A 116,156-nucleotide genomic window follows, 5' to 3' on the forward strand; every position below is an offset into this window, starting at 1 on the left:
GTGGAAATAAGTGATAGCACCTGCACAAACACTTGCCCGGAAACGTGCACGAAGCTGGTGAAGGCAGAGGACAGGCGAGAGGGAAGCATGGCTCAGCCCTGGCAAAGAAGACTGTTATTCCAAACGCAGAAGATTGAGGAACACAATCCTTGGGAAGACTGGTGATGTCCGTGGATCTCACCGCTGTTGTGTTGTATCTGTGCAGCCAGTTACCGGAGCTGTCAAAACCGCACATGTTGGTATTGGTGTCATCACTCAACGATTCTGACTTTTCCTGGTGCTGAGGATGACTGCATGTGGCAGAAGCAAAGTGCTGACCTAGCACAGGTCATCAGATCCCAGTTCTTTTTCATGAAGGGGGGGCAGGATTAGAACCACCCCCCCACACACACTTCCCAATCCTGTAAGAACTGGGATCTGATGATCTGTGCTGTCGAGAGAGGCAGGGTTAGAACACCCCACTCCCCAATCCCATTGTGGAAAATAATAATTGGCTTGGGAGGGTTTTTACTCCTAAAATTGAAGTTGTGCATTTCTGGAGCCTGGGCTGTCAGCCATGGTGGCTGGGGAATGCTGGGGCTGTGGTCGTCCGGCCGCTGGCAGCCCTGCTGGTGGGTCCTGCCTCTTTGACACCGTTCATTTCTGAAGCTTGCTTTCCCCGGTGTTGGAAGTAGCAGCGCTGGAAGAATGGCCGCCTTCCTACAGCGAAGCTCTGCCAGGAGAGGAGAAGACACGGAGCGTCTGTTCAAGGACGTGACGTTTTGGGCACCGCACCATGCGTTCTGCTTCTCAGCGGTGCCTTCTGGTTGACGTTACCATCACCTGGCATTTCCCAGGAGGTAACTCGCAGATGTCACACTGATGGAAAGCCGCAGCAGCACGGTTCGAGTCCAGGGCCAGCTGGAGCACATCAGCAAGGTCAGGCTGGACACATGTGCTTGCTGACAGGAAAATGACAGGAAATATGTCATTTCAGGGAAATGACAGGAAATGTGCTTGCTGACAGGAAAATGACAGGAAGACGACAGGAAAGAGTCCCATGAGGAGAGGAACCAGTGGATTCAAGGCAGGGAACCGAAGGAGTGAGCCATCACAGGGTGGGAGGCTCAGGAGCCAGCAGGCAAGTGGGATGTGGTCTCAGGGTGCTGCTGGGTTGGTGAGGGGCCTTCTGTGACTTTTCTAAGAGTGCAGTCGGTTGTAGGGGTGGGTGCCGGCTCCCGCAGATAAGAGCCAAGCGTCCTGCAGGAGACCAACGTGTGCCCTGGGAGTTCCTAGTTGCATGTCCCAGCATGCGGCCCAGAGGCCCCTGACAAGGCTCAGTGCACCAGGCACACAGTGGACTCTTGGTTCCTGACCCAACGAGGAAGTGAGGGAGTGAGTGAGGGCCGAGACACAGATGCAAGGACGCACGGGATGGGGTGCAGTCAGGTGGAGAGTCATGCTGTGGGGTCTGGGAGAGATAGGTTCGAGAATAAATGGGACGGGGTTGCAGTCAGGTGGAGAGTCATGCTGCTGGGGTCTGGGAAATGTGTTGTGTTTGCTTCTATGTGAACAGCTGGACCTGAGCATGTCTGTGCTTTGACATTTAATCTGTACACTATCCTTGGCAGGGTGTGTATCTCTGTGGCAGAGGACACCCCGGCCACAGTGGATGTCAGCGGCGGTGGCTGGACTCACGGTCCGTGAATGTTGCATGATCGAACGTGTTTGGTACATTCTCAGCTCCTGCCCAGGTGCCTCCCGAGTATCAGGTGCTGTGGCTCCCCATATCCTTCCCATCTGTGTGTAGCATGACCACCACCTTCCTACCATGTGTTTGTGCTACCACGGCTGCCATGTCTAACGGGCGCTTTGCTTTCCAGCTACTTTCCTATCATAAAACACTTGAACGACTTTGCCTGCCTTTCAGAGATGATAGGGTATTAGTCTTTCATGATTGCTCTGAGGATTTCCAAAAGCAAATGCAACTTACAGGGTGCAAGATATTGGAAATGACAGTAATTATAGATGAGTTTTCTCAGTGTTTTGATTGCGGTAAAATTACATAGCACTCTATTTTTAAGTGTATGGTTTGGTGGCATTAAGTGTGTTCTCACTGTGGTGCCACTATCACCGCCATCCATCTCCAGAACTTCCTGGTCTCCCCACAGTACCCAACTCTAGCTCTCCTTCCTCCCCAGCTCTGGTAAGCACTACAGGGTGTTTACAAAATAGGCTTTTTCAGTAAGAGAAGGGGCAAGGAAAAGAGCTCTAAAGACTGTCTTGAGATTTGAGGAAGTGTTTTAGGTTTTGCTGTCTGGTTCCCAGTGTAAAGAAACTATTGAAGACGTGGGAAGATGAAGGTCTGTGATCTCAGGAAGTGCTGGATTGGGCAGCTTTCCTGCTGTGACGGGGGCACTTGTCCTCAAACCCGCCTGAGATAATCGCGTGAGGATGGTGCTGCATTGTGACAGCTCTGAACTTAGTCTCCTTGAACGTTGCCAAGTACATAAGCTTTGGCGGTTACCGCCTAGTGTCTGTGGGAGACCTAGATTTGAACGTTGTTGACTTTAGAACACACTCATTTTATAGCACTCTACCTGTTCTCATCAGTAGGAAATACGCTGTGTCCTTTTTTTTTTTTTTTTTTTTGCCTTAATATTCTGTGTTGCCGTAGCAGTAGTTGCAGCGGACGCTCCTTGTGGTTCATGGTCATCGCCAAACACAAGCTTCTGGAAACCGTGTGAAAAATGAAGGGGAAAGTGCTTTTCTGCAAAGGGCTTTTTTGAACATCTTGTTTTTTTCTGGAATATCTGTTGTGGTGTAAAACGTTTTCATATTTAGGGGTTTGTAACGTGTTTTATACTGGTTAGCTTTGAAACCCCATGTTTTTGCATGTCATGGGGCTGCTTTATCCTATTCTATGATATAGCTGGTTTGCAAAACTATTGGTTATTTCACTTTAAAAACCAAAGCAGCTTACAGATTGAGTGTGATTCCTGTAAGAATTTAATTGTAAAATTGATTTGTGTTCAATAAGCTTACTGGAATGACTAGATACGTGGACAAAAAGATAAGAACATGTCAAGTCTCTGGGACAGGAAGGACTTCGAAATAATACAGGTGTTACACAGTAATTTCTTAACAAATGATTAGATTTAGTACATAACTATTTAAAACCTCCATATTTTCTATTATAGCCATTCCACAGTGTCCATGGGGGTAGGCTGCAGGTCTGCCTATGGAATCCAAGGTCTGTGGGCACTCAGGTCCCTGCAATAAAATGGCATCGTGTTTGCATATGACGTATGCACATCCTCCTGCAGACAGTCATGTCAGGGTTGCTCGTAACAGCTATACCACGGACATGCCATGCGAGTAGTTGTTTAATGAATAATAAAGTCTGAATGCTTAGTACAAATACATTAAAAAAAAATCTTGGTCTACGGTTGGTTGAATCCACAGGCCTGGAACCCCGGGAGACAGTACAAACTCTAAAAGCAAAACGAACAAAGAACTTGAGGTCAGCAGTGACGGATGTGGGGTCACACTGAATCTCATGTGTTTTGCTGTCTGTGTCACTGTGTCCCGTGTAAACGGGAATCATTTGTAGCTTAAGGTAAAATAGGTAACAGGAAACACTACAGAATGGGCATGAAGGCGCGCCCCTCATTACCCCGTGTTACAGCCAAGTGTCTGCCTCCTGGGGAAGGATCTGTTCTGTGGGGAGACGAGACGTTGATGATTTCCGGTGCTTCGCACAGCAGAAGGGTAAGAGCCAAAGGAATGTTTCTGGATGTTCTTCAAATGACTCCTTCCTCTCAGTGTGGAAGCTGTAGTTAGTGTCCACTGGTTCTGGGTCTGCCAGCGATGTCTCCTGGGTGGTCAGGTGGCGCTCTCAGAGAAAGACGCAAGGAACGCCTCCGTGGTTTTCTGCCAGCTTTAAGATAATCTTTGTAGCCCTTGGTTCCATTTGTTTCTCCCTTGCAGGTTTATTTTGTTTTTTAAATTTATGTAGAGTAGCACTGCCATTCTTTTGTGGGCAGTTCTGTTAGTTTCCTAGTGCTTATGTCCATCCACTTCGTTGAAGTGTCTGTCCGGTCTTTGCCAATTTTTTAAATTGGAATGTTTATTGTCCTCTGTTTCTTTCCCTTTCATGTAACTTTTAGCTTGTCTTATCTACAGAAAGTCCTGGCGGGATTTATGTTGAAATTGTAAGTCTGCAGGTCAGTGTCCTGCCGGGATTTATGGTGGAATTATGTTAAGTCTATTGGTCAATATGGGGAGAATTGGCGTCTTGACCATGTTGCCGCTTCTCCTTGGACTTGTGGCTCAGTTGATGTAGCTCTTTTCTTTCTTCAGCGTTTTGTGGTTTTCTTCATACACATCCTCTGTGTGCTTTGTTAGATTTATACCTATGTGATTTTTATATAGCTACTGTGAGTGGGTGGTTTTTAAAATTTAGGTCCCAAATACTAATTTGCCCGTATGTAGAGTAAGATTTGATTGTGTGCTGTGACTTGGCTAAACTCAGTTATTGGATCTAGGACTGACTGTTGTAGATTCCTTGGAAATTTTTATATATAGGCTTTTGGTGTGACTAGAGTTTTCTCCTTTCTATTTTCAGTTTCTTTTATTTGTGCTCATTGTGATGTATTTGTACTGGCTTTGAGTTGAAGATGGCAGCTTAGATTATGGACCTGAGACCTTACTTTTTTCAAATATGAGCGTTTGGTGCTATAAGCTTAGTTCCCATTATGATTTTGGCTGCAATTCATAAATTTTAATTTTTGTTACAGTTCAGTTGACAATTATTTTCCTTTGAACTCTCATGGTAGTTTTATTTAGTTCACTCAAATCTCATTTTAGCAAAAGATAAAAATTCATGCAGGTTTAGTTCCTGCGTGTGCCGCATAATATCTTCACGTTCTGTGCCTTGACCAGTAAATAATTGAGCTTATCAGGGAGATGGTTGCATGGTATATTGGTGTTGTACAAATTATGTGGGAATTTGAATGGTTCTGAGACAGGGTCTCTATCGCCCAGGCTGGAGTATAGCGGTAGAATCAGAGCTCAGTGCAACCTCGAACTCCCAGGCTCAAGCAATCCTCCCACCTCAGCCTCCTGAGTAGCTGAAACTACAGGTACATGCTGTCACACTCAATTAATTAATTTTGTTTTTTGTAGAAATGGAGTTTCACTATGTTGCCCAGGCTGGTCTTAAACTCCTGGCCTCAAGTGGTCCTCCCACCTCCGCCTCCCAAAGTGCTGGGATTACAGGCATGAGCCAGCGTACCTGGCTGGGAATTGAAGTGCCACAAGGGTACAGAGGTTTTATGTTTTGTGTTCTGATATTGCCACATACCTGACAGTGCCTGGCCCGCAGTCGGTGCATAACGCATATTCCTGAATGAAAGGGTACTGCGGTGCCTATGTATTGAATTACATTTAATTTCACTCACTCGGGTTTCTCTTTGTCAGTCCTTCTGCCTCTCTGGACTGCTTTGTTCTACAAGTTACCTTGTAATAGGATCACATTCTTCAATTGGTTTTACACTTTGATTATTGACTGTTTTTTCATTTTAAATGAAAGAAGTCCCCCTCCCCCACATTCTCTGTAAGATATTCTCATCTTCCCTCAGTGATTGGGATGTATGGTACCAACACATGTCTCTTCATAAACATGTTATAATAAAAATCCTTGAATACGCACGTGCTTACGTAGACAGACGTTTCTTTTATTAAGAGTTGGTATTGTAAAGCAGAGATCTTGACAAGTTCTACTTCTCGTAATATATCAGTGAGTATAGGATTGCATACATTCTACTTTATTTGCCTTCTAAATAAAGAATATTCTTAATCATTGCCACTTAATAAACGTTGGGCAAGATCTTTCAGAAAGGATGTTTCCACAAATCAAAGTTTGTACTATCAACATTGTTATTTAAATAGCCAGTGAAACCATCAAAATCTTATCACATTTACATGTTGCACCAGGAATCATCTCTGCTTTCCTCCCTGCAACTCGGTATTTTTGACGCGATCTGAGTTAGTGCACAGGAAGCCTCAGTGTTTCCTGGAGTAATGCCCGCAGCTCACTGGCCTCAGAGAAAGTCGTAACGTGTGCACGAACTTCTCTGGAATAACTTAAGCTTATTACATACATCTTCTGGTAGGTCGTTTGCCCCCTCCACTCTCCAAAAGAAAACCTCAGACGTCTTAAATTAACCGCAAGTCTTTTCGGGACTGAGCCATTATTTCAGAAAGCAAGATTGTCAGAGAAAAAAATACAGCTTTAAGGATGATAGAAAGATCTTAGCATCTTCTGAAGCCTGAAACCTGTGGCAGGAGACAGCGCAATCATTCCTGTCCTGAAGGTACCTGGCCTGTCCCGTTTTGTTTTCCATTGCTTACCCAGATGTGGTGATTTAAGAAAATCACTGGAGTCATTGAATTAAGCATCCCTTTATTTCCAGCTTTTAAAAGGTTTTAAGTTAAAATATAACTTTTAAAATCTTTTATGCAACAAACATTTGGCGATATTATGTCTGTGTTCTGTGTGCGCTTTCTCTGTTTTGTGTAGGATTTCTCTTATGTACTCTGTTGCATGGCACACAGTAGGTATTAAATATTTGGGGGATGAATGAATGAACTAGGAAACAAAGTTCAGGATAATTTCTACGGCATTTGGAGATTCTCACGTACAGCCTAGGCACATACAGTGTTACCAAACAAGGCCCAAGTGAAAGCTACAGTACTTATGTGATTAATTGCTAAGCAGCAGTCACTTTCTCTTCGTGCATCCTGGATTTGTGGGGTCACAGGACCTGCTGTGAAGTAGTACCGTATAATATCTGACGGAGCAGACAAGGGCTGTGGCCACAGGTCTCAGGACGAGAACACAGAAGCAGCCATGGGCCCTGCTCCTGAGACGGGCAGGGGTTGGCTGTGAGCCCACCTTTGCCCCAGATGTTCATGAGCAGGGAGGTGGTTGTCAGGGAAGCAGGTGCATGTTGCCTGCAGGGGTCCCCGGCATGTACAGATGGAGGGAGTGCCTGGCTGAACCCACATCTCCTGTGAAGGCTAGCAGGAGTCCGCACTTGCTTGAGGGGTCCCTAGTTTTATTCCCTGGGTCTGAACTTGCTCTCAATGGCCCTGTCTGCCTTTGAAATCCACCTGAGCGAGAGCTGGGTGGTTTAAGGTTGGGGCCACTTCCCCGGTCCCAGTGTGGCAGGGCCAGGTTACTGGAGATAAGTCCTAGTCAGCACCTCGACTACTCACAGGTTCGAGGGGCTTAGTATATCCATGCTCGCTCTATAATAAAGTCAGCAATTTGGCAGATGATAACTGGACATTTCAGAGTTCCTTTAAAAGGTGTCAGTAAAGCCCATGATATGGTTTGGCTCTGTGTCCCCACCACAATCTTATCTCGAATTGTAATTTCCATAACCCCACATGCCAAGGGCAAAACCTTGGGAGGTGATTGGATCCTGGGAGTGGATTCCCCTTTGCCATCCTCGCGATTGTGAGGAGTTCTCACGAGATCTGGTTTTTCGTTAAGTGTAGGACTCCTCCCCCTTGCACGCTTCCCTCTCGCCTGCCGCTGTGTAAGACGTGCCTTTGCTTCCCCTTCACCTTCTGCCATGATCGTAAGTTTCCTGAGGTCTCCCCAGCCATGTGGAACTGTGACTGAAACCTCTGCCTTTATAAATTACAGAGTCTTGGGCAGTTCTTTATATCAGCGTGAAAACACTGATGCAGCCCAGCAATCCACAGAGAGAGGAGGTGACAGTGTGAATGCTGCTGTCAGGCCTGCGATGCCAACACGCGCCACGTGTGGCGAACCTCAGCCATGTGGCCATCGAGGGGTCGCACCTGCTATGCTGAAGGGAGTCAATCAGCATCGTGTGCGGTGAACCTCAGCCGTGTGGCCGTCGAGGGGTTTAGCTGTGCTGTTCTCATTAAGCAGCCCATTTTCAAAGTCTGAAAAAGGGTAAAAAATATTAACACGGCTGAAGTTTTCAGAGTCAGTGCCTTGCATGAAAACTCGTGGTTGAGAATTCCTCAAGGAAAGCAGAAGTTGTTCTCAGAAGTCAGCAGTGCTCTGCAGCACAGAGGGACATTGGTGAGAAATGCCGGCATTGCAGATAAGTAACGTTCACAGCTCTCAAAAAGCGTGTTTCATCTATAATTAGCTGGCAGGACTCAACAAACGCACGTTGCCTCCTTAATTTGCCCACACTGCAGATGCTTTTTTCAGGCCGGGGGTGTTACTGGGGAGCAGTGAGTGGGGTCCTGGCTCTTCCCAAGGTGCCCTGGAGGTGAGAGGAGATTTTGTACTCGGGGATGGAGGTCAGGACACGCTTGAGCCCAGAGTCTTGGGGTGAGCTGACTTCTTCATTGAAAAATTGTATTTGCTGAGAAAGAACGGGCAGAAACTTCATTTCAGACAAATGAAATTGAAGTCAAACAGTCATCCCTTGACAGAGGTGCATCTCTGACGAGCCCTGAGAGAGACCCTCGGGCAGCAGGGAGAAAGAAGAAAGCGTGACTCTCCGCTGTTCTACACGTCCTGGTGTGAGGTCTCTTGGCCAGGACCTCCGAGGAGAGGCAAGCGTCTGGCGCCTGCTTCTATGGCACGAACTGCTGACTGTGAGTGAGATCGGTTCTCTCAGGTGTGGAGATTTGAGGGGCTCTGAGGACTTCCTTCAGCTGAGGCATCTGCTGTTAGAGCCGAGTCGTTCCCTGGGTACGGCGTGTGCCTGTCATCTGCTGCCCCGCCCTTCGTGAAGAGACAACAGCAGCAGCACAACGCTCGTCACAGCCAGGGAAGCTGGTTGGACAGCAAGAGGTTGGAAAAAATTCAAGTACTGTGTTTATAACACTCATGACAGAGGCTGGATTTGGTGGCTCATGCCTGTAATCCCAGCACTTTGGGAAGCCCGGGAGGGAGGATCGCTTGGGCCCAGGAGGTTGAGGCCAGCCTGGGCAACACAGGGAAACCCCATGTCTACAAAAACTACATAGTCAGCCGGGTACGGTAGTGCCTGCCTGTGTTCCCAGCTACCCAGAAGGCTGAGGTGGGAGGATCACTTGGCCCCGGGGAGGTCAAGGCTGCGGTGAGCCGTGATCACACCACTGCACTCCAGCACTGGTGACAGAGGCAGGCTTGTCTCAAGAAAAATTTGTTTTCAATCTTATGACAGATGTTTTCCCTGTCCCAACCTATTCCAAAATAGCTAATGTTTTTGGCGCTTGGGTTTCAACTCCAAACGTATGAATGTTGTTTCAAGAAATTCTTCCTCTGCGTCCCATCTTTATGGTGGTACCAGCCAGGTGCCGTAACGATACCGGACGCTTCTCCACATGGCCTCGTGTGTGTCAGAGGAGCCCTGGCCGCTTGTTCAGCTTCTCTGCATCCAAGAGATTGCTGTGTGTGGCAGGACTGAACCTCACTACATATGGTTCAGATTCCTCGGGTGAGTGCCTGGAAGAAGACACGGTCTTGAGCTCATTGCCACGGCAAACACAGTTTCAAGTGAAGGATGACTGCTTCTGCGTGTCCAGAGCTGCCGTGTTGCTGATGAAGATTGTGAAGTTGGTCAAAAGAGAAGCAGCTGACACAGCAGAATGACCAGGAAGTCCTGAGGGATGTGGGAGGGGAGAGCCTGTATTCCTTCCCCCGCCTGCTGAATGTTAAAAATTTCCGAGACGCAGAGTTGACCTTCCATGTTCGTGGATTCTATGGCTCTAGATTCAGCCGAACTGAAAGTGAAAATATTCAGAAAGAGAAGAATGGCCTAACCTGTTCTGAACATATGTAGAGTTTGTCATTTTCATTATTCTCTAAACAATATAGTACAACACAGCACTCACGTTGTTTGCGTTATTACGAGTAATGGAGAGATTTTAAGTACACGGGAGAGCACACGTGGGTTCTATGCAAATGCTGCGCCATTTTCTATCATGGACTTGAGCATCGCAGACTTAAGGATCCTGACCCTTGGAACCCGCTCCCACAGACACTGAGGGTGACTGTACTTTAACACGCTTTATTATTATTTTTTCTTTAAGAGACTTGCTGGAAGAAAAACAGAATTTTTTCCACACAGACCAATGTTCAAAGTCTACAAACAGTCTTTAGGAGGAGGGAAAGGGTTTCAGGGTTTTTTTTCACCTCCCAGTTCAAGCTATTGATAACACATTCCCTCACCTTGTAGTTAATTTGTGTGTGTGAGAATACGGAAGATCCATTCTCTTACCCAGTTTCAGGCAGATGATACATTGTTAACTGAATTTCAGGCAGATGATACGTTGTTACTAATTGTAGTTACCACGCTGTACATTCGGTGTCCAGAATTGACCAGCATTTCCCCATTTCCCCAACCCCAGTCCCTGCTAATCCCTATTACACTCTTTCTACAAATGCTACTTTTTAAAGAAAAAGTTTGGCACATATAAGTGGATCATGCAGTATTTGTATTTCTGTGCCTGGTTTATTTCACTTAGCAAAATACCTTCCAGGTTGATCCATGTTTTTGCAAATGACAGAATTTCATTCTTTAAGGTGAATAGTACGCCTTGTGTCCGTACACCACGATGTCTCTATCTGTTCATCCACTGACGTGCGTAGGTCAATTCCACATCTAAGTGACTGTCAATAGCGCTGCGGTGGACGTGAGCATGCAGATATCTCTCCATTAATGGTTCAATATTCCTTTGGATATTTACCCAGATGTGGGATTGCTGAATCACAGAGTCCTGTTTCTGGCTTTGGAAGATGCTCCATACTATTTCACAGCTGTGCTGCTTTTGCACTCCCAGCAATGGAATGCAAGGGTTCCCCTTGCTCCACATCTGCCAACACTGCAGAATTTACATTCCTAGATCCCTTGGGTTCCCTGGCGTGGGCACAGGTGTCCTGATTGCTCACTGCCACCTCTGAGTTTTGCTTTCTCACGCTGCAGACGGACAGGCTGAGAAGCCTCTTGGATTGCTTTGGCTCTTGGGAGTTTTGACTTAAAAAGGCAACTGAGCAGAAAGCTGTAGTTACTACGCAGCTGCTTAAATGATTCTGTAAAGACTTAAAGTCAGACTCTGGGTGAGGGAGTGTGTGCTTCTAAAACAGGAAGACAATGCTTGATGTGTTGTGGAAAGTCGAGGCTCTCTTGGCCCCCGTTCACTGCACGCCTCTGGCTCTGGCATGAACACGCAGTGACCGTGAAGCTCTGATTACAGAGATGGGCTCCTCCTGGGGTTTAGGACTCTGGACTGCATGCGCTTTTGTGTGGACTGAGATTAGCCCACTTCTTTCTGCTGTCAAAGCGATTCCATCTTCAATGCCTTAGCAGTTTTGTTTCCTCAAAAGCACTTTCTGATGCCGAAGGGCATGTGGCTGGTGGTATGTGGTTGTAACCACTCCCTGTGGCCTGGCATCCGAGATAGACCGTCCACCTCTCACCTCGGGGTGGTCCAGTGTGACTGTTCAGATCCTGGAAGTGACGTGGACGTTTGTTTCTTCTAGTTGTCATCCTTCCCTTTCAGCAGGGCTGTGACATTCTCCCTGCTGGGGCATCTGAAGCATCTCCTGTAGTCAGGGGTGGGCTGGCACCACTGGGCCAGGTGGTTATGCATTATGACTTTGTTGCCACCAGTCTGGCCCTTTGGCAGGTGTCTGGGACTTGCTAAGACTGTCATCTGTGAAACCAGGACGATAGTGCTTGTGGAATGCTTAAATGACATGGTTGGCTATAAAGTTTGCAGTAAGACTCCTACTTTGTAGGTGGATGATCGTCCTCCATCCTTTCCCGTGTCCCCCTGTCCTCATGCTCATGTTCCCTCCCAATCCGAAGAAAAATCTCTGAGGGGATCTCTCCTTCTGTCAGGGAGCAGGGGGTGGAGAGCGAGAGGCTTGCTCTCAAGCCATGAGGCCCACAGCAGGCGCCAGGCCATACCAGGTCTTCTTCTACATGTCAGTCTCAATGTCTAGCTGGGAATAATGGAAGCTGGGTTTCATTGTCCCTACCTTGCCCCTTCTCCCTCCCCACAACACCAAAAAATGTAAATACAGCATCCAGTAAAACCAACTTACTGCTGAGGCCTGAGATCTGCAACATTGAGAATGTCGTGGGAAAGGGAAGTAGCTGTGTTTAATATGGCATAGTCTTCTCAGAGCTGTCTTTTCACAGGGTGGGACTTCTTTCCTTTTCGTGTGAAGGAGGGATTTCTAGCTCCCAGGACATACTGGAGAAATTATGCTTGCCCAAAGAGATTTTAGCAAGTTATGACAGCAGTTTTGTGTGAAATGGGTGTGTTTAAATCCCAGGCGGCTGCAGGACGTGTGTGCTCCATGGTTCTGCCGCTCTAGGAATCCGTGTCGTACGCACCGGAGCAAGGTGGGAAGGAATCCACGTCGTCCGCGCTGGAGGATGAGGTAGGATGTGTCAACAGTCTAATCCTTTCGGGCTTTTTAGATTTGGAAATTGGCAACAAATCCGTTGCTTCAAGGTATTTATAAAAGCAGCCATCACTGAGTGTTGGTGTGTGCCCAGGACCTAGTAGTTTGCTTTGTATATTTCATCGTATGTGACTCTCACAGCAGCTCTCCATTATTGCTCCCATTTTACGGATGATGCAAGGGAGGCTTCGAGCAATTTGAGAGCTTACTCAGTGTGAGTAAGTGGCAGAGCTGGGATTCTGATGCCAAAGCCTGGACTCTTAATCCAGTTATTCTTCTGTTTCCCTGGAACGCAAGAACGTGGGGTGTTGCCAGTCCCTCGAAGCCTCCTGTCAGCAAGACGGAATCGCAGCTTGCAGAATTAAACGGAAAGAAAAACGAATGTTTCATTTTCATTATTTTAGGAAGGGGTGCTTGCAGAAGATGGAGACATACGGAATGGCTACGTAATGTGTGTACCGTGATGTTGAACTTTTAATAAAGTCTTGCCAGAGAAGGTATTTTTTATTTCTCCAATATCATGTGACATACTACGTAGTTTATTGCCATCTTTAGTACTTTAAGAAATGTCATTAAATAAATGTATTTTAGTTAACCAATTTACCTAACGCTATAAATGTAAGAAGTACCAACAAATTCTTTACTCACAATAGTGATCTATTCAATGCTGCATGAAACTGATCCTGAATAATCCCTTCTCTTAACAGATGGATGCTTTTGGGTTCTTAAAGGCCTAAAGGGAATGAACCACAAACAGCCGCAGCAGAGAGAAAAGACGAGAAAGATCTGCCTCTTTTGGGGTCACCAAATGCGCCTCTATCAACTTATTGTCTCTCAGCTCCACATTCACCCTTTATTACCTTCTTCAGAAACCATGGATCTGACCCCTGCAAATTCTGTTCAGCTGTGTTGGTGAAGTTTGGCAGAGGCATGTCAGGACAGTGGTTTCACTTCTTAGTCCCAGGGCCGTGCACACAGGCTCTAGCAGGTCCTGCTCCTGCTGGAGTTTCTGGCTCCTGTGTTGCATGGCAGCAGCAGCTCACCCCCAGCCCCGACAGCTTTGTAGGAGCTTCGCCAGCAAGAGCCCTCCCTGCCTGAGATGGCTGCAGGCCACTAGTCTCCATGGAGCCCCCGTGCTGTGTCTGCCCCAACAGCCCGGAGTCCAGCAGTACCCATTCATTCCCTCATCCCCTTCTCGCTCAGTATTTATGCACCTGCTTTTTGTCTCTGTTGTGATAACACATTTTAATGCTGCTTTAGGATCCCAAGCTAAAATCATTATTTTTTTTTTTTTTTTGAGGTGGAGTCTGGCTCTGTCGCCCAGGCTGGAGTGCAGTGGCCTGATCTCGGCTCACTGCGAGCTTCGCCTCCTGGGTTCATGCCATTCTCCTGCCTCAGCCTCTTGAGTAGCTGGGACTACAGGCACCCGCCACCACACCTGACTAATTTTTTGCATATTTAGTAGAGACCGGGTCTCACTACGTTAGCCAGGTTGGTCTCGATCTCCTGACCTTGTGATCCACCTCCCTCAGCCTCCCAAAGTGCTGGGATGACAGGCTTGAGCCACCGCACCAGGGCTAAAATCATTTTCTCTTTACGTAAAATTGCAAGCCTTTACTTCTCGGCCTCTCCGTAGGTAGAAACATCCTTGACCATTTTCGATGCTTATCCTCAAAGATACTTAGAAATACTAGAAAGTCACTGCTCTCTGTCTTAACTGCTGAGCTTCCAGATGATTTTCTCCTATCTTTTTAAGCATTTGCATTTCAGGCATTTGCTGGAGTCCGTGACACTGTCTGTGTGTCCAGCATGACCAGCGAATCTTGTCACTCTCGTGCCGTCCGCGCACATGTCTGTCGACTCCTCTGCAATCCTGCTTGGTACCTTTCCCCCGGATGTTTCCGTTTCTCATGGTTTCCAGTCCATGGCCTCTCATCTGATGTCTCATTGACGTGGCTGGGTAAAACTGTATTCAGGGCATTTGTAATTAAGGCTTTGGAGGGCACTTGGTCAGATGCTTTCATGGATTTTGGAAGCTGCACAGGTGCTGGATTTCATCTATCGGCTCATTTTGTGGAAAGGATGTTGTGTTTTCAAGGGAGTATTTGTTTTGTAGCAACCTGTTGACCCATGTGATATTTTCCTAAAAGTTCTTCATCTTATGAGCTCTTCTCAGAATGATTTGGATTTCAGGCAGAGCTTTGTAAAGGTCTTTGTTCTCAGCTCATACCCCTTCCAGCACTGTGTGTTCACCCAACACTGCCCCCTTCCTCGCACCCAGGCCTCAGACTGGCCAGGACCCCCTGTGACCTGCTGGCATTGGCTCTCATGGGAGATGGGTCCATCCTGGCCCCTGTGTTCAGATCTCTCCCCTCACATGTGGGATTTGGGCCACTGGCCAGTGGACATGCTGCCTTTTAAGCTGGATGACATAAGAGAAGCCCTCCCCAGTAGCTGCATTGGGGTGTTTTCTCTGCAGCAGGGCACTAGCAAAGCACCTGGCTGTGCTGAGGATGCAGGAGGAGCAGCGAGAGGAACCGGGGGGCCATCGTGGCATGGGTTGCCTCCTTGTCCCCTCTAGGTGTCATGTTGGGAAAAGTCTTTCCACAAAGTGCTGTCCATTTAATCGCTATTTTAGGTGCTCGTGGTTGGATGCTGCTTTCTGCCTTGGATATTTTGAGTTGGACGGGAATTATTAAACACAGCAACAACTTAGCACATGGAGGTAGATTCTGACTCAAACGTTTCACTCAGCATCGCAGGAAATGCTTTCAGCCATAATTACACTGCGTGCTTCAGAAGCTGATCTTCACACCTCGACAGGTTGTCCTTTCTCCATGTGTTCGCTGTGTTTTGATGATGGGGTTAGCATGCTCTAAGGGTCTGTGCTGAGAAGACTCCACCACACAATGTGGGGAGGCTATTCTGTTCTTGTTCCTCGTCTTAACATTGTTCAGTGTAGAGTCTGACAGAATCTTCAGGGGTGCTGTTTATAGATGTGTTGAAGTGTCACCGTGCCACTGATTTCAGGTTAAAATAGAATGTGGACATCTTTTCACAATAGTTTTTAATTACTCCGCTAGTTTGTGTTGCTGTCTTTTGCTGTGCAGTCCACAGTCTGACGTCTTTGTGGTCCCCACGTTTCCCTCCTGCTCGTGTTACCCGATCCTATGGGTCAGCTGTGAGGAAACCACTCTCCGTCCTCATCTGGAGTGGCCTCGAGCTGGGTGTGCTGGTCTCCTTGTGGGCTAAAGTGTTCTTCGGTTACTGTTTTCTCTGTTTTTTGACCAAATTTAGCAGACTTGTGTATGGTGCAAAGATTTTTAAAAATGTCTTTTGCCTTTATGAAAAAAACACCTGCGTTGCTTTAAGATGAACCTTTCCTGTGTCTCCATCCTTCCCCATAGATTGCTCTGTGTTAGAAACTGGGCGGTGTGTGTGCTTCATGGCCTCATTCCATCAAGCACTGTAACCTCTGCTTGCAAAAGTGACTATATTCAAGGAAAAACTTTGCAAATGTTGAAAAGAATGAACAAAAACAATCTATTGTTCTCTTGTCATCCTGAAATGCTACTCTTAATATTTTGATGTAGTTCTTTCAATTCTTTTTAAGTAAAGTTGCTTCTAACACAAGCACTTTGATTATATTGATCAAATTATATTCAGGAAATAAGGAGAAAGTAAAAAGAAGATCCAGTTTGGGGCAAAAAGGAAGACGACATAGAAAGAAGCTGTAAAACCCCCTGCAATGTGAAAAGCTGGGTTGTGGTGGATGTGGTTTTGTTTTTACCGCAAGAGACCACATGATTCTTCTTGGCACTGAAGGGCAATAAGATAATACCGTGTGTGTGTTCTGGTGGCCGTATAAACCGAGCCACATGTCCTCTTTCGAAGCAGAGAAAGCATGAGGTTTGAGGTAGTGGTTTGGTAACTCTTTGAAAGTCTGTTTGTAGGACTGCACTGCAGAGATTAGGTCAGTCTGAAGTAGATTCAAATGATCTGTTCAGGCCTTGGGAGCTTTCTACACCGGGTGTACGCCTGTTCTGGATGTGGTGTAGAAGGAACAGGACTGGGAGGGTTTCTTGCTTCCCAGTCATAGAAATGCCTGCAATTATCACTGTTTGTTGTCTCTCGGGAAGCTATTTTGGGAAGGAAGTGTACGTTCCAAGGCTGCTGGTTGGCTGTCGTCACCCTGGGGGTCTTTGTGTGGGTCAAGGGAGCCGTGACTGCTCACGCGTGGAACTCTGTCTCTCTCGCTGCCATGCTGGTAGACAGCTGGTCACCAACAAAGTGTGTGTCCCAGTGGCCTTTGAGAAGAATTCTCTGCATCATTTTTATACAAGGTCTTTTTTCCTTTCAATGTCAACATCGTGTCTTCTAGCCAAGCGATATGTTCTTGCAGAAACAGGAAGTGTGGCCCAAGTGAGAAATGAGGGAATTGATCCATAACTGCTATCAGTTTTTATAGAGTTGAGCCATTGTAATTTATACATAAACATGTTAAATCTGTAGAAGTGAGTCACGGTGCCAGACCCTCACAAATGCCGAATGTTTATGTGGGACCTCTCTTCTATCGGGTCCACATCACAAGAAGAAAAGTTGCTGAAACGCAGCACGGAGCGGACGCGAATCTTTCCGAAACGTCCATGAATCAGAGCGACTGCTTTCCCATTTGCCGGTCTCCCCATTTCAGGTTGTGAGATTCCCGTTCTGAAGCTCCCTCAATTTCCCAGCACCCATTTCACTCCTTCCTGGAGATAACATGATGTGCAGTTTTGCATTGCACACTTGGCTCATCATTCAAAAATCAATGCAATTCACCACATTAACAAAAAGTAAAGCAGAAAACCCATTTTATCCTCTCAGTGGACACTGAAAAACATCTGTTGAAATTTAATAGTCCTTATACGAATTTCCTATCACATCAGGAACAGAAGGGAACTTTCTCCGTTTGATAAAGGCCATTCCTGAAAAACAAGAGCTGACCCCCCTCCTCAGTGGTGGCAGCCTGGGAGCTCTGCCCACAGTCTGGGGTGTCGGGAGCATGGCCATTCTCCGTGGTTCAGGTTCGCATGGTGCACACTGGGGCCCTCGTCCGTGAAGTGAGTCAGGAGAACTAAAAGGCATAAAGACTTGGAAGCAGGGAGATGCTTGATGTACAGAAGACACAGGGCCTTATTTAGAACATCTTAGGAAATGTACAAATAACCAGAAATGGTGTGAATTTTGCAAGCATGCAAGATGGACTCTTCGCAACATATGTATACAGATGCCCAGTGGCCCGTGAGAGGTGCTCACCAGGGAGTCATTGGGTAGGTACAACTTAAACCTACGAGGTTTGCCTTCACAAGAGTGGAGAAAGGAGGACAGTAGCAGGTGCTAGTGAAGATATGACAGACTGGATCTCAGACTGATGGAGACTTAAAATGGCACAGCCACTTCAGCAAACTGTGGCAGTTTCTTTAAAATGTGTACACTTACCATATGGCCCAGCAGGTACGCTGTAGACATTCACCAAGGAGAGCTGAAAATGTGTGTCCTTGTAAAAGAATGCACATTATCTCCAGAGTAAATTGTCATAGCCAAAAACAGGAAACATAAATCTCTCTCAACTGGAGAAACATGAGCAAATACCAATATATTCATACATTGTCCTAGTTCCCATCAGGAAAAACGTACCAAATAGACAACGGGGATGAGTTCCAGGAGCCTTGAATTGAGCAGAGTGTGAACACTACGCCGTGGAGTCCATGTGACGATGAAGAATCTATGCGAGTCTCAGGTGACGGAAGAGCGCCAAGAACACTCCTCGAGAATGAACAGTGGTTGTCTCTTGAGGGCTGGGATTGACTGGAAGGGGACTTGTGGGAACTTTGAGGCAAAAGATTTGATTAGGGTCATAGATTTCCATTTCTCAAAATGCGCGAAGTGTACTTAAGATCTGAACATTTCACTGTGTATACTTTGTACTCCCTCCCTTGCAAAAAAAAAAAAAAAAAAAAACAAGGAAAAATTAATTAAAAATGAACACTGAACTCGATAGATTTTTCACAGTGGTATTAGATAGCAATTCTGAAAGCATTTCTGTATCTCCAGGCTTAAGCAAATAAGCTTAATAAGTGACTATATTGAGTGTTACAGGAGCTAGGTTTCTTTCTTGGTAAGAGAGGTAGAAATAAGAAAAGGCCAAAGCCTGGAATGGATCACGTGGGATTAGGTTGCAGCAGGAGGTACCAGTATAAGCTGGTGGCTCCTGACAGATGTAGACAGGGACAGAAGTGTCTCTGGATGGCTGTGGGTGTACATGCGTGTTGTGTGTTCTACTTGCCGGCAATGCCCAGCAGCACCCGGTGCCCGGTCTCAGCTTCCAAACACCGTTCTTCACTAGAAGATGCCCTGGTCCAAGGGCTGGGGAATCAGGTATCAGATCTGGAACCAGTTGAGCAACAAAACAAACCATTGTAACTATGAATCATAACCCACCAAGCCAGACTCCATGAGTACATATCACATATGTAAATGGATGCTGAAAGATGAAATAATTATTTTTAAGTGAATATGGAAGATCTAATGATTTAGAAGGAATGACAGGAAATCAGTGGATGCTAAAACTAGTAGTGAAGAATTGATGGAAAACAGAATATGCACATAGTGTCATGGTGCCTCCTCCCAAATCTTAATTTCAACGTGAGAAGTAGCGTCTTTGCTTTGAAGGAACTTAAGCACCACCTTCACTGAGTTGCCAATGTTAACATCGTCACACAGGACAGACTTCTGTGGTGTCCCTGCTAAAATGCATACTCTTGAGTTTAGTCTGGAAGATACCAAAATCAAGGACAAGCTGTAAAATAACTGACCTATATTCTTTAACATTTCCAATTTCAAGAAACACAAAAGCTGAGAAACTTGGATTCTGGATGGGTAAAAATCACATGACAAATCAATTCATGATCCTGGATTGGATTGTAAAAGAGGAAGACAAAGTAAGAAAATTATGGAGACAGTTGACACCATTTGAAAGTGAACTTTGTATATGACAGTTAAATTTCCCAATCTTGAGGAAAATGAATGTGAGAGCATATCCTTGTGTTTAGGAAATACATTGAAACATTTAGGTATGGAAGGACATAGTATCTGAAATTTATTTTCATTTGACTTAGAAAATTCATGGGGGAGGGGGGAAAGCAGTGATGTAAGATAGGAGCAGTTGGGCCTAAGTTGAGCCTGGTAAGTTATGTGGGAATTTGCTACGCTGGTCTTGCAGATTTTCTGTGTATTTGAAATTACATCCAAAAAGTTTAAAACGGAGAATATGCAAAACAAAAAGCGATTTGTGGAAGTGAGTGGACTGTCACCTCATTGATCCCTTCAGTTTTTGGCCATGAGCCAAGTCAGTCACATAGTGGTTTTTGACCTGGGAATTAGAAATAGTGGCCAGATGACCAGGCTCTTTATCTAGTTAGGGAGAGAAGTGTGCACAAAGGCTGACCAAGACCAAGCAGTGCGATGAGCTGCTTGTGGGTGTGATGCTGCGGGTCTGGGTCCTGTCTCAGGTGGCAGCGTCTGGGGGGTTTAAGCCAGAAAGCCACGTCCGATTCCCTTTCAGTGGGATTATTCTCGCAGCTTCAGAGAAAACTGCTCCAACCCGTCTTTTCTCACGCTGGCCATTTTTGGTGGTGGTGGTGGTTTTATTCTGCTAACACCATTCTCATTCACAGTTTAGGGCCTTTGAACGGGTTTTTCCCTGTGTCTCAAAGATTCTCTTCTTGACAGCCAGTATGGTTCATTCCTGTTGTTCTGATTTTGTGTTAAGAAGGTTCTTCCCTGGCTTCACAGTTTGGAGTTGCCGCTGCATCTGTCTCTGCTTTAATTCTCTACCCCATCTATCAAATGTTTCATCCCTTAAGAAGTGACCTGCGTGAGATGCCATGAGACTGTCTGCCTTATCACCACTGCGACCCCAGCCCGCAGAGACTTACAGAGAAGGCATTCAGTGAATGTGTGGAATTAATGTAATGGGTTAATAGCCACAAAATGTGTTAATGGTTGTTTTAGTCCCTTTTCACGCTGCTGATAAAGACATACCCGAGACTGAGAAGAAAAAGATTTAGTTGGCCTTGCAGTTCCGCATGGTGGGGAGGCCTCAGAATCATGGTGGGAGGCAAAAGGCACTTCTTACATGTCAGCAGCAAGACAAAACGAGGTAGAATCAAAAGCGGAAACCCCTGATAAACCATCAGATCTCATGAGACTTATTCACTATCACAAGAATAGCACAGGAAAGATGGGCCCCAGTGATTCAATTACCTCTCCCTAGGTCCCTCCCACAACACATGGGAATTCTGGGAGGTACAATTCAAGTTGAAATTTGGGTGGGAACACAGCCAAACCTTATCCATAGCCAACACAGTCCTGGCCCATGGCTGGTGTGGAGCTGAGCTGCGACCGTGGCTGTGTGAGTTGGGGTGCGAGGTGTGCGCACGCCTCTCAGTGGTACAGTGAAAGGATTTGGAGGCTCAAACGTGTGACCTACAAAGAATCTCCAAAGATCAAGGTCTATTCACCCTAAAAAGAAAAATCTCAGCACAGTTTACAGTCAGTGTTTGCTTGTGGATATGGATTCTGCAGTAATAAAATGAATAATTAAAAGTCTGTGAATAAATTTTAATGTCTTTACTAGAATTGTAAACACTGATTTTCTTTCCTCACCCACCCATCTGTTGGTGAGTTTGAGAAGGTGGATGAACCGTGCTGCGGGGACAGAGAGGAGGGTGCATCTTGGCCTCTGGGACCTCAGCTGAGCACTGAGTGACTGAGCTCTCTCCGTTTCAGACGTCCACACGGAAGCTGTCCAGGCAGCTCTGGCCAAACACAAAGAGTGGAAGATGGCGGTGCCTATGCCTTCCAAACGCAGGTCCCTGGTCGTGCAGACCTCCATGGACGCCTACACACCTCCAGGTAAGGGACATGCTCCCCGACGCTGCCTCCTGAACATGCTGGGCCCCTCAGAATTGACCACTGGCTCAGCATTCGTGTTTTTGCCTTCAAAATCATGGTGCAGAAATGTAGATTATGTGAACCAGAATTCCAAAAACAGTGTATGAGTTAAACATGGAAGGAAAAGTAACATGTATCTGTATAAATACACGTTTTTAACTTTTCATCAAGACTCATACATATGATACATACCAGTAAAATCTCACACAGTTTTATTCATTTAATTCCTTGTAGGGAAAAGGGAAGAGTTTGTTGTAGCCCTCTGGGTGGAATTGGACTTTTCTTCTGATTGGGCTGGTGCATACGTGTTCTCAAATCTTCAGATAAGTGTGCTATATTGTTGGATTGTTTTAGAACAAGCAAATTGGACAGTTTAGGTAGCTACCGGAATCAGGTCATAAACTTTGCCTGCAAGGTGCCAGCTGGTATTTTAGTTCCTGAAGGCCATAAGGTCTCTCACAACGACTCAACTCTGCCCTCAGCCATGGGTGATAGCAAATACGTATGGCTGTGTACCAATAAAATTTTATTTACAAGAACAGTGGACCAGATTTGGTGCACAGACCTGCCAACCCCTGATCTAAATTACTGAAGGTAATAGCCAATTTATATTTCTGCTATTTAATACTGGTTTTATTTAATCTTGAATTTTACATAACTACCCAAATTCTCTATTTTCTCTACCCAAATAATTATAAACTACATTTCATGATCTTCACACCCAAGTAAAGCAGAAAGTTTAGTTATCCAGATACTTGTTAGAGACACAGATTGAACCTACCTATTTGGTGTTTAGTTTCTGTGATTTTGATTCCAACATTATTCATGTCGTTGTTGCAAGCTTGTCTTCTCAAAGGACCTGAATCACCTTACATCCCATGTTGAAGCTACATATCACTTTAAATGACACTGTGTTTTTCCTCCAATACAAGAGAAACTTAAGGTAGAATATGAATAGTTAAAAATGTACAGCACTTTGGGGAATATTTTTACTTTTGAAGTTTAGCTTAGTCTTGGCAAGCAATGAGACAGAAGGATGTGCTTCAGATTAGAGCTGAGGTCAAGCGTATGTCCACATTACTGCAAGCAGCTCCTGAGTTTCACCTTTATGTACCTTTACAAATGAAGGTAGTGGAATTTATAGGACAGAACTTAGAGTGCATCATTTTGGGTTTTCGTTGCTTTTTGTTTTGAGACAAGGTCTTGCTCTGTCACCAAGGTTGGAATTCAGCATCATGATGGCAGCTCTTGGCTCACTGCAGCTGTGACCACCTGAGCTCACGCAGTCCTCCCACTTCAGCCTCAAGCAGCTGGGACCACAGGTGCTCGCCACCACACCCAGCTAAGTTTTAAGTTTTTGTAGAGACAGGGTGTTCCTATGTTGTTTTTGTTTTTCATTTACACATAAAGTGTTCTTCATCTAAAGAGCGCAATGCCAGCAGGCAAGGGAGTGAATGCCGTGCTAGCAAGGTTGTTGGCAAAGGAGCCCTGTCTGCCTATGTGCTCCCTTGGACTCCTCCCTTTCTTTATTTTAATATTAAGTCACAGCACATGATTAAGGGCTCGGCACGGTAGCTCATGCCTATAACTCCAGCGCTTTGGGAGTCCAGGGCAGGTGTATGGCTTGAGCCCAAGGGTTCAAGGCCAGCCTGGAAAACATGGCAAAATGTACAGAAATGCCTTTTGTACATCTTGTCTCCACCAAAAGTACAAAAAATTAGCTGAGCCTGGTGGTGTACACCTGTACTCCCAGCTACTTGGGAGGCTGAGGTGGGAGAATCACTTGAGCCCGGGAGGCAGAGGTTGCTGTCAGCTGAGACGGCACCACTGCACTCCAGCCGGGGCAACAGAGCAAGACCCCCATCTCAATTAGAAAAAAAATAATGATAATAAATAGAGACTCTTTAGAAATGATTAGGCCAGGCATGGTGGCTCATGCCTCTAACCTCAGCACTTTGGGAAGCCAAGGCAGGCAGATTGCTTGAGTCCCGGCTTTGAGACTAGCCTGGGCAACATTCCAAAGCCTATCCCTACAAAAAATACAGAAATCAGCCGGGCATAGTGGTGTGTGCCTGTGGTCCCAGCTACTCGGGAGGCTGGGGTGGGAGAATCACCTGGGCCGGGGGAGGTTGAGGCTGCAGTGAGCCATGATCATGCCACTGCACTCCAGCCTGGGCAACAGAGCTAGACCCTATCTCAAAAAATAATATGCTTAATCCTGTTTCTTTAGTTTATGGTTATGATTTGCAAAAACTTATGGTAAAAAAATTGCATTTGTATGTGTTCTTTGTGTAACTAACAACATGGATGTAAAAGGATAACCCACTTGAAATATTTTAAACCAAATTTTTGGCACTAACCAGTATGTAAGGCAACGGGCATTTTTCTTGAGCACTTTTTATAAGAAATGACTTTGAAATGAAGCAGTGCGGTTATTTGCTTATTTCTCGTATTGAATCCAACTGCTGAGAAATGTTACTGGGTCATGTGTGATGAATAACCTCACTGTACAGATGTCTGCAAAATATAAAAGAATATTATTTGAAATGTTATTTTTGTGAAATATTTGGATTTATTTGACTAACATTTTTATATGAACCATAAAGCATCCTTTGTAAATTTTCATCAGGAGTCTCTTGATATCACATGGGGCAGTTTTGTAAAATCATAAATGTCAATATCATAAAAATTTTTTACTCCCACCCTATTTTGTGCTTAGCGATAGTTTGCATGTTTATTACCGTACTTACTTGATCAAAATCTTAGCTGCATTTCCTACCTATTTTTCTTGGTTGTTGGTAACAGTGGTTAGATCTTACTGAGTTTCATTGCCCTTCAGAGAATGTTCTTGAAGTTTATCTTCTATGAAATGACTGGCTGCTGACCTGGATCATAGTTTCTGGAGAAATACTCATTAGGATTGTCGCAACACTAATATTCTTTGGGTGAAACTTTCCTTTAGTTTTCAAATGTAAAGATATAAGAATAATTTGCCAAAACTTCTAGCCATGATGAGAGAACAGGGACGCAAATCACACATCTGCCGTACACAACTGTAAAACTACACAAAATGAATGAGGTGGCTGTTTTTAGTCTGTGACCACAGCTGTGCCAGCTAGAACCTGAGGGCGAGGGCAGGAGAATGAATGAGACGCGCCCACAGTACGCTTGCCCTCTGGAGAACACCTGCAGACCGTGGCGCCGAGAGCTCAGGTGTGGGTGGAGCAGGGCCATCCTACCACATCCAGAAGGCGGAGCTCGGAAGGAGCTCAGTGTGAGCGGAGTATGGCCACCCTACCACCTGCAGGAGGCGGAGATTGGAGAGAGCTCAGGTGTGTTTGGAGCACGGCCACGCTACCACCTCCAGGAAGGGGAGATCAGAGAGAGCTCAGGTGTGGGCGGAGCATGGGCATCCTACCACGTCCAGGAGGGGGAGATCGGAGTGGGTGCAGGATGGGAGCTCTCCACAGATCCACACCAGCAGCGAATCAATCCAAGCCTGCCCATGTCACGATGACCCAGCAGTGCCTGTGCTACCTGCTAAAACAAGAGCTGGAAAGCTTCAGAGGAAGGTTAGGGATCCTGAGTGTGCTCAACATGTTACCTACAATATGTAATACTCAGCAAATAATCACTGCATACGCAGAGAAACAGGAGGTAGAATCTGTGGTCAAGAAAAAGGCAGTAAAAAGTGCACACACATGCAGGATGGTCTCTGTCACTCACCACATGCGGCGGCTGAGCACATGAAGTGCACCCGGTCTGAAGTGGATTTGCTGCGTGAAAGACATGCCAGTTAATATAAAAAATAGAAAATATTGTATTTATATATATATGTTATTTATTTATATATATTTTTTGAGGCGGAGTCTTGTTCTGTTGCCCAGGCTAGAGTGCAGTGGCGTGATCTTGGCTCACTGCAATCTCCGCCTCCCAGGTTCATGCCATTCTCCTGCCTCAGCCTTCCAAGTAGCTTCCCACTCCCACGCCTGGCTAATTCTTTGTATTTTTAGTAGAGACGGGGTTTCACGGCGTTAGCCAGGATGGTCTCGATCTCCTGATCTCGCGATCCACCTGCCTCGGCCTCCCAAAGTGCTGGAATTACAGATGTGAGCCACCTCACCCGGCCTATTTGTATTTCTTATTGAAAGTATAGTATGAGCATTTTGAGTTAAAAATATACTAGTAAAATTAATTGTACCTGTTATTTATATGAGGCTACAAGGAAGGTTTCAAGTTCTAACAGGACTCTCATAATTCTGTTGGAAAGTGCCCGTCTAGATGTCTGATACAGCAGAAGACGGAGTTTTTAAATCTACAATTATAAATATTTAGGGAATCAAAGTACAACGTGTCAAAGAATGAAAATATTTTAATTCTTGAGCCAGAGGAAGGGAAGACACTTTTTACTATAATGGAGTTGGGGAATTTCAGGTTCCGTACACGATAATCTTGAGAATTGTCACTCCCTCCTCACAGGTAAAAAGCTGAGCAAACTGAAAAATCAGCAGCTCTTCTTAAACCTGCAAGAGACGTGAGGTCACAGGCAAGCCACTGTCCCCAGATTGGCTGGACAAGTAAAGCGGAGAATCACCATACACTGGAGCACAATGCTCCAAGGAACCCACGCTGGGATTGGAAAACCTGAACTGGAATTGACAAATTGCTGCAGTGAGGTGTGGCCACGTCTGAGAGTTAAAACCTCCAGGAGGCCTGTGCATATGGGTCTCATGCTTTTGTGAGTTGTATCATCAGAAGCTCAACCAGGTTCTCGAAGTACACATCAGAGAAAAATCCCCTCATACTTACTACAGGGGAAAGAGAATAGGAATCATTTTTCAACATGTAGGTGCACTCTTTACTAGGTCTACCTTCCAGAGAAGCTAGTTAACTAGAGACTAACCTGGTGGGATTTTATCAGAGCCTTCTGACCTGCGGGAAAGGGAAATACCCAACTCCAACCTCCAGAACTGAAAAGCAAAAAAGAACAGAGTATCCAAGCACTATGGGACGTCCACAGAGGCATAAAATATGCATAACGGTAATACAAGGGGGAAGAAAGAGGAACAGAAGAAATATTTGTAAGAGTAATAGCTGAATTTCCTCAGATTAATGCCATACACCAAACCATAGATCCGGGAGGCTCAAGAAACACCAAGAAGGATAAATGTAAAAACGACGACGACAAAAACAAAACAAAAATAAACTCTACTTGGGCATAAAATATTCAAACTATGGTGAATCAAAGATTAAAAAGTAAAGAAACCAGAGTAATCTCCTTCTCTATGGAGGATCAAAGGTAAGAATTACATTCAACTTCCCCTCAAAAACCATGAAAGCAAGAAGTGGAGTGAAGTATTTAAACTATTGAGAGAAAAAAGATTCCATTAACCTAGAAGCCTATACTCTGTGAAATTATCTTTCAAAAGTGAAGAAAATAAAGACCTTCTCCGGCAAAAATTGCAAAATTTGTTGCCGGTAGACCTGCCTTGCAAAAAATGTTCAAAGTTCTTTAGAGAAAAGAATAGAGGTCAGTAACTCAGCTGTGCATAAAGAAAGGAAGAGCACAGTCGGTTTACAGGGGCTCACACCTGTCATCCTAACACTCTGGGAGGCAAAGATGGGAGAACAGCTGGAGGCTGCTTAGTTGAGACCAGCCTGGGCAACATAGTGAGACTCTGTCTCGTTAAAAAAAAGCCAAACGTTGTGGCCGACACCTATAGTGCCAGCTACTTTGAGAGGCTGAGATGGGTCACTTCTTGAGCCCAGGATCCCCTACAGTGAGCTATAATGATGCTACTCCACTCCAGCCTGGGCAACAGAGGAAGACCTTGTCTGTTTAAAAAAATAAATAGAAAAACAAAAAGCATCAAAGAAGAAATAGTGAAGGTAGAAGAAAATCTTTCATTTTTCTTAATAGATCTAACATAACAGTTCATTCGTAATAGCGACAGTATATTATATGCTTATGTATATGTCATATACACACACTTAAATATAAGTGAAATGAATGAGAGCAGTGATAACCAAGGGATGGGAGAGAGCAATTAGGAATTAGGATTATTTTGTTATTATAGTGTGCTTGCATTATCAAGAAACCAGTGTAGTGTCGTTTGAAAGTGGACTTGGGTTACTTGTAAATTTATATTGCAAATTCCAAGGCAGCCACTTTTAAAAAAAAAAAAAAAAAAAAAACAAGAGTAACTGATATGCTAAGAAAGGAAAGAAAATAAATCATAGAAAATGCTCAATTAAGACCACAAGGAAAAAAGAGTGAAAGACATAAACAAAGAACAAGGGCAATAAATAGAAAATAGTAACAAATATGGTAGATGTTAATTCAACTGTATATCATTACTTTCAATGTCAGTCCAAATGCACCGAACTATATATCGTCTATAAGAAATCCACTTTAGATTTAAAGACATACATATAGATCAACGGTAAAGGAATGGAAAAAGATATAAATGTTAACACTAATTTTTTGGTGTGCAATGGCCTCATCTCATCTCACTGCAACCTCTGCCTTCCAGGTTCAAGTGATTCTCCCTCAGCCTCCTGAGTAGCTGGGATTACAGGCATTTGTGGTCATGCCCGGGTAACTTATTTTTTTTTTCTATTTTTGTACAGATGGGATTTCACCATGTTGGCCAGGCTGGTCTTGAACTCCTGACCTCAGGTGATCATTCTGCCTTGGCCTTCTAAAGTGCTGGGATTACAGGCATGAGCCACCATACCCGGCCAACACTCATTTTGAAAAGTGGAAGTGGTGATATGAATTTCAGACAGAGTTGGCTTTACATAAAGGAAAGTTACCAGAGATGACTGTTACGTAATAAAGGGGTCAATTCTCCAAGAAGATGTAACAATCCTGAAATGTACTTTTGCTAACAAAGCATCAGAATTCCAAAGCAAAAACTGATAAACTTCAAGGAGAAATAATTAACCCACTATTATAGTTGGAGACGTTAACACCCGTTTATCAGAAATGGACCAATTCAGTAGCCAGAAAATCAGTAGGGACAAAATTGAAATCGGCATCCTCAGTCAACTGTACATAACTGATGTTTATAGACTATTTCCTCCAACAACAACAGAATACAGAACATTCACCAAGATATACCATGTTGTGGTCCATAAAACACACCTTAACAAATTTAAAAGAGTAGGAATCAAACAAGTATGTTCTCAACCACAGTAAAGTAGAAATCAATAATGGACGACTGGAAAATACATTAGGATATTAAACAGTACACTTCTACATAATACATTGTTTAAGGAAGAAATCTGAAGATTTCTTCGAATTTTTGAAGTAAATGAAAATGAAAACTTGTTAAAATTTGTGAGCTGCAATGACAGTAATGTTTATAGGGAAATTTATAGATTTAAATGCATACGTCAAAAAAAAAACAAGATCTAAAATCAATCAGCTTCCACCTTCGAAAACTAGAAAAAGAACATCAAATTAAATTCTAAGCAGGAGACAAATAATGAAAGAGCAGAAATCAATACGTTGAAAACAGAATATCAGTAGAGAAAAATCAATGAAACCAAAAGCTGGTTCTTTGAGAGAAAATCTGTAAGCCTCTAACAAGAAAAAGAAATACAGCTGATAAATTATCAATATCAGAAATGAAATAAGAGACAAAACTACAGATCCCATGGACATTAAAAGGATAATAAAAATTATGAACAACTCTATGGCCACAAATTTGATAACGTGGATGAAATGAACCAATTTCTTTAAAGACAGAATCTGCCAAAATTTGAACAGGAAGAAACGATCTGTATAGGCCTATATCTGTTAAATTGAATCAGTGGTTAATAACCTTTCAAAACAGGAAGTGCCAGGCCCAGATGGGTTCACTGTTGAATTCTACCAAATATCTAAGAAGAAATTATACCAATTATCTACAATCTCTTTCAGAACATAGAGGCTGAGGAATACTTCTTAACTCATTCTGTAGCGCCAGCATCATTTTAATACCAAATACCATTTTAATAACAAAATATTACAAGAAAACTACAGAACATCTCTCATGAACATAGATGCAGTAATCTTCAATAAAATATCAGCAAATTAAATCTAACAAAATTGTGCACCAAAACCACATGGAATTTCACATATCCAAAGCCGGTTTAACATTGAAAAGCCAATTAACGTAATTCATCACATTAATGGGTCAAAGACTAACAGATACCTCATCTAAGAAGATATAGAGATGGCAAATCCACGTATGAAATGATGCTTCACATTATGTGTCATAGAGAAATGCAGATTAAAGCAACAGTAAGATATCACTACACCAGAATCCAGAACACTATCAACACCAAAGCCTGTGAAGATGTGGAGCTGTGGGAATTCGCTCTCATTCATTGTGGGTCTTAATGCAAAATAGAACAGCCTTTAGGAAGACAGATTGGTGGTTTCTTACAAAACTAAATATACTCTTACCATATGATAAAGCAATTACACTCCTTGGCATTTGCGCAAAGGAGTTGAAAACTTATGTCTACACACAAAGCGTGCACATAGATATTTACAGCAGCCTTATTCATAGTTGTCAAAACTTGGAAGCAACCAAAATGCCCCTCAGTAGGTGAATGTATAAGTGAGCTGTGGTACATCCAGACAATGGGATATTATTTGAGGCTGAAAATAAATGAGCTATCCATAAAAAGACACGGAGGAAACTTAAAGGGCATATTGCTAAGTGAAAGAAGCAATCTGAAAAGGTTGTTGTATGATTCCAGCTTTACAACATCCTAGAAAAGGCAAGACTATGGAGACTGTAAGAAGACCAGTGGTTGCCAGGGGGAGGCAGGGATGAATAGGCAGAGCAGGAGAATTTTTAGTATCATATGATCTCTGTATGATACTGTAATGGTGGATACATGTTATGCATTTGTCCAGACCCATCTATTGTACAACACCAAGAATGAACCCTGATGTGAATGATGGAGTTGGAGTGGTAATGATGTTTCGCTGTAGAAGTATCAGTTGTGACAAATGTACCAGTCTGGTAGGCAATGTCGATGATAGGAGACGCTGTGCATATATAGCGTATACATGAGACATCACTATGAAGCTGGAAAATATGACACTGAGATGAAATTGCGCTGATGGGCTTAACAGGTTGGAGAAGGAAGATGAAAAGGAATTAACCAAAGTGAAGCCCAGAGAAACAAAATGAAAGAAAAGCCAACAGAACCTCAAGATCCTGTGATACGTCAATATACTTGTAATACAAGAAGGAAAAGAGAGAGAAGAGCAGGAACCTTTGAAAAAAGGAGTCCAAATTTTCTCAGATTGATGTGAAACCACCTGTGTCCAGCCCCGAGAAGTTCAGTGAATTCCAAGCAGAACAAATATAACAAGAATCACATCCACATTCATGATAGCCAAAGTACTGAAATCCCAAGATTAAGAGGAGATCCCGAAAGGACTCAGAAGAAAAAGACACGTTACACACCAGAGAAGCATTTGAACAATGCGTGACTTCTGTGAAGATACAGTAGAGACCAGAAGACCATGGAAAGACATTTTTTAAAGCACTAAAAGCAGGAGAAAGGCCTGTCAACTCATATCCAGGGAAAATCTCCTTTATAAACAGGGGTGAAACAACACATTCCCAAACATGAAAGCTGAGAGAATGCGTTATCAGCAGAACCACACTATAAACGTGCTAAAGAATGTACTTGGCTGATTGCAAAGGATATCAGATGAAAGGTTAGCTCTACGAAAAAGAACCCTGGAAATCATAACTGCGCTCTAAATTTTCTAGAATATAAAATCATAGAATATTTTACTCTATGATTTTATGGTTTTTGGTTTTTTTATGATCTTATAATTTTATGATATAAAATCATACAATGTACACAATTCTCTATGCCTCCTTTACCTGTTTTGAAGTCCTTGCTGTACCATGTACCAGTAGTTTATTCCTTATTATTTATTTATATTCTATTTGATAGATATGACACATTCTGTTTATTCATTTACCAGTTGGTTATTCATTGTTTCCAGTATTCAGCAGCTGTCAACATTTATGTACATATCTTTGGGTATGCATATAATTTCCTTTATCTTAAGTGGATGCCAAGTAGCATGATTGACTCTTATTGTAAGTTTAGGTTTAGCTTTTTAAAAACTGCCAAATTGTTTACAAAATAGCTGCACCATTTCACACTTCCACCAGCAGCATATGTGCATCCCAGTTTCTCCACATCACCACTAATAGTTATTGCTGATGTTTTGATTTTTGCCATTGTAATTGATGTGAAATGGTATATCATTGTGTATTTAGTTTGCAACAATGAATGATGCTAAGCATTTTTAATGTGCTTATTAGCTTTTAATGTGCTAATTCCTATTCATAGCCATTTGTATATATTGGTAAAATGTTCAGATTTTTTGCTCACGTTTTAAATGGGTTAGTTGTCGTCTTATGGGTTTTAGGTGCCTTATACAATCTGAATATGAGACTTTTACAGATGTAACATTTCTTAGTGAAAGAACAAACTACTATGTAGCAGATAAAACAAAGCCTTTCCCCCAAGATACCCAGGTCCCATTCCACAGAACATATGAACCTGTTGCCTGAAGTGGCAAAAGGGATTTTGCAGCTGATTAATTCGATTAATTTAAGATCTTCAGATGCGACCATTATCCTGGTTTAAGTAGGTAGACCCACTGTAATCAAGAAGGTTCTTACAAGAGAAAAGAACTAGAGACTGGAGTGATGCCCTTTAAAGATGAAGAGGGGCCATGAGTCAGGGACACAGGTGGCCTCTAGAAGTTGGGAAAGGTAAAGAAATGGATTCTCCTTTGAAGCCTCCAGAAGGAACGTAGTTCTGCTGACACTTAGATTTTACATTTCTGACTTCTCCATCAGTAGGATAATAGATTCGTGTCTTGTTATAAGCCCCTAAGATCAAGGTAATTTGTTACATTAGCTATAGGGAGATAATCATGTTTTAAAACTTAATAGTTTTCTATTTTAATGAAGTCCATTTCCTAATTTTTATGGATTGTGTTATTGGAAGCTTTAGAAGTCTCATGGTCTTACTGTTCTTTCATTTAGGTCTGTGATTCATTTGGAGTTAATTTTTGTGTGTGCAGTAGGGATCTAAGTGGGATTTTTGTTTGTTTTGGTTTGGTTTGGGGGACTTTTTCCCCCACGGTTTTTCTTTTTGGTGTGTGGGTACCCAGTTGCCGCAGCAACATTTGTTGAAAAAACAAACTACCTTTCTCTTACTGAATTGTCTTGAGACCTTTGTCAAAAATAAATTAACCATAAATACAAGGCTTTATTTCTCAATTTAATTCTGTTCCTTTGATGTATGTGTCTATTTTTGTGCTAATACCACTGCCTTAAAAACTATGACTTTATGTAAAGTTTTGAAATCAGATAGTGAAGTCTTCCAACATTGTTTCCCTTTTTCAAATTTATTTTGGCTATTGTAGGTCCTTTGTATTTCCAGATAAAATTGAGAATAAGCTTTCCATTTCACACACAGCCTTCTGGGATTTTATTAGGCAGTGCCTTGAATTAATGGAACGGTTTTGGAAGAATTGTCTTGATAATGCTGAGTTTTCCAATTCACGATCATGAATCTATCTCCATTTATTTAGCTTCCTTTTATTGGGATCCTTAATGTCTCTCAGTAATGTTTTATAGTTGCCATTGTACACATTTTGCACCTTTTTGTTAGAAGTTCAGCTGAGTGTCTTCTGCTTTTGATGCTATTGTGAATGGAACGATTTTCTTAATTTTATTTTCAGGTTGTTTATTGCTAGTATATGTATATCTTTGTCTTGTGTCCTGTGATCCCATCAAACTTTGTTTTAGCAATGCAAACATTTTTGGTGTATTTCTTACCATTCTCTACATCCCAAGGGCATGTCATCTGTGAATAAAGACACTTTTATTCCTTTCTAATCTGGATGTCTTTATTACTAAACTTGTTAATTTATTTTACCAGCTAGAACCTGCCAGGTAACGCTGAACAAAAGTGGCAAGAGGGGACATCTTTGTCTTGTTCTCCATCTTAGGGAAAACGCATTCTATTGTTTACCATTAAATACAATGTTAGCTGTGGCTTTTCACGAATGTACTTTAACAGGTTGAGGAAATTGCCTTCTATTCCTGGTTTGTTGAGTTTCGTTCTCTTGAATTTGTCAGTACTTTTCTATGTCTCCTAAGGTTAACGTGCGGTTCTACTCCGTAATTCTATACCGTGTATGACATTAATTCAGTTTTGAATGTTAAATCAACCTGACTTCCTGTCCCCATGGTGTGTAATTCTAGTCACCACTGGTCATGCTGTATCATCCATTTCATATGCTGCTTGCTTGATTTGCTGCTATTCTGTTGAGTGTCTATATTACATTATTCTGCAGGTTTCTTGGAAAAGGTAGGTGGGAGTGAGGAATGAAAGATTGGAAAGGGTTGTGAGAAGACGTTCTGGGGAGATGGTTGTGCTCCATATGGACACCTGGTTGTGTACGTTTCTCAAAAGTCTCAAGGCTGTGTCAGTTTTACTTTTATGTAAATTGTGTAAGTTTTCTTAAAAGGCAGGGTCGGCCAGGCACAGTGGCTCACCCCTGTAATCCCAGCACTTTGGGAGGCCAAGGCAGGCGGATCATGAGGTCACGAGGTCAGGAGATCGAGACCAGCCTGGCCAACATGGTGAAACCCCGTTTCTGCTAAAAATACAAAAATGAGCCAGGCATGGTGGCATGTGCCTATAATCTCAGGTACTTGGGAGGCTGAGGCAAGAGAATCGCTTGTGCCTGGGAGTGACAGGTTACTGTGAGCAGAGATCACGCCACTGCACCCCACCCTGGGCAACAAAGCAAGACTCTGTCTCAAAAGAAAAAAAAGCAAGATGATAGCGAATTTTCAGGCTCCTAATATTATTGCTTGTCTAACAAGTAAACTTTTAAAAAAATTCCCAGACAGCGTAAGTCATGTGACAGTGGTAATAAGTGTGAATATTGTTTGCTCTTACTGTCTTTTAAGAAGCAAACCTGTGTCTTAAGATTATTTGCTGTGACTCCTCCTCTCACCCAATGATCTGGAGCTGCTCACCTGAGCCGGCGCCTCCCATCACTCACCTGTAGGTAGGATTCTGAGTGTCATTCTTACATTGAAGTTTAACAAATACACCAGCAATTTATTCCCAAAAACCTTGGTACTGCATGAAAAGTTATTAAATGAAAAATGTTCTCGTGAATTATAGTGAAAAAAGGGATGTATTTTATCATAATCCAAGATATCCAATTTGTACAGATAGAAAAATCAATAATGACAATGTATAAGAAACGAATTCTGTAAAAGTGAGTAGATGAGAGTGTAAAATGTGACATGAGGGTATGTCGTGTGCCCCGGAGGAAAACGGGGAGGTGGAGGGGCCGCTCCATGTGAGGCACATTCTGCTTTCTCTCCTGTTACCATCATCAGCGTCTTGATCCTTAGAGAGCTGCATTCGTATCGAACACACCGATGTAGAAATCCATCACCCTCATGGGTATCGAACACACTGACACAGAAATCACTTGCATGGGTATCTAACACACTGATGTAGAAATAAATCAGCTGCATGGGTATCTAGCACACTGATGTAGAAATAAATCAGCCGCATGGGCATCTAACACACCGATGTAGAAATAAATCAGCCGCATGGGTATCTAACACACCGACATACAAATAAATCAGCTGCATGGGTATCTAACACACAGACGGAGAAATCACCTACATGAGTATCTAACACATACACCAATGTAGAAATAAATCAGAGCCCAGAAGAGCATCTCAGGACTAACAAGGGGTAAACATAGTCACACTGAGACTCCTGAGAGCCACACAGGCCCTCCGCCTCCCCTTGCCCTCTCACTTTCTGGCTGACACAAGAAAACACTTGGTTTCTTCCCAAACTACTGTGTAGAGGAAATGTATCAGTGCATTTTGAGATGACAGTATCAATCATCTTATAGCATGTTTGATTAAGGTGTTTTGGAGGCAAAATTCATTATGCTAAAATAAATGGTTCATTATCTGAAAAGTGGTTTAAATTCTCAACAGTGTCTATAGCAAAAAGTTATTGAACAACTGTTCAGACTTGCGTGAAGTAAATCTGTGTTTGAGGGACTGAGATTGTGGTGCCTGTTTCTGCTGCAATATATAGCAAATCGTTTTTCTTCTTACACAGATATCTCTTCTGGCTCAGAAGATGAAGGCTCAGTGCAGGGGGACTCCCAAGGCACCCCGACCTCCACCAGGGTTGCATCAACATGGAGCACTGGATCAGTCAGGCCATCCATGGCTCCCCCACGTCCACCACCTCCTCCACCTCCTCCACCTCCTCCACCTCCTCCACCTCCTCGTCCTCCATGCAGAGCGGGGGCAGCGGGGCTGCCCACAGGCTGGCGGAGGTCATGGCCCAGACCCACATAGGTGAGCATGCTTCACAGTCTCTTTCTGTGCCTGTTGTCTAAATGCCTTTGTGGGTGCAGGTTTTCCTCTGTTTGTATCATGGCTGTGGAATCCCTTGGTGGAAATAGCGCAGAGACCCTCTGGTCCCTGGGGTGCTTTGGTTGGATTGTTTCTGGAAGCTCCTTTACTGCTTCTCATGCCCAGGTCCCTCCCACAGCTGGAATTCCAGGGGCCTTGCTACTGGGGAATCCTGCAGCCATATCCGCTCCCATCTTTTCTTCTCACTTATGCTCCTTTGTGAAACCTTAACAGTCCCAGTCAACAGGACAGGGTTTTAAAGTGTGCTCCTCCTGACCGCGGGAGTCATTTATGGAAATGAGGGCTTTAACCACGGCTGCTTTACGCTGCTGTCTGCCACAGGTGTTCAGATTTCTTGGGCGTGGCGCACTGTTTTGTGTAGGTTCTATGACAAGGGAGATCCTCTGTGTTAGAAAAGAACGAAGTTAGGATCACTGCCCTACAATGTTTGAAGATGCCGTGGAAAAGGAGTGAAGTGAGAATTACTAGAGGTAGAGCCGGCGCGTGGGGGAGCGGTGATGAGCCTTCTGTCGCTCTGCCTTTGAATGGTTCAGGACTACATGTTTTCCATCAAGTATGGGACTTGGGTTGAGTAGGATTTGGTGTGTGTCTCTATTAAAGCAGTAATTGGAGACGCTGTGTACCATGTTGCCGATAACGGAGCACAAGCCACAGGCTCAGACCCTCCCGGCATCAGCTACCACAGGAAAGCCTGATCTCTGCAAAATCCTCAGTGGGAAGCAGGTGGACGTCATGTGTGATCAGATAGCCCACAGACACCCCAGAACCCCAGAATGGTCACTTCTAGATCACTGACTCCTTGACACCCAGAGGCGTTTGGGATTGACTTGGGTCCCAGCCCCTTCGGTGCTCACTGACACTGAAAGCGTCAGCTGTTTTCTATCTGGAACAGGAGTTTGCTGTCAGGAGAGCTGGGTCTGTCTCACTTTTCCCAATAACTGCTGCTGGGATCTTGAAGTCCCTTCTCCTGCTTTAGGCTTTGAGTGAGGGAAAAAAAATTGAAAAAAATAATTTTTCTCTCTCAACTGTTGTGAGTATAAAGGAGAAAACAGAAATACTCTTTAAAAGTTTGCAAAGTAGTACTCAAATGCAAAGCAGTATTAAACTTCAGTTTGACACAGTTTCAGGAACATGTACACTCGTTTATGTGAATTAATAACCCTACTTGAAATCACAGTAGGCTAAACATTGAACAGAAATGTGTGACTGTTACATATTTTTCCATAATAAAATTCCATGTGTATATTGGATCGCAGGATAGTGGCCGAGGCTCTGCCAGACGTGAACGGGGAGGCCAGACACCACCTCTGTCACTTGGTGGAAGCATTTGTATCCTCGGATTTTATTCAATTTTAAGAAAATGCACAGAATCTTACCACGGAAAACACATATTTTTGAATAAATGAATCACTGCACTTGGGCCTCCCTTTGTGGGTTTACCCTTTCAATACTGGAGGAAGTTTTAGTACAAAGAATTAATTTATCCAAACTATGAGGGGCTCCTAACTCATGTACATCAGGGCTCAGTGTGACCCAAATGTAACTCTCGGGTGATCACGTTCCGGTAATTTCTAATTGGGCACAAAGATAATCCTCCTAGACTATCTGAAAATTTTCTATAAGTTTGGGAATTTTTTGGAAAAGCCGTGACAAAATAATGAAACTTGAAGAGGAGAAATATTTCGTGTGGCAAAACAAGAGAAGTAAAAAGTCAGATGTGCATTTGACCTTCTGAGATAATCAGAAGCCTGTGAACGAGAACTTAGCATCTGTGATCGTGTGTGTGCGTGCGCGTGAGTGTTCTAAGGAGTCCAGTCACAACATAGTCACACTGGCCAACCCCTCCAAGGGAAGGAAGGGGAGGCCACAGAGGCTACTTTCTTCGGAGGGCAGAAAAGCCCAGGGCTGCAGACTCCAGGTCATCCAGTCTCATAGAGCTGGCCGCGTTTCTGCTTGTTGTGGAAGCGAAATCTCAAGTCCTTTGTGGATTTTTTTCCACCAATGTATGCCAGCAGTTAAGTAGGAACATCTCACATGTATCTTCACAGTCAAGCCAGTTTGGCATAAGATAGGAAATCGCATTCTAGTTTTCTTTTTCTACTGCTTTACCCGCTGTCCATCTAGAAGCTGTCTGCAGCGCTTTCACACCTCGGAGCTGAGAGGAGGCCTCCCAGACGCTACCATCCAATCCGCTGAGGACTGAGGGTTGGTTCTGCAGGAAGTCGGGCCTCCAGGTGGAAAGTCGTGGCACTGACGGACGGTGTGGCGGACCCTCCCCTTAGTGAGAGCCGATCATTCTTCTCCTCTCAGTCACGGGTTCCAAGTGAGTGGCGTTGCCAGATCGACTTGTGACGCCAGACTGACACCCTCAGGAGGGGCTGACGCAGTGCCCAGGCGGCTCAGGACCCCCACCCCGCCCGGTTCTTGGATTCTAAAGGAGCATCGTTTCACGGCCTCTTTTGTGCCTCGATTTTCTTTGTGCTGTTTTTGTGCGTTCACTTGATTTCGCTGTCTAAATGGCCTCCGGGCGCGGTGCTGACACGGGCAGTGTCCGGTGAAGAAAGGCTTTTGAGGATGAGCACCACTTTCAGCAGCACAGAATATCACGCTTCTGTGTCTTCTGTTGCGTGGGACGGTGGTGGATGATCCTGAAAAGCTTCCGTCAAAGGAGGATTCAGAATCCAGATGCGCACTGTGGCGCCCAACCTCAAGATTCTAGGTGTGACGGGCATCGTCAGTGGGCTGCTTGGCACATCTTCCTCAACGTTTTATTCATTAACTAGCAAAGCATGCTTTTCCCCATTTAGCCGCTTACGGCTTGACTTTCTCTCCACGGGGTGTTGTAAGAGAAAGAGCTCCATGCGCTCATTGGCCTTAGGCAGTCCTTAGTACACATTAGGGTGTAAAGGTGGGTTTTTGAATGACTAGTATTGTTTGTACTAAGACAAATAATAGTAGTTCTTGATGTCTCCCCCTTTTGTAAAGAAAATCCTATGAACTGTATATGTGTTAACTCATGTAACCCACCCAACTACCCTACATGGTCATAGCCATTACTATTCCCATTTGATGAAGAAACTGAGGTACGGAGAGCTTAAGGGACATCCCCAAATCCCCAGAAGTTTCCAGAGCTGGGTTTCCAATTCCAGGCCCTGGGCTCCAAAGCGCGAGTAAAGCCCTGGGCTGTGTGGACGGTGGCCGACAGGAAACAGGACCCTTCCATGAACACACACACGCTTCCTGGCGCCCTGCCATTGCCGGTCTAACGTTATTCTAGTTAAAATGCCGCTGACGTGGCTCCTATTAGGAAATTGAGGTTTCACCGAACTCTGCTCCATTTTCGGCAACATGAGTTATGCTGGGGTCCCCCTTTGTGCCGGATGTGTGTGGCAGACATGGCTGAGATGGGCTTTGGCTTCTCATGGCACCCCCAGGGTGAACGCCCGCGCTCCGGTCTCTTCCTGAGCTATGGCTTGCTCAACCTGCAGAGCAAACGCCACAACCACCAGAAACACTCATGATGTGTTTCTTTACAGAACATCATTCTGCACCTCCTGACGTAACCACGTACACCTCAGAGCACTCGATACAGATGGAGCGACCACAGGGTTCCACGGGGTCCCGGAGAGCGTCCAATCATGGCGACGCGGAGCTCATGGAGACTGGCGATGGTAAGTCCCAAAGCAGAGATGCGTTTTTTTCTGGGAAACGGTTTGTGCTGATGTCCCGTTCCGTGCCCGTGGCTGGGTGTGTTTCTTCCTGGGGTACAATCTGCTGCCATTTTATCTGCTGAATAACTAACAGTGGTTCAGCAACTGAGAAATTCTTGTTCAGGTGTTAAGACCGTGAATAGTCACTTAGAAGAGCAAGATGAAGTTAAATGTACAACAGAATTACTGTCAGATGGGCCGATATGTTGCTTTAGACTTAGGAGGAAAAAGGGTCTTCTTATCCATGTTGGGCAGAGATGTCAGCGACTTGGTAAAAGACTGTGGCAGGGGGCTTCTCCTTCCTTCCTTATGGCCTGGTCTTGGTATGTTCTGATTACAGCAGCGGTTTGTATCACCTAGCCCCTATTGTATGTAAGTCTCAGTCCTTCCCTGGGGTCATAAAAGTCAGTGTAGAGCCTAGCAGTGAATGAAATACAATGCCCCTGTGTGAAGCTTCATGGAGCAGTTTTGGCATAGCATCATCTTGCAGTGCATGGAACTCACAGGTGGACAAGGAGGCCTATCCCAGCCCCAACAAGTAGACAGGGAGGACTATCGGAGCCCCGACACTCACCGTGGACAGGGAGGTGTATGCCCTGGGCTTAGATAATGGTGCGTCAGGGTAGCCTTTAGCACAGAGCTTGGTGTTCCAAAGGCCACGAGGAGTTTCAGACCCTGGACCCCAGACATGTTCCAAGACTCTTACGTTATGTCAGATATGGAAGCCCTGCCTCAGCTTCTCCCAACACTCAGCTTCTCGGAACACTCAGCTTCTCCCAACACTCAACTTCTCTGCCAACATAGAAGAAGCATCTTGATTCTGCTTTTCTTTAAAAAATCAATGTATTGCTATACATACATGTTTTATACTTAACTGCGTATCTTAGAGTATAAACTTTGACATATAAAAATCTCCATAGTGGTTATCTGTGGGGCACAGGATTGGTGCAGAAACAAGCACTTTCCCTTTGAACTGTGATGTTTGCCTTGTTCATACTAAGAGTGCTTGTGTTGGTTGTACTGTTTTTTTTCTAAGTTTCTATAAAAAGACAGCAGTAGACTGATGCATTCAGTGTTCTGGAAATAGAGGCTGTGCTCTAGGTCTGAGTGCTGCCAAGCCCCACCGCTCACTTGGGCGGTGAAGTCAATATTTCCGTGCCCGAGTCTTCTCATCTCAATTTGGGGAATAATAACCATAGGCTTGTGGTGAGTTTTGAGTCCCTATGCATGACTCAGAACCATTTGGCACATGGAAGGTACCACTAGGGCATTGGTTTGCCATCTGTAGGGGAAGGCATCAGCACCACCAGGTCAGAAGTTAAGGGGTGACCCTGGACACCACGTCTGTGGCGAGATGGGGCTGTGAGGCTGCCTGTGTGTCAGGAGCACCGTGCTTCTGTGCCCAGCTGTGTGTGCCGGGAGCACCATGCTTCTGTGCCGGCCTGTGTGTGTGTTGGGAGCACCACGCTTCTGTGCCTGGCTGTGTGTTCTGTGCCTGCCTCTGTGTGTGGGGGGGCGGGGGGACACCACGCTTCTGTGCCTGCCTGTGCCTATGTTCTGTGCCTGTGTTGCGTGCCTGCCTGTGTTGTGTGCCTGCCTGTGTTCTGTGCCTGCCTGAACACCACGCTTCTGTGTGCGCCCTTGCACTCCAGCCTGGGCGACAGAGTGAAACCGTGTCTCAGATAAAAAGGGGGGGATTTTGTAATTGAGATAACAAAACATATGTGATTGTGCCCTAAGATGACTTTTCCTCCCAGCCTCTTGCCTGGCAGGTCAGTGTTCTGAATCTTGGCTAGCCCAGCGTTTTGGTTTCATGTGGCTTTTTAAAACAAAACTAAGTATACCTTAAATTTTTATCACTAAGATAGTGTATTCGGCCTCTTGTAACAAAGTACCACACAGTGGGTGATTTAAACAACAGACACTTGTCTCAGTTCTGGAGGGTGGAGTCAGAGACCCCGAGGTGTCATAGGGCTGGGCCTCTGGAGGTGCTGAGGGAACCTGCCCCAGACCTCACCCCGGCCTCGAGTGCTCAGTGATCCTGGATGGGGGTACCTGTCACTCCAGTCCCTGCCTCCATCATCATGTGAGCTCCTCCCTGTGTCTGGGCCTCTCTCTCCTCTTACAAGAACCGAGTCATTGGATTTAGGGTCCATTCTAACCCAGTATGACCTCATCTTAACCTGGTCATAAGATGGCCCTGGCTTAAGGCGGTTCAACTTGCGATTTTCACCTTTACAATGGGTTTATCAGGTTGTAACCCCATTGTAAGTCCAGGGGTATCTGTCTCTGCACAGGCCCTGCTTCCAAATAAGGTCACAGATACGAGGGGTGATCTTTTGCAGGGACACGATTCAACCCACAGCAGATACTGAAGCTCCCAGTTCCTGACTCCCACATCGATCTTTGTAGAGGACTGTTAGGGTGAGGGAAGGGTGGCAGGACCACTGACAACACTGTGTTTTCATTTTGAAGTTTTGGCTTTTTTGAGGTCTCTGGGAAGTAAAGGCTAGGAGAATAATGTAAAGCCCAGTGATTTGAGCTCACGCCATCTAGGTGGTTCCGTGTGGGTTTTCTTATTTGGGCAGACTTTGCTTTTCTATCTGATTAGCTCTATCCTTTTTGATTCTTACATCTAGAATACTTCTGTTTCAGGAGTCTTTCATGCTTTTTTCAGTACACCAGTTAATTCATTCACATGAGATCTCCTCTTGCAAATTTTAACTTTTATGTTGCCTCATTTATGTCTTCAGCTTCATTATAAACCATAATATTTTAAAGTTAAACAGCAAGCTTAGGTCCAGCTTTTAAGTGTAAAGTGCATTAAAGATTTACATATGGAAAATTACAGAAACAAATGTGATGTGTATGTAAATTGTGGTGACTCCCTTAGATAACCATTGAGGAATTGTTAGTTTTCAGGAATATAATCCATGATCTCAGATTTTAACTTATTTGTTCACAAATTCAGTCAGCAGATATTTATTGCTAGACATTTTCCAGGGCTGGGATGCAGCAGTGAGCAAAACAAACTGGAGAGTTGGGTCTGAGGGAGGAGGTCGCACAGGTAGTCAGAGATGTGTGCTATGGGGTGGGCACGCTGGGTGGGGAGTGTTTTCTGAGGGGATGAGAAGTCTCAAATTTGAGTCAAACTCTGGAGACGCGGAGGGAGAGGGCCGTGCGGAGGTCTGCCGGAGGAACGTCCTGAGTAGCAGCGAGAACCAGCATAGAAGCCTCAAAGCGGGAGCAAGCTGGGGTGTCTGGCAGAGGAGGTGGGGCGGACCCCAGAGTGGTGCACATGTGCGCAGTGGTCTTCTGAAACCTGCCTTGTGTGGACCCCCTTCTCCTGACCCACAGTTCATTCTACAGCTTGCCTGCCACCCAAATCATTTTCCTTAGAACTTGGCAGCCAGAATGGCACAGCACAAATCTTATTTTAGATTCTTATGTATAAAATTGGGCGTACGCCCAGACAGCCTGCGTCTGAATTGAGGCTGAACAGTCAGGATTTCCATCATTTCTGTTCAGCGGTTTTGTCTGCATTCTTGGAGTGGATGCACCCCCTTCCAGACGTTTGCGAAACTAGAAGAGCAGACCATGCAGTGAGCAGGAGCTGGGAGGACAGAGAGAGCCGGTCTGTGCAGGACCTGCATAGAGAGGTCAGGAGAGGAGCTGTCTTCGTAGTTTTCAGGTATTCTTGAGATTCCCTGAGAACGTAGAGGCGGAAGCAGTAGACTCGCCAGCAGCCGTTCATAAACAGAAGGAGCACCCCCTAATGCCACGTGGGTGGCCGGCACTGTTGCCAGGGGTGCCCAGCCTGCCGCGTGTGTGCTGACTGCACAGCTGTGGTTGTGATGGCTTCTCTGTCCCTGCATATTCAAGTTAAAAACTGTCGTTACAGGCCCACGGATGACAGCAACCAGCCCCCGGGCCGGGGCGTCCTCTCCATGCACGGGCTGACCTATGGAGTCATTCGTTTGGACTCGGAAGAGAAGCTCTCCGTGCTCACCATGCAGGATGTCAGCCTCGTGATGCCTGGAGGTGAGTGTGCGTTGCGAGCCGCACAGACTAACCGGTTATTAAATGCTTTTCTAACACACATCACCAAAGCCCACATTCCCATGTTCCCATGTTCCTACTTGCTCCTACGGTTCCTGTGGGATTCACATGCTTCTCCCAGTCTCTGCTGCAGCCTCACTCCTAGCTCCTCCTGGAAGCTTTGTCAGGCTCTTCAGACATTTGAGGCAGCGTTCCCTTCTCCTGGGAAATGATCAAAAAGATGGGGAAGAGCAGCTTTGCACAGTGGGGCTCCCCAGGCTCCTCTTCCTGGAAGGCTTTGGCCAGTGCGTGTCCACACTGGTGCTTGGGCAGCTTCCCTTCTTCTGCTCCCAGAGGACGTGCCCGTCCATCACCTTAAGGCACTATCGGAGTGGAACAGCTGCTTGGCCACCCCCCATGGCAGAAGCGTGTGAAACCAAGGACTGTGAGTCTGCGTGACCATGAAGCCTGTTTCAGCAGTAGAGCCCTTTTTCCCCAAGTCTCAGAAGCCTTTTCCACAGATGGAGGAAGCACTCCAGCTGCAGGGCCCACTGCCTCCCACCTCCCACAAGGAGTGCCCAGGCACTCCCCAGGAGCCACTTTACCATTCCTGTGGCACACACACCTGGCTTCTCAACTCCATGGGGTCACAGGCACTCAGCCCCTTGGCTCTCTGGCCCTGGAAAGGGAACCTGGCTTCCTTTTCTCAGCTGGGGACCCCAGAGCCTGTGTCTCCTGCTGAGCCCTCCAGGCATGGGGTGTGGGCTCAAGCCCAGCAGGGTAGCCATGCTTGTGCGAGCAGTGCTGCCACCATCAGCAGCAGGTGCAGGACACCAGGTCAGGTGGGTCTCAGCAGGGACCCCCTCCCCGTGGAGTCTCACAGAGGCAGACCCCTCATGCCCCTTCATGGTGAGCTGCACTGGGGCCAGGCACTCCAGAAGCTCTTGCCTTTCTGTTCGCCCGGTTTGGCATAAAAGAAATGAAGGCAGCCCTGGGCTTCCCTCTGCCTCACTAACCCGATTCCCTGTGGATGCCCTCCAGCATCCCCGCAGCTCTGTGTCTGCTTCCAGCCCTCCAGCCCCTGTGTCCAGCCCACTCCCTGCCCCCCAGCTGTAGCCAGGCCCCCTGGCTCCCTTTCTTTAATATTTAGTTTTCAAATAAATGGAGCTTCATGGTAAAATCTTCAAAAAGTTCTGAAGGACACAATGGAAACGCTCCTTTGTGACTGTGAGAGCATCCGCGAGCTTCCCATGCTCCCTGTCAGAGGCACCTGGGCTGTGGGACAGAAGCGTGCGCCCACCACCCTGTGTGTATTCTCTGCCCTGGGTTTGGGGGTTTTCTCACATCATGATAGATATGAGAAACGGATAGAAATGACAGATGTGATAGACTGCCTACACACGCATATTTTGTATCTTGGGGTCCTTTGTCAGTACGTAACGAGCTCCGTGCTGTTCTCGGGGTGGCACAGTGCTACGTTGTGGGAGCACTAAGGTTATTTGAGCCTCCCCTGTTTGGTGATTTTCCCTCTTTTGCTGCTGCAGTGAGTGACCCCTTCGTGGCCAATGGAAACAGTTCTCGAAGTGGGAGTTCTGTTTCAAAGAGAACTACCGATGTGGCTTTTATGATGATTGTCTTTTTGAAGCCTGTGAGGCTATACACCCTGCTGAGCGGTAAACAGCAGCACTTCTTTCTCCACTCCCTTATCTGCCCTATTAGCTGACTTTTACCAATGTGATGGGTGAAGACTCAGTGTAATTTTAACGTGAATTTTTCTTCCTGTGAGTTTAGCTTATGTTTCTGCTGTTGCACTATTTAGGCACCTTACTCCAGCCCAGCGGGTGCCGGCTGTTTCAGGCTCTTTCTAAACAGTTCAGCTGTCACTAATGCACACTCCACCCCTCTGAAGCGTGAGGCTCTTGGCTCGCTAATCAGATCTGTAGCTTGCAGTTGGGGGGGATATAGGATGTTGTTGTTCAAAGCATCAAAGTGTTGGTGGCACAGACCATTGAGAACTGATCAGCATTGAACCATGTGCGAAGTGCTCCAGGGGTGTTCCCGGAAGGACTCACCTTGCACGGGGCATGAAATCGAAGGTTCAGATTCCCCTAAGACATTAGAGGCTTGATTTGCAGAGTTCAAGTTGCACCACATTGCTGATGTACATGTGGCCCTGAGGTTGGTTCTGAGGGTTCTCCCCAAATCTAAATGGCAGATGTTACACCCCTAAATACAACTTGCACATGAACGTTAAAGCAGTTGAAATATTTATTGGTGTTTCAGCTATGAAATTGGACATAATGCTGCAACAGGAAAAATCATGGTCAAGGTCTCAGTCCCATGAGACTGCCCCCCGCTTCGCTAATGGCAAGTTTCAGGTCTCCCTTGCTTCTGACTGACCACCTAAAAATCGGGGTTGCCATGTCCTTCTACTTAAGGTCAGTAACTGGCTCATGGCACCCAGGGCAACACCTTTACCTACTATCACCAGTTCGTTATGAGGGACCTGTGAACAGCCAGATGAAGAGGTGCATTGCTCCAGGCCTGGTGGGCGGGGGCGGGTTCTAAGTGCAAGGGCTTCTGTCCTCCAAGTGCAAGGGAGTGGGAATGTTGCCCTCCCAGAATGTCAAGGTTTTCCCCAACCTGCAAGCTCTCCAACCCCACCATTTAGGGTTTTCTAGAGGTGTCACTGTAGACATGGTTGATGACATCTTTGGCTATTGGGGATTGACTCAGCTCCAGCCCTCTCCCTCCAGGTCAGAGGTTGGGTTGGAGACTGACAGCTCCAGCCCTCTAGTCCTGCCTCGGTCTTCCTGAACCCCAGACCCACCCTGAAACTGCCTAGGGGTCCCCAGCTGCCAGGCCTGTCCCGACTACACAAAGGCACTCATACCACTCGAAAGATTCCAAGGGTCTTAGATGCTCTGTGCCCAGAACCAGCTGAAGACCACATAGCTACGTCTCCTTGGATGGTACAATCACAAGCTCTCATCAGCTGACGGTCCGGGGCAGGTGTGCTGAGAGAGCTTTGCTGTGGCCCTGTTGCTGGGAATCTTTGTTTTCAATCCTTGCTGGGCCAACAGACGCTCTCTGGTCATTCCCCAAGCTGATTGAATTTCCAGTCTTTTCCGTTTGATTCCACTGTTCTGGCCCAGTTCTTCTGAAGCCTCTTTCAACATCATTGCCTCACCTGGGCGCTGAGATCCTGTGACCCTCACCCAGCAGGAGATACGGATGCCAGGATCCGGCTACCCTACTTCCAGTTGGATTGTGAAGAAGCCGGCCATAAGCCTTCCCTTCCTGGGTCTCTTTAATGCCAGAAATGGGATGTTTTAGAGTTCATTATTTTTATTGCATTTTAGGTCGATACGAGCGACATCCAAATTGGAGTTGGGCAGTTCACTGGCCAGGCACCTGACTCTTCTGGATAAGAAGAGTCTGGATAAGAAACAGGCCCCACACTGCCAGGACACAGAAGGGCAGCCTCGGTCCCCACAGGGTCGTGACAGAAAACCACAGCTCCCACAACGACAGGAATTCTACAGATTTTCACTTAGAAGAAAATGCCACTCAGGACTACCCACCCCGATTAATTTTCTCAAAAGTGGTTTTGCCGAGGCTCAGAAGAAAAGTCAGGACACAGGGCGCCAGCCAGTCCCATCTTCCCAAAATCACTTGCCCCGGGGTCTCCCACCTGCAACCAAACTGTTAGAGATGGCTTTTTATTCTCAGCTATTACCAGAGCAAATATTCATGGAGAAGCATGCATTCGAGTAGGGTGCCTCTTTCCAGAGGGCCTGGAGAGCGAGGCTTCCGCAAGTGACTGGCCAGGGACCATGGGAACTTCACGGTTGGGGAACTGGAGGGTCGAGGGGCAGAACCCTAATGGTGGGTGAGTTGAAAATGGAAGAGCGTTCTTCACCTCAGAGTCTCCCGGGGCCTTTCCCTTCAGGAACTGAAGGGGTGAGGAGGGCTGTGCAGTCTCAGGTGCTACCTGGGCTTCGAGAGCCGACGCATCTGTCCCCAGAGCTGGGCAGCCGCCAGCCCAACCCACCCTGTAATAACTGGAGTCCTTTGTCCCCACCTAGAGCCAGTCCGGGGATCTGGTGCACACTGTACTTGACCCACCCATGCCATACAGGAAGTGCTGATGTCACTTTCCTACTTCAACTGCCCCCCCCAAAGTATACCTTCGGGACATTGGAAAAAAGACACCCCTTGATGTAGCCCCAAGGCCTCTGCTCTCCATGAACCTCCTGAGGGCGACTGCAGCATGGCGAGCAGGGAGCCACGGGCTTCTTGATAAAAGTGTAAAATGAAGCTCTGTCTGAAAGGACCCCCATCTGTTAGATTTGGAAAACATCTAAAGGCCGTTTGCTTTTCACAATGAGTAGACTCTTAGGAATGTATTCTAAGGAAAGGCAGAAGATATGGAGAAACAAATTCAACAAGAATATTCTTTGGAGCAATAGCAAGGGAGGGATGGAGAGAGGAAAAGGCGAACAGAGAAACAGGGAGACGGGACAGACACAGACAAGAGAAAGAAACAAAGTGACAGAGACAGGAAGAGAGCACCTAGCTCGTTTTCAACTTGACCTCCTGGAAGAATCTAGCAGGATCATAGAATCCTCAACACACCCTTGTCCTGGGGCAGCCAAGTTTCAAGCCAAAGTTTCCCAAACTACAAGGTAACAAATGCTAAGACTGGAGAAGCTGTGCACGTTCTTTTCCAGCTCCTTTTTGCAGCATCAGCAGAATGGGGCAGGTTGCTGCGTTCATTCTAAAAATCAAAACTGCAAGAGGACCCAGCTGCGGAGATGGGGGTGGGAGGGCAGATGTTCTCTTGCTCACTGAGCTCACACCCTGGAGATGGCCAGCGCCTAACGCTGCCTCCACAGGTTCCTTGGAGGACACAGGAGAGGCTACAGCCATGGGAAGAGCAGATTCACATTTTTGTGGCTCCCTCCCGGGGGAGCTAAGAGCTGTAACCCACGAGTCCTGCTCGCTCCCATTGATCCCGACGCCCTAGCCGTCGGCATCTCTGCCAATCTTCATGAAAGAGCCTGTTGCACCACAGTCCAGCAGGGCCACAATATTCAAAATGAAAATTGTAATGATCACTCTTCTGACTGCAAAATCCCAAGTCAGAGAACTTCTCACTAAAGCGGCGGGGCGAGCTGGACAGAGAAGCCACCCTGGCTGTCGGGTGCTAAAAACTGTGACACCGCCTGGCACCAGTGATGAGGGACTCACGCTCGACCACAGAGGGAATAACAACAAGGGGCCACCGCGGGTTTCCCCCAAGCTTCCAGCTGTCGCGAAATCTTGTCCAATCACCCACCTCGCCCGCCACCTGCATTCTGTAGTAGTAGTAGTGCATCATTCACGTCCCATTCACATCCCAGCAGGCCAAGTGGGCAGGAAAATGGGGCCAAAAAGTAGAAAACCATGACCGTCGAAGGCAACGGCACGTGACTGAGCTTTCTGGGTTGTGCGTCCTTGTGGTGATAAACACAGTCCTAACTGAGCTGAACACCAGAATGAAAACGAACCTTCCTCCGTGCTGAAGTCGGAAGAGGTGTGCTTGGCTATCCGCAGTGCCTGCCTGTTTGGGCGGTGATTACTGCAGGTCACACGTGCTGTACAGGAGGAGGGCAGTGAACTGTGGAGCCAGGCTGGCCGGGTGCAAGTCCCAGTTCCATGGCCAGCTCTGTGATCTGGGACAATTCACCTATGTCCTCTGCCTCTCGGTTTCCTCCTCTGTGAAAAGGTGGTAATAGTCGCATCTATCTGAAAGGGCTATGTGAGAATTAAACGACCTTGTAAATGTAAGGGGCTGAGAACAGTATCTGCTCTTGGTGAGCAGAAGGATGACCAGGAGGTGACCAGCAAAATACCCCTTTCGAAGCCTCAATACTGTTCCGTAGTGAGCAAAGACACAGCTCCTCTACGGACGAAGCCATTAATAGTCGATACTCGCAGAGTGCAGATTCCTTCGAATCAGAAATTTGAACTCTGGCCAGTGACTACTGTACTGATTGAGTAAATCTTAGGATTTGTTGTTAATGGTAAAGTAGTCTACAAAAACAGAAACAGTCTGAAGGAGTTTGAGAGGGTGTGGGCTCAGCTGCAACCTCTCCTCCCAAGGCCGTTGGTCAACAACATCTCCAGCCCTGTGGCAAGACAGAAGCAGTGAAGAAAATGTCGGACAAACATTTGGTGTGTTTGTACACTTCTCCCGGAAATCCTAAATGTTTTGCATGTTTCAGCTAATAATTCATTAAAATGGATTATGCTGACCATTTTATAACCTGCTTCACTGCTCTCCTGTCTAAATCCATCCCTTTGTGACAAATTTTTTACACTTGGCTCATTTTTTCAATTGTGTTTGCTGTCTTACCCCCATGTAAAGGATAAACGTGCATGTTTGTTGATTTGACTGAGACAGCTAATGCTAAATATGTCTCTGTTCCTTGAATGTTGACTTGTGATGGTGTCATTTAAGTCTTCTTTTTCCCCTTGAGTCAGCAAAATATTCCGTGTTACTTTGAGCAGAACTTGCTCACTAGTGTTATGGAGGGTATAAAAGCAAATGGCATAAGTTTCCTGCCTTCAGGAGGATTGAAATCTCAAAGTCGGTATGACAGCATGGATGGGAGTCAGCTCAGTTTGCAGCTTTTAAAACATGTTGGAATCTTTCCTCTGCCACTTTTGATGGTGAGACCCTGAGCAAATCATTTCCACAAAGCATCAGGCTCTCCATCTATGACATGGAAGTAAAAACAGCAATCTTGACAAAATTGTGATGACTACAGACGTGTACCTAACCTCTTATTTACCGCCTCCTGATAGAAGATATTGTAACTCATCCCATTTGAGAGCTGGTGGTGATCACCCTATCCTGTGAGATTCAAGTATAATTATCTGGAATCCCCCATCTTCAGGTGAGGAAGACCCAGCAGCCCTCACAATGTCTTCTGGAAACCGGATTTTGTTTGAAGGGTGAACTGACTCCAAGTTTCTTCTGTTTTCATGTATTGTCCTTCCTACGTGTCTCCTGGGGTTTTTCCCTACCTCCCAATCTACATTAACCTGATAACAGCCAGCTATGTTTTCTAGAATTCCCCTAAACTGACTCATGCCAAATACTGAATACAGTAGATTGGGAGGGTTCATTAAATCTCGATAAAGCATCCTAAAGAAGGAAAGTTAGACACCTTTGGTCTTAAAGGGTCTTCAGCCATCCCACCCTGGAGAAGGTTGCTGATTGTCTCTTCTCCTCGGGCAGTCTTGTTACTATGCATCACTTTTTTTTTTTGTTTTTTTGAGATGAAGTCTCGTTCTGTCACTCAGGCTGGAGTGCAGTGTCATGATCTTGGCTCACTGCAACCTCCATCTCCTGGGTTCAAGTGAGTCTCCTGCCTCAGCCTCCCGAGTAGCTGGACTACAGGTATGTGCCACCACACCCAGCTAATGTTTCACAATATTGGTCAGACTGGTCTTGAACTCTTATCCTCGTTGGCTTCCCAAAGTGCTGGGATTACAGGCATGAGTCACTGCACCCGGCCTGCATCACTTTTTATGCCTCGTCTTCATCCTTACAGCTTCTCCTTCCTAGGGGCCTCAACTCCCAACCCCGGAGTAAGGATCACAACTGTCCATCTTCATGCAACACAGCTTAGTTCCCCTTCTTCTCCTCCCCACCATGCCCTATGGGTTGCTTTTCTACAACCAGAATGGAGACCCAGGGAGATCTGCTAAACTAAGACAGTTCTCACCCCTGGGAGAAAAATCTACTTCCCAGTTCTCAGTCCACTAAACTATTGTTAAGATAAAGAAGGACCATGATAAATCCTATTGGCTAAGAGAAGAACGTTCTCCAGGTTGCCGTAGGATAAGAGAGGAGGTGACAGAATCTGCAGCCATTTGGTCGAATATGTGATATGTGAGTCATTCTGAGGAATACGTTAAAATTCTGTAGTCAGATCTTGGAAAATGATATTTCCAGCAGAGGGAATAATGTAACACAACACCCAGGCAGAAAACAAACAAGTGTGTGTGGAGAAGAACAATAATGTGATGTGAATGAAGGGTTCGGTGTCATGAGTGAGAAATGGCTGACCGAAAGTAGGGAGATGCAGAAAGGAAAATACCACGGGAAGACTGAACATCACATTAAGTGATTTAGGTGATTCTGCCTGCAGTGCAAATATTTTGGGCTCTGAAGTGAAGTCATCAAAAGGTTTACGTCTGTAATGGAGGATTGGTCTAGATAGCCTCTCGGATCCCACTCGGCTTTGAGATCCTTGATTCCGGGTCACACCTGCGGTTCTGGAGGGCAGTTCTGCAGTGTCATGAAGGAAGGATTCCAGGAGGCTGGAACATGAAGGACATTCAGGTGACCACATCAAGAGATCAAGTGGGGTAACAAGAGCCTGAACTAAAAGGAATGCAGTGTAAATATGAAGGAGAAAGAAGAAATGGGTAACTGATTAGAAACGATAAGTAGAGAAAAAGGGGAACGTGTGATTCCAAGGTTTAGAACAGTATGTATAAGTTATAGTCCCATGACTTCTTGCATAAACAGTATCTAAGAGAGTCATTTTAAAAAGAAGAGCAAACTTCCAAGTTCCACTGAAAGACATCAGCATCTCTGTGGAGTGAATTGGGGAAAGGGAATGAAGAGGTCTGTTCAACTTTTAGACACACAAAATGTGAATTGAATTGCATGAGTGACAACAACAACGTGAAGATATTTAACAGGAGCTCTTTTTTCTCTTTTTGGCCTATGGTATTTAATCCTTCTATCATCATTATCATCCTTTCTCTAATGTCTTTGAACCTTTATTCAAAAATCCACTGCGTGTATGTAACATGTTTGTGAGATTATTACTAGACCCTCTAGGAGGTTTCTCTTATTATACCAATACCACACTATCTTGATAGTTCAGGTAAGTCCTCTACCGTTTTATTCCAAGTTGTCTTAGCTCTTTTGGGTTCTTTAAATTTCCAGACACATTTTGGAATCCGCTAGTTCATTTCTACTGAAAAATAAAAATAAAATCATGCTGGGATTTTGATTGGAATTGCATTAAACCTCTGATCCACAAGGGCAGAACTGACATCTTAACAATATTGAGCCTGCTGATCCATGAACACAGTATATCACTTCATTTATTTAGTTCTTTATCTCGGCATCACTGCCTGCTTTTCAGTGTATAGATCTTACACCTCTTTTGTCAGATTTAGTCTGAAGTATTTCGTGTTTTGATGTGCTATAAATAATATTGCTTTGTAAATTTCCATTTCCAATTATTTCTTTGCCAGTGTATAAAGAGATAAATATTGCTTATGTGTTTAGCTTGTATCTTGCAAACTTTCCAAACTCACTTATTAGTAAGTAATTTACTATTATTAGTTTTAGTGGCTTTTTGTGATTTTAGGAGATTTTCCACACAGGTGATCATGTCACCTGCAGATACAGATAGTTTTAAATCTTATTTTCTAATAAGAGTGCATTTTATATATTTCAATCTGCCTTATTGCACTGACTAGATTCCAAAACAATGCTGAAAAGCAGTGAGAAAAAAAGTCATCAGGTGGGATGGTAAATACAGCCCTTGTTCTTCCATTTTGACCTGAAGCACCCAACGTGATCATTTTCTCATTTGATTTTTGTGAGGACTTTTTGTTTCCTTTTTTCCTTTATTTTTTAAAAATACACTATCTTTTAGGCAGTTTCATGTTCACAGAAAAATTGAGGGAAAGGTGCAGAGAGTCCTTCTATATGCCTTCCCTTCCCCCACATGCACAGCCTCCCCAACTAACAACACTCCTGCCCAGAAGGAGCATTTGTAATAATTGAAGGACCTACGTTGACATATTGTCACCCAGAGTCCACAGTTTACATGAGGGCTCCGTCTTGGTGCTGGTTCTATGGGTTTGAACAAATGTGTCATGACATGTATCCACCATGATAGCATCGTACAGAGCAGTTGCACTAAAATCCTAAAAATCTCCGTGTTTCACCTCATCATCTCTCCCTCTTCCCAACACCTGGGAACCACAGATATTTTCACTCCATAGTCTGGCCTTTTTCAGAATGTCCTTTAGTTGGAAGCTTACAGTATTTAGTCTTTTCCGATGGGCCTCTTTTGTGTAGCCGTGCATGTTTAAAGTTCCTAGGTGTCTTTTCATGGCTTGACAGGTCACTTCCTTTCAGTGCTAAAGCATATTCCATTGTTTGGATATATCACAGGTTATTTATCTACTCACCTAGTGAAGAACATTTTGGTTTCTTCGTTGCCTCCAAGTTTGAGCAATTATGAATAAAGCTGCAATAAAATTAGCAATTATGAATAAAGCTTCTATAACTGTCCATGTGCAGGTTTTTCTGTGAACACAAGTTTTCAACTCCTTTGGATAAATACCGAAGAGTGCAATAGCTGGATCACATGTTAAGAGGATATCTCGTGCCCATCAATGATACACTGGATACACAAAATGGCACGTATATACCCCGGAATACTATGCAACCATAAAAAATGGGTTCCTGTCCTTTACAGGGACATGGATGAAGCTGGAAGCCATCAGTCTCAGCAAACTAAAAACAGAAACCCAAACACATGTTCTCACTCATAAGTGGGAGTTGAACAATGAGATCACATGGACACAGGGGAACGACACACACGGGGGCCTGTTGGGGGGTGGGGGCAAGAGGAGGGAGAGCATTAGGACAAATGCTTCATGCATGCAGGGCTTAAAACCTAGATGATGGGTTGACAGGTGCAGCAAACCACCATGGCACATGTATCCAAGAACTTAAAGAGTATAGTTTGGTAAGACAATGTGATAATTTTACAAACAGAAAACACGTCATACCCACTTCCCCACCTCCCTCAAGTGCTTTCAACAGCATCCTACTGCTGTTATTAAGAGAAGCATCTACCATCATCTCCCAGCCCCTGCCTGCCTGCCTGCATTCTTGTCTTGTGCCACTTTCTCCCGTGCTTACTTCCATTGCAAGTGCCTGTTTCCTGCTACAAGAGGCATTCTGCACGCACCCCCATCTCTGTTTAGACCGTGGTGTCCCTACATTCCACCCCCCTCAACAATCAACCTCTACTTCTCTCCAGACTGCAAGGGGATCATGCCTTCCAGAATGCATCGGTTTTCTACCTCTCATCCCAAGATACGCCAGATTCTTTTACAGCATAAATTTAGAGAATCCCGCTTCCCTTTCTTTGGTGCGCTTTCCTCAGTTCTTCATCAGAAACCCATTAGAGTGACTGTCATATTAGTGCCCATTCTCCCCATCAGGCTGCAGGTTCATGAGGGCAGGGGCCACGGTCATGTTGGTGAACCATGGTATTCTCAGTGACTATCCATGTGGTTATAAAGTATTTGCTGAATGAGTAAATGGGTCTGCAGTTCCAAACAAAGCTAGAAGCTTGACTTTGGAAGAATGAAAGTAGATAACATCTCCAAAGCAGACCCCATAGCATGAGAAAAGAAAGGAAGAATGGAGGCAGAGCTGAAGGATGAATATCGACACAGGAGTAGGTGAGAGTTCCAGAAATGCTGGGTTTTCACGTGTTTTTATTTACTTCATATCTGTGTTTCCGTCCCTGTGTAGTGTGACTCTCATATCCCTCTCAATTACATTTCTTTACTGACCAGGACACAGGTGGTGCATTGGACACACTACTAACCAGCATACTCTCTTGGACTTGCAAGAAAATGTAGAGAAAACAATCTAGAAATCGTATCTCAGAAGAAAAATAAAAAATATGAGAATAAATATGGGAAAAAAATCAATGCTTAAAGACAACTTCTCAACATATTTAGGTATCTCTGGGACCTAAAATTTCATCAGGACTCCCCACACTTCTTTCTTTTTACATTACTGTGTGTGTGTGTGTATTCAACAGAAATCTAAAAAAAAAAAATGCTATTGCTAGAATAATGCTACTACAGGGGAGAAAAATGTAATCTTTTCTTCCACCCTTCTTAGCTTCATTGGCTGGGGTTCCTATAACAAAAGCCAGATGAACCCCCAAAAAAGCAAATGGAGGCTTATTAGCATGTATATTTCATATATACATGGGAGATACACGGCAAATGAGGGAATCTCGGAGACAGCTCAGACCTTTCTTTTATATAACATCTTCAACAAGGATAATAAATGTTTATAGAAGTGCCAAGACAAAGTAAAAGGACTTTGGGTCATTGGGGGCAACAAATTGTGGGAAGGCCAATAAATGATAGATTTTTGTGTAAATTCCTCTGGTGCTGTTTCCTGAATGATAAGGGTCTGAAGTTGTCTGCAGAGATTGACCTGCGTCCTTTCTGGCAGAGAGGGGAGAAAGGGCACTTTTGTCTTTGTATAATATGATTATGTTGTGTGCTTTTCTGAAAATAGAGGGAAGGTCAGAGCGCTTCTTAATTGCCTTCAGCTCAAAATATTTTAGCATGGAGTGTTTTTTTCTCTGCACTATTCCTGCTGCACATATCTTTAAAGGCATCAGTCACATCCTAAACACTACTTGTGGGGAAATATTGAGCAGAACTGGAATCAAATGTATAATTCAGCCCCACAGAATCTGAGCCACAGGACAGAGAGAACTGCCTGGGAGTCAAAGCATACACTGAGCAGCTGACATTCTAAGAGGCTCCTTCCAGTAGATCGGCGCATAAACTCAAGTTCTTTTCACAGATTTGTCTGTGTTTCTTTTGTGCAAAAAATAAATTATATATATATATATGTATATATCTGTAGCTAAAATGCCTACTTCATAGTGCAAGAAAAACAACATCTGGAGCCTTAGCCAGAAGCAGCAAAGACCCAGGCAGCCTGGTGGTGTCCGGCGGGGAAAGCCCACGAGATCCATCAGCATGTGGCCCTGCCAGCCGCCACCAGTAACATATGTTTACATGCTAATGAATGTCAGGCTCATTTAGAACAAATTTGCATCCATCAAAGTCAAACAGCGAGCAGAGCAGCACATTTTCCTGTGTGTCAGTGGCCCCTGAGATACCAGGGAGAACTTGAATTGCCTGACCCCTTCAACTTCCAAGCATCCCAGAGGGAAAATGCAGACCCCAGGAAAGGACTGCTGGAAACCATTTGTTCTTACAGATGTCCAGAGTCGTCTTGTGACTGACCCAAAGACTCCCCTCTGAGGGTGGGGGAGACCTAGGCTAGGGGAAGGTGAACTGTGCTGCCTTCTAAGACCTTCCTTCTAAGAGAGGGTGGGGGAAACCCAGAGTAGGTGGAGGTGAGCCATGCTGGCAGGAGCGTCCCTCTAAGGGAGGGTGGGGGAGACCTAGGGTAGGTGGAGGTGAGCCATGCGGGCAGGATCTTCCTTCTAACGGAGGACGAAGTGTGCTTTGCTAGACTCCGCGCTTGAGTCTCAGCGTGGCCGACCCAGATGGGAGCAAGTCACTTCTATCCTATGATTCTGGGTGTCCTCATCTGTCATGGAAGGTTTGGTTCGATGAGCTTAAAGTCACTCCAGTTGCAAAGCTGTGTGATTTGTAGATACATGCCAGTGTGAATGACTCACTTCACTTTTACAAGTTGCACAGATAGCCAGGCTTCTCCTTGTATCAGTCAGAAGGTCCCAGAAGACTTTGTCACAGGCAAAGAGGTGATTCAAAGGAGTCACTGACGGGATTCTTTGGAGATCGGGTGGTCGTGGGCCCAAGGGAAGTGAGAATAGCACTCCCCAGATCATGGGCAAGTGATGCCTGGGAAGGGCTGCTAACGTGGACAGGCATGAGTAAGAGAGGAGTGAGGACAGCTCCCTCCCTCCTCCACCTTCTACCCGTTGCCAGCAATGAATCCAACCAGCAGCCCTAGGTCAGACAGGCTCCCCAGAGTCAGAGAGCCAGGAAGAAGCCAGGCACATGGTGAAGCCACTAGTCCCCATCAACACCAAGGTGCAGTAAGAATTTTGATGGAAATATTTAAAACTCATTCAACAACTTCCTATCTCCCCAACCAGCTCTCCTCTGTATGATCTCCACCTTTTCCAACTACTGACGGGTCATCAGGTGTCACACGGGTGGGTTGCTCTCTGCCCAGGGGCCCGGGCCCGAGACCTCCAACCTTCGGAGGTCTGGGTGGGCCCCTCTCCCTCCCTGGCAGCAATTGTCTTCTGCTGTCAAATTATCACTTCCATCCTCCCACAAAACATGAGAATTTAAGACGGATTTTTTGGTGTGGGGACGAGCTAAACCAATGCTGGGGACCTGGGGCTCCCACATGGGGCTCTGGCATGAGCTTGGGTGACACAGGTTTATAAGACCCCATCTGCTTCAGGTTTAATTGCATACCCCAAGATTCCCAGGTTGTAGTCCTAACCCAGGACCTCAGAATGCGTCTGTATGTGGAGATAGGCCTTTTAAAGAGGTGATTAAGGTAACGAAGTCATTAGAACTGATGCCCTTGTAAGAAGAGATCAGGACACAGACATCTATAGAGGACAACCTCACGAGGACACAAGAGAAGATGCCATCTGAAAGTCAAGGAGAGAGGCCTTAGGAGGAGCCAGCCCTGAACTCACCTTGACCTTAGACCTCCAGACTCCAGAACTGTGGGAAATACTTCTTTTGTTTTTCACAAAACTGCCTGCGGCAGCCCAACCAGAGCCATGCGCTACTCCTTGGGTTCCTCAAAAATTCCACTTGTTTTTATGCTCCTGGATTTTAGGAGGCCCCTGGATGACCAGTATGTGGATAAAGTTAGAGAAGGAATTACTGGTGTAAGAGAGCCCCACACATCTCTGAGCGGACACCGTACAGCCCATGAGATATTGGGTGTAGTATCATCCTCTCTTCCCTAGGATATTAAGAACAATATCACAGGAGGGGTGTACAGCCGCAGCCCCCGGTGTTACCGGGAGCACAGCATCTTCTCCCTCCTCGATATAAGGAACATCCCAGGGTGGGTGTACATCCCCAGATATTGGGCCATAATGTCGTCATCTCCCAACAGATATTGAGCATAGTGTCACAGGGGTGTATATTTCTGTTATCGGGAATAACATCCTCTCCCCTCAGGATTGTAGGCAAAATATCTAAGGATTTTACAACTCATGTGATATGGGCAGTAGTATCATCCTCTCCCCCATCTAGATGTTAGAACTCTATCACAGGTGGCCGTGTGACACTCTTGTGGTATTGGGGAGTCATATCATCCCTCTCCCATCATGGATATTAAGAACACATACGAAGGAGGTGTACACCCCTGGCCATATTGGAGAGTAATATGCTCGGATAGTTACAGAACAATATCGAGGAGGTGTGTACAACCCCGCGATATTGGGGACAATATCATCCTCTCCCCCTGCATATAAGAAACAATATCACAGGAGGATGTACACCCCTGTGATACTGGGAGTCGTATCATCCTCAACACCCAGAATATAAGGAACAAGACTATCGAATCGATGTACACCCACTGCCATAGTTTCACAATGACATCCCTTCTTCACCCCTGGCTGTTAGAATAACATCATCATAGAGGGGTGTACACTTTCTTCATATTGGGAGTAATATCCTCCCAATCGATAATAAGAACAAAGCTCACACTATTAATATTAATAAACATAAGAAAAATTAAGAGTAATCATCGATATTAATAATCACAAGATAGTAAAATACTAGTTAAAAATGTTGATTAGCATTAATAATCAATAGTAACATCACTCATTAATACTAAAATAATATCAGCAATTAATGTTACTTTAGTCAATACTAAGTGATGCTGGTAATAACAATATTAACAATTATTTTAAGCATGCATAATCATATATTTAAAATAATTATCCATAATAACAGTATCCTATTAATAGTATCATTGATAATTGTTAATATCAATCATGGATGTTCAATAATCATATTATTACTCCTAATACCGCAGGGGGTGTACACCTACCTGTGATGTTGTTCCTAATATCCAGGGACGGAGAGCATGGGATGTTGTTCCTAATTATCAAGGGGGGGAGAGTGTAATATTACTCCCAATATGGCAGGGTGTGTACATCCCCCGCAAGGCATTGTTCTTGCCATTCAAAACAAGAGAGGATGACATGACTCCAGATATCGAAGAAAGTGCAAACCCACGTGTGATCTTCTTTCTAATATCCAGAAAGGAAGAAGAGGATAGTAATCCTCATATGGCGGGAGGGGTACACTCACTCTGATATTTTTCCAAATATGCCGGGGAGGGAAGAGGATAATTGCATTCCCAATATCGCACCAAGGGTTGTACACCCCGTGTGAGATGCTCCTTCATGTTTCAAGGCGGGAGGGATGATATTATGACATATATGGCAGAAAGTGTACACCCCCCAGGGATATTGTTCCCATGATCCTGGAGGGAAGGGGATGATATTACTTTAAATATTACAGAAGGTGTACACGCCCCCAGTGATATTGTTTCTAATTTCCACGTGGGAGAGGAGGATATGACACCCAATAATGCAGAGAGTAGAAACAATCCTGGGATATTCTTCTTAACATTCAGGGAGGAAGAGGATGATATTACTCCCAATACAGATGGGTGTACACCCTCTGACGGTGTACACACTGAGAGTATACACCCATCTGTGAAAGAGTTCATAATTTCCAGAGGGGGAGATGATATGACTCACAATATCATAAACAGGCTGTGAGTCCACCATGGCCCCTAATAGCCAGCGGGAGAAGGGGTGGCTATTAGTCCCCACCTCGTGGGGGGTGCCTCACTAGCTCCTCAACTCTGCCAAGCCTCCACCCATCGAGTCTGGCCTGGATTCTCACATGCCTGCACAGCCTTCATCTGGTCCATAACTCAGCTCACAAAGGCCCCCGTACCGCGGCAAGGATGGCGGTGGTCACACCTGTGGCCATTTATCCTCTCTGCATCTAGCTCCTCTCCCTGAGGCAACAGCACCTCTGAAGTCACAGCCTGGCCTCCCAACTCTCCCCCGTCCCGGGCTTCTTGGCATGTTGCTCTGCTGCACACACCTCAGCAAATACTGCTGATTAGCCAGAATCACCCAGAAATCTCTTAACCTTGATTCTGACTGCTTTTGTAATTTGTAATATCTGTACTTCTGGTGTGATTTGAGGAACAAATTTTAAAATTAGAGAAGATGTGGTTTTTATTCTCTCCTTTCTACTTGCAACCTTGAAAGTAACTTCCACCAAAGAGAACCTATTACAAAGGTACTACAGAGTGTCAAATAACCACATAGATGTAAAATAGAGATGCAGACACAGATATGAAATCCAATGGTTAAACCAAATTGAGAAATGCTTGCCAGTTTGATAGGACTTCTAAAACTTGACAAAAATGTTGGCTAAGGGATACAAGATGTTATGAGATGAGTGAGATGCTTGGCCTAGAACCACAGGCTCTCTCCTCTTTACACCAGAAAATCCATAAGGAAGTCAAATCTGAAAGAATCAGGTACCATTGAATGGCATAATCAGTCTTCCTTCCCATCCCTGGGCCAGCTGCGGTCACTGGTGGTGGGCCAGTCGTTCACCAACATCCATCATCCATCCTCCAGGCCATGGCTACACTTTACTCCCAGGCTCCCTGTCATTATGTAGATTAGGTAAATCATGGCCACTCTCACCTTAAGCCTCCCCCCCCGCCAGCGTGGCAATCACCCAGTCCCAACCACAGCAAGGACAGCCTTGTCCCTGGAAACGCAGAGCAGGGGTCTGAAAGGAATCTGGATCCCTGAATACCTCACGGAGCAGTCACCAGCCTGGAACATCCTCCCTCATGGGTTTGCAAGAGAGAAAAACTCCTTGGTTCCTCAAGCTACAATACTGCAGAGTCTCAGGTCACAGCATCCTTACCTACCCTCGTCAGGAACCGTTCATGCTCATCAAGACATGAGAACAAAACTGCAGTGGCACAGTCACACACAACGCAGACCACCTGCTGCTCACATTCATCGTATTAACACCAAAAAGCCACCGTGGTGGATATCCTGGATGTGGACACTCAGCGGCTTTTTGCTGGAGATGCGGTTTGTGCATTTATCACACGACCATCTTGGCGTCAGGAGGGGCTGCGCAGATGGCAGCTGTGCACGTCACAGGGAGTCTCACTCGCTGGACTCTCAGCCAGCTCCCACTATCAGTGCCCGCAGAGTCCTCTCCTCCGGGAGCACATGCTTGGACGCCACAGTGGCCTGTGGATCCACACAACAGCGCTGTGTGCCCCAGGAGCTTAGAAAGTACCACTGCATCAATGCCTCCACAGGTGAGGCCGGGGGCAGAAGCCAACCTCAAGCAGTTACGGTCCTCCGTGGGGCTGGCGTCCAGGCAGGAAGGCGGCTCAGCGGCTCTCCTCTCACTGTGGAACTTCCTAGGTCCCCACATGGACAGAACTGAAATAATACGCAACAAAAAAACAGGAACGAGAACACGACCAGCAGCTTCTGAGATGAACAAGCTGGGCTGATCATGAGACACCTGATAGGGACGGTGCCACAGCCCCTCCCAGTGACCTGTGAGGACAGCGCTGCCAGCATCTCCCTAAAATCATCCCAAGTCGAGTTAGACTCGTGGCTTCCCAGGAGTGGGCAGATCCATTCAATCTCACAGTCTGAACCTACTAGGCCGTGTGTCATGGCCCTCCTCTCACATATGGGAAGGCGGACATGGCACCATAGACCTGGCCCCAAGCCCTGGTTTCTTCTTCGACACCACACACCAGTACAATGAGCACTTAGGATCTGGGCATTCACAGAAAATACTGCTTAACTAAATCTTCTGATTTAGAACATGTTGAATTCCTACTCACAGAGCTGAAAGTGTTCTGTCCTAGGAGGCGGCAGTTGTAACTAAGCATGAGAGAAGAAGGGATCAGAGTGGTGCCAACTATTAAATATTCCTCCAAATCTATTCACCAGGTCGCCATGCTATGGTCACCTGCTTCATTTTCTGTCCTTAAAAGACATAATAGTTACTTTTCAAAATAGACAACCTGTTTTATTGATGCTTAGCTATAAAGTAGCGAGCTACGTATCCAAAAGGGAGATATGGGAAAACAGAAAATGTCCACAAGCGATCGGGTGGGAGGGCAGCTGCAGCAGCACCTGGCTCTGTTGTGTTGTGAGCCAGCCACGTGGGCTGGACAGCTCACTTAGCCACTGAAATTATATCATCTAAGATTTTGTTGCAGTTACTTTGATAAATTCTCCTTCCTGCTATGAAGAGTAAGGTTTGGGGTTTTTGTTGTTGTTGTTGTTGTTGTTGTTGTTTTGAGTCAGAGTCTCCTGTGTCACCCAGGCCAGAGTGCAGTATTACAATCACGGCTCATTGCGGCCTTGACCTTCTGGCTTAAGCAATCCTCCAACCTCAGCCTTCCAAGCAGCTGGGACCCACAGGCGAGTTTGATTTCTTTGCTAATGAATTCCTAATTCACCTCGCAGGTGAATAGGCCTGTCAGGGCCATATGCTTGGACGTCCACCTTGCCGACCGGCCTTGTGGTCTCTAAGGTGGATGCACTCCAGTTGCCTGGGCTCTGCACAGGATGTTGAGTCTCCATGCCTGCCGTTGTATAAGGGACTGACAGCCCAGAGTGTCTCGACGTGCCATCGTGAGCTGGGCTTTATTCCACAGGGCGACTCTGCTTCCCGTGACGAGATGTAGCATGTGAGCACAGATCAAAGGGTATCAGCAACTAACCCATTCCCCAGGTACTAAGCAGAGGACCAAGAGTTTAGTTCCTTACTTATTTGCTACGGGCTTGATTCAAAAGAGCTTTCTGGGATCCCAGGGACAAACATCTCTAACTGGTAAGAATTCTGGCTTTAGTAATGGAAGAATCACCTAATGCCCATTTTGTAACTGCTGTTCTCATCAGAACTTGAGGCCAAAGGGAAAAATAAAAGGGGTGCCAAGATCGTGACACCCCAGTTTGCACAAGGCCAACCAGACTGCTTGAGGGGATGAAAGGAGTAGGATTTTTAAACTGCTGAGTTTTGAAAACATGGCTGTAGGCTGGGCACACTGGCTCACGTCTATAAGCCCAGCACTTTGGGAAGCCGAGGTGGGAGGACTGCTTGAGGCCAGGAGTTCAAGACTGGCTTGAGTAACACAGCAATACCCTATCTCTTTAAAAAGAAAAAAAAAAAGATTATTAAAATAGTAATAAAAAGGTTAATACAATAAATTACTATATCAACATGGCACCCCCTGCTCTCAGACGAGGTACAATCTCTGTGTCTACGATGAGGTCCGGAGAGAAATGTAACCAGCATCATAGGGAAGGTCGACCCCAAAGCCCCACAGCACTGCTCCTGTACAGTTTGTTAACCAGCATGAAGTCTCCTCCACAATCAGAAGCCTGCTTTAGAGGAACGCTGCCCACGGGACCTGGGTGGACTCCAGACGCCGGCCGAACAGACAGCCCCAACCTGGGGCCCTGCCGGCAGCCTCGACTGGACAGAATGGCCTCATGAGTGTCCTTTCCCGCCACAAACTGCAGACCCTGAGCCAGTCCTGGCTGTGACTGAGGCTGCGCATAAACGTCTGCGCCCAACACCTCACCTTTGTACATGACACGCCCAGTCCACCTCATTTCAAATGTTACACTTGCCCCAAGGCGAACATGGATGTTACAGGTTAACTCACTGCATGTGTGCTAGACTTTCCCTGTAAGTGTTCAGACATGGCACGAACCAGATGAGCAAACCCCACTTTCCTTGTAAACTTTCAGACATTCCATGAGCCCGATGAACACACACAGCCAACAAACCCTGGAACGTGTAACACCGCGGCCTCCTCCCCTCCTGAGGGGCGTGTGCTTACAGCTCCCCCAAGACCACATTTCCCAAAGCACAGAGTGTTACTCTGAAAATAAAACCTCCTTTTTCCTTCCTCTGTACATCTCGTGGTCATGTTAACAACTATTGCTACAAATGCAGAGAAACGGGGTCTCATCCGTGCTGGTCACTGAATTCCTAGCACCAAAGCTTCAGGGCCCCCTAGTCTGAAGGAAGCTTCTATCGCCCTAAAGCCAACTCTGGAGACGAAGGCCGAGCTGGGGAAAGGCTGTGTCACCCGCAAATCCACACCACGGGGCCCTCTGCAGTTGTGTGTAAGGAACTCTTGGCCTGTCCTGGGATTTGGGGAAATCAGGATGCAAGCAGATACCGTACGCTCTGCCACAGGACCGTGAAGTCTGCGGAACCTCAGAGGAACACGGAGACAAATGGCTGCACGAGTCCCACAGGCCAAGCCTCGATGGGCGCCCGTGTCAAGAACACAGACACGCCGGGAGGGACAGCCGATGCAGTCAACGCCTGCAGCCCCAGCACGCGGCAGCGTCCGAGTGTGGGGGTCTCTGGCCAGGCTCCACCACAACTGCCATATTCTGTGGCAAAATTTTAAAAATAGGTTTTAACTAGTTATAACTCTAACTTGTTTTACACATAAACAGAACACAGGGTACCAACAGGCTCCAAAATACTTCGCCTAGAACCAAGTCTAGAATGCATATGGCTGCTGCTCCGAGTGTGACGAGTCCCCCTGTAGTGCCATAAGTCCTAGATCTAGGTGACTAAGTGCTCTTCCTAAACCACACGGCACCTTGAGGCTCTGAGGGCACCCTCTGTCCCCAGGCCAGTCCATCAGCCCCGGCAGAAACTTCTAGAATAAGAGCCTCTGGATTTGTATTGGAAGGATGTAAACCAGGCAAAGTCACAGGGGCTCATCGTGGAAGCCCATCCGTTTACCCACTCATGCCCTGGAGAGCCCTGCCCCCAGCTCCACACTTGCAGTCACGCTGAACCACAACAACTGGCTTCTAGGCCCTCAAGCCACTCCCTCTCGCCCCCGGACAGAACTTTCTCAGACCGTGAGACCCAGAGTAGCCTTAACAGGTGGTCCCAGCAGAACTGGCCACTGCATGAATTGATATTTTGTGTGTGTGGGGTGGTGGTTCTTGTTCTGTCACTCAGGCACAGTGCACCATAAACACAGTGGTGCTATCATGGTTCACTGCAGCCTCAACCTGCCAGGCTTGGGTGATCCTCCAGCCTCAGCTTCCCGAGTAGCTGGGCCCACAGGTGCACATCACCACTCCTATTTAGTTTTTTGTAGAGTCAGGATCTTGCTATGTTGCCCAGGCTGGTCTCGAATTCCTGGGCTCAAAAGTGAACTGCCCACCTCAGCTTCCCAAGGTGCTGGGATGACAGGTGTGAGCCACTATGCCCAGCCTAGAATTGGTTTTTCTTAAACCTGAGTTTGACACATGAACCCCACTCACATAGATATCAGCACACTCTCACAGCTCGAGGGTTTTTCTGAATCTCGATTCTGTCTGTTCAAGGTCAGTATCTAAGAAAGGGTCAGAACTGACCCTCCCCCTCAATGAAGCCTAAGGGCAAATGCAGCAGCATCTCAGGATATGAGGAGACAAAGTAAGAAGGGTGGAAAATACACACTGAAATTCTAGTGCTAGAATCATAATCACCAACACTTTAAGAGGCAATCTGCTTTCCAAAACATGCAGTTGCTGGATTAACTTCAAAGTCACCAGATTCCACAGGCAGGAGCTCACAGGGGCACAGGTTTCTAAGGCCGCAGAGCCCGGGGCAGTGTAAGCCTCGGGGCAAAGTAAACTAAACAAAGGCTTGCTTCTCTCAAGGATGAAGGTGCTCAAGTCCTTCCAAATAGATTCTTCTTCTAAGTAAGTTAGATGCCTCCTACAACACTGTTTAGAGTGCCAGTGTGTTCAGAAACGTGACGTTGAAAGTACATCTCAGGACCCCAAAATCTCTAAGCTAAAGGGACGTCAACGTGAGGAACAGCTTAGGGCAAACCTACCTCCCATACTCTTCCGAGCAGAGACAGCTACTGGAGGGGGGGGAAGCCATGTACCTCCCTCACAACCGATCCACAAGGAAATTCCTCATGACAGAGGAGAGAACTCAAAGTCACCATCTGCACACTGAGATAAATGCGGATCTGACTGCTTCCTCTGGAAAGGTTGACCAGAAACGCATTTGTCTGATCTACCTGTGACCTGGAAACCCCTCCCTGCTTCGAGCCGTCCCTCCCTTCCTGGACCGAACCAACGTACATCTCACATATATTGTTGTCTCACATCTCTCTAAAATGTGTAAGACCAACTTGTGCCCCAAACACCTTGGGCACATGTCCAGGACCTCCTGAGGCTGTCGCAGTGTGTCCTCAACCCCTCCTGAGGCTGTGTCTTTAACCTTGGGAAAAGGAACTCTCTATGGGCCAAGAACCGTCTCAGAGATCCTTCTGGTTTACAGGAAGCATTCTCTCCTGCGAGTATAATGATGAAATCATGTAGAATTACGAAGTGCCACTTTAGTAAAGGCCAAAGGAATTAGGGTTCAATATGCTTAAAAAACAAACAAAAACAAGTAACGTTCTGTCAATGGACCATGAAGCCCACACCCCCTTTTGCAGTGAAGATGTCAACTGGGACGAGAGGTCCCTCCTGCGGATGCAGCAAAGGCTACCCTCCGACCTCACTTCCCAGAGTCCAGGTTCCCACTGCTCAGGGAAAACCAATCCCAGCTTCACGGGGCTAAGGCCTCCAAACCCAACTCCCACCCATGCTGGAGAATCACCCCAGGGACTAGCGAAATGGCAGGTGCAACTCTCACCTCATCCCCTTAAAGGGGAAAAGGCACCTTCCCGCTCCTCTTCCTGCTGGTGGGAACAGGGGCAGGAGCTGAAGGGTCAAGAGTCGGGCGGCAGGAGGGAAGCAGCCTGGGTCCCTGCTAGTCACAGATGGCAAATGCCAACGATCCCCGATCTTCACTTTGAAAAGAAATCCTTCCCTTTTGTCAGGTCCCTGGTTAGAAGTTTGCACCCATTCCTTAAAAACAAAACAAAAACAAACAAGAAAAAAAACTCAGATACAAAATGGGTGTTTTGCTGACAATATTTCAATTATCTAGAGGCCTTGGGTCAAAGGACAGCAAAACAGGAATCTGAACACTGTTATTCAGGAAACTATCTTCCACAGCCCCATCTACCCTCCCAGGCTCTCACCTTATGCTGTTTGTCTGCTAGATGATTAACAATAATTGGTTTTAAAAACTAGGTGTATAGAACAGACAAAAGTCAGCTCGGGTTGAGGGGAAGCAGGATAAGACACCCTTCCCCGCAGGACAGTGGAGGAGGAACCTTCAGCACCTGGGTTTTCAGGATGCTGGATCTCTGAGAGCATCTCTCACAGCTCAAGTACAGCCAGACCCTCCTCTGACACAGCCTGTTCAGGCGAAGGTGGCACCTGCCCTAGAGATCCATAGCCCTGTGCGGGGCTCAACTGGAGCTGAACTTTCCTCCCTTGGTAAGAGTCAGGGCCAGGGGTGGGGAGAGGAGAGAAGCAGCAGGCCTGAGGGGCACTGTGGAAACTCCATGCCACGCTAACTCTCGTCTGATGTGCTCCGGCCAAGGCCACGCTTCTCGGAGGGCGTTTCCCTTCACACATCCGGAAATCATCAACCTCTAGTCTCTCCACAGAACAGATCGTTCCCCAGGAGGCAGACACTTGGCTGTAACACGGGATAATGAGGGGCGTGCCTTCGTGCCCATTCTGTAATGTTTCCTGTTACCTATGTTACCTTAAGCTACAAATGATTCCCGTTTAAACGGGACACAGTGACACAGCAAAACACATGAGATTCAGTGTGATCCCACACCCATCACTGCTGACCTCAAATGCTTTGTTCGTTTTGCTTCTAGAGTTTGTACTCTCTCCCGGGGTTCCAGGCCTGTGGATTCAACCAATCATAGGTCAAGAATATTTTTTAATGTGTTTGTACTAAGAATTAGAATTTATTATTCATTAAACAACTACTCGCATGGCATGTCCATGGTATAGCTGTTACGAGCAACCCTGACATGACTGTCTGCAGGAGGATGTGCGTATGTCATATGCAAACACCATGCCGTTTTAGGGCAGGGACCTCAACACCCACAGACCTCGGATTCCATAGGCAATCCTGCAGCCCACCCCCATGGGCACTGTGGAATGCCTATAATAGAAAATGTGGAGGTTTTAAATAGTTATGTACTAAATCTAATCTTTTGTTAAGAAATTACTGTGTATCATGTGTATTATTTGGAAGTCCTTCATGGCTCAGAGACTTGACATGTTCTTATCTTTTTGTCCACTGACCTAGTCGTTTCAGTAAGCTTATTGAACACAAATCAATTTTACAATGAAATTCTTACAGGAATCACACTCAATCTGTAAGCTGCTTTGGTTTTTAAAGGGAAATAACCAATAGTTTTGCAAACCAGCTATATCATAGAATAACAGGACAAAGCAGCCCCATGACATGCAAAAACATGAGGTTTCAAAGCTAATCAGTGTAAAACACGTTACAACCCCCTAAATATGAAAACGTTTTACACCACAACAGATATTCTAGAAAAAAACAAGATATTCAAAAAAGGCCTTTGCAGAAAAGCACTTTCCCCCTTCATTTTTCACACGGTTTCCAGAAGCTTGTGTTTGGCAATGACCATGAACCAGAAGTAGCGTCTGCTGCAACTACTGCCACCGCAACACAGAATATTAAGGCAAAAAAAGAGAACACATTGATGAGAACAGGTAGAGTGTTATACAAATAAGTGTGTTCTAAAGTCAACAATGTTCAAATTCTAGGTCTCCCGCAGACACTAGACGGTAACCACCAAAGCTTATGTACTTGACAACGTTCAAGGAGACCAAGTTCAGAGCTGTCACAAGGCAGCACCATCCTCATGCGATTATCTCAGGCAGGTTTGAGGACAAGTGCCCCCGTCACAGCAGGAAAGCTGCCCAGTCCAGCACTTCCTGAGGTCACAGACCTTCGCCTTCCCATGTCTTCAACAGTTCCTTTACACTGGGAACCAGACAGCAAAATATAAAACACTTCCTCAAATCTCAAGACGGTCTTTAGAGCTCTTTTCCTTGCCCCTTGTCTTACTGAAAAGCGTATTTTGTAAGCAATCTGTAGTGCTTACCAGAGCTGGGGCGGAAAGAGAGCTAGTGTTTGGTAGATCGAGTTTCAAGCGTGGGGAGACCAGGAAGTTCTGGAGATGGATGGCGGTGATCGCGGCACCACAGTGTGAACACACTTAATGCCACCAAACCGTACACTTAAAAATAGAGTGCTATGTAATTTTACCACAATCAAAAGACTAACTGAGAAAAGCCATCTATAATTACTGTCACTTCTAATATCTTACATCCTGTAAGTTTCATTTGCTTTTGGAAATCCTCAGAGTAATCATGAAAAACTAATACCCTGTCATCTCTGAAACGCAGGCAAAGTCATTCAAGGGTTTTGATTATAGGAAAGTAGCTGGAAAGCAAAGCGTCCATTAGACACGGCAGCCGTGGTAGGACAAACACATGGTAGGAAGGTGCTGGTCATGCTACACACAGATGGGAAGGATTTGGGGAGCCAGAGCACCCGAAGCTCGGGAGGCACCTGGGCAGGAGCTGAGAACGAACCAAACACGTTCAATCACGCAACATTCACGGACCCTGAGTCCAGCCACTGCCGCTGACATCCACTGTGGCCGGGGTGTCCTCTGCCACAAAGATACACACCCTGCCGAGGATACTGTACAGATTAAATGTTGAAGCACAGACACGCTCAGGTACAGCTGTTCAGATAGAAGCAAACACAACACATTTCCCAGACCCCAGCAGCAAGACTCTCCACCTGACTGCGTTCGGAATAACGGTCTTCTTTACCAGGGCTGAGCCATGCTTCCCTCTCGCCTGTCCTCTGCCTTCACCAGCTTCGTGCGCGTTTAGGGCAAGTGTTTGTGCAGGTGCTATCACTTTTTTCCACAGCAAATATATACACAAACACCACACAGAAATAGGCAACCTCGTTAGGAGCTGTGCAGGGACATCTAACTCATCAGATGTGCCAAATTCCTGTTGCCATGGAAAATAAACTAACTAAACTAACGTTGCTAAGACCTCATCTCTTACTGCACCACTAAGCATCATCCGGGTAAGAGGAATGTGCCTCTGCATAGCATTCAGTTCACGTTTACATGTCGGTATTCCCTGAATATGGTTATGTGAGATAGAAATCAGTAAGATGGGGTATAACATACAGTATAGGATCGTTGTGTCTCCTAGGCTCATACACTGCAAGATCCTCAGAAAATGAAGTTTAACTCTGGGGACGTGAGTTACATAGTAACTTGTTTTGGATACTATCATATCAACACCAAAGAACTTCTTGAATTCCTTTTTAAATTGAATTTACAAAGCATAAAAGCCCCAATATTAAAGAATACAATTCAGTCTTTTTAGCATATTCTCAAAGCTGCACATCAACCACTAGTATGTAATTCCGGGACTTTTTCACCACAGGCCAAAGAAACCTTGAACCCATTAAGAGTCAGCACCTGCTCCTTCCTTCCACTAGCCCCTGGCAATCACCAGCCAACTTCCCTTTCTCTGGATTTGCCCATTCTGGACACCTGTTGTGAGGAGAATCGTACAGTGCGTGACCTTCGGCGCTGACATCTTTCACGTCTAAGGTGAGTGGAATCTCAGTGAGTGACCGGTTTACAGACACCCGGACTGTTTCTACTACTACGAATAATGCTGCTATGAAGATTCAGGCATGACATACTTTTTTGCAAAATATTTTCAATTTTCTTGAGCATATGCCTAGGAGTGAAATTGCTGGGTTGTACGGTGATTTCATGCTTTTCTGAGGAACTGCCAGACTTTTCCAAATCAACTGTACCATTTTATTTCCCCTCCCACTAGCAGTATCTCAAGATTTCAGTTTTCCCAAATTCACCACCATGTCACTGTCCAATACTGGGGTTTTACCCATCCAGGTGGTTGTGAAGTGGTATCTCACGGTGGTTTTGATTTCCATTTCTAAGATGACGAATTCTGCTAAACATCTCATGTGCTTTTTAAGGCATTTATATGTCTTTCTTTGGAGAATGTCTATTCAAATCCTTTGTCCATTTTTAAATTGGATTTTTACTAAGAGCTTTTAAATATATTCATGATATCAGGTCCTTATCGTGATAATCTATCCTGTTCTGTGGGTTGTCTTTTTTCTTTAATAGTATCCTCTGAAATGAACATTTTTAATTTTGATACCGTCTTTTTCCCTTCAGTTGCTTGTTATAGCTTTAAACGTCTCAGCAAAGGAAACATTACCTAATCCAACGAAGCAGTTTCACCAGGATTCTTCCCTATAGGTGTCATGGGCTGAACTGTCCCCCCTCCTCAAGATTCCCATGTTAAAGTCACAACCCCAGAAACTCAAAATGTCACTGTATTTAGATACAGGGCCTTTAACTTGGAAATTTAGGTCACATAAGATCTTAAGAGTAGTCCCGGCCGAGCACGGTGGCTCAAGCCTGTAATCCCAGCACTTTGGGAGGCCGAGACGGGCGGATCACGAGGTCAGGAGATCAAGACCATCCTGGCTAACACGGTGAAACCCCGTCTCTACTAAAAAATACAAAAAACTAGCCGGGCGAGGTGGCAGGCGCCTGTAGTCCCAGCTACTCGGGAGGCTGAGGCAGGAGAATGGTGTAAACCCAGGAGGCGGAGCTTGCAGTGAGCTGAGATCTGGCCACTGCACTCCAGCCTGGGCGACAGAGCCAGACTCTGTCTCAAAAAAGAAAAGAAAAGAAAAGAAAAGAAAAGAAAAGAAAAAGAGTAGTCCCTGATCCAGTATGACTGGTATTCTTTTGAGAGAATTTAGACACAGTCCTCACTGCTGCACGCACATAAGAGAAACCTGTGAGGACACAGAGAGGACGCCGTCTACACAGCATGGAGTGAGGCCCCAGAGAATCCAACCCTGCCCACACCTTGATCCCAGGCTGCTCATGCCTGTAATCCCAGCACTTTGGGAGGCAGAGGCAGGCGGACCATTTGAGGTCAGGGGTTCGAGACTGGGCTGGCCAACATGGTGAAACCCCGTCTCTACTAAAATACAAAAATTAGCCTGGCATGGTCCCGAACACCTGTAGTACCAGCTACTAGGGAGGCTGAGGCAGGAGAATCGCTTGAACTCAGGAGGCAGAGGTTGAAGTGAGCTGAGGTCACACCACTGCACTCCAGCCTGGGTGGCAGAGCAAGACTCCGTCTCAAAAAAAAAAAAAAAAAAAGTAACAATTTAGTTTATTTTACAAGGATAAAGTCATTAGAAAATCTTAACACAGTCTTAAAGAAGAAACCATTTTCCAAAATAAGCAGCAGTATGGCAACAGTTTGTGCTGCTGTGAAAACACCTAACATCTCTGTACCTCAGATAGCAGGATTCTCATGCCTGCATCTGCGTTCAGTGGTCTGCAGAGCCGTGGCTGAAGTTTCTGAAGAAAGTCCGACCCCATACTGATATACAATTAGGAAGCAGTATTTTCATTGTGTTTTCAGATCATTTTAGGTATTCTCTGCTGCCAAATGTAACAAGTGGCCCTTCCGTACAGGCTGTCTGCAACGCAGCCTTTCTGCCCCAATTCCTTCTAAGTCGACTGGACCGTCTTGCACTTGAATGGCTTTTACCAGCACACGATTTTGTAATCACACATTGGTTAGAAAACACTGGTTCAGAATTATGAGCAACTTCCACATTTCGTTATATATCAAAAAACAAACAAAAACACATCAATATCACCATTGATCACATGAGAAAGTGGTGGACACAAGATTTTTATAATTTAATATTCACTGGAAAGCTCAAATGTCTATCATTGGGAAAAATGTAAGGTACTTTCCTTGAAAGTCATTTTGTTCATTTTTCAGGCCACACCTGCAAATACCTCCATCTGAAGTGGCAGCGTTTTTAAGTCATTCTTTATATAAAGGCGGCCGTTAGTGGAAGAAGTGGTTCTGCAGGTTCATAGCTCAGAGGCACCAGTGCTCTCAAGATAACCATAAAGTCTGCAGAAGACGCACCTGTGCACACTTCCTGTTTCTCACTCAGAACATTCCAGAAGGAACCCTGAATCCCAATGCCACAGCGGGACTGAAGTTTGCTCTCACCCACACAATAAACCCAGGGAGCTCCCCCATCCCCCACCCCGAGGCCATAGCCTTGGTCCTCTATCTGGTCTAGGGGGGCTCCTGCAGCTCCAGCCTAATAGCGAAAAGCAGGCACCCACATGTCAGAAAGCCCTCCCAAGGCCCGGCGAGCACTTCTGCTTATGTGCCAGCCAAGTGCGTTTGACAAGGCTACAGCCAGCTGTACGGCAGGCAGCGAGGTACCCAGCAAGTACTCAGGGCTCACGTTATGGAGGAGGAAGCCAGGCAGATAGTGAGGTACCCAGCAGGGTTCACGTTACCGAGGAGGAAAGGAGGGTGGAGACAAGGGGGCTGGAACAGTCTGTCATAAGCTTTAGCATTTACAAGGCTCGCTGAAGATTATCCGATTTGATCTTAACAGCTCACAAGATAGGCAGAGGCATGACTTTTCACTTCATAAAGAGATCCCGAGGACTGATGATGAGCACATGATCTTCCCATAGGCTCCCAGAAATCATCCTCAAATCATCTCTCAGTTGTATACATGTGATAATATCTCAGTCCCCTCTCTGCAGGGGAATTTTATTGCTGCTCTGCTGTTGCTTCGCACCCTTGCCCTCTCCTGCATTTCAGCCATGCCCACCATCCATGGGGAGTCCGCACCACCCCACCCCCCCCGCTGCAGCTGATGGCTTGGGTCACCGTATCTTTCATTTCCACCTGCAGAGACCTGTTCTTCCTTCAAATGCAGCTCAAACTTACTCATTGTGTGAAGCCTTTTCCAGCCATCACAACTGTCGTGTGTAAAATCAGTCTATGGAACGCTTCATTTAGGAGGAGCTTATGTTGCCTCATTGGCTGTGATCAGGGCCAAATTCTGAGCAAACCCGGAGGTCCCCTCTCCACATCTCTGCTCCAGTGCACTTAAAACAAGGATTCCTGGAAGCATCTTTTGAGTCCAATTCACGCATGAGTCTGCCCCACACCCTGCGGAAAAGTCCTGGTGGTCGGCGGTCAGGGCTCGGGGCCCCCAGGTGGGTAAGGAGAGTTTAGTGCACTCTCTGGATTTGACGTTCAGAGACCCGCGGCTGGAAGGGAAGAAACTTGCATCCTGTGAAACATCCAGGCCCCGAGACCCACTTAGGAGCAGAAAACGGGGAAGGAGCCTCGAACAGACTCTCAGGAGGGCAGACAGCAGGAGCCATGGAGGCCACCAAGGAGGGAGGGAAGCAGGAAGTGAGGCCACAGGTGACATGGCCGGGAGGGAGGTGATGTGACCAGAGGTGACGTGGTGGGGGGATGACACGGCGTGGTGTGGGGAGGAGATGTGGCCAGGGGCAACGTGGCCAGGGAAGGAGACACGGCTGGAAGGAAGTGACAAGAGGGGTCTCCAGGCCTCAGACTGTGCCTGATTTATAGATAACATTTTAATTAAGATGCTATATCTAACTTTAACGAAAAGTAGCAATTTAGAACCACTGTGTACATTTAAAGCACGGTACAAATTGAGCACATTTCCCAAACCAAAAAACACTGTATTGAAGGAAAAAACAGCAGCTCACCAAAAAACAACAACAACAAAAAAAAAAAACAAAAAAAAACAAACAGTGAGTAAAGAAAAAATTCATTTAAGATCAGAAATAAAGAGATCCTACAGCTCTTCTAGTCCAATCCCCACCCTAACGTGAATGAAGTGAAAAAGGAAGTAGATTCTAGTCAGTCAGAATTAAAAGCAAAACCGACCCACTTTACTTTCTACTTGACACAAAACAAGAAGCTCATCAAGGAATCCCTACAAACAGCTTTAGTAGTTCCCAAAATGCAAAATTCACCTACAAATTAAATCAACTGCTAAGTGTGTATAAAGTAATTTTTTTCATTATTGCCTTCCTCATCCCCAAGGGCTTTTTTATACCTTGTTTCCCCGTAACTGCCTCCAACACCCAGGAAATTTAAACCCCACAAGTAAACTGTGTCTCAATTCATGCACAGCGCCCTTTGGAGTACACAGTCCGTTCCTCTAAGACGTTCTTGTCACCTAAGCACCGAGTACAGCCTGAGAACGCACAACATGCACTCACACGAACTCGGACAGACAATAGGTGAGATACGGCAAATGGGGAGGAAGACAAGATAAATGAGATTCACCGACACCCCAGATGCCAGAAGAAGTAACACACACAACCTGCTCGGGTGCAGGTGACTGCTGGAAAACAGCCAAGGCAGCATTTGGAGAAGCAGCACCGCAGGCCAGGAGGGTCTGGGGGCTTTAGAAGGGAGGCGCGCCCTGACCAGGTACTGGGGGATTCAGAAGGGAGGGGCGCCCCGACCAGGTGCTGGGGGATTCAGAAGGGAGGGGTGCCCCGACCAGGTGCTGGGGCTTCAGAGGGGATTGGTGCCCCGATCACTTCCTGGGGGGTTCAGAGGGGAGGGGTACCCTGACCACGTGCTGGTACTTCAGACGAGAAGGCGCCCCGACCGGGTCCTGGGGGCGGCAGGACAAGCCCAGGGTTCCGTCGTCACTTTTCACTCCCTACTCCCGAATCTCGCCCTGAAGTTGCAGCCAGTCCAGGTATTCATTTACCCATAAAATTAAGTATCTGTGAGTAACACAAGTCACTAATCCACACAGATCTGAGTCCACAGATACCTCCCAGAGACGCCACCATCCCTTCTGGTAGAAGAGCAGCCCAGCGGCCCACGCTGCTAGGAAGGGAGACTGTCTCCAGCCTGACGCTGCAGAGTCCTCAACACAAAGTCTACCTTCTGGAACCATGCCGTCTCCTACAGAAGCAACTAGGGGCATGTAGGTTTTTTAAAATCTTTTTTTTTCTTAAGACAGAGTCTCCCTCTGTCACCCAGGCTGGAGTGCAGTGGCTTGATCTTGTCCTGCTGCAACCTCTGCCTCTTGAGTTCAAGTGATTCTTCTGCCTTAGCCTCCCGAGTAGCTGGGAACACAGGCGCCTGTCACCACGCCAGACTCATTTTTTATATTTTTAAGTACAGATGGGATTTCACCTTGTTGGCCAGGCTGGTCTTGAACACCTGACTTCACATGATCCACCCGCCTCGACCTCCCAAACTGCTGGGAATACACGCATGAGCCACGGTGCCCGGCCCATATAGCTATTTAAATTTGACTAAAATTAAATAAAATTAGAAGTTCAGTTTCTCATTTACACTTCAAGCATTCAGTTACCCACAGGCGGCCACTGACCAGAGGCTGGTAGAGATGTCACACTCCACACTGCAGAAGGATCTAGGGACGAAATGGCTCTAAGATCATCTCAGCATCTTTATATTGAAGCTACTGAAGTTTTACTCTGATTATTATAGACATCAGCATTCTCCCACTTAAAAATGTCAGTGCTATTGCAATGATCAGATCTGTGACTTCCCAGCAGCTCTTCTCTTCCTGGACAGATAACTGTAGAGCATCTGCACTCTGCCTCCACACTAAGGGATAGTAGAAGCCTCCGTGTAAAATCAGGGGGAGAAATAAAAATGAATCCCTACTCTGCCTCTCCCACTATGATTTTGTGAAACTCCTCTTAATATGCAGAATAACGGCCAGAGTTGCAATAAAGAAGCATCCCTTGACCAGGAAGCAACAGGGATACAAGAGGAGGGAGATGCGAGGACCCTCCGTTCCCTCTGGGACCCCAGGCCCAGCCAGGACTGAGAAGGGCAGCACAGCCCGGCAGACCTGCACACCTGATGCGAACCATACACACGGCTTCCCTGGGCCTCGGTCCCCTGCTCTGCCCTCACTGGCCGCTGTGGCTCTGGGTAGAGGCAGCTCCCTGAGCCCCAACACCCACAGCCAGTTCCCTCCTTGCAGGTCTCAGCTCTGCTCTCACTGCCTCCCTGATGCTTCTCATAATCATCTGCGTACGGTGTCCACTCTACCCCACAGCCCTTGCTACCGCCCATCCCACCACGGAGCCTAGCACATAGCAAGTGCCCCAGACGCCCCAACGGGCGGGCATGCCAGGGTAGGGCTTGGAGTTCCAAGGGCCACGTCCCGCATACCACCACAAGCGCCACGGAGGCTGTGGAAGGGGTCCAGGCTTCAGGCCTGCACTCAGCTTCTCCTGGCCCCCGAGGCCAAGAACCTAGCAAGGGAGCGCAGCCGGAAGCAGGATCCCAAACCCCCTTCCTGCTCCTCAAGAGGAAGGGGGCCTCGGGGCACAACCCCATGGGTCCTTCCTCCTGCCAGGCTGCCTGTCACAGCACCGACACCTTCACCGCTGGGAAACCCACTCCTGTGAGGAGAAAACCACCAAGTACAACAGGAGCCACGTCCCCCACAGCGTTTGCTGAGCCCAATAGCGACAGCAGCAGCCGGGCCCCCACTCAGCACACACCGACTCCGAACCCGCCACGCACACCACAACGCCGACCGTCTTGAAGCTCAGCTTGACTCATCAGGACCCTCTTCCAGGAGAGCTCGGTATGTCTATCTTCCCTGGGCTCACAGAAAGGAACGAGACTCCGCCGTGAGTGTGCACAGAGTTAAGCTCCCACTAGCTGTGCAGACAACCTCCCTAGCCCTGGCCTGGGAAGGGGCCAAGCGCAAACAGCCATCTTTTACCCGCACAGGTACAGAATTCAGCCAGCTTTCTGAATGGAATCGTGACAGGTCGACTCCAGGCTCCTCAGTGCTCTGGGGTTCACCTCGGGCCACTGCACCTTTGAAACGTGGCTGTGGACTCCTCTAGGCTGCCCATTTTGTTCAAACACTGCAGGCCCCTGCCGTGGTGTCAATACTCAGGACACCCCTGCCGGCATCCTCCGAGATGCTGCTGCAGCTGCTGTGATCTGAGAACAGCCATGCACAGGCATCAAAGGGAGGACTTCTCAAGTCTCCTCCAAGAGCAGTGGCTCCGGCTTTGGAAGACGTTGCACTGAATCCTGGGTGAACCTGGCTCGGTCTGCAATCTAAGCCGGGTTGCTGGGGAGACACACTCTGTTGTAATTGACAGAGACTGTTGGTGGCAGCTCTACCAAGACTGTTAATTGCAACTAGTCTGAGATTTACTATCCATACTTTCTATTTGATGTTTCAAAGGAAAGCATCATGAAGTTCCAGTAGCAAGGAATTATCTATAATCTATCACATCAAGACACAGCAGAAATGTAGCTAAAATGTTCATAGGGTCTATGCAGAGGAAGAGACGGGTCTATTTCAGGAAAAGTGCTTCCTGGCTTTTTAGAAACATAGTGAAGTCCCTGACAAGTAAAAGGTTGTTTATACTTTTTCTTTGGAACAGAGGGAAAGTTCTTTCTTATTATTTGAATACATTAACTATATTCAAGTGTTCTGGTAGACTGAGTGTTAAATATTCAAAAGGAAGTAATTCTGTTCGGTCTATTTCATTCTTTAAATGTAGCTTTCAAAAACTGACAAATACCTGGCCGGGTGCAGTGGCTCACGCCTGTAATCCCAGCACTTTGGGAGGCCGAGGCTGGTGGATCACGAGGTCAGGAGATTGAGACCATCCTGGCTAACACGGTGAAGCGCCGTCTCTACTAAAAACGCAAAAAACTAGCCTGGTGTGTTGGCAGACACCTGTGGTCCCAGCTACTCGAGAGGCTGAGGCAGGAGAATGGCATGACCTGGAGGCAGAGCTTGCACTGAGCCAAGGTCACACCACTGCACTCCAGCCTGGGCAACAGAGCAAGACTCCATCTCAAAAAAGAAAAAATAAAAAAAAAGTAGCAAACACCCCATGTCTGCCCTGGCTCCAGCCATCTCCACGGAGTGGACAGAGCTTGGGAAAAGCTCACTGTGGAGGCCCAGAAGGCCAGGCCTGGCCTTTGCTCAGCAGATGAGCAAGAGGGTCAGCCACCCTAGGGAAGAAGCCCATATTTGCTATGTTACTGATGATAGCCACATAAATTTCTATTTTGCCTCCCACAAAGACCTGGGATCTATGTTTGAGCAAGCAGCTCATGCCAACAGTCCTTCCATGCCATCATTTCCCTGACCTCCCCCAGAAAAGCCAGGCCAGGCAGCATCCCCACACGGGCACTGGGGCCCAGGAAGATCCTGGTCCTGCCCCTCTTCTCTCTCATCCCTGCAGCACCCTGGCTTGCTGTGGAGGCCCATCAGTGCGGGCTAAACCCACATTCACCTGGGGCATTCAGGAGAAGCCTCTGTGCAGAAATCAACTGGGAAGCAGGACTGTTAGTGCTGGCAGGTCACTCGAATGGATTTGCAGAACTCAGTTTTCAACACAGGTGCCGCCACCAAGTCCCTGAAGACCTTTGTGAGCCTAGAGCCACAGAGCCATTTGTGGCACTCCCACAATCTCTAACAACCCTGCACAGAGGCCCTGTTTTTCCAAAGGACCATAAAATTTTCTGTGTAAACAAAGTTTGACATAATGAAATAAAGTGAAGTCACCACTTCTATTTTCTATTAATCCATTCATTCAAACAAGTATCTCTTGAGTATGTGCATCAAATACCATGGAATTAGGATTTAGTCCATGCCTTCAAGAAATATACACACAGAAGAAAAGGTATAGCTTGTAACTAACAGTGCTGAACAGGCAAGAAATACACATCGCAGAAGAAACGGTATAGCTTGTAACTAACAGTGGTGAACGGGCAAGAAATAAGCATCATAGAAGGAAAGGTAGTGCTTCTAACTAACATCATAGAAGGAAAGGCATAGCTTATAACTAACAGTGACAAACAGGACAGAATTTCAAAGGCTCATCAGGAACCGCCAAGGAGGAAGCCATGATTGATTTCCAACTGCAGTAGATAAATGTTTCCTGGATAAAGTAACTTTTCTACAGCTATATCTGCTCCTTATTGTTTAATCTTGCTCGATAGGGTTTTAAATTACCACTTTATGTGCTGCTTATATAAAATACATCATTGTCAGGGGAGGTTATAAAATAACACTACACACAAGCTTGGACTGTGAATGGTAGGAGGCAATGGGACGATGTGTTCCCGTGTTCTCAAGATGCAGAAGGGGCAAAACACTGCTTCCCTTCTCCTCCCCACCACCCTGTTCCCAGATGATGGGCAGAGGCAAGGCCGCCGTGCAGTCCTAGAGCTGGCTCCAGGCCCAGGACACCATGCCCAGACTCTCTGCACCCCATGCCAGAAATACAGCCTTGGGGGCAATCACCAATTTACCTGGCAGTGGGGAGAGTCCTTCATCAATAGCCTGTGCTTCCAGGAGCCAGGACAAAGCAGGAGGCACCAGGAAAACTGTTCCAGGTGCTCCTGAAACCTAGGTAGAGCCACAGCCTGGCAGGAAGCACCAGTGATGCAGGTGTGCCCAAGACTGGGAGGATGGCCAGATGCCTGGAGACCAGACCGGCCTGCAGGAGATGACCACCTCTCTCTGGTTCATTAGAGACAGACAGTCTGGGCTTCACTTTTGTATGTGGAGTCTCACAGTACAGAAATATCACAAAGGGATTAGACTTCGTATACCCCAATTTTTTTAATTAAAAAAACACAATTATTTCAACTAATTCTAAATCCAACAAAGAAAAATAAATAAGTATATAAACGTATGCCTCCAAAATGTAAACCACAATCTCTTTACCCATAGGAGACCCAAAATTTAGTTTACCTTTTCTTCAGTATTATCACTTTTTTTTAAGCCATTACTGAGGTGTCTCCTCACTGCCCCATGAGGAAGTTCATGGGCTCTTCAGGGCTCTTTGCTGTTTCATCGTTTTTTAGGTTTAAAGGTAGGATCATTTTCCCACACTTGCTTGCTTCCCTGATCACCAATTTTTCACAAGGACATCATTATGCCTCAGAAAACCTAGTAACTGAACTTCATTAAAAGTGAAAACAATAGGGACATGTTGGCTGCTATGACAGCATCCTCAGTCACCGAATCTCCCTGGGGGACCACACACACCCCCAATCTCCTGGTAACCCCAGCATGCAGGTATCGCTGCGGCGGACAGGACTGACCCACCTTGGGGGAGGCATGAAATCAAAGAGAAGAGAAAGCAAGTGACTCATTCAGGAAACTCGGGTGATCCCCTTGAGTCACATTTCTCAGGGTGTGAGGGGACAGCCACATGCAGGGAACCTCCTTGGCCTGGTAGGTGGCAGACTCCTGGGACCCTCTTCAGACATGTTAATCAGAGAATCTAAAGGCGGGCAGACTCTGAAAAGTATCTGTAAAGGAAGGCTTTAGCTCTACTGTGAGCCACTACACGTGAGGTCACACAGGACGCTGCTCCCAGCGTCCAGTCTCCATTTCACCCTCCTGGGAGGAACACCCGCCAAGTCACAGAGCACAGTCTTCAGCGAACACACCTTCCTACGCGACCTCCACTGTCGCCCAGCCCTGCAGGAGTAGCCGCTGAGTAGGGGAAAAAAGTCTTTGCTCCTGAGCCGGCCACCTTGACGCTGGGCAGAAGACCAGCACTGCTACATCTCTGGGGAAAGGAGCGGCCCTGGGCAGGAATGCACTTGGCAGCCCCAGGGAGGGGCCAGGTGTGGAGGACCAGGCCTCTGCCCGCAGACACGTCAGCACAGCATCCTGGAGCAGAACCTCCAGCCCAGCTGAGCCTACAGATGGCTGCAGCCCTGGACAGCATCTTCACGGTGACCCGGGGGACTGGGCCAGAGCCGCTCAACAGGGCTGCCCTAATTTACAACCTCAAGAAGCTGTACAGTCATACGTGTGTGTTACCTTAAGCTCCTAGGTTTGGGGGTCACTTGTCACACAGCGACGGACAGCAGATGTGCACGGACTCCCAGGCCACGATGGCCTCTGCCGGCCTCACCCGGGCTGTCTCATCTGTTCCCGTGACATCACGTTTCTCAGAGCCAAAGGCTGCCAGGGTCCCCTCTTTTCTTCACAAAGTCGTTACAAGCTCACGATACAAACTGAAAAAAAACTATCTGTAAAATACAACGTATAACGCAATACAGGGTGAATGCTCAGGCACATACACATGAAAAACAGGCGCACGTGTGAAACAGGTGCATGCACACACGAACAGGTGTACATGCATGAAACAGGTGCACGCGTGAAGGTGTACACGCGTCAAACAGGTGTGCATACACACATGAAAGCACCAGACATGAAGGACTGTCTTTGGGAGCCTGGTTTTTAGACATCTCCCTCACCCTTTTACATCTGCACGATCACAAACACAGCACACCACAGTACTGAGGGGAAGCCCCAGCTTCTCAAGGGGGCACATGAGGCTTTTTATTTATGCCACAGGTTGCATCACTACATTCTAGAACTGCAAGGCCCCCCACTGCCAGGACTGGGTCAGGTCCACCCTGTGCTCCAAGGACCAGGCCGCCTGCCAGCCCATACGGACCTGCCCCTCAGATGGTGCAGCTGCTTCTAAAACAGAAGCTCAGCCCCACCCAGAGACCAGCAGTACCTGTTATTAAATCAAGACTTGGCTGTGGGTAAACGTGAAGATTTTTATTACACATGACTCTGGAACATTCAAAGGACCATAACTGAATGCTCCTTTCGCAGCCACGGCATGTCCAGACGCTCATGGAGAAGGCCAGGGCATGGGAAACCACGGAGCCCCGACAAGGCAGACTCGGAGCTGAGTGGCGCAGTTAACATCGATTTTGTTTGACACTTGCCTTTTATATTCAGATTAAAATAAAAAACAAGACACAAAAGTAGCTCACATTCTATTTCAATTCTCTATTTTTGTAGTAACTGGGCCCCTTTCTCTCTGGTTTCCCAGCCAAGCGATAAATAGGCCCAGCTGGGATTTGTCAAAGTCTGGACCTCTGTTGTAGAGTAAGTGAGGAGGGTAGGGAGGGGAGCAGGAGTGGTGAGGAGGATTGGGGGATAGGGAGGGACAGAGGGAGGGACAGAGGGAGGGACAGAGGGAGGGATAGAGAGAGAGACAAACTGCCGAGGGCTGGAGGCAGGAGGGATGCTCCCTGGCAGCCTCAGGTTCCCCGTTCCAAGGTAACTGAGCTGGCATCACGCACGCGCTACCGTCATATGACTTGGCTGACACACGCCAGAATTACAACAAAATGCTTGAGGAGAAGACTAAGCACCAGCATCTTCAGATTAAGGTAGTGTCCCGGTTTCACGCTTGCCTTGTATGACATTGTATAAATTGTAAAGGTAACACATTCTCTTACCAGCCACGCTGTTCCCCAAATACTAACTATAACAAAGACCAGACAGCATCTGAGTACTGAGCGTGTGTTAAGCCCGGTGAGGTAGGCATCACTCACTTTGCTAGTGAAAGAAACAGGCTCTGAGAGAAACTTCCTGAGGCCAGGCAGCTGTCTCCAAACCCACCTCGTGCCTCCTGACCCTGAAGGTGGAGGACCCAAGTCATTCACGTCAATAATTTACTTACATGCATGTCAGATTGAGATTCAGCCCCCAGATCTAATCATCTCTATGCAGGAACGTGTCAAGGAAGGTATACAATTCTATGAGTTCGAGCTGGGGGCGAACTCATACACAGATGCGGGGCAGAGGCAGGCACCCAGCACAGGGGTGGGCAGGAGCACGTCCAGCCCTGCCCAGTCACACAGCCACCCTGCCATGCCAGTGCAGGGGCCGCCACCGCGTCTCGGGGAAAAGCAGCTTCTCCTGCACAGGAATCTACCCCTGAAAGTGTGTTGCTGAGAAGGTGTGGACCAACATCTCAGAAATCAGACACCGTGTAACACGCTTATCTACACAGGCTGTCTATGTCAGGGAATCACCAATAATTCCCATCACGCCATCAATTATTTCTGGTAAATACTGGTTATTCTAAGTTAACTGAGGCAACACAAGAACAATGTAATGGAAATGTCAGAGTCAATCAGCTCCACCTGCTGAAGAGCTGGGACTAATGATGACACCTAAGGAATCCTGGAGAACGCAGCAGGACCCCAGACCCCGCGGACCACCCCAGCCTCCTCCCACAGGAGAGTTAGTCGTGGGGCCAAGGAATGGCTTCCAAGGAATCTCAGAGGTTCTCAAGGTCTTGAAAGTTTAACGGGAATTAAATATTTGCATCTGAGTCACACGAGCACATTAAAAGTAAAATTTCCTCTTTCCACTGGAATTATGAGTTTGGGGCAGCGGCACTGGCTGTATCTCATGCTCGTGAGATGTTTGGGGGCAGCCGTGCATCTCGGGTGAATCATTTATAATAATGAAAGAAGTGCTTGGGCCCTCGATCCAGGACCACAGACCCCACCAACGAGGGTCTAAACAGGACAAGCCTCGGCCTGGAAAGGCTGGTGTCCATGGGGGCTGGGAGGAGCACCAAGGAAACTCAGGGGCAAGCCCCACGCAAGCTCGGCATGTCCTACCCCACGCAGTCGACATCAGCCACAGGGATCTTTTGTTGTTTTTTGTTCAGGAAGGAACATATTAAAAAGCCCGGGGCCCAGGGCCTGGACTCCTCAAAGCTCTCCACAGAGCCGGGTTAATTGGCACCTTCTGTCATGTTAAAATCAACTATATATGGCTGCTGAGGGCATCTCAGAGCATGTGCAACACTGAGCTTTCTTGCTGTCTGGGGAAAGCAGGAATTCCAGGCCTCTGGCTTCCTACCTCCCCAGAGGCTCTGGCCCAGGTGAGCTCAGCTTCTCCCAGGTAAGGAGCACAGACCAGCTTCCCATATATCCCTCAGGTCACACAGGAGTGGTGCAGACCCTTGCACCTTGGCACAAGCCCTCCCAGAGGCAGCAGCCCAGCCCTGTGCCCCGGCCTGGCAGGAGGCAGCTGCCGGGGCCCCTGCTCAGGGTTCAGCACAGCGAGGTCCAGCCACAGCAGGTGAGACATCCACCACCCGGCCATTCATCTTTAACCTAAAACAGACACAGGAATGCGGCAAAGGGTTCCTTCCCCTGACAAACCCGTCCTTCCTATTCTCATCTCTCCCTCCTGCCCCAGTACTGCGCCCAAGGCCTGACTCCCAGTTTCACAGGGAATCCAACACAATTACGATTTTGAGAAACTGGGAGCTACATAGAAAATGAGTCGGTAAAGCCAGTGTCCACTGATCCTCCACTCCACACAGCGGAGAACAGTCCTCGGGATAAAACCCACGGGGCGGGGAAGACGCGATCAAGGCGGGCAGGACGGAGAAGCCTCAAAGCCGGTGGTTCGGAGAACAAGGCCACGTGAACACAAAGCTAAAGTGCTCAGCGGCTGGAAGACAAAACACAGGAGACAGAAACATTGACCGTTTAAAAAGAAAAAAAAAAAAGCCTCACTCTTAAGAGTCCATCAAGATTTAAGTTCTCAAGTCACAATGTATCAGCACAGACTTCTCATAATGCCTGAAACTTGGCGCAGTAAACACGTGAATCAGTTCTCCCAAGTCCATCGTTTTCTTTGCTGAGCCTCTTGAGTCTCAGGCTGGTTTCAAAGTAAGCCCTTCTCTGTTTGTTGATGACTTAATAATTAACATACTTGAAAACACATTGACTTCCAAATTAATCTGCTAATAAAATATTAATTACCACACTGGCTGTCATCCACAGAAAAAACACAATCACTTTCTGGTTGTAAAAACATTAGAATTCGAAGCCCCTTTGGCCATCTGAACAGCCCCTGCTTTTGACAAGGGCATTCCAAAGCTAATCTGAAAAACTAGTCCAGGCCATGATCGCTGGGGGGTCGGACTTGCCTCATCACCCCACCTCCCTTCTGGAATTAGACAGAACTTAGACTCTTAGTCTGATGGGAAACATTTACAATCTATTCTCTCCGAAGCTACCTGGAGGATTCCCTCCACATGACAAAGCCTTGGTCTCCACAACCCCTTATCTGACAACTCTCTTAACCAACTGTCAATCAGGAAACTTTTGAATCTACCTATGACCTGGACACCCCTGCTTCCAGTTGTCCCACCTTTCCAGACCAAACCCATGTACATCTTACATTTATTTGATCGATTGTCTCACGTCTCCCTAAAAGCTATAAAACCAGGATGGGCTCTGACCACCTTGGGAATACATTCTTAGGATCTCCTGAGGGTAGTATCAAGGGCCATGGTAACTCATTTGGCTCAGAATAAATCTCCAAATGCTTCACAGAGTTTGACTCTTTACTGACACGGTACCTTTCATGGGTATTCATCTGGGGGACTCACAGTCAACTGGAGGCATCAGTTGCCCACTGTGCAAAAGTCTCTGCAGGACTGAACCTCTGGCACGGGGACTCCAACCCCTGCAGCAGCAGCTCTTCCACGTCCCACGGCCTGATAGACCCGCACTTCCAGGGCTTCTTATTTCAGAGTCTCAGCAACAAATCTACCAAATGTCATCAACATCTCAGAAGATTCCTCGAGGCTTTTGGCTGTTGCTTCTCCCCAAGTTTACTCTAGAACCAGAATGGCAACACTCAGAACAGGAAGGTTCTCAGTCACCTACCCTCCTAGTAAATACACTGTCTCCAACGCCCTTTTCTGCCAGTCACAGCTTCCTTCGAGTCAGGCTCGAAGGCCACCTCCCCAAGAAGGAAACCTCTTCAATCCAGCAACCACAGCTCCTGTTCCCATCTAGAGCTTGTCTGCCAGGAAGGGAAGACTCCTCATTCCAGAGACAGCAGGTGCCACAAACTCAGGGTTGTAGCCATTGCAAAGGCAAACACTCATGAAATTAATACACTTTTTCCTCCTTGGATACTGACGTTTCCTCTTCTAGACATCAGCCAAGGCCATCTGCACGAGTCACGAACGTAATGGCTCCAGCCCCTGCTTCGGTGTCAGCAGTGTGGCTCCGCTCTGAGACCTTCCTGCTTCAGCCGGACCATGCACCTGTTCCCACGACTGCTGTCAGCAGACTACAGTGATTCTAAAATAATCAGCAAGCTGAGGTTCCAAATGATGCATTTTAAAGAAAAATGTGTAAGTTTTACTGCATGAAATCAGCTACATCTTTTGCTACTCCAGAGGCCTTTTGTTTTGCTTTCCTCAAGGTTCTCTACAATGATCCCGACAGTCAAGGTTCCCAGTTACAGGCAGAGGGTTGGGCAGGCCGCGTCTGATGTGTAACACACACAGAGGATCCACGTCAAAGGATTTTCCCTGTTCACCAACATCATCAGGACAAACTTTAAGCAGTAATAATCTCCCTGTCTGGAAAACTGAGCTCACTTGAGAACTAATGCAACAAATGTGTTTGACCAAGTTGCAGGTGGACATTTTAGTGAATGAATCACTATTTCAAGGAGGATAAATGCTCACTATTCAAAGGCATGTTTTTGTCAAGTTTTGTAATTTCAGTTTCATGCATTTAAATCATGAAGTGAGGCTTGTACCTGATACATTACAGAATCTCTACAAAATAGACAAAATTCCAATTCTGCACATTCACTCTCATTCTTTTCCATATGCATACGGATGGTGGTAATTTAAGTTGGCATTCCAACAGGATTTCTAAATTAAACTGTCTTCTACTTTAAACACTACGTGTTAAACATTACACATTCCATTGTTCAACATTTATAGCAGGGTCTGTATGGCCCGTTTTAAAGATTTCTTCCTCACTAAAAGCAAGCGTTTAAACAATAAATGGTCTACTCTAAAATATTCTAGAGACAGAGATACATTTGGAGAGTGGACACACTTAACACAGAAATCCGCAACATCAAACAGGCACAACCAGCAGTGAGGGTGGAAGGGGCGCTACGTGAGTGCCCCTAAAAACACACACAAGCCTGGCTGCTTAAAAGGAATGAATATAGCTCAACACTCCTATGTGAACATTGATGTGTCTACTGCCTTACACAATCCTCCTGCTGGAATCTTCTTGGAACCTTTTCTCATCTACACTGCCTACAGATGCCCACTGGGCTCCCTGGGCAGTATCGTGTCTTTGTTTAGAATATTGCAGTATTTGGAGGCCTGTTTAATCCCAAATCAGAGCCTTATCATAACTCACACACCATCCCTCAGGGCTTGTGGGCCAACTTCAGCTAACGCAGGCTGCTCCACAGTGCCCTGCAGATGGGCTTGGTGCATCCACACGATTTTAAGATTTGGGGCTGCCGTTTTCTGCAGTCACAGATGCAGACTTACATATTCATCATGACTGAAGGCAGCACGTATTTTTATGTTCCTTCTGTAACGGTAATAATCATGGCAACATTTCCCCGATCCTTAAAAAAGCCTCCTAACAGCAGTTGCATTCCACCCCCTTCCTTAAAATTAATAGAATTTACCAAACTAGGTGAAATCAGTCTTCATGAGAAAGTGACAAATCAGTGTTCACACAATGGCATAGTAGCTGGGCATAGAGTGTACGTCAACATCCCAAACTAAGCACCCATCACAATTATTCTCAACTCGCAGGAAAGCTAGAAAAATTAGAAGGCTTAAAACATAATTATAAATGAAAATAACAAGAAACCAAAGTTTCTGAGGAGCATTTGTTAGCCAAGCAAGGAAAGCCATTAACCAGTGCTGATTACATTGCATTTGATTACAGCAGCCAAAGACATGTCCAGAGGAAGAGACTTTTAAACATTAGTCTTTCAGTAAGAATGGTTGCTTAACAAGTTCAGACTACTGGGCTACACCAATCGTCAATTAAAAAGCAAGGCAAACGAGTGAGAGTCATTTTCCTTAATCCATCAAAAATTACCACACTGGCCAAGCTGGTCTCCAACTCCTGACCTCAGGTGATCCGCCCGCCCCAGCCTCCCAAAGCGCTGGGATTACAGGCATGAGCCACCACGCCTGGCTGAGAAGTGTTTGACAGAGGCTGAGGGGAGGCTCCTGTCCCTTCCTGGGACATCCACATCCCACCCAGTTTCCCATACCGACTATGACACTCGAAGCATCACAGCAAGGGCAGCTGCATCCCCGCAGTTCTCTGCACTAACGCCACAGCTGCGTGAGCAGCCATAGCCCTGGAGCTGCCACTCAGCCTTATCGTGCTGGCACAAGCACAGCAGAAACTACCAAGCCCCCAAGAGGGAGGAGTGGGGACCCAGGGGAGTGAACCAGGAGGGAGGAATGCGGCCCAGGGGAGTAGGGAGGAGTGGGGGCCCTGGGGAGTGAACCAGGAGGGAGGCGTGGGGGCCCAGGGGAGTGAACAAGGAGGGAGGCGTGGGGGCCCAGGGCAGTGAACCAGGAGGGAGGCGTGGGGACACAGGAGAGTGAACCAGGAGGGAGGAGGGTGGAGTTCGGGCCAGGGAGTGAACCAGGAGGGAGGAGTGCAGTCCATGGGAGTAGGGAGGAGTACGGTCCAGGGGAGTGAACAAGGAGCCTCTGGGGGTAGCAAGTTCACACACCACAAATACCTCCCAATCCATCCGCGTGCAGGGAGGGGACGGAAACCACGCAGGACCTGCAGCGCTTTCTCCTCGCAGAAGAGGAGTGAGGATACCGACTCATGCATGAAATCAGAGCTAAAGTTCTACCACGGTGGGGAGACGCTTCACAGACCCAAATGGGTGCAAAAAGAAACCAATCATACAAGATCAGTGGATGGAAAGGGATTAGAAATTTAAGCCTGTAGTCTACGGCCATACCACCCTGAACACGCCCGATCTCGTCTGATCTCGGAAGCTAAGCAGGGTCGGGCCTGGTTAGTACTTGGATGGGAGAAATTTAAGCCTGTAACAAGCTTTCAGAAAAAACTTCACTTGATCTGCAAGATGACTGCAGCTCTGCTTGATCATTTCTGCAAATGTCTAATTCGCGATGAGCCATCTCAGAGCCCTTCAAGAGGAGTAACAAAATCAAAACGCCAAGGCATGCTCCGTATTTTAGATGGCCTGCAACAGTATGGAAATGAGCAGCGGTGCCAGAGCTTTCAAGTTTGTTTGAAGTAAATTCCAGCATGAGGGCAGCATCTTCCTGGCTGAAGCAATGAGGTGGGCTCCTGCTCACCGCATGGGAGACCAGCTTTCAGCTAAGGTGCTGTCAAGGGTCTGCAAACCATGATCCCCGACCGAGCCTTGGCCAGGGAACCAGAAGTGATATTTACACTTTGAAGTTTTCACAAAAGAAATATATGCAGAGACTTCTGTGGCCCTCAAAGCATAACACGTTGCCTACTCTGCCCTTTACAGGAACTTCTAGTTTTGGTGTCATTACAGAGTGTTTCTATAAAATAATGTCACTGATTCTCAGCATGCCAGGAAAAGTCACACTTCTGAACAACTCTCAATGGACATGCACATCCTGTGAGTTTCACATAGATTTTAGTTTTTTAAAAGCCAAAATAAGGGAGGTAATTCAGCTAAGTATTATAGTAACACAGTTTGAGATACTTAATGATGTGTGACAACAGAATAATTGGCATTCCTGTGAGGCAATAAACTAGCTCAAACACAAAATAACAAATCAAAGCATGTTTTGGCCTCTCAAAGTGATCAGTGAAATTGGAAATAACATTCAGTTAAATGATACTTAAAAAAAAAAAAGCAAAAACAAAACAAATACCACTAAACCATCACTCCTTAAATGTATTTAACTACTGCTGCAAAATAAAGTGGAGAGACTTCTTACTGCAGGGCAATAATCAGCCATCGTCACCATGAAATAGACCGCTGTGCAGGCTCAGGCCCTCCAGCCCACAAAGGCAGGGGGAGGGAGGAGAAACGATGGCCAGAAACAAAGGGACAGGGCAACCATGACCTACTCAGCAATTGTACCCTCCCACCTTTCTTCTGGACTTACAATTTTGGAGCCATCTGGGTTTACCTTCCTATGTCCATAAATCAGCAAGTTCTCGAAGCCAGAAATCTACAATGCTTCTGGCAGCCAAGTCCTCTCGGCCTTCCCCCGTGTTTTAGGGCCCCATCAGCTCACCCCTGAATAGTATCAATGGCCACGGAGATCCAGTCAACCTTGCACTCCACAGACTCAAGTATGCCAAGAGCCACTCGAGGCTGCCACTGCCATGACCAAAGGCTTTCAGAGACAGTCGCCAGCACTGCACAAATCCATGTGGCTTCACCAGGCGCAAAGCGGCTCCAGCATTTCATCCAGTCTGTCGCTGCTACCATAGCTGTGAGTCTATGATGTGTCAGGAAGGGAAGGAAGACACCATGTAGATCATCTCATTTAAGCTTCAGTGTCACAAGGTGGATTTTGTCTTGCCCGTTTTATGGATCGGGAAAGCTTTAAGGAGGGCAAGCACAAGGCCCTGCTGACACAGCAGCAAGCTCTGCAGAGGCCTGGGCATGACCCCCACCACATGCTCCCTGGGTCCTGATGTCCACTCCTCCCCCATGGGAGCCTGATCCTGGGTCTGCCTGAATTGCTACCATTCCTAAGACACGACTCATGTCTGCCCACTTCCTCCTTTATCTGTTTCCTGTAGCCCAGAGGCGTGTGCTTTTCCATCCAGCCAGACATCACACTTCAGCACCTGCACCTGACACCACTTCAGCCAAAAGCTTCTCTCAAACCTCCCCCTACACCTGCCAGTCACACAGGTCTGCACCCATCACCTTTCTCACATGAATTCTCACGTATTCCTGTGTAGCACCATCCAATTGATTATAGTCTGAGAGGAGGAAGCTTTGTAGAGAAGTCCACATTCTACTTTGCTCCCAGCATTCCGTCTTGCATGAGGCAACCGATTAACAGCAAATTCATTTCAGCACAACATTTCCATTTGAAGAAAAGCAGGGCATAGAGCTCTGGTCATAATTAAAAGCTTGTTTCATTCGTCATTTGAAATTCCATGTACTGCTGCAACAGCAGCACCCCCTCCTCACCAGGCTCTGCCTAAAGGACATCCTTCTTCCAGCGCAGGACTTCCATCAGAACCCCAGCAGCGAGAGCCCTGCAGGTTTCCCAGCGCCTCAGGCTGCGGCTTCCCTGCTGGGCCGGCACTGACACGACGGGAATGGTGCCCCCAACAACTACAGGATCGGAAGCTGGTCGACTGCTCTGTAGAATGCAGACATGTTAGTAATCCCCGACATTTCCACTGACAGGCTGCTCAGCTAAACTGGGAAAAATCCACAAAATAGAAAGAACCCATGGGGAGCACTTCTCTCTCCAACCTGGCAGCAAACGGTGGCTGTGCAGACCACCTCTTCGGGATAACCATCGACTGCATCTCAGGTCAGCAACAGCCCCGCTGAGGGCCAAAAAATCAGCTCCCCCCGGCCCTCACTTCCTAAGGGTCAGCCCTCCCAGGCCACCTCTCCTGGAAGATCAGCTCTGACGCACCCACGACGGTCAGGAACCGGCTCTGGGACACATTTCCCAGGCTCCTGCCCACCGCCCTCTCTCTTCCTCCTCCATCTCCCTCTTCACTCCCATCCTCCCTCCCACTTTCACTTCCCTTCCCTCCTTTCCTCTCCCTCCTTCATTTCCTTTCAGTCCTCACCTTCCTCACTGCACTTCCCCATCCAACTCAGCCGACACATTCTCAGGTCAGTAGAGAGTTTTCTTTCACTCTATGTTTTTATTGCAACGATCATTCTTAATGAACAGAAACCTGTTTCGGACCATGTGGATGCCACCTCCTGACCAACTGCTGCCCCGCGGCTCCGTGTCCACTCAGTGTCCTCACGGCACAGGTGCCCAGCAGTATGGCTGTGACCAGGGGTAGCAACATGGGACATGGGAGAGGTATCCCAGCCAAGAGGCCCTGCAAAGCCTCCCCAGCAAACCGGAGCAAGGCCCAGGGCGGTAGGGAGAGCGCCGTGCTCATGATGTAGGCAGTTCAGCTTCCGCAAACTGTCCATCGACTGCAAATTACTTTGTTTCCATGGTTACAAAAGAACCATAAGCATTCTGAAATATGTTCTTGGTTTCATGTTTGCGAAATCTAAGCAACATTATAAGAAAAATCACTGAATTCTGCCCGAGGCTCTAGGGGTGTTTTCCTCTCTGAAAGGCGCCCCTTCGGGGACTTGGGATTGAGTGACAGCCTTCAATCACGGTTCTCCTGGTGGTAACAGGGAACAACTCAACCTGCCAGGAGCTGGGGCCCTCGACAGCCTCACGGCTCCACACGCCAGTGTTCTAAGGATCACACGTGTGCAGATAGCAAAGCTTGCTGCACACACGCCAGGTGCTAACAAGCCCCAAACGTCTCACTCATACTTGCTAACCACATCTCTTCTCTCAGCCTCCACAGCGTTTCACACTCTGCCTTTATATAGAGATGAACCATGCATCCTGAGCGCCACAAAGATTCACCTCCTTCCGGGCAGAGGGGTGCATCTTTCCATCACGGGGTCCTCACTCCAGCCGGCACAGGATTTGCAGAGTGGGCGAGTCTAATGTGGATGACACTTTCTCAATATTCCCTTCACACCCCTCCAAAAACAAGAGTACTGCCAGCTTCTTACCGAGGTTGTAATGAGCAAAATATTTTTCTCTTATTTGTCACTTTTTAACGTAATACTAGTGAAGAATGTGACTCTGCATGTCCACTGTAGGCACCCACACCGTGAACATTCTGCTCTCCTGTGACTGTATTCACAGGTCCCAAGGACAAAACTTCTCCATAGTAGCCAAATATATATATATTTTTTAACATGACTTCCACTCATCTGAAAGTCACAGATGTGGCTTTTCCTTCATAAAAAGATCCAAAGGATACACAAGCCAGGTTTAATAAACACGTTGGTCCAGGTGGGAAAATGACCCCTCAGTTTCCCTCCCCTCAAAGATCAGGGCAGCCAGGAAACTGCACTCTCCAGTCAATGACAACCGGCAGGATTCCCTAAATAAGCAGCCGGAAGATTCCCACCTCGCAGAGCACGCCTTTCAAGACTCAAGATGTCCCCGGCTCCCTGAATGTCCTACAAAGAACAGACTACCCAACTGAGGACTGAGGCAGTAAAGAAACATGTTTTCGGCCGGGTTCGGCGGCTCACGCTTGTAATCCCAACACTTTGGGAGGATGAGGCAGGCGGATCACAAGGTCAGGCGTTCGAGACCATCCAGGCTAACACGGTGAAACCCCCATCTCTACCAAAAATACAAAAAATTAGCCAGGCGTGGTAGCGGGCACCTGTAGTCCCAGCTACTCGGGAGGCTGAGGCAGGAGAATGGCATGAAGCTGGGAGGCAGAGTTTGCAGTGAGCCGAAATCGTGCCACTGAACTCCAGTCTGGGTGACAGAGCAAGAGTCTGTCTCAAAATATTAAATAAAATTTAAAATGTTTTCAGCAAATAGCATCAGCGACCCACAAACAAGAGGTAGTTTTCATTCTAGGAGGGCAACAACACAAAACACGTACATTTTAGCCCCGTAAGTGAATTCTTTGGGCGTTCCTGTGTCCGCTATCAAATGCAGCACATCACCTCAAAAGGCAAAGTTCTGTAAGTCACATCCAAGGAGGGGAAAAATCATTCTAAGTTTTAGCAATCCAGTAAGAACCTGATCCAGAGAAGCCTACTTGTTCCAGACTCTCAGCAGCAATATATTGCTACAATGTAATGAAAACAAAGGGATAAGAAAATTTCAATGCTAATAAAAGACAAAAATGTAATTGGATTTATTCTACTCTAGACAGAGCAGCCGGGCAGTTCACCCATACGTTATTATCGTTGCTGTTTTTCAGGCAGGGTCCAAACGCTGTCAACAAGGCTTGACAGCAAGGGCGTGATCTCCACTCACTGCAAGGTCCGCCTCCCATGCTCAAGCCATTCTCTTCAGCCTCTGGAGTAGCTGGGACTACAGGTGTGCAGTCATCACGCCCAGCTAATTTGTGTGTTTTCAGTAGAGATGGGATTTCACCAGATTGCCCAGGATGGTTCCCTGGGTCTCAAGCTCCCAGGCTCAAGTAATCCACCTGCCTCAGCTTCCCAAAGCTCTGGGATTACAGGCGTGAGCCATCATACCTGGCCCCTTTTTTTTCTTTTCTTTTCAAGTGATTAATGTGCTTCAGAGTCTTGTAGGCATTAAAAAAAAAAAAAAAGAACAAGCAAAATCTGTAAGGGAAAGAAACCATAAAACTGTTTTACACTTCTCAAAACTCAAAACTGAAATGCTAAGAATAAATGTATTTTATTCACAGAAGCAGCATTCTTAAAGTTCTGTAAAAGTGATACCATGGACACCACCACATCACAGACGAGCGTGGCAGGACTGCTCAGATTCAGAACACATTCTCAACAGTCCTCTTGCCCCTTTCCTCAATGGGAACACTTTATTCTGTCTTTTATTCAAATTAAGTATCTTGCAAGGGAGTTGAAGAAAACTGCATAGCAGATTTTAAAACTTCAATGCTTTTCTCAATGTTCGCCACATTCTGATGCATTTTACTGACTACACGGGTAAGCTTTTTGCATCGATAAAGACAATGCTCCTTGTAGCAATAGGCTTTTTCTTTTCTATACAAAGATCTATAACTTAAGCTAGTAAACTGGGCATTTCACAAAGATTTTGCACAATTCCTAGCACAGATTTTAGCAAAATAAAACCATTATCTTTCCGCAATTAAATAAGCAAGCATAGGAAACTGCACAGTTAAAATAACCATTCCATTATTTTATATAAACACAAATGAGAAAGTAGAGTATGCTTTGAAAAACAGTATTTCCATATGCCAACGATGAAGCAGAAGACAGTTCCTCAGCCTCATATGACATTTGACAACCGAAGTACTCTGGCCCAAGCCCAGCCCGGTTAAATGGAAATGAAGTAAACGTGTGAGTGACCGTGGTGGGGCACTCTGATAGCCACAGTCCAGGAAAGAACAGCTAACATCTTTCTTCTTCATGGGAAAACCGAAACATACTCGAGAGACCTTGATTCTTTAAAACACAGTCTGCCCCAGTACTAACCTTAAGCTCCCATCGATCAAGATTGCTATAACCACAGAGGTGTTTTTCCAGGCCCTCGAAAATCACGGACATGGCACATACACAACGTTTTCAAACACTCAATGCAGCCAATTTGTTAAATGTGCTGTGATACCAGAGGTCTTGTGCAGGACCAGAAGCGTCGCAGCCTGGTTACCTGTCCTGGTGTTCAATGCTTTGTATGTGCAAAACCTGCTGTTACAATTTACTGGGCTTAATGTGATTCAGTTCGTCACAGAAGAGAGCTATGACATTTACTTAATTCCACGCACAGATTCTCAGGTTCACCTTCCACGAGTGACTGCTCTGTCCACGAGACAGCGGAGGGAAGACCCAGGAAAGGCCCGGGAGATGCCAGGTGCTCACAAACTGGTATCCGTCTGCTGGTTCTGGCTTAAAGGAAAACAGACATAGAAGAAACTAAAAGGGCTCACTACACCTCATATCACAATGTTCTCAACTTTACCTTAGCCAAAAATAAAAGCGGAAAAGCAAAGCTACTCCAGGGCCTGATTCCAGTGCTAATCTGAAACATGAAATATTTAGAAGACAAAGCTTATTGTGAGTGCAAGTAATATACACATAAAACACTGGTTTCACAAAACCCAGTCTTTGCGATTGCTTTTATAAAAAGTAAAATTCTCATGAGGATCGCATACATTAACTGATGTTCAAATGAAGGGACTGGTAAACTTCAGGGCATATGATTTCTGCCACACACGAGGGGAGCAGTGAGAGAGAAGAGCTAGGATCAAGTGTGCTGAAGCTGTCCTAGGACTGAAATTCAGTTTCTGCCAAAACAAAAACACAGGAGTCTGTCAACTTCGATAGCAAGCTCTGCTTGAGAGCGTCAAGATGTTAAAGTTGCAAAGGAGCTTCTCCCTGTATGGGCACGTGTGATCCTTGCAAAAACATAGCTCAGCATCATCAAAAACCAGGAAAGAACACAAGCCTTCCAGACATGAAATCCAAGAGCAGAAGGGAGCAGAGTCCAAGCTTGCTCGGCAGAACTGTTCCCGGACAACAGCACAGAGGACGTCACAGGGAGGGCAGGGCAAGCAACAGCAGCTTCCATCTCGCCGCAAGCAGGGCCTGAGCCAGGGGCGCAGTCTCCTCCAACCTGACAAGGAGGCGCGAGGAGCCACAGAGAAGTCAATTCAGGGTCCTTTTCAGAAAGGGGCAACAATGAGAAAATCTGGTCTCACCCACCCCCCACCCCCCACGGTAACAGCTAAACTCGCACGTGCGTCTGTCACGTTCCCCAACCCCTCTTGCAGATGCTCTTCCTGCACCCGGGTGCCTGTCTCCGTGCTGCTCCTGAGGCCACACCTGTTGCCATCCAGTAGTGACCAGGAATTCACCTTTGTCCGGGAGAAGCAAATGCAGAGTTCACACACTCCTGTACAGGTTTGTTGGCCGAGAATCTAACTGCACTGTCCGATTCCAGATGTGCTGGTACCAAGGAGAACGTTCGATGTCCGGCATTTATAAACGGTATCAGTGGGTTCTCCTGGGACTCCCAGGCAGCCGCACGAGGGACGGAGCTGTTGCCCTGTTACCCCGAGCCAAAGCAAGGCTGAGAGGCACACACCACAGGCCACATCACACTCGAGCACCGACTCTTGACAGTTGCTCGTTTGTGTGTTAAGAGTTCAGGGTACAGGCGACAGACAGGCCTGATCTCAGCCATGGGACAACAGTGACTGCCCACAAGTCCCGTATCTAAGCCCCGACTTGCCCATCCAGCCTTCCTTCAGGAACAATGCCCACCTCACAGTGCTGCCATGAACGCTAAGTCAGCACGTACATACACAACCAGATTCATTGCAATTGTGCTTTCTACAACAAGTTAATACAACCAGGCGCTATCATTGAGACTGAATAACCAATATTAGAACAGAAGATCAGGCCAGCGATGGTGGCTCAGACCTGTAATCCCAGCACTTTGGGAAGCTGAGGTGGGTGGATCACTTGAGGTCAGCAGTTGGAGACCAGCTTGGCCAACATGGCAAAACCCCATCTCTACTAAAAATAAATTATCCGGACATGGTGGCACACACCCTGTAACCCCAGCTACTAGGGAGGCTGAGGCATAAGAATCGCTTGAACCTGGGAAGTAGAGGTTGCAGTGAATGGACATCGTACTACTGTGCTCCACCCTTCCAGCATGGGTGACAGACCAAGATTCTAGTAGAAATATAAAAGGTCAAGATGAAAACTGATTGCCAAGGTCCATGTTCCATATACTTCAAACATAAAGTTCATTAGCTGGTACTTGATCAAGTTGTTGATTTCTTCATTACAATCTTGTATATCCTTCTAACATGGCTCAAACTGTTTACATTTGAGCACACCTCGAGTATAACAAAAAATAAAGTGCCTATATTTCATAAATGAGCAAGTTCCAGTAAGACTGCATCCTGCTCTAGTTAATCCTTTGACAACGTAAAACTGAACCATCCTGACATAGTACTGACACATGGTACAAGAATAATGACCTCCAATTAAATCGCTAGATTTAGAGAACACATAAATATAGTTTATCACTAATTCACCAACGATTAGCAAGATTTTAAAGGAAGAAAAAGTATTGGGACTATAACTAGGAATAGAAGAAAAACAAACACGAGAAATTAGTCACGTTTAAATCAATACCCTTTCTGTGGGGCCGTAAGAAAGTATACACAACAGGTGTGCAAGCTGTCATGCTAAGCTGTCACCAAGCTCTCTATGAAGGTGGTAAGAGCGTCCCAAGTCGCAGACCCTCGTATTCCTATTTAAACCCTAAACAGCCAACACCACACTCAGCACAGTGAGAACTCTGAAAGCTCTGAGGAACGCATGATGGGATGAAGGGCCCTAGCCCTGCCATCACCCTGCTGCTTATTAAAAATATAAAACAAAGCCCTGCCTTCAAGGTGCTCAGATCTAACTAGTACAAGGTTTTGCTTTTAACAAGTTAACTACAAATGATGAAGACTCTCAACAGCTGTGCGAAATGTAAGGCAACCTAATAAGAGGAACTTGGCTGAGACTAAACCCAGAGATGGTTTTTTAACCACAGAAGAGGAAAGAACTGAAGAACCTTACAGAAAGTTGACAGCAATTTCTATTTCTCTATGGTAGAACCTGGAATTTACCTTTGAGACAGACTGTCCTTCTGTTCTGAAAAATCAGATTATTCTTGCAATCCTCCATTAGAAGTGAAATTCCCAAAGGCATGGAAAACCAAGTACTAATTTTTAAACCCCCCAAAAACTACCTATGATCTTAGATGTGAGATTTAGTATTCTCAAATTCCAAATTTGGAAATATTTTGCACAAAGTCCTTATTTTCCGTGTTTACTTGAAAGCTCTCTATTCTTTTATTATAATGCTTCTTTCTCATCCTTCAAGCAGTATCTAAGATGAACTTACATATCGTTTTCGAAAATGATTCCAACAAAGAAAATACTACATTTGTCATGAACTGTTTATATATTCACAACTCTAGGAGGGATTTTGCTACATCATGAGGCAACACAAGGCGATGCATCGCCCGCAGGCCAAAGAGAATGGTAGAAATTGGACACATTTCCTGATGAGTGCCGATTTCTCATTGAGCTGCCGACAAAGTTATAATATAGAAAGCTAGACAGCTTCTATGTTAGCTCTACCTCACTTAAGTGACCGAGTCATTGTTGTTTTAGGTTCCTTTCTGCGTCTTAGTAGAACACACCTCACAGAATGTTGCTTGATTTCAGGAACACACACATCAATGAAGTGACTATTCCTAAATCGTTGCAAAGGATATAGTAACCTGCCAAATTTCAACTAGGTTGCAACAAACAACTGTTTTCATCCTACACTCTCCGGTGCCAGCGAGATGTTGTGTTCTTGGATCCCTGCGGGAGCCCTATGTTCCTGGTGCCATAGAGCACACACACATTTACATCCACATGAGTATGCGTATATGGTACACTGTAACACGTGTACCTGCATAGAAGCGTACACATCTGAATGCATTAGGGGTGTATATAAGTGCACTACATGCGTACAGAGTGCACACACATCCAGATCCATGTGGTGTACATGCATAGAGTGTACACACATCCAAATATAGTGTACAATCAAGTTCACTACGTGTGTAAAAGCATAGAGCATACACACATCCATATAATGTAAATGTACATAAGCTAGCAATGGCAATGGCATGCATAGCATGTACACCCATCTATGCAAGAGTGTACACGGGTATACCCATAAACTGTATGTGTACATGCATATGGCACACATGCACATCCATTATGTACATAGGTATGCTATTTTGCTATATGTATACATCGTTATGGCATACGTTCTTATCCAATGTCGTGAGATTTACTTTAGCATGCATACACATGCGCGGTGTACACATATGCACATGTATACAAGCGTACATCAGTACACTAGCGTTTAAGCATTATACATATGCAATAGTCTGCATACATGTGCAGCATGTTATGTATTGTTAGTGTGTATATCAGAAGTTTATTCGGTGTGCGCCGGGTGTGCATGCGTGGCGATCCAGTACCTGTAGCCTACATACATCTGCAGAAATAATGTGCACATACCCACGATTAATAAACACAGGCGTATATGGCATTAAATACATGCATGTGTGTACACATGCAGAGACCTGAATGGTGTCCCAAGTGAATTATTGCATATAACCATAGTGACCATAGATACACACATATGAACTTATGTACATGCATGCCTACAGCATGCTGCGATTATTAATGAGACACATGTAAGAGTGTACACCTATACACTGTAAATACTTGCACAGTGGAAATACACATAGTATGCGTATACCACATACACACATGTACATTTATAGAGTACACATATGCGAGACCCAGCGCAGTTATGATGATAATACTGCGGAAACACTTCCAGTTCTACCTAAGTGAATTTCTTTTCAAACTATAATAGAACTCATACAAAAGGAACTTGGGGAAATGGATAAAGCTAGTGACTAAAACCAGTGGGAAGGGCACAACCACGTTCCCTCAGAGTTCTGGGCCTGACCGGGGAAGTTCAGAGGTTTCCTCATGCAGTACACGTCAGAACTGACTCACGATAAAGCGCTCCTTAAAAATTAAAAATGTGTCCTCATGTTTTCGCCTTTGAGACAAAGCCTCTTAGTTAATCGAGTTCTGACTGAATTTGACTCACAGTACTCTGGCAGATTCTTCATTTTCTGGTGAGACGAATGTCCCAAGGGGAGAGGGCAATGCCAGCCACTTTCAGGTCAGCTTTAGAGGCTGATGTCTGGCAGAACACAATCCAACACCATAGTAGGATCCCCCACCCAGCCACTTAGACGCTTTCGGGGACTTACTCTGTCTCCTTTGTTTCCCTTTCTTGAATTCAGCTGGCGGGAAAAAACCCAAAAAAAATCAAAATCAAAACAAACAGCCCATGTGTTTGTGTGTCTGAAAAGGATGGCCATCCACATCAACTTTCTACATGGAGACCGCAGCGGGTATGATGGTCACCGAACAGTGGCCACTGTTGACAAAATACAAAGTCTTCTGCAAACATGAACGAGTTCCTAGGAATACAAAAGTCAAGGGAATTTACTTCACACATATTAAAGCTGTCAAGGGTGCTCATCAAAAAGGTACTTAGAGGTTTTCCTTTCAAGATATTTTGAGATTTTTAAGTTGCAATACTTAAAGCCTCTGAGAAAAAGAAAGGGGTACAGGTATCTGGAAGATTTATACTAAATGATTTTTCATGTCTTTTGATAAAGTTAAATAAGGTCAGCCTTGAGTAGCAGGTTCCCACTACTCTGAGGCTGTGGATGAATCCACACCACCCACCAGACAAGGTGAATAAACAGCAAGGCTGCACACACAGGACACAGGCAGTGAGCCAGCCTGACTAGTTGTCAGCTTCTGGGTCAGTTCTACCCACTTCTGCCCAGGCCCTGGAGACCACCCTTTAGAGCCTTCCAGTCCCCACCTTTCAAAATCTAATCCTCTTCAACTGAGGCCCAAGTCCAAAATCTACTGACATCTTAGCACCTGTTAGGCCACCTGTCGCCCTAGACTTTTTGGCATAGGGATGGGTTTCGGGAAGACAATTTTTCTGGGGGTGGTTTTTGAATTACAACTGTTCCACCTCCAGGTCCCGGGCAGCCAGGATCCTCATGGGAGCACCTCCGAGATCCCTCACATGCAGTTTATGATAGGGTCCCAGCGCCTAGGAGAACACACAGCTTATGATAGGGTCCCAGTGCCTAGGAGAACATGCGGCTTACAAGAGGGTCCCAGCGCCTAGGAGAACACACAGCTTATGAGAGGTTCCTTGCGCCTAGGAGAACATGCAATACAAAGGGTCCCAGCCTATAGGGAGGTGCTGACATGATGGGGCCGAGGGCAGGAGAACATGTGAGAAACTACAGAGGAGGGTCACGGCCTGGGAGAACAGGTATTAAATGAGTTGGCAAAGCCAAAATCCACCGGATCTACCACTCCAAAACAAACATACACCACTGCCCAATATTGATGTGAGCCAAAAACATGGAAGTCCTGAGGACCCACACTGACCACAGCCAGATGCCACTTCTGAAAGAACCAAGCAGGTGCATAAAGATCACCCATGATGACCCAGGAGAGCAGCTTTGAGCAGAGACAAAGGTGAAGGAGAGGCACATGGGCCAGCTGCTGGGTGTGCCCGTCTTTGTGACCTGAATTCCGCACGACCTCTGGCCTTGGTGTCCGTCCTATGGAGGTAGCCCCCGTCCCTGCCTCCCTTCAGCACTGGCTGAGGGTGGTCCTGGGGTCTCCCCCAGGGCTGAGACTGCTTCTAATTCCTGTTTGGGGGCACACCCACACCAAAACAAAACACAAGGAAATATCAAGTATGCAGACAGGAAGAAATATGTGAGAATCTTCCCTTATTCAACAGCCATTTTAAAAACGTAACCAGAGGAAAATTGTGATAGTCTTTCAAGCAACCACCAGCTATCACATCCCTGTTGAAATGTTTAACTAGTAGGAACACCTTTTAAGCACTGTGTGTTCCGGGAAATCAGTTGACAGGTCCCAAATAACCACCGGGCCGCGACCTAAGCTACTCACGCACATCACCTCTCAGAAGAACAAGCCCTGGACACCTTTCAAATGGTGAGGAACAGGAACAAGGAGTAGCTTCCCTCAACCCCACAAAACAAGCTCGACCCGAGGAGCCCAGAAGACAGCAACGTTTGGTTAGATGCTTTCCCACCCCGGCCTTGTCAGAGCAAAGCGTTCCCATCCCATACCGCCCGGTGTTTAACTCTCCTGGGATACCAGCAGCCGTCCAGCCCTCAACAAGCTGGAAACGGAGGCCAGGCTGACAGCAGGCTTCTCTCCAAATTCCCCTACTGAATTAGCTCTCAGGATGCGGATGTTCCCCACAGAAACACATGCGGCCCGAGTATTCCCACACCTGGAGAACATTCAAACAACAGACGCTGCAAAGATGTTCCCCTAAAAAGAGAAACTCAGTTCTAACTTCCTTAGGGAAAAATATAAGAGACCCAGCAGAACTTTCCAGAAAATCAGGGTAATGCGAGGAAGCCCACTCCCACCTCTGGCACTTCCTAAGCCTACCTTCCATGGGTGCTCAGGGATGTCCCTTTGACAGCCCGTCCACCAGAGACGGCAGCAGGAGCTCAGGCAGCCAGCTTCTGGGCAGCTGTCGAGGCAACCCCAGGGTGGAAAAAGCCATCAGAGCACCACTTCAGACCCTTCAACAAGAAAAACAGAAGCGGGACAAGAACCGAGGGAGCTGGTCCGAGGCTGAGAACCACAGACCACTTACAGCTCAATCATCAGACATGCTCTTCTGTGGACAGAGCCCAGCTCAGGGACAGGACAGCACGGAACTCGTGCTGGCTCCACGAACCAGCGGCCTCAGGGCTGCACAGGTTTGTGATCCACAGCTTCAGGGCGGGTTTGGGGTGTGAGACCGAGACGCACCAAGAATAAGCTGCCAGGACAGCAGGGCCCAGGAGGCGTCGGGACCAAGTAGAAACCCCACACACAGCACACTGCGTGTGCATGCTTACTCCACACATGCAGCTTCACCCAATACTATGCTGCGCTTAAGCGCTGTGTATGCACTCCATGCACGCCCTCAAATGCACTCACCCAAATATGGTGTGTGGCCACACACACTCCACACATACCCTCAAATACATACGACACACATGAACATGCTCACTCCACCCACAGCTGCTAAATACACTCACCACACATGCACAAACGTGACACACGTGCACACTCATTCCAGACATCACACCCCTCACCAAGTACACAGGTGCACACACCCCCAAGTCCAGAACCTGCAGACTCCACAAGCTTTGGTTTCCCCCACTGTTTCTCTCAGCACATGAGATCCACACACAGGTGTCATTTACTGACATCTAACACCCGGGGAGGTCCTCAGACAGAACTGCAGTCACAAGTCGGCTTCATTCAGGCATTCATCACCAGCCTCCTGAAGCCACCTCCTGTCCCCACGGGGAGCGGGGGCCGAGACCGGAGACGTCACTGGGCTTACAGATCCCCAAGGCTGGCAACCCAGAGAAATCAAGAGGGCTCGGCCACGGCCCTGGAGGGAGACGGGTACTGGCTCAGATATGCGAAGTATTAGTCCTCATTTCCATACAATGTCACCTACGACAGCGTCAGGTGAAAGCCAGTGGTTTGGCATTCCTGGGATAGACAGTCCTAGAATTACAAGGGAAGTTTTTTACTCCTCCCCTCTGAACACATAAGGTCCATGGTCCCCTCACATCTAACACTGGGAATCCAAATCGGTGACTCCTTGTCCACCTGAGGACCACCCAAAAGGATCCACACACCTGCTACAACAACGGCACCGCACCTGGTCAGCAGGGGAGCAAAGTAAATCCCACCTTCATGACTAAAACTGGATTACCCTGACACTGGCAGCCTGCAGTGTGCATATCGTCAAGCCCCCACATCTGTGCCACCTGCAAGAGGAACACAAGCCCTTAGTCCCAGGTTCTCAGAATGGCCTATGAGGTGGATGCTGGCACCCTTCTCATCTCCCAGTGGAGAGGAGAGAAAGCCAGGGTCAGGACTGGTGTATCAGGAGGGTCGGGGTTCAAACCCCATCTGCCTCACAAAGCACCCCTTCCCGTTCAAGTGACTTCTATCATCAGTCTTAAAATGTACCACAGTTACTAGCAATTCTGAGTGCTGTTCCTTAGGACGTCATACGCAAACATTTTGTTAGAAATATTTTGCCAAATCTGCTTTCAAAATCCTATGTTATGAAATGACTAATGAAAATTTGAGCTATGAAATAAAGCACATAGTTAAATGAATCCCAAAATGACTATCGCGAAGGAAGCTTTAACTTGAAGTGAAAAATATCCTCTAAATGACATCAGCCAGAATTATCTTCAATCATTACTGATCCCACATGCTTCAGGAATTATACAGCATCATCTCAGATATGAACTTAAAACCATTAGCTGAATGCACATTTCAGCACAACCAAACTTCTGCTATAATAAGCAGCACAGGCATCTCTGGAGAGGATTTTAATTGGGACTACAAACGATGCACACGATTGTGTTAAGAGGTTTCATGCTGGCTGTTCTCCAAGGTGCGACACAGAGAAACACCACTAACCTCAAAGACACCTGCTGCTTTGTAATGAGATGAGAGACGATGTGGATGGACTACTGTAAATATTTGAAAAGGAGAAACAATGCAAGGAAAGAATCGTATCAGTTTCCCTTTACATTCTTAGAAAAAAACGATTTTTCTTTTGGGATGATTTAAACAGAAAATGACATTTCTGGATTTTTTTTACTTTTCTTTCTGAGACAGGGTCTTGGCTCTGTTGCCAAGACTGGAGTACAGTGGAGCAATCGCAGCTCATTGTAGCCTTAAGTGATCTTCCCAACCTCAGCCTCCAGAGTAGCAGGGACCACAGGCATGCACCACCACACTCAGCTAATTTTTCTGTTATACAGATGGGGTCTTGCTATGTTGTCCAGACTGGTCTTGAACCCCTTGGCCTCAAGTGATCCTCCTGCCTTGACCTCCCCAAAGATTTAGCCTAAGCGACCATGTCTTATCGGAAAATAGACATTAGAGCAAATGCATTTCTGTAAGATTTTCTACCTCTTTTCACTGGGGAAAAAGTAACTTGCCTCCAAGGGTTGGAGACAAAGCCGTTACTGCAGACAAAAGCGCTGTGCATCCCGGGAACCGCTACACCACGAGGCACGGCCATGCACCCCTGGATGCAGGAGTAACACCTTGAGGAGGGCTAGCACAGATTAGATGCTGGCCCTCTCCAAATAGTATCCCTTCCTCCTCTCCTCAGCCCCCTCTCCTTCAGGCCTCAGTGGCTGCTGACAGGGAGGCCACAACTAGAGGAGGCTCTCCAGCTCCCACCAGGGGATAGGAGCTCCGGACGCTGGGGACTCAACTGCTGCCCTCTGTGCCCACCTCCTTCTGGTCCAGCCTTCTCAGGAGCCAGGCGTGGCCACTTTAACCCTCTTCCCTTCTGTGGCTCCTACAAAACCAGTTCAGCGAGGCAGGCTGCCTCACCTCCCAGGAAAACCCAGCACAGGCCCCTCCATGACCCATATCCAAGCTCCTGGGGCCAGAAGGGGTCTTGCAATATTTCACTTTCCGTTGAGGCATGCAGCCACAAATCCAAAGTGCTCGAAGAGCATTTCCTTAGTGTCCTTGAGGCTTCGGAATGTTCAGGTTGAACATTTTAGATAGGGACTCTCAGCCTTAATTTGAACCTCTTCAAGGAAGCCACTCACTGAAGCCCGATGTCCACCCTACACAATCCCAGCACACCCTCTGAAGTCCTCAACAACAGATTTTCTTTCTTCAAAATAACCACAAATTTTAAACTCACACTTAATCACAGAGAGGGGTTGTGGACACCCGCACAGATGATGAAATTTAACTGTCACATTTTTCCACCTGGGTAATTTAAAGTCTTTCCTCAAAACACATCTGTTTTTACTGAGAGTTTGCATTTAAGGTGAACACACAAATCATTTCAGAAACAAACGTCACTTTGAGCTGCGTGTGAACGACTCCCGTGAATAACTCAGCGTTCACCCTCTCTTCTGGATAGGGAGGCGATGCAAAGAATCATTAAAAACAAAGACATGAAAACAAGTTTAGAAGGGTTTGAAAAAGTTCCTCCTCTCCCCTGGAGACAAGGACACCTGGAAGCTCACGCGGGGACAGGGCACAGCCTCTCGGTGTGCGTGGGCGCCGCCACCATGAGGGGGAGGATGATGCCTGGAAGGCTCACAGGGGTGGGAGCACAGCCTCCTCAGTGCTTTCTACACTCAGCAGCTTCCAGAATTCCTGCAGAAGCAGAACACATGAAACTGAGACCAAGACTGCCCACCCAAAGAGGGGACAAGGGGTCAAAAAGCGATGATCTCATTACCAAAGGGCGTGGGCATGAAGCCGCTTCAAAGACCATGTGAGAAGTCACTCATAGAAGCGTTTCAGAAAATAAGGGTGGCGAGATTGCTCGATCAGCTCAAACAGGCTGCCATCCCTCAGACCATGAAGTCCCTGAGATGAGCCTCTCACTGAGCAGAAGTCACTCGCATCTCTGCCAGAGAAAGAATGCACAAGCCGACATATAACCTCATGAAACCTGGGCTTCAGCCCGTCGACAACAATTGGTCTGACTGTGGTACATCCCTCAGATGGTTAAAAGAGCCCAGGGTTCATTGGACAACCTCTCGAGAAGGGCTGTGTCTGTCCAGCCTTTTCCAGAGAAGTTCTGGATGATTTTTCTAATGTGTACTATAAGCAGCATGTTCCAGTAGAGATGTAATTAACTGACTCTGGGTCCTCTTAATTTTGAAATTAGAAACACACATGGCCAGGCACGGTGGCTCATGCCTGTGATCTCAGTGCTTTGGGAGGCTGAGGCAGCTGGACTGCTTAGAGACCAGGAGTTTGAATCCAGCCTGGGCAACATTGCAAAACTCCATCTCTACAAAAATTGCAAAAATAAGTCAGGCATGGGGACTCGTGGAGACATGTGCCTGTGGGTCCTGGCTACTCAGGAGACTGAGGCAGGAGGATCGCTTGAGCCTGGGAGGTTGAGGCTGTAGTAAGCTGTGCTCACACCACTGCCTGGGCAACAAAAAGGTTTTTTTTTTTTGCCTGTCTCAAAAAAACCAAAGAGAATAAGAATTATATACCTGACTAGCCCAAAATAAAAGAGGCCTTGTGGAACAACCTGAAACACAGCTGCAAATTCTGGCAGGGCCTCCCCTGGCTTGATTTGTGGTGAGTGTAGGACCGCTCTGAAGGATAGGACCCCAGGCACCTTCCGAGACTAGACCTTACAGTACAACTTCCCTTCGCTGGACGGAACACTGGCCTTGGAGCCTGGGACACCCTGGGGCAGTGCCACCATCCCGAGGCCGCCATGGCACAAGCAGGCCCTACCATCATGAAGCCTGGGACATCCTGGGGCAGTGCCACCAACCCGAGGCCGCTGTGACACAAGGGGGCCCTGGTGCCACTGAGAGGCTGCACAGCAGGTCCAAGCCCAGGCCAGGAGTGAAGAGGCTCCACATCCTTTCCATCCCTCCAACTGAGTCCACAGATGTCTTGGAGCAGAAATGCATCACCCTCAATGTCCACGGGTGAGTTTTTGGCCACAGAATCTGGAAGCATAAAAGATGGTCCTGGGCTGGTTGGTTGCCAGCTCGGATCTGTCCTCTTTCCACACAAAACCTGGCTCACACCAAGCAGCGTCTAAGTCCTGGAAGACCTGCTAAACACAAGTGCAGTTACAAAGTGGAGAAACTGGAGTGGGCTGGGCTGTGCTCCAGTGGCACCAGCGTTTCTCAGGAAGACCCCGGGCATTACAGGGTCCAGGGCAAGGGCTTCCTGGGATCCAGGACATGGAACAAGAACCCATTTCCCGGTCCTGTTGAATATGAATCGGCTAAGGGCCGATTCCCTCGGAGGACTGAGCACCGCCCCACAACACCTTGGTATGGGTATGTTATTACCCATACCAAGGTAATAACAAGCCCGTTACCAGCAGGAGGCTGGTGATGAAGACATGAGGGCCAGATGAGCACGAGGGATCCTGACAGATCATCCCTGGCACCGAGCAAGGGGCAGACAGTACCCCCTGTTCCTGACGCATCAGCCCTGGCACTGAGCGAGGGGTGGCAGCATGGCCTGTGCCCCTGCAGATGCAGAGGGATGTGAGGGGGGTGCAGGCTGGGCTTGGAGGCTAACTCAAACATCTGCGCTTGCACTTCCGTTCCTCATGGCAGGGAGGTGAGGCACAGGCAGCATTAGGGCTCACCTTGCCCCCGGGCTGCACTTTTTTCTGCTTATGAGTCGTGCTCGCTTTACATGGACAGGCATAGCTATAATAACGGTTCCCTGATTATTTCGCTGCCTACATAAAGGGCTTTCAGAATTCACTTCCATCCTTAGGAAAGGCGGCCAACACCAGGCTGTCTCCCTTAAGATGCCATGTCTCATATGGGGAAAAAAAATCAGAAATCAAATAAAGGCCATAAAATACATCAGTTTCAACACTAAAATTTGATAGTACGCTTTAAATTGAAGATGGGTTAAGTCACATTTCCAAACCTCTGAAAGCACGGTTACTGGGAGGGAATGGTTTGCAACACACAAACGCAGCTCTGTAGAAGGGCCCAGGCTGGATGAAGGCTCAAACGTCAGTGCAAGGAGAAAGTCTGAACAAACTCTCTCCTGCCCTGCTGCTGTCCTCTTCCAAAACACACTGTTTATCTGTCAGTTTAGAACAAGGCCTAGGGAGGTGGGAGGCAGGCCTGGGAGGGTCACCTAGCATCCAAGCTCCTCACCCACACAACTGCACCAGGCCAGACTGGGCAATTGCACAAACACATTAAGTTCTCCCCAAAAGAGGTGGAAGGCAGCACACTGCCACGCCAGGCACCCTGCAGATGAGAAGATTGAGGGGAGCCAGAGGTACCATTAATCTTGCCTGCATGGTGGAGGGAGAGGAATAATGCCACTCACTCGAGTGTTGCACAATTCTTTCTAGCACTGAGTGGCAGAAAACAAAATTATAGATGCTTCCTCAGATAAATGTTTCTGAAGAACTGAACATAAAATTATGTTCAGTATGATATGAATACTTCAAGCGCTTCTGTTTTCCAATAATCCCAGGTAATTCTGCAGGCCCCAGGAATCAGTCTCTGCCCAACTCAGGATCACGGCCCAGGTGACGTGGGCACACACATCCTGAAGCTCCAATGCTCAACTAAAAGTGGGCAGTGAAATGATCCTGAATATAATTTACACGGACACAGGAAGGTGGCTGAGCCCCAAACCCCTAAACCAGGAAGCCCAGAGTCCTCGCCTCTGTCCTTTCCCAGCCTCTGGGAACCACCACTCTGCTCTCTACTGACACAAACGCCCCTCCAAGGTACAACACCAGGAGAATCATCATTCAAAACTGAGACGTGGCAGAACAAAGCTGTCAGGAGATTTTTAATCACCAACACCACTTGTTACATGACCCAAAGATGATTAAAATCCCAGGCCCTTCAAGACTGAATGTTATCTATACTTAAGTGCTTTTAATCATCATATTGGGGAGTTATTCCTTTGTTTTGCTGCAAATATATCCAGCTGCTGTAAAAGGAAAAGGCAACTTGTTAACGAAGCTTCTTGTAGTGTCTCAACAGCAGGCCTCGAGGTAGGATAAGGCAGGACCTCTGGCAGAAACGCTCAGCTCTGAGGTCAGGTGGAGTTCTTGAGCACCAAGCAAGGCAAAATAAGGTCGAAGAAACTGACTACACTTTCCTCAATCACATCTTCATTCCACCTTTCCTTCTGGCCTACTCACGACCTGGCTGGGAGAAATTGTGCTGGCAGAAAATGGAAACACACACAAACATAGGAGACCTACAGATGCTGAGAATGGGTGCAGCCATCACAGTCGAATGTCGCTGGGGCCATCTGACCTGGCTGGGATCCAGAGTATCCAAGTGCAGGATTGTATGTCAGACCCGTGAAGCCAGGATTACACAGCCACTGAACGGCAGTTTTCCATCCACGGAAACCGGCTGCTGAGGGCTTCCTCGAGAGACCACCCGACCTCCGCATGCACCACCCGTCAACTACTTCAGCTAACCTGCATCATGGCAGAGGCCTCCCTAGGCAGACCAGCCCTGCCCAAGTCCTGCTTCGCCCTTGAAGCCTTCCAGGCAAAGCGTCCTTGGCCTCCTCGGGAGGCTGTGCTCGGAAGGTGCCCTCATTACTTCTGTGGCTCTGAGACATTTAACTAGAGCCCAACACATTTCTTCCTGTTCACATAGTATTGAGTTAGAAGATTTTATGGAAGTAAACTTTCACTGGGAAAAATGCCATTCCAGAGCCCCAGTGACCACAGTGAAATGTTTTCACCTTCCCTTGACATCAGTCACCCCAAGGTCAGAAACGTTCTGGATCTCAGATAATGTATATCCACTCATAGTAAGTCTTGGTCTTGTTCCTTAAGCTATGATGCTTGAAGCAGGAAAAACCCCACAACGTGGCAGGAGGAACGACCAGCGTGAGTTCAGGCAGGACCACCGGGTCTGCTGACAATGGCGAGGGCAAACAGTGCAGGGTCCTAAGGCCAGACCGCCCGGGTCCGTTGACAGTGTGGCTTCAGGAGTTTCCTAAACCCTCTGCTCTCAAGTTTCATGTCAGAAAAAATGCAGTGATAACCGTGTCCACCTGCGTTTAAAATATATATATATATATATATACACACACACACATATATACACATATATATACACACACACACCTGCAGCACATATATATGTTCAAAACTACGGCCCTATAAGGTCATTAATCCTAGTTATCCTCCAAAGTTGAAGCGATCAATAATGAGCCATCCCCAGCTGCTGACCTGCCTCAGCCCCACCCTCCGAACCCGCATCCCACACCAGCCACACAGGATGAGGCCAGGAAGAGCAGGACAGTGTCTTGGGAGACTTAAACTCTAGGCTAGGTTAAAATCAATTACCCGCTCAAATCTTGTCACCAACTATCTTGTTAAGTGGGAATTCCATCTCTGGGGATCTTGAAGGAACCTGAAAGCTCTACATTGAGTGAGGTGAGCACTCGTGCTGGAATGAAGGGCGGCAGGGGAAAGCAGCCGAATCTGGGGTGCAGCTGCCAGAGCTTAAGGTCCACCGGGAAAGTGGCACCAGGGCCCTCAGGACAGTGGCCCGGAGGAGGTCCCGCGAGGCACAGAATCGGCGCAGAGCTCATGGACCCAAAGATTGCTCAGGGGCCAGGAGGGGCTGTTAGCTGACGGACAACCCGCAGAGGCAGGCAGCCTTCAAGCTCCTCAGCTGCCATCCTGCAGGCAGGGAGGACAGTGCAGACCACCCCGGGGCTCCCGAGCCTGCCAAACAGTACTCTTACTCCAGCCACTGACAAGTCCCCATGTTGCAAGCTAGGTTGAAACAGTGCCTCAGGCCTCGGGGCACATGCACCCCTGCAGGGCCACTGCTACCCAACACCTGGGATGGCTATTCCCACACATCTAACTCACAGCAAAACTTAAAATGAAAGGTCGAGGAGAAGACCGGTGAGCTGTGTAAGAAGCAACTCCAGGGTAACTCTTCCCAGAGCTATTAACTGTGAACATCTTTAAACACACATTTCAGGGTGACTTCCTAGAGCTATTGCTGTTGAAAATCTTTGAAATTCTTCATTTTCAAAATTAGCTTTTATTACACTGTCTTCCCTATTCTACCAAGACTCCTGAAAACAAACCATTACAATTTCCAGTTCTATCTTATAGCAAGTTAAATACACACGTTTCTTCAAAGGATTCCTGATGTTCCTTGAAGCATATCCTTTCCATGCCCCGTACTACTGCCTACAACAGGGAAGGCTTTCCTTGTAGCCCAACCCAGCCCAACCCAACCCAGGGCCCTGAGACAGGCCCCCTAGCCATCTACAAACTCTTGAGACAGGCTTGCCCTGACAAATCATCTGCAAACTCCATCTTCCATTAAAAGCAGAGTACCCGAAAATAGGCATATTACCACTTTTTAAAATTACTGTGAAGTGGGTGGTAGCTGATGGCTCAAGCCTGTAATCCCAGCACTTTGGGAGGCCGAGACAGGCGGATCACGAGGTCAGGAGATCGAGACCATCCTGGCTTCAACACCCGGTGAAACCCGTCTCTACTAAAAATACAAAAACTTAGCCCGGTGAGGTGTGAGCCTGTAGTCCCAGCTACTCGGGGCTGAGGCAGGGAGAATGGTAAACCCGGGGCTGGGCTTGCAGTGAGCTGAGATCCAGCCACTTTCACTCCAGCCTGGGTGATGAAGCTGAGACTCGTGTCAAAAAAAAAAAAAAAAAAATTACTGTGAAGTGGACGGTGTTCAGTTCTGTGAAGTTCGGCACAGAAAAATATTCCCATAATCATCATCACACAAGCAGAACAGTCCAACAGCCCCAAACCCACTCACGGGGGCCTCATAAAGCATACCCTCCATTTCCAGCAGCCACCCTTTCTGTGTTCTCCCATCCCCTCAGGTCACAATAACTGCGGCGTTGTGGCAAAACACTCACAAAATCCACGAACACCAGAATACTTGGCGGAGGTGCACCAGAGCGTTCAGTGATGCGACAGCCAGGCCTCAGGGCTGCTGGATATTTATTATTCACGTATGGCTGTGGCACATGCTTAACCTGTTTTGGGCAGCTATAGACAGCGTAACTGGGCACAGTTTTTCTTAAACATCAGCTTCTGTTTCTCTAGGGTAAATACCAGGATTAGGGTCACGGGCCCCACGTTTGTAGTGAGTTCAGTTTTGTAAGAAACCCCAGCGCTCCTTTAGGAGTCCGACTGCCTGTCCTCCCACCAGCACCTGGGGCTGTGGAAGACCTTAGTCAAGGCTGCAGCAGGGAGTGTGAACAAATTTACTGGCTTTGGTGCATATCTCGGTGCAACCAGTCATGCTGAAGGTCGTTTCGGGCCGCCGGGCCATACCCTAGTCCTTCTCAGCCCGAAGCATCTGTTCACGTCTCTTCGCTTTTAAGTCAGGTGGTTTTGTTCTCTGTCATGAGCATTGGGGAGTCCTGTGCATTCTGGATACGAGTCCTTTGCCAGCTGCATGGTTCATAGACATCTACTCCCCATCTATCAAAATGTGTCTCTTCAATTCCCTAGGGGTGTCTTTTTATATTAGAAGTTTAATTTTGATGGAGTCTTACCTACTTGTTTTTCTTCCTTGATTATGGATCATGGTATGGCTAAAACTCTCACCCTAGGTCTCGACAACTTCCCTTTCTTCTACAGGTTTTGTAGTTTGGTATTTTACATTCAGGGCTACGGTCCACCTTAATTTTCATACAGGAATTTCTCCCTGTTTTCACTCTTTTGCATACAGCTGTCCCGTAATTCCAGCACCATTTGTTGAAACGACTCAAATTCCACTGAACTGCTTTTGCGTCTTTGGATCTGTTCTGGACTCCACTCTGTCAGCTGACCCGTGTGTCCATCCTGAGCATAATTTATGACTTTAGTGGCTGTCTCTGTGAAAAAAGTAATTCTGTCTGGAAGCAAAAACCACATTAGAAATGCTCTAAATAAGATTCTTCCTGTTGTCAGGAGAGCGAAGCCACTGCCCTAAGCAGAGGTGAGGCCGCAACAGCTCCCAGGCACAACCTTAACACACAATGGGGAAGGGAATTCATTTCAAGGGCCACAACGTGAGACCAGCATAGCCATGAAAACTGCAATAATTTCACAACAGAATGAAATTCATAAAGAACTGCTGAGAAGCATGTTGTAAGGTTACATAAATCACTGTTCCTTAAATTCTGAGGGTTTACTAGAACAGAAATAGCTTCACGGTACAGTTCAAACAGGAGAAAGGTAGGTAGGGGTGGTTTCCACACCACACAGGGCCTGCAGGAAAGGGACACTCTTCCTCTAAACGGGAGATCCCGGGAGTGATGTGATAAACCATGGTGAGAGGCACGGAACTGTGCAAGCCGTTGTTGCAGCCTTTGCCCCACCACGGAGCCTGTGTCTATGAACGATGAGGCTCAAATGTCAGGCCAGGGCAACCGAGGCAGTTATCAGGGGACAAGAAAACGAGCGCACGGTGAAGGCAAAGGTCTGAAATTGCGCGGCAACTTCGAGTCAAGTGGGACAAACTGACTCAAAATACAGGTTCCAAAAACCACCACAGAGAGCTGTCACTCGGCTCTGGAAAGGCTAAGTGACTAATGCCCACACTGAGCATCTGCTCCCAGAGACGACCCTGGTGACCTACGGCCCAGCTCCTCCGAACCCGCACCAAACCTCAGTGAGGAACTTTGTTGGTATCTTACGGCACATTGACATGTTCCCTTAAAATCTGGTATTTCATCAACAATGCAGGCACCAGCTTTGACTCATTCACATTTCGATTAAACAAGATAATTTACACCCTGACCATGCCAGGTAAAATGTTTACTACAATCTTTAAAGAGCCAGAGGCTACAGTCTGCTCCTACACAACACCATGTCTCTACAAGTTCGAAGGGTTTTTACTTTCCATGTCTTCACTTGCCTAGTGCTAGAAAGCAGATTAAAAACAGAAGGAACCCA

At 46.7% G+C, this 116,156-nt stretch overlaps 4 long non-coding RNA genes across 8 annotated transcripts; 1 reads left to right on the forward strand and 3 right to left on the reverse strand.

Annotated features, from left to right (window-relative positions):
• The first annotated feature begins 5,171 nt into the window (after positions 1 to 5,171).
• On the forward strand, positions 5,172 to 48,776 carry LOC108584170. Of its 4 annotated transcripts, none has more exons than XR_004181491.1 (5): positions 5,172 to 12,933; positions 21,269 to 21,394; positions 35,648 to 35,892; positions 39,507 to 39,641; positions 43,582 to 43,812. It is a non-coding gene; the product is annotated as an uncharacterized LOC108584170 (long non-coding RNA). The 4 variants fall into 4 exon arrangements; XR_004181492.1 differs by having other exon boundaries at positions 5,172 to 12,412; positions 43,582 to 43,810; XR_004181490.1 differs by lacking the exon at positions 5,172 to 12,933 and adding an exon at positions 47,081 to 48,776 and having other exon boundaries at positions 13,930 to 21,394; positions 43,582 to 43,721.
• Positions 21,095 to 23,294, reverse strand: LOC110742793. Its single transcript, XR_002520876.2, has 2 exons — positions 21,626 to 23,294; positions 21,095 to 21,478 (listed from the first exon to the last, which is right to left on the reverse strand). It is a non-coding gene; the product is annotated as an uncharacterized LOC110742793 (long non-coding RNA).
• On the reverse strand, positions 37,092 to 39,512 carry LOC116272973. The gene is made up of 2 exons (XR_004181495.1): positions 38,998 to 39,512; positions 37,092 to 37,812 (listed from the first exon to the last, which is right to left on the reverse strand). It is a non-coding gene; the product is annotated as an uncharacterized LOC116272973 (long non-coding RNA).
• Positions 48,777 to 52,595: 3,819 nt separating the features above from the next.
• LOC110742324 lies at positions 52,596 to 54,340 on the reverse strand. 2 transcript variants are annotated; one of them, XR_004181494.1, is made up of 2 exons: positions 53,593 to 54,340; positions 52,596 to 52,759 (listed from the first exon to the last, which is right to left on the reverse strand). It is a non-coding gene; the product is annotated as an uncharacterized LOC110742324 (long non-coding RNA). The 2 variants fall into 2 exon arrangements; XR_004181493.1 differs by having other exon boundaries at positions 52,596 to 52,762.
• Positions 54,341 to 116,156: the final 61,816 nt, after the last annotated feature.

Source organism: Papio anubis, unplaced genomic scaffold, assembly GCF_008728515.1.
Source record: "Papio anubis isolate 15944 unplaced genomic scaffold, Panubis1.0 scaffold287, whole genome shotgun sequence".
NCBI classification, from domain to species: Eukaryota; Metazoa; Chordata; class Mammalia; order Primates; family Cercopithecidae; genus Papio; species Papio anubis.